This window comes from Lepisma saccharinum, chromosome 15 (assembly GCF_977018435.1).
Source record: "Lepisma saccharinum chromosome 15, izLepSacc3.1, whole genome shotgun sequence".
Lineage (NCBI taxonomy): Eukaryota > Metazoa > Arthropoda > Insecta > Zygentoma > Lepismatidae > Lepisma > Lepisma saccharinum.
Genome location: NC_139243.1, coordinates 77,212,436 through 77,356,614, shown reverse-complemented (window position 1 = coordinate 77,356,614; position 144,179 = coordinate 77,212,436). Strand labels below are relative to the sequence as shown.

The 144,179-nt window shown below is 38.8% G+C and overlaps 2 long non-coding RNA genes across 3 annotated transcripts; both read left to right on the top strand.

The window, feature by feature from the left end:
- The first annotated feature begins 32,941 nt into the window (after window positions 1–32,941).
- On the top strand, window positions 32,942–128,055 carry LOC145999514 (uncharacterized). 2 transcript variants are annotated; one of them, XR_014443410.1, is made up of 3 exons: window positions 32,942–33,014; window positions 122,092–122,215; window positions 127,951–128,055. It is a non-coding gene; the product is annotated as an uncharacterized LOC145999514 (long non-coding RNA). The 2 variants fall into 2 exon arrangements; XR_014443409.1 differs by lacking the exon at window positions 32,942–33,014 and adding an exon at window positions 119,699–119,837.
- Window positions 54,685–58,815, top strand: LOC145999515 (uncharacterized). Its single transcript, XR_014443411.1, has 3 exons — window positions 54,685–54,824; window positions 56,174–56,245; window positions 58,705–58,815. It is a non-coding gene; the product is annotated as an uncharacterized LOC145999515 (long non-coding RNA).
- Window positions 128,056–144,179: the final 16,124 nt, after the last annotated feature.

Genomic DNA, 144,179 nt, shown 5'->3' with positions numbered 1-144,179 from the left:
AAGTGATGTATTTTGGAACTTTCTGTGACAACAGAATTTTATTAATCGGATCAGAATATGATACCTTAGTCAAGGATTCCTGGTTCGAAATTATGAGTAAGTCGTAAGGAAGAACTCTAGAATTCATGTCTCCAACCACACAATCAAACAGACGTGTGTAGTGTATATCATTATAGTAAGCTCTCGAGTCTGACCACAAAGCACCTTGGGTTTCGACAACCCATGGTTGCAATTCTTTGGCTTGTATACCATTCACGCTTATGCATCTCAGTAGAATGGGAAGTATTGCTAAAGGAAAATAAGATGTGAACATTGTCGTGTTGTCGACACGGATAACAATTGCTCCAAGGTATGTTTGTTTATTGAATGCTGCTTGAAAGTAAACGTGACAGGCTTGCTTTATACGTATTTTCACTCCGTGATATTAGTGGAAACTCCATATTTTTAAATTATATTCATATATTGAAGGAAAATTATAACTAGAACAACATACTGTGAATGTCGTGCATGTATGTTGTAAGTTAAATTTAAACTTCTAAATGTATGTCCCAAGAATATTAAATGGAAAGCAAAATATGTGAAATATGGAATTTTATTTTTCATATATTAATATATTAATATACAATGAAACAATTATAAGAGAAATGAAGATGCATTTTGTTCTTCAGTTGTTATTATGGAAGCAAACAAACAGAGCCGGCCAAATAGGCTTTATTATATATATATCTGTTGCATTTGCATATAATTGTATGTCGTTTTCCTTCCTCTCCAGCCTAATTGAAATGAAAAGAATGTTTTTACATGAAATTGAATCAGGGCCACTTAAAATAATCCACCGATTTTTCTGTGTAACTGCAACACTTTAGAAAGGCTTGCAACTTTTCACAATCTCCTTCTTGTTCCTTTCTTTGCAACGCCTGGGTCTAGAAAGAAGCTCTCATCAAATATCAGAAGACATTTTAAAGCTCTATAATACTTCATGAGAAAATGTCTGGAGTTATTTAAATGCCATTAATAGAATGTGATGTAATGAGTTGTTATGGCTCTGTAACAAACCTTTGGTATTTTAAACTGGAATTATGCAAGTATCGGTATCGGCTGGAATAGGTATGGGTATCGGTATGGGTATCGGCTCAGACCTAAACTTCATAACGTGGTATAAATGGAGTTGTGAGTTGTAGTGGATGGACGTGCTTGAATAGAGCTTCGCGCTTTCACCCCTCAGCTAGCCTGGCATTCTATTCTCCACCGCTGTACGTTGCCACATCTTCCGCCAGGTCAATAGCTTCACCGTGTGGATCTTCGGGGTTGTTATCATGTCCAAGCCTACACTATCAGTTGTTTCGACCAAAGTTGAAGAAATAGGCAAAACCATGGAAGCATTCCAGCAACGACTTGATGAGTTGCTAGACAACCATGGATCGGTGCAAGAAGATGCTGACCTCCGCAAGTCACTCCTGAACCTCAGAGAGGAGTTTGTGCAATTTAAGAGATCGACGAGCGACTCCATGACAGAGCTGCGGCGCGACCTAGAGAGCATGAACAAGCAGATACGCACGAACACCATTGAAATAGATGACCTAGCGCAGTACTCTAGGAGGAACTGCATTTTGCTGCATGGGGTCCCCGAAACCACCAACGAAGACGTGGACAGCATCGTGCTCCAGACTTTACAAAATAAGCTTCAGTTGCAGCACATCAAGCTCGAGCACGTTGACCGGTGCCACAGGCTTGGCCCTCCGAAAAGATCGTCTGCGGAAGTTTTGAGATCGGGAAAACGCCCCATCATAGTGAAATTTGTAAGCTACCGCTCCAGGAACGAGGTGTGGAAATCAAAGAAGATGCTAAAGAACTCGTCCCTATTAATTACAGAGTCGCTAACTCCCTACAGACAGAGGGTTTTGCGAGTGGCAAAGGATCGCGTAGGGACACGCAATGCCTGGAGCCAAGACGGGCGCATTTTCGTATTTCACGGAGGTCGTCGCTACCTTATATCTTCCCCCGAGGATCTTGACGTTCTCCCTTGAGATGGGGTGCAACGCGAACTGAGTACGAAGTGTAATGAAGAGCATATGTGACTTTTGTCGTTATGATACGCTGTGTATGAATAATTGTGTGTGTGATGTGTTCAAATCATGTGTGTTTAGTGTGAGTTTTTTGTCCGGGTTCTTGTTTATGTTATCGTTTTTTAATGTGAGTGTGTGTGTGTCATTCCCTGATGCTTTCCTCCATGCTATTCTGCTTGACAGGGTAAGTAATAATTCTAAATTTAATTTTGGTATGCTAATGTTTCTTCTCCCATCTTGTTTCTGTTCGTTAAACCTCAATTCTAAAAATGGCTAATCTGGCAACAACGCATCTCGGTGACAGTGGACGAAATTCTGAAGAGGGTCGTCGCTCTGCTAATTGCCCTGGCACTCCGCCCCCCGCGGTCAGCACAGCCGAAATTCTCGGAAATGAGCTGAAGACTTGTCCGAACTCACTGTTGGTGTCACACGTGAATGCACAGAGCATCGAAGCGCACCTCGATAGCTTCAAAGCTATTTTCACCCCCCTGAATCTCCACTGCATTCTTGTATCGGAGACATGGCTTAATCCCCTCACACCCTCCAGCATGGTCTCCTTCCGAGGCTACAACGTCTTCCGAAACGACAGGTTGGGGAAACGAGGTGGCGGGGTGATGGCACTGATAAGGGAAGATATTACCGCGGTGGTTGTGGCTAAATCTGACGGTAACTACGCACGAATGACAGAATATCTTTTCCTGGAACTTACCATCAACAAACAGAAGCTACTTCTAGCTGTTGCGTACCGTCCACCTGGAACGTGCTTTGTAAATTGTGAGGAGGAACTGGCTAAACTCATTCCCATGTACTCGCATGTATTATTACTTGGGGATCTGAACTTTCATTTAGAAACTGACAAACCCGAAGTAAATAAATTCCGCGCTGCTATCTCTTCTTACAATCTAAATATTTTGAAGCTCGATCCTACCTTCCACACGGCTACGTCGCATTCTTGGCTAGATGTCATCTTAACAGGAGACTGCTCTCGAATCACCAAACATGGACAAACGAGCGCCTGCGGTCTCTCGTTCCACGATCTTATTTACGTTGCTTACTCGCTCAATGTTCCGAAATCCAAGCCAAACATAATTGAATACCGCGATTTAAAGAAAATTAACCCCGCTTCACTAAACGAAGATGCTACAAGAACCCCATGGAATTCAATAAACAGCTTCACTGATATTAACGATAAGCTTAATGAATTAAATAGTCTAATCTTACACCTTTTCGACAAACATGCTCCACTCAAGAAAAAACGCGTCACGCGGCCTGCTTCCCCCTGGATGACCGACAGCATTCTCGCACTTATGGCGGAGCGTGATTCGGCTCACCGCAGGTTTAAATCTGACAAGCGCCTCAAATCTCCAAATACTTTAAACAGTTTTAATAACTACCGCGTGTTGAGAAATCGATGTAATCAGGCCGTGCGCAACGCAAAGAGAAGGCTCTCTTACGAATTATTAAATATGCAAGGCAACCCCCGAATGTTGTGGAATAACTTAAGAAATCTAGGGCTAGGAGAGAAACGTAACGTAGATCCTACTCGTGTTTCGTCCCTTGATGAATTAAATACACATTTCTCTCTCTCTAATTCAATGAATAACGATGCTAAAAATGTTACTATTAGAGCTATAGCAAACCACAAAACAGAAATGATAGAGTTCAATTTTAACCCAGTCTATGAGTTCCAAGTTGCAACTGCAATCGGTCGGATCAAATCTGGTTCTGAAGGAGCCGACAACCTCCCATTGCGACTAATAAAGCTGATTTTACCTCATGTATTGCCATACATCACTGACATTTTTAATCTTTCTCTGCGCTCTGGTATTTTTCCAGATAAGTGGAAAGTAGCACACGTTCTTCCTCTCGCCAAGACTGACCCCGCCACTTCCATTGACAATTTCCGACCTATCAGTATTCTTCCCGCGCTATCGAAAGCATTAGAATACATTGCTCACGACCAAATCAGCCGACATACAAATGAAGTTCTGGCTCCGTTTCAGTCGGGATTTAGACCTAATCACAGCACTAGCACCGCCATGACTCACATAACCGACGACGTCAGACAAGCTATGGACTGCAGACAGGCGACAGTTTTAGTTTTATTGGACTACACGAAAGCTTTCCAGTCACTCGACCATGATATTCTCATTTCCAAGCTAAAATCATTTTTTAATTTCACCAACTCTGCAACCGACTGGGTCAAATCCTACTTAACTGGACGTAAACAAAGGGTGGTTTATGATGGCAAGTGCTCGGCGCTATCTGAGATTACTTGTGGCGTTCCGCAAGGAAGTGTACTCGGCCCTTTATTATTTTCTTTATACATTAATGACCTACCAAATATCTTGAAACACTGCCGTTATCACCTGTATGCCGATGACCTCCAGTTGTACTATTCTGCACCCCCAGTAATGTTAAACGATGGTATTTCCAAGGTTAATGAAGATATAGAGAGGATTGTTAACTGGTCGCTAGACAATGGCATGTATATTAACCCTAATAAAACACAAGCAATTTTGATTGCTTCCGATAAACTGAAACGTTACGTAGATCTTAACATTCTGCCTTCCATTCTTGTAGATTCGACTCACATTCCATTTAACCAAACTGTTAAAGATCTGGGAATTGTATTAGACGGAAATTTATCATGGTCACATCACACAAGTTCGGCGTGTAGAAAAGCTTTCGCATCTCTGTATTCTATAAGACGCATGGGCAAGTTCCTCCCCACCTCTATCAAGGCCAAACTATGTCAGTCCCTAGTTTTATGCCATTTAGATTATTGTGACGTAGCGTATTCCGGCTTAACAGGTGAGTCAGCTAGACGTCTGCAGAGTGTTCAAAATGCCTGCGTACGATACATTTTTAATTTAAAATATTGGGACCACCTATCACCTTATTTTATCAAATTGGGGTGGCTACGTATGCAAGAAAGACGAACGCTGCACACTCTGATTTTACTTTACAAAGTTCTCAACCTCAAGTCACCTTCCTATCTCCTCTCTCGCTTCCAATTTCTTCACGAATTTCACGATCGCGACACCAGATCACGCAGCTCCTCAGTTCTCTCTATCCCTGTCCACAGATCAAACTTCTTCTCCAACTCTTTCTCCGTATCGGCTGTAAGACTATGGAATCAGCTGCCAGAAAGCACTAGAGCAGTAAGCTCCGTCGGTTCCTTTAGCAGACGTGTTCGCCACTCTCTTCAGAGTAGTCGTTAGATCTTCCCCTGTCAAGCAGACTAAAAAGCATGTGCAAGTGAACGAATTCTTAAAATACCTTGCAGTTACTTAAATACAATTTTAAATTTTGCATTCTTTCATTCCATATTTAGTTTTTTGTGTATTATATATTTTGTATTTTGTGTGTTATATTCAGGGCTTTAAGACTTGTGTGTATGAGTATAATGTGTGTGTGTGGACCTATGTGAAATGACTTAATGTACTTTGTGTATAATATAATAATGTATAATTTTAAATGTATGGTTGAGTGGAAGAAAAGGCATTGTACGGCCTTAACTCCGCCATTTAAAACAAGGCATTAATAAATAAATAAATAAATAATGGTTCAATACATGTTTTAAGGCAAGATAAGGCACACAGAAGGAACTCCGTTCTTAGTAAAACGATATCCAACACGACTTTTCATAACTGTCAAAAGTATGTGAGGTGAGTGGAATGGAAATATTTTGGATTGAAAAAGTTTACACCTTTTCAAAACTTTTGTAGGCTATTTCACACTTGAGAATAGAAGTAGCATTTGTTGCCTCAAAGTTTGTATTTAGTAGAAATAAGTATTCTCAGAAACCCAAGGTGTTCATGTGATACAAATAATAATATTTTTCAGAGAAAGACCGTGTTTTGTTGTAGCTATGTATTTTGCACATGTTAGCAAAAGTAAAAATTGTGTAGTTTTTATTTATATTCCATGCAAGGCTAAGAAATGAAATTGCAATTTTTTAAAAATATCTAAACACATATGAATGTAATGATTACTGAACGTTTACTATGCACACACATATTTGTCTATTTTTGTATTGTAGTTATGTGAGAAAATGCCTGTGTGTAATGTTTTTATATCATGTCATAAAGGTAAATTATTTGTAAATAAAACGATTTTGTAATAATTCATTGTTTGTATCATAATTCTGCATTACATCCTCTTATGCTTTGATACTGAATATACGCACATTTAAAATTTGGTAAAATTATTTTGAAAATTGGAGTGCAGGTTATTTCTTGTCTTCAGAAACATATTTTTCATCCAAACATATCTCCCGATTGGAAAGGTATGAAAAATCAACTGTGAGCTTCCTGTTGTTTCTAAAGACCTTCCATGCACACAGGAGAATTTAGTAATATTTGATTGTCATACATCAAATTCTACATTTCTGAGGCCAGGTATTTTATTATGAGTTGCACAGTGTCATGCAATAGTTTATCAACATTTCGTTTCTTTGAGACGACATCTCGTATTTCATACTTCATAGATTCAAGTGATATTTTTATATGTTTAGCAGCAAGGGAGGTTAATCCGTATTAATAGGTGGCAGATCAGTTCGGACTATTTAGAAAACTCTTACCAATCTTTATTACGTTTTTCAACCTGGCAAAAATGACTCTTATGTGCTTTGTCAATGTATTACGTGAATACTTTGACTAGTACTTGGTTTCAAAGCCCTTAGCATCTATCACAGCCTATCACCTGCGTGGCATGTAGTCGAAATATATGTGTATGACTGTCTGAGGGATGTTGGCCCATTCTTCCTTCAGCAGGAAGAACGTCTCGATACTATTCTTCGCTCTCTTTTGCTGGAGTCGTCGTTATACATGTCTTCGATGAGATTGACGTCCAGTTGCTGGCTTGGCTACTTCATGCGAGTCGTGTGATGGTGGTTGATCTGCTTCTGGACTTCCACCGATCGGTGCTTCTGGTCGTTGTCCTTTTGCAGGAAGAAGCCGCGTCCAATGTGCTGACGAGCGAACGGGTACATGACATTCGCGAGACTGTCTCTGTACGTGTACCGTTCTACGTTGTCCTCGGTACGGTGTAGAGGTCACACCCACCGCCATACTTGACGGTAGGTAGTTTGAGTCGAGGGTTTACCTTTGCGGTATCGTACTCACTCCTCACAATTCGTTTCAAAGAGTTGCTCTCATAGGTCACAGCCCCTTGTTCCACTGGCTCCATGTTCAAGTCAGGACCTCCTTCGGCCATTGTTCCTGTACTTTAGGGAGATCAATTATTTTTTCACAGGCCGACATCCAAACTGTCCCCCCGTTCCGAGCCGCCTCTTTCACTTCACTATCCACCGACGGTGTCTTTGCTCACCGCCCTGTTATTTCCCAAGAAATGTCCCTGGACGGCAGACGGGATTGGCTCGGGTAGTATTTATTTATTTATTTATTTATTAACGCCTTGTTTGAAATGGAGGAGTTAAGGCCGTATAAAGCATTTTCTTCCACTCAACCATACACATAAAATTGTACATCATTATATTAAACACAAAATACATAAAGTCATTTCTCATATGTCCACACACACTATACTCATACACACAAGTCTTAAGGCCCTGAATATATTACACAAAATACAAAATATATAATACACAAGAATGCAAAATTTAATATTGTATTTAAGTAACTTCAAGGTATTTTAAGAATTTATACACTTACATATGCCCTTTAGTCTGCTTGACAGGGGAAGATCTAAGAAGTACTTTGAAGAGAGTGGCGAACACGTCTGCTAAAGGAAGCGACGGAGCTGCGATTGTCACACGCAGGCGCCTGGGCTTGGTCATCTCGACATAGACTCCCCGTACAGTCAACGGCAAAGATAATGGTAGGCAAATTGTCCACCGCTATTTTCACTACTTTTTCTTCTACATCCTGTGTTGTTTTGAAGAATCCTATGTTGGTTCGAAGCAGGCATTGTTCTCTGCTTTTTGGCGTCTTTATTTCAATTCATTGTCATCACATCGTGTAATCCAGACCGAATGAAAATGTTGGTGGACAATTCGCCTGCTGTTTCTTTCTGTTACGTTGGTCCACCGTAGAACTCTGCAGATGGCCGATTTTTTGATACGAAACAGCTTCTCGCGCTGAAGGAAGAATGTCTCAGGATCCCTCAGTCGGCGACCATCTCCTTGCCACGAAGGTGCCAAGATCGGATCTATGCTAAGAGCTTTGATACCAAGCGCTAGAGCGGGTTCATACCCATGAATAGTTTGGTGACTGTTGCTCAAAGCATTCATGTATTACGATAATAAGAATAAAAGTGTAATTTATTAGACAGTTGAGAAATTGAATAAAGATTGTTAACAATTATTTTGCAAATACTCCGAACTGATTTACCACCAGTTGATGAGGATGAATCTTTCTTGCTGCCGAACACAAAAATTCCACTTCAATCTACGAAGTTTGAAAAAAGTATGGCAAAATAACTCGATGTTGATAAACTTTCACAGCAAAAGTTTATATAACAGCTCTGTTACCACAACGAATAAAAGAATAATGTGTCGATTGTTTAACTTTCATTTTGTAGGTGGCGGACCTATTAACTAATGGCGCTGGTGTCGCAATCGGCTCCAGGCAAGCTCCTTTCTGCCAACGTTCACAACAAAACAACACAACAGTCAAATAGGCATCACATAAAACGTATTAGTATCAGTGGCGGCACTTGGGTTCCAAATCTGATGGGGAAGGTGTCAAAATTAGGAGGGGGATGATTAGTTTATTTTCGCTTGGTACTTAAGGTTTAGCGTAGTGCTGGGGTAAATGTGGTATCGCTGCTACTGATTAGTATTTTAATTATCAGAGTCATTGATTTTCTGAAAAATATAAGAAATAAATTATAGAATCTGTCGGTGTTGTAATTAGTGCCTCTGAAGAACATCCCAGTTAAATACTCGTAGAATGAGATATTTAGGTATACATATTACATATATATGAAGATAAAAAAAGACAGAATTAAAATATCGTACGTAGTTTTTAAGAAAGTGCATTCTATTTGCTGCTCTTCGCGCTGCTGGTCAAATAATCGACAATCAGGCTGTTAAAGATGGGGACAAGAGCCTTGTCGGAAAAAGAAAAAACTCTTTCCATCTCACTGTTTTATTATATTGATGGGCACTAAACAGGCGCGTTAAATAAAATTCCAGCTTCAGTGGCACAAAAGTTCTCTGTTCAGTTCCCTCTTTATTTTCCTTCTCTGCGGTTCAGACTAATTTACATATAAACATGATTTCCTAGAGCAGATTAAAAATACTATACAGAATTTACTCATTTCCAATGTGTGAACAACTTATTCTGCGACCACATAGGTTTACCACAACTAGGCTAACGAATAAAATGCTTTTGTCTTAATAACATGTAATTTGCTGGAGAACCATGTAAGATATAATAGTCCATTTGCATAGGAAATAAATCCGCTGTAGTTGCTTAGAACTTTCGTCGGCTTAGTATTGTTAAATAAGATAACAAGATTTCTGTACACCAAATTTCCAAGAGACAAATGCCACCCTATGATCCGGGCGCACGCCTATGCTTTAACTATAACTCAGTTACTTTTCTAACCAAGTAACTGGATGCCTCTACTCAAACGACAGACAACTGGAATAATTTCGTTCAATATCTTTCCTTTATATCGGGAGATCCTGAAGTCGGGTTTGTGGGAAGAGAATCATTCGAACTTTCCGGAAAATTCTATAAGGAAGAATGGAAGTCTTTGAGTTACGGTATTGAATGGGACAATGGTATTGTTAAAGGGAGAGAGATGATAATTCACCCTTGTTGCCACTTGCCAGCTAATAGTGGAAAGTCCCGTTATTTGCCCCTTGAAAGGCGGCGTACTTTGAAATATTATGTTAGGGCTTTTAAAAATCTAGTCATTATACTCGCATGTGTAGCTATTCTATCCTAGCTCCTATCTCTGGGGCAAGGCAGCGCATAGCGACAGAGAAGGGGGGAAATCGACTGGGCAAATCGAAGCTGTGCGCGCTGCTGGAAAGGCTGGTAACTTCAGTCGCTTTCCCCCTTCCACGCAATCTCGTTTCCCTCGTGTGTTCATTGGTGGAACCGTCGCCTCACTACTTGAGCAGAGATAGTTAGGACAGTGTGTAGGTCACTTTGTTGTGAAGAGTATTGTTCTGTTAATTTATTGTTATTTTTTGCTTCCGAAAAATATTGACCGGATGTTTTCACATGTATTTCCTCTTGTGTCGCAACTAAGTAGTGGTTTGCGTCTGCATTGATGGAAGAGGGGCAGGGGGGGGGGGGCATGCACCAAATGGGTGACGTTGCTTTGCGAATTCCACTGCGACAATTTCTCTTGGAACAGACGTGTCAATATCACCTCATGAGTTCTGAAGGCTGTTGGGGAACATTAAGAAATCAGCCAGGTAAGTCATGATAATTGCTTAAAGGTGAGAGGAATAGATTGAAAAGTTTCTTCCGCTATTTAGACTTGCAACGAATGAGTGAAATAAGTATTTTATTGCAACGTTACCCACTTGTCCACTATCCGCACCATAATTCCATAGCATTTACAGTAGTATTTTATTTTAAATAACGCCTGCGAAAACATTAAAAATCTACGAACACCGTCCGATTGTTTAATAATGTGATCATTATCGCATGGAAAAAAAGACGGGTCAAAAAACCAGACATTTGTGTTGTAGAAGTTTTTCATTATTTGTGTATTAGAATAATTAAAGTGGAACAAATGTGTATATGAACTGCAATGTTCGGAAGAGTCTTTAAAAAGTTACATAATGAAAATTCCTTTCAATTCGATTTAGTAGGCAATCATTCAATGATGAATTCTCATTTGAACCTGTGAAATTCAACATTGTAGAAAATATGAATATTTTTTTCTTTCGCAATCTCATGAATATACGTAGATATATGTACAGGAGGGACAACCATTCTGGTATCCAGAACTGTTTTAAGCTTGAGGGGAGAGTATGATGGGGTGAGAGTTTAGATTGGGGTGAATGATTGCTTGGATTAGTCTGCACGGACGCAAGTTCCCTGTCTGGTTTCCAGATCAGGCTTTATTGTAGTGTGCGGGGAGAATTTGCTATTTGGAAGTTAAATGCACTGAAATACTGGGCTAGTTCATTAATTTAGTGGATGTCGATTCCTAATATACACTTACTGTAAGAGGTTTTGTAGTTCCTTATTTATCTAGCCGTTGTTTCATTTATGTGTTGAGGACACACGCCCGATAAGATACCGGCGTCAGCACTCCGTGTCAACTTGGTAATGCGACATGAAGCTGACTCTGCATTCCACGGGAGCGACAGTGGCCGTGCGAGGTTCAATGTCCGTGCAGACTGGGGCTGCTATGAGATCTCAGAATGAAATCACAGCCGCACAATTTAACGTGAATTAACGGGTACTAAGTTTTGATAGAATGTTATTTATGGGGAAACTGTAATTGCTAGATATGTAATAGATAAATAAATATGACATAAAAAACGCAAATAATTATATGTAGACTTGATAATAATAATAATAATAAATTTAAAAAGGAAAAAGATAAACAAACTTTTATATTAGATTATATTAATTAATAATAAGTATATAAATATATGTTCATGGTTTTTACTACACTTACATTGTTAAAAATTTAATTTAAATTTAATTTGTTTGTTCGAAATTTCCTTTTATATTAAGTCTCTTTGGTGCCTACTGGATTCCAGCAGATTCCAAGTCTAGCAATTTTCAAGTTAAATTTTTAAGAGTTTATGGCCCCTCATCTTGGATGTATTATTAAAGAAACTTTAGTCACGATTTAATGTGGGGTTCTGATATTACTTTTAAAGTTGTTGTTTTTGTTGGGTTTTTTTCGTTATTATGCTATTGTATTATTTTATCCCTAGAGATGGTTTTTAGGTCCTTTTCATCTTCGACGACTTCTCTCCGGGCAACCTTCATGGCTCTCTCCAGGCTGATTGGACGGGGTAACCCTCTCCTGGCGGCGGCTCCTCGTCTCCCAGTGGACACTCTGAAGTTTCTCCTTCGGGTTGAATCTTCCGGTGCTGACTCCTCTTCTTCCTGTGGTATCTGCTCCCGACGCGATTGTGACGGTCTCCGGGGAGGGGGTGTGGGGACTTGGTTTCGTATCCTGCTGCTTCTGCGGGGCTCCTGTTGAGGAGGGGTGGCTGGTGGGCGCCGGGTTTCCGGTTCCGTCAGGTACCTCCGCAACTCGATATTGGACACTAAATCTGCGAGGTCGCATAACTTATTTAAATGTTCGCTCCTTATCAGTTCGAAGATGTTGTTATTCGGCAGGTCTCTTCTGGCCAATATTATCTGTTCATCAGAGGCGGGGCAGGAAAAAACTCTATGTTCTGGCGTGTCTCTTTCCATCCGGCAGTCTCGGCATACGTCGGTTTCCCTTTTACCTATTTTTGTGAGGTAACTCCCGTATGGTCCGTGCCCTGTTAGAAGATGTATCAGCCCTCTGGATGGCGTGACGTCCCTGTTAAAAACGTTCTCCTGCGTGCAGGGGAGGAAGTTATACAGTCTTCTACCCTTCTCGCACTCGTCCCATTCTCGCTGCCAGTCTCGATGAATCTTCGCCTTGATCTCCTGGACGGTGGGGAGGAATTCTCCCATTTGTTCGGTTATCTCCCTCTCGTTCCCACGTTTGAAGTGATAAGTCATTGCCCTCAGCTTAATTTGATAATCAATTGGCAAAGTTCCCATCATGACAAACAGCGCTTCCGACGAAGTAGTTTTAAAAGCCCCGGTAACTCTGAGAATTACTTTCCTGTAAGAAGATCTTAGCTTACGAACGTACGTTATTTTATGCAATGACGATGAGGCCCACGCCGATGCCCCGTAAGTGATGATTGAAAAGTAGATGGACACTAGATAAGTTTTAATAACTGACGGAGGAAGTCTGTAGCTGTTGGATGCAATGGTAGCTATTTTGTTCATGAGAGCTTCCCCTTTGGAGGTTATGTTCTCAATGTGGCTTTTGAAAAGCAAGCCCTCTTCCAGCGTCACTCCCAAGTATTTAATCTCAGTTACCCTTTTTATTGATTTGCCTTTCATTCTTATTAATGGATTCCGATGTTGGCTAAATTTTCCTTTCAAAACTATGTATTTGGTCTTTGTATCCGATAATTTTAATTTAGCTTTATCACACCATTGTGTCAATTTTTGTAACGCGGTGGTAGTATTTTTCTCGATTTCTGCTCTTGAGTTTCCTGTGGTGATAATTATCAGATCATCGGCGTAGGCTATGCACTTAACTACTTCCAGTGTTTCTTGCAAGTTCTTGATGCAAGGTTCGAAGTTCACGTTCCATAGATGGGGTCCCAAAACGGAACCCTGTGGGCAACCCTTTGTCATTGTTTTAGCGATATCTTGGTCCGGAATATGTAGGGTGACTTTTCTATCCCTGAAATAGTCCTCCAGAATTCTATACAGGGTGCCCGGGCATTTCATTTCTCTGAGAGTACAGAGTAAGTGAGGCCACCACAGATTATCAAACGCCCCAGTTATATCCGCCAGTGTTGCCACCACGTATTTGTTTTCGTTCGAAGCGACTGTGTTTAATAAAGTATTTACTGCATCCTCCGTGCATCTCCCTTTTGTGAAGCCGTATTGGAGTCCTGTATTTGGTTTCAAAGCAAGGAATTCTAATAATCTTTTTGTTATCATTTTTTCAAAGACCTTTCCCAGAATATTTATGAGACAGATTGGGCGGTACGATCTCGACTGCGTTTCGTCACGATCAGCATCCTTTTGTATTATAATAACGTTAGCCTCCTTCCAGGGCGTGGGAAATTTTTGAACTTCCAAGCATCTATTAAAAAAGGACGTTAGGTTTGGAATGAGCTTCTGCGCCGCCATCTGGATTATTTCTGCTGGAATGTTATCCGGACCCGGCGATTTTTTTCTTTTCAACGTCATTATCTGGAGAGCTACTTCTTCCTCCGCGAAAGGCAGAATTGGATCGTTGTTGTAAGTCTCCTGGAGTTTCAATCTTGTATTTGTGTGGTAGTCGTCCTCATTCTCCATCGCATCGTCCGGCAGGAGTCCATGCAGTAATTGTTCTGCCGTCTCTCGCAAATCTATTGTGTGTGTTCCATCTTCCTTCTCTAGTGTTGAGAGAGCTTTTCCTAATTTAATTTTCCCAGACGCGATTTTATACGGCAGTCCCCATTTATCAATTGTTAATTTGTTTGTAACGAAATTTTTCCAGTGTTTACATTTGTAGGATCTTAGTTCATTTTCATATCTTTTTTTGGACGCCCTGTATAATTCCAAGTTTTTAATTCTCATTTCATTAATATTTGTTTTTTGATAAATTTTCCGTGTTTTTCTCATGAATGCTCTGAGCTTAGTTAGCTTCTTGTTCCACGGCTTGTTGTTATGTTTAATCTGTTTTTTAGGCGTTGCAATTTCTATTGCGTTTTGTATCGTTTCTGTCACCGCTCTTGCCCATTCGTTTATCGTTTTCGTGGAGTCCGCCTGTTGGGGGAGGTGTATTGATTCAATTAAAAGTTGTTGATTTGTTCTTCCCCAGTCATATCTTATTTTTGGTGATCTTTCTTCTTCAGTTGAATTTTTGGATATTTTAAAAGTAATCACATTGTGATCGCTAGTAGTTTTCATGTCATTCACTTTCCATTCTTTTACTTTTTCCAGTAATCTATTGTTGGACAAAGTTACGTCGATGTTACTGGATGCCCCCGCCCTGCCTCTATAAGTTGGAGGGTTGTCTGGTAGATTCTCCACAAACAGATTATTTCCTGCCACGAATTCCTCCACGAGCTCTCCGTTGGGATTCGTCTCACGCCCGTGCCACCACGGGGAGGAGGAATTCGCATCCATTGTTATTAGGAGACCTTTGTTGCTATAGACGTTGCACGCGTCGCCCATTTTTTCCAGAAACTGTTCGATATTATGGCTATATTGGCAATAGCAGTTTATAATTATGAATGATAAATTTTCCAAGGATAATTCTACACAGTTAATGTGACTGGTAGAAAATTGAGCGATTTTAATTGGTACAATCTCTCTGTTTAGAATAACTATTGCAGATTTGGCATTTTGATGATGCATTATAATTCTCGCCCCTATCGGTGCAGATGGAATTTTGTTTTTAAAAATATATGGTTCCTGCAAGGCCAGAATATCCAGTTTTTTGTTTTTAGAAAAGTCAAAAATTTCCGCGGTTGACAGTTTTGCCCCCATTAGGTTTGCCTGTGCAACGCTTACGTACCTTTCCATTAAGGGTGTCTCGATATCTGAAAGCACTGCGGCCATTCTGTTCTTGGGATAAACACCACCCTCCCGTGAGCCCTCGCGAAGTCTGAGTAAATTTCGTATATATCCAGGGAGACGCCTCGGCGAGCAAAAACTTTTTCCAGCAATGATGATAATTCCTCCGTTTCAGTAGGAATATTGTTAGACTTTAGAGTTATCATGTCGACCGCCTCCGGGTACGGGAAGGTGATAGATTTTCCCTTTTCGTGCTTATTTCTAATCAAAATCCTCAAAGCCGTGACCAAATTTTCTTTTTCCTCGAGCCTGCTTAGTCTCAGCGCTTCTTCAAAGTTGTTGTAGATTTTTGCTGGATTTATTTTACATTTCTCTTCCACGACCAGACCCGAAGGCGGTTCAGCACTCGCCGGAGAGAATGGTGGATGAAGAGTCTGCGGTTTACTGAAATTACTATACTTGATCTCCGGATGAAAGGTACGGGCGTTCGGATTTAATTTCGCAGCGGTGGAGGAGAGAAGAACGCGAGTGGTGGAGCACAGCAGTGCATGCCTCTGCCAACGGATGGTAGCAGCAGTAGCTTTCCCCATCCACGCAATCTCGTTCCCTCTCGCGCGTTCATTGGTCCAGTCCTCTCGAGTCACTACTTGCGCCGAGGACTTGCTTCGTTCGTTTGCTCCAGAGAATCCCTGGACAGAGTTCAGAGGCCGGTGATTTTGAATGCATTTCATTTTCGTTCCCCTTTTCTCCTGAACACACAAATACATCATTGTGTTCCTGTTTCGGTGTCCCTTTACAATAGGCAAGAGCAACAATGCACAGTCTCAATTGTGTGAGACAGCTCTTCTATGCTCGCGTGCATGGCAGAGGAGGAAGCAGCATTTCCTATATATTACCAAAACAAAAAAGAATTAAATAAACGGAAGCTCCTGTGAAGTTAGATACACACTTTTACACAACGTCAAGTAGAAAAAGCGCGAATATTTCACACACTGAACGCCACTAAGGTTAGCAGATAGATGTCAAGGAGGAACATAATTTTTTAGAAGAAATGAAAGGGATTTTACATTAATAGAAAGAAGGCAATTTAATTAATTCAAATTGCAAGATAATGCTTGCCTTATTTTGGGGGCTGAGTCTTACAATGGAGGGGGTAAAGCAGTGGCGCTAATTCTCAGGAATTCAAAATTGACCTGGGTTTGGAATATTTATATTCTGCGGCTCTCAGTCAGAATGGTTATCGCGATGCACTCGAAATAAGAGGGTGCTATAAAGATAAGACGCCAGCGTTCTTTGCGCCAAGCCCTGAAGGCGTACAGTGGGTGTGGGGCTACGGGCCTACACTTTCTTGATCACGACCGAAGCTGAGGGTGATGTGATCAGCACCACGCCAATGGCCGCCTTTACCCCCACAGTATCCTCCAGGTACTCACTTGACCCACCGAAGCCGTTTGAGCAGTTTGAAAATATCCCAGTTCTCCCCAGCCGGGGATCGAACCGGGGTCTCTCGTATGGCAGATTCCCCAACGTCTGAGCTAACGTCGTTCATTCTTCGATAAGACCTGGAATGTTATATTTTTGTATTTCTTATTTCGTAAGATTAAGCGTAATCGATTATAATAATTAATGGCCAGTTGATGAAGCTAATGGACACCAATTCAAAGGCCAGGACTCAAACCTTTAACTTTCCGTGGCAAGGGCCGCTTAATGTTCTTAGCAACAGAGGCAGCTTCGTGAGTGTGTCAGTGCCTACATGCTCCATCATTTACTTCAATAATCATCGTGTTGCAAATTGCACAAGCGGGAAATAGGAATAGAAATAACTAATGTCGAACTTACCTGGTGTAATGGATCATGCAGACTAATTTCCTTGTAAGATAAATGACTGTTTTGAAATGCTTTCTGCTAAAATACATACCGTGAAATTGTATGGAGTTTACCTCTGGAAGTTGTACAAAATTGGTTGTGTGTATCTCACGCCGTTTCTCATCTCTATCCTCTTGAAGTTGTCGGTCAACATCTGGTCATTTGCACGCACTCAAGCTATAATTTGGAAGTGACAGAAAGAGATAGATGGCCTGCAGTTAAATGTTATGTGACAAAAACGACTTCTCGTCTATTAGCTCTGCCTCTAAATGAGATAAAGAGCTCTGAAATTCTCTGGTCTTAAGGCGGGCGCTCTACATGCTGGCAAGTGTAAATGTAGAGCGGGGAAGCGACCAATCCAGCGCGATAAGAAACGCAACAGCCTCTAGAACGAGGTGTGCGTAGTACTTCTTTCCGCCACGCCGTAACTCTCGGCGCCACCGCTGTTGTCTGGTTGGTGTGCGACGTATTCCTCGCTCCCCACTTCCCTTGCTAGCATGTGTGAAGGCGGCCCCCATTTCCCTGGTTTCCTTGGATTGCTTTCCTGCTTTAATCCTTTCAAATATCTCCTTCCACACCTCACCCTCGGTGTCTCGCGAGCAGATTATATTAACGCCGGAATTACGAAAGGGGGGTTTCACGTAACATTTATATTTTTAGTCCCTAGGTTCTTTAAAAAATACAGGAAGTGAATAAACACTGGTAAAAAGCAGTAATATTTATTGCTCAGGGAATTTAATTTAGCAAATCATGACATTATCTTGGAGGATCTATTATATGGATTTTTTATACGTTGTTGTATATACGTATTTACATACCGCTTCGATGTGTGCATTGACCAAATCAACAAAACTCTAAGTCAACAAAATTGCGCACCTATGGCTTACACCATTGGCACTTCCTTTACCGCAAAGTTAGCATAACTCTCTCTGCGGTCCTACCCTCGACTTAACAATATTCCGTTCCTTTCTTTGCGTTTCCTTACGCCTTTACTATTTTCTTTTGGGCATTAATTCTCTATACGGAAATATCTACATAATCAAAGCTTTTCTAAAGTGGACTTTGGTACAGCAACAGGGGTTGGCTTACACCAAATGCTACATTCTTATAAACAGTCTAGCCACCATAAGTGGACTAAACTAGAGTAAAGGTTACTCGTCGTCGTGAAAGTGGAAAAAAAACTGTATTTTTTGTTAAACCCAATTGGGTTTTTTTATAGTCGGGGTGGACGTCCGTAGACGTTTACCCAGTAGCACTGGAATTTTCCACAGCAACGGTCTTTTGAAAGACAGCTCCCCCAACCGGGAAGCTACAAAACAGGGGAATCTAATATCCTGTAAAAGCCCAAAAACATATTCTTACAGCAATAACATATAAAAGTACACACATCGAAACATTATTTAACCCTACACCTTGTAGCTGGCCAGCAATTAATTAATACAATATACCAAAACCATTGATGGTCAATCCGGCCTTCGCCGTAAAACCAGACAACAGCTTTAGCTCACAAAAACGCGGGTGTTATTTTTGGTTCCAAAATTGAAAATATTGAATAATTTTCCCAAAATACCCCTTCCCCCACCACCACCGCCGCCATCATTTTTTTGTATATTTTTGAATATTAGGGAACTAGATACCACATTAATGTATTCGCACAGTTTACCGAAAGGAATTGTCATTCAAATTAAATTATAGAGTTAGTGGCACAGTAGTTGTCTGATTCACCTGTACTCTATTCCGGGAATATGTGGAGCAACGCCGTGCATTACGATAGAGAAGGGGAGAAAGCGAGCGTGTGGAGCAAAGCAGTGCGTGCTGCTGTAAATGTCCCTGGTAGTTGCAAATGGCTCCCAGCTGCAGCCACGTTATCCCTTCCAAAAACTCACTTCCCCCTCACGCGTTTATTGGTCAAGCCCTCTCATGTCACTACTTGCGCAGAACACATTTTTCGTTCGCTTGCTGCACAGATTCCTGGGACAGAGTATAGGTGAGCTGAAGGAGTAATGTATTGCAGAGATATCCAACCTACGATCCTGCATTAGAGGACGATCTGCTAGCCATTTACACTCTGTCCCAGATATCTCTGGAGGAAGCGAACGAAAACAAATCTCTGCGCAAGTAGTGACGCGAGACGGCTCCAATAATGAACACGTGCGAGGGAACGGCATTTCGTTGATTGGGGGGAAGCGATTGCAGTTACCAGAATTCCTAGCAGCGTGTACTGCTTCGCTCTGCCCATTCGATTACCCTCCGTCGCCTGGCTCCAGAGATAAATGAGACAGAGTATAGCCTATCTAGAAATCTATTAATATTTAACTGTAATCTCGAGTTATAAGTAATGAAAGTAATTGAAAATAATCCGTGTAAGCCAGATTCCCAAATATGAGTTTTAAATATGAACTAGGCCTATATACTGCGGAAGTTGTAAGAAAGTACCCCTCTTCGATAGCGGTGATCATTAAACTTCACTTTGCAGGAATATTTACCTAGAAGATTCAGGGCCTGTCGTAGGTGGCTGAGGGTCTGGAGCAAATAATGTCCGAGTTGTCGATTACAAATATGTTCGCATGCATTTACAAGGCTTTAGTTTCACAGCCTTATAGAACAGTTGTAACCAAGGTGTAGGCTTTCAGGCTTACAGAGGGACCGCGAAATGTTACAATATTTTCACTGAAAGGACACTTGCTTCCGAATACAGATTGTGCTTATTTAGTCCTTTTTGCACATGAAATGTTTCTGAATTTGAAATATGTGTTCATTTTTTAACTTAAAGCAAGCATCCTAACTATACTAACTGAGCGTTGCAAGTATTATGTAGGCCTACATTCTGACTTGGGCCCAGCGGAAAAATCTTGAAGCATTAACGGCGCCGCGAAACGAAAAGGAATTTGTGTACCAATTCGGAATCTATGTGGGTCTACATCGGTATGTCGGAGCTGATTTGAAAAATTGTCGTTTCTTCTTCCTCCGAAGCATCCGAAATTTTATTAAAGAAAAAACTTTTCATTATTGTTTTCCTTCAGAGAATGAATTCCTATTCATCATTTGAAAATGTCAATCTCATGGTTAACATTTACTATTATTATTATTCTCAGGATGATGATGATTGTTGTTGTTATTATAATTATTATTATTCATCGTAATTTGTGTAGCATATACGGTACAAAGGTCTCCACTATGCGTAACAATTATTTTTCAAACTGAGGTCCACTATTGCTTTATAATTTCTGGATATAGATCTGAATTTCCAAACTAGATTTGATATAATTTCTTGGAGAACAAATATTGCTTTCAGATAATCCTCAGAAATTTGAAGCTTGTATCTTTTTGATCCGGCAGATCTACAAAGTTTTGTAGCATCCACTTGCATAAATGTTAGGAAGTGTCAAATTAAAAGCCATTTTATCCCAATCTAATTCTTGCCTAGAACAACGGAGCCTCCTTAAATATGCCCTTGCTTAGTATGCTAACCACTCGGGTATATGCATTATCCTGAGAATCTCTGCACCAAGGCCACACACAATGGTGGAGAAGGAGAGAACGCGGGGTGGGCGGAGCGTATCAATGTGTTTTCGCTTCAGTCGATGTTCTCCCTCACGCAATCCTATTCCCTGGACAGAATTTGGACGTCGGTGATTTTGAATACATTGCCTATTCGCAATTCTCCTAAACACACAAAGATATGATTGTGTTCCTCTTTTGGATCAATTTACAATAGTAAATATGTAAAGATAAAGAAAGACAGAACTGAAATATCGTGTGAAGATTTTAAGAAAATGCACGGTAATTGCTGCTTCGCGCTGCTGGTCAAATAATCAACAATCCGGCTGTTAAAGATGGGGCCAAGAGCCTTGTCGGAGAAAGAAAAAAACTCTTTCCATCTCACTGTTTTATTATATTGATGGGCACTAAACAGGCGCGTTAAATAAAATTCCAGCTTCCGTGGCACAAAAGTTCTCTGTTCACTTCCCTCTTTACTTTCCTTCTCTGCGGTTCAGACTAATTTACATATAAACATGATTTCCTAGAGCAGATTAAAAATACTACACATGATTTATTCATTTCCAATGTGTGATCAACTTATTCTGTGACCACATAGGTTTACCACAACTAGGCTAACGAATAAAATGCTTTTGTCTTAATAACAAGTAATTTGCTGGAGAACCATGTAAGATATAATAGTCCATTTGCATAGGAAATGAATCCGCTGTAGTTGCTTAGAACTTTCGTCGGCTTAGTATTGTTTAATAAGGTAATAAGATTTCTGTACACCAAATTTCCAAGGGCACGTATTAGGAGGGGCAAATGCCCCCCTATGCCCCCGCCTCCGGGGGCGCACGCCTATGCTTAAACTATAACTCCGTTACTTTTCTAACCAAATAACTTGTTGCCTCTACTCAAACGACAGACAACTGGAATAATTTCATTCAATATCTTTCCTTTATATCGGGAGATCCTGAAGTCGGGTTTGTGGGAAGAGAATCACTCGGACTTTCTGGAAACTTATACAAGAAAGAATGAAAGTCTTTGAGTTACGGTATTGAATGGGACAATGGTATTGTTAAATGGGAGAGAGATGAAAATTCACCTTTGTTTCCACTCGAAGTGTAATAGGGGAAAGTCCCGTTATTTGTACCCTGAAAGGCGGCGTACATTGAAATCTTATGTTAGCTTTTAAAAATCTAGTTATTATACTCGCACTTGTAGATATTCTATTTTCGACGACTATACTCTGTCCCAAATATCTCTGGAGCAAGGCCGCGCATAGCGACAGAGAAGGGGGGAAATCGACTGGGTAGAGCGAAGCAGTGCGCGCTGCTGGAAAGGCTGGTAACTTCAGTCGCTTTCCCCCTTCCACGCAATTTCGTTTCCCTCGTGTGTTCATTGGTGGAACCATCGCATCACTACTTGAGCAGAGATAGTTGGGACAGTGTGTGTTGGTCACTTTGTTGTGAAGAGTATAGTTCTGTTAATTTATTGTTATTTTTTGCTTCCGAAAAATATTGAAAGGATGTTTTCACATGTATTTCCTCTTGTGTCGCAACTAAGTAGTGGTTTGCGTGTGCATTGATGGTAGAGGGGCCGGGGGGGGGGGGGCATGCACAAAATGGGTGACGTTGCTTTGCGAATTCCACTGCGACAATTTCTCTTGGAACAGACATGTCAATATCACCTCATGAGTTCTGAAGGCTGTTGGGGAACATTAAGAAATCAGCCAGGTAAGTTATGATAATTGCTTAAAGGTGAGAGGAATAGATTGAAAAGTTTCTTCCGCTATTTAGACTTGCAACGAATGAGTGAAATAAGTATTTTATTGCAACGTTACCCACTTGTCTACTATCCGCGCCATAAATCCATAGCATTTACAGTAGTATTTTATTTTAAATAACGCTTGCGAAAACATTAAAAATCTACGTACATCGTCCGATTGTTTAATAATGTGATCATTATCGCATGGAAATAAAGACGGGTCAAAAAACCAGACATTTGTGTTGTAGAAGTTTTTCATTATTTGTGTATTAGAATAATTAAAGTGGAACAAATGTGTATATGAACTGCAATGTTCGGAAGAGTCTTTAAAAAGTTACATAATGAAAATTCCTTTCAATTCGATTTAGTAGGCAATCATTCAATGATGAATTCTCATTTGAACCTGTGAAATTCAACATTGTAGAAAATATGAATATTTTTTTCTTTCGCAATCTCATGAATATACGTAGATATAGGTAATTCTATTGATTAACAAACAAACTTGAAACTCGAACGGGTAAATATTAAATAAAAGAACATAGTTTTTGGCAATGAAATTAGCTCTATTTATATCGATCCAATATTCACATCCAAACCACGCTCTGTCCCTGGTATCTCTGGAGGAAGCGAACGAAAACCAGTCTCTGCGCAAGTAGTGACGCAGACGGCTCCAACGAAAAGCATGTCACAGGAACGGGATTGCGTGAAAGGAAGGAATGGGGAAAGTGACTGTAATTACCAGTATTTCCAGCAGGGTGTACTGCTTCGCTCTGCCCACTCGATTTACTCCGCTTCTCTGCCACTATGCGCGTCCTTGTTCCAGAGATAATTGGATCAGAGTATATTTAGATATCTATTAATATGTAACTGTAATTTTGAGTTATAAGTAATGATAACAATTGAAAATAAGCCATGTAAAATAGCTCCCCAAGTACGTGTAGTACAAGATTCTGTATGTTATATTATTATTATTATTATTATTATTATTATTTAGAAGTAGGGATATTAAATATGCAGTTCATTTGTTATCTATTGCTGTCTAAACGCTAGTGCTTCATAGGAATAAAAAAAACACTTTATTCATAAAATTTAGATAGCAATCGAAGAAAGAGGTAAAGTTCCCAGTGCACTGTGTACTATGCAATGTGAAGGTTGAGCCCAACACATTCTTCAAATTTGCTTCCCAGAACCGCTTTACGTGGGAAAATTTCTACCTTAAATCACCCAATCCCGGGTACCGAACCCGGGTCTCCCGCAGTCAGACGCTCTACGGACTAGACGCCTCGTACAGTGTCTACTAACTGTTCAAAACATGCTGTTCTTGGTAGAAAACACCTGATTCTTCCTTGTACTGTGTTACCCGGTTCGGGTCTTAGTCGAGCCTCTATTTAATGCTGAACTTTCTCTATACACACTACATATCATGCCAGAGACTAATATAATATTCTGTACGTCGTATTAATAGACCACAACACGAATTCATGTATGAATAGGATAGGCCCCAGTGGTGTTCAGTCTTCAATTACAAGCGTACACTCACGAACACTTCTGGGTTGCCACCAGCCCATTAAGAGTCAATGTTACAAATTGAGTGTAGTGCAATTCCAATGAGTGTACACGAACCACGGAATAAACATTTTAATGAGAGTACTTCTGTGGCTGCAGGCTGTAGGGCCTTTAACCACTAAATTGGTCGCAAGAAGTCAGGAGATTTCAGTTTTTCAACATGTAATTACATAAGATTTCATTACATAGAATCTGTTACTGGCCTCCATAAATCTCCCTGTTTTGGAACTATGTGTAAAGTTAGGAGATGTTTCTAGATAGAAAATTCCCCATTTCTACTTTCTCCAGCTGTAAAGATTGCCTTTTTACAAAGAAACAGGACACGGAACACTATAGGTCTTCTCTACTCTTGCGGCGGGCGACCTACATGCTGGCAAGGGAAGTGGAGAGCGGAGAATACGCCGCAGCAGGGGTTCCCATCCCCTGGCCAATGGCGCATCCCCCCAAAATCATGTCATGCATCCCCCCCAAATCATATCATTAACGCCCTTAAACCACATCGTAATGCCCACAAAATATTTAATTACGACAGCGTGTCCACCGAAAGTAACTTTTTCCTTAGCTTTACATTTACTGAACATAATACCTGATATGCCCCTCCTCCCTAAACAGGGGTGCCATCACTCGAGACCACCCCTAAAATCGTCCATCATAATCGAGAATATCACGTGGATCGCACTTTAAACTGTAGGTTCAATCCCGATTAGCCTTAGAGTGCATAAAGTGAACTTAAAACACCAAATCAACCAATCGATAATTTCGCTTGTCTTGTAATGCAGCTGTAGTATAAAAACTTCATATTCATCTCATTAAAGCGCCAAATACACATCGTAGCAACAAATTATTTTTACATCCATTTCTTTGCAGCCTTTGAAGAATATTAATTTAATGGGGTGTCAATACTTTCTTAAGATCCCGAGATATTTAGTCCTTTCCTTTTCCAGCTTTTCCTTTGGCACATTCGGGGTTGAAAACGTATGGATGCCTTATCGCTAAATACAGTCTCCGAAATGTAATATTCGATCTCTCTCTCCACTACAGAAATCCCTTGAAAATCTAAGATTTAACACTTTATCAAGAGAAATCTCCCCCTTCAAATTTCATACTCAATCCTATACCACCAAAATTCTCATGCTAATTTTAGACGTAGTAATGTTGATATTGAAGAGTGGAGATTGCCTCCTTCAAAAAATTAATTCTCAGTCTCCATACCAGAATTTCCGCAACAGTCTAAGACAATAGTAATACACAAGAATTGCATACCCCGTCAATTTAATGCTCAATCCCCCTCTAACTAAAGTACTCGCCATAATCTAAGACCTAGAGTGGGATACTGTCCGCCCTAAAGTTTAATTCAGAATCCCCCTCAGGACACACGTGTCAATGAAGGCCTAATATGTACTAGTTCGATATCTCCCTCCCCCCTTCGATAAAGCCCTAAACACTTCCATTTCTTCAACTAATGGATTAAATATGGTGCATTTAAGGTGTAAAATTTTTACATATATTTTGGAAAAGATATAAATGTTGAATTTTATATTATTTAAAGGAAAAAAAATCCCCCCAAAATCTCGATGGCGCAACCTGCGCCATAAAACCCCCCTGTCGACACCTCTGCGCCGCAGACCTAGCGGACAACAGCGGTGGCGCCGAAAGTTACGAAGTGTCGGGAGGAAGTACTATACACGCATCTCGTTCTACCGGCTGCTGCGTTTCTTCTCGCGCTGTATTGGTCGCTTTCCCATTCCCCACTTCCCTTGCCAGCATGTATACCGCCCGCCGTAAGAGTAGACAAGAGATATAGTGAGTGAATTTTTTTGGTGTCTCTGAATAGCATGTGCATCAACATTGCATGGCATATCGGAGCTTATGAGAAAACTGAAAAGTTGGTTGTTTTTCCTTCCTTTGAATCATCCAAAATTTAAACTTTTTTTTTACAAGAAAAACCTTTTCAGAATTGCTTCCCTTCATATAGTATAATTTGTTTAGTATGATCGCTACATAGCTCTCCATTATGCGTAACAAATTTTAATTTTCTTCTGACATTCACTATTGCTTTATAGTTTCAAGATATAGATCCATACCAGATCCACTTTCAGTTACTTGAGAACCAATATTGCTTCCAGATAATCCTCAGGAATTTGAAGGGAAAATAATCGTTGATACTATAAGCTTTTTGATCCAACACAACTACAAGTCTTGTAGCATCCACATGCATAAATCTTCTTAGGTAGTGTCGAATGAAAAGCCGTATTAACACCATCTAATCCTTGCCTGCGAGTAAGCTTGGTGAATGCATTAACAACCATCGATCATAGAACAACGAAGCTTCTCTAAATATGTCCTTCCTTGGCACGCTAACCACTCGGCCATATACTCTCACTCGGGAATCTCTGGAGCAAGGCCGCACGCAGCGGTGGAGGAGAGAAGAACGCGAGTGGTGGAGCACAGCAGTGCATGCCTCTGCCAACGGATGGTAGCAGCAGTAGCTTTCCCCATCCACGCAATCTCGTTCCCTCTCGCGCGTTCATTGGTCCAGTCCTCTCGAGTCACTACTTGCGCCGAGGACTTGCTTCGTTCGTTTGCTCCAGAGAATCCCTGGACAGAGTTCAGAGGCCGGTGATTTTGAATGCATTTCATTTTCGTTCCCCTTTTCTCCTGAACACACAAATACACCATTGTGTTCCTGTTTCGGTGCCCCTTTACAATAGGCAAGAGCAACAATGCACAGTCTCAATTGTGTGAGACAGCTCTTCTATGCTCGCGTGCATGGCAGAGGAGGAAGCAGCATTTCCTATATATTACCAAAACAAAAAAGAATTAAATAAACGGAAGCTCCTGTGAAGTTAGATACGCGCTTTTACACAACGTCAAGTAGAAAAAGCACGAATATTTCACACATTGAACGCCACTAAGGTTAGCAGATAGATGTCAAGGAGGAACATAATTTTTTAGAAGAAATGAAAGGGATTTTACATTAATAGAAAGAAGGCAATTTAATTAATTCAAATTGCAAGATAATGCTTGCCTTATTTTGGGGGCGGAGTCTTACAATGGAGGGGGTAAAGCAGTGGCGCTAATTCTCAGAAATTCAAAATTGACCTGGGTTTGGAACATTTATATTCTGCGGCTCTCAGTCAGAATGGTTATCGCGATGCACTCGAAATAAGAGGGTGCTATAAAGATAAGACGCCAGCGTTCTTTGCGCCAAGCCCTGAAGGCGTACAGTGGGTGTGGGGCTACGGGCCTACACTTTCTTGATCACGACCGAAGCTGAGGGTGATGTGATCAGCACCACGCCAATGGCCGCCTTTACCCCCACAGTATCCTCCAGGTACTCACTTGACCCACCGAAGCCGTTTGAGCAGTTTGAAAATATCCCAGTTCTCCCCAGCCGGGGATCGAACCGGGGTCTCTCGTATGGCAGATTCCCCAACGTCTGAGCTAACGTCGTTCATTCTTCGATAAGACCTGGAATGTTATATTTTTGTATTTCTTATTTCGTAAGATTAAGCGTAATCGATTATAATAATTAATGGCCAGTTGATGAAGCTAAAGGACACCAATTCAAAGGCCAGGACTCAAACCTTTAACTTTCCGTGGCAAGGGCCGCTTAATGTTCTTAGCAACAGAGGCAGCTTCGTGAGTGTGTCAGTGCCTACATGCTCCATCATTTACTTCAATAATCATCGTGTTGCAAATTGCACAAGCGGGAAATAGGAATAGAAATAACTAATGTCGAACTTACCTGGTGTAATGGATCATGCAGACTAATTTCCTTGTAAGATAAATGACTGTTTTGAAATGCTTTCTGCTAAAATACATACCGTGAAATTGTATGGAGTTTACCTCTGGAAGTTGTACAAAATTGGTTGTGTGTATCTCACGCCGTTTCTCATCTCTATCCTCTTGAAGTTGTCGGTCAACATCTGGTCATTTGCACGCACTCAAGCTATAATTTGGAAGTGACAGAAAGAGATAGATGGCCTGCAGTTAAATGTTATGTGACAAAAACGACTTCTCGTCTATTAGCTCTGCCTCTAAATGAGATAAAGAGCTCTGAAATTCTCTGGTCTTAAGGCGGGCGCTCTACATGCTGGCAAGGATAAATGTGGAGCGGGGAAGCGACCAATCCAGCGCGATAAGAAACGCAACAGCCTCTAGAACGAGGTGTGCGTAGTACTTCTTTCCGCCACGCCGTAACTCTCGGCGCCACCGCTGTTGTCTGGTTGGTGTGCGACGTATTCCTCGCTCCCCACTTCCCTTGCTAGCATGTGTGAAGGCGGCCCCCATTTCCCTGGTTTCCTTGGATTGCTTTCCTGCTTTAATCCTTTCAAATATCTCCTTCCACACCTCACCCTCGGTGTCTCGCGAGCAGATTATATTGACGCCGGAATTACGAAAGGGGGGTTTCACGTAACATTTATATTTTTAGTCCCTAGGTTCTTTAAAAAATACAGGAAGTGAATAAACACTGTTAAAAAGCAGTAATATTTATTGCTCAGGGAATTTAATTTAGCAAATCATGACATTATTTTGGAGGATCTATTATATGGATTTATTATACGTTGTTGTATATACGTATTTACATACCGCTTCGATGTGTGCATTGACCAAATCAACAAAACTCTAAGTCAACAAAATTGCGCACCTATGGCTTACACCATTGGCACTTCCTTTACCGCAAAGTTAGCATAACTCTCTCTGCGGTCCTACCCTCGACTTAACAATATTCCGTTCATTTCTTTGCGTTTCCTTACGCCTTTACTATTTTCTTTTGGGCATTAATTCTCTATACGGAAATATCTACATAATCAAAGCTTTTCTAAAGTGGACTTTGGTACAGCAACAGGGGTTGGCTTACACCAAATGCTACATTCTTATAAACAGTCTAGCCACCATAAGTGGACTAAACTAGAGTAAAGGTTACTCGTCGTCGTGAAAGTGGAAAAAAAACTGTATTTTTTGTTAAACCCAATTGGGTTTTTTTATAGTCGGGGTGGACGTCCGTAGACGTTTACCCAGTAGCACTGGAATTTTCCACAGCAACGGTCTTTTGAAAGACAGCTCCCCCAACCGGGAAGCTACAAAACAGGGGAATCTAATATCCTGTAAAAGCCCAAAAACATATTCTTACAGCAATAACATATAAAAGTACACACATCGAAACATTATTTAACCCTACACCTTGTAGCTGGCCAGCAATTAATTAATACAATATACCAAAACCATTGATGGTCAATCCGGCCTTCGCCGTAAAACCAGACAACAGCTTTAGCTCACAAAAACGCGGGTGTTATTTTTGGTTCCAAAATTGAAAATATTGAATAATTTTCCCAAAATACCCCTTCCCCCACCACCACCGCCGCCATCATTTTTTTGTATATTTTTGAATATTAGGGAACTAGATACCACATTAATGTATTCGCACAGTTTACCGAAAGGAATTGTCATTCAAATTAAATTATAGAGTTAGTGGCACAGTAGTTGTCTGATTCACCTGTACTCTATTCCGGGAATATGTGGAGCAACGCCGTGCATTACGATAGAGAAGGGGAGAAAGCGAGCGTGTGGAGCAAAGCAGTGCGTGCTGCTGTAAATGTCCCTGGTAGTTGCAAATGGCTCCCAGCTGCAGCCACGTTATCCCTTCCAAAAACTCACTTCCCCCTCACGCGTTTATTGGTCAAGCCCTCTCATGTCACTACTTGCGCAGAACACATTTTTCGTTCGCTTGCTGCACAGATTCCTGGGACAGAGTATAGGTGAGCTGAAGGAGTAATGTATTGCAGAGATATCCAACCTACGATCCTGCATTAGAGGACGATCTGCTAGCCATTTACACTCTGTCCCAGATATCTCTGGAGGAAGCGAACGAAAACAAATCTCTGCGCAAGTAGTGACGCGAGACGGCTCCAATAATGAACACGTGCGAGGGAACGGCATTTCGTTGATTGGGGGGAAGCGATTGCAGTTACCAGAATTCCTAGCAGCGTGTACTGCTTCGCTCTGCCCATTCGATTACCCTCCGTCGCCTGGCTCCAGAGATAAATGAGACAGAGTATAGCCTATCTAGAAATCTATTAATATTTAACTGTAATCTCGAGTTATAAGTAATGAAAGTAATTGAAAATAATCCGTGTAAGCCAGATTCCCAAATATGAGTTTTAAATATGAACTAGGCCTATATACTGCGGAAGTTGTAAGAAAGTACCCCTCTTCGATAGCGGTGATCATTAAACTTCACTTTGCAGGAATATTTACCTAGAAGATTCAGGGCCTGTCGTAGGTGGCTGAGGGTCTGGAGCAAATAATGTCCGAGTTGTCGATTACAAATATGTTCGCATGCATTTACAAGGCTTTAGTTTCACAGCCTTATAGAACAGTTGTAACCAAGGTGTAGGCTTTCAGGCTTACAGAGGGACCGCGAAATGTTACAATATTTTCACTGAAAGGACACTTGCTTCCGAATACAGATTGTGCTTATTTAGTCCTTTTTGCACATGAAATGTTTCTGAATTTGAAATATGTGTTCATTTTTTAACTTAAAGCAAGCATCCTAACTATACTAACTGAGCGTTGCAAGTATTATGTAGGCCTACATTCTGACTTGGGCCCAGCGGAAAAATCTTGAAGCATTAACGGCGCCGCGAAACGAAAAGGAATTTGTGTACCAATTCGGAATCTATGTGGGTCTACATCGGTATGTCGGAGCTGATTTGAAAAATTGTCGTTTCTTCTTCCTCCGAAGCATCCGAAATTTTATTAAAGAAAAAACTTTTCATTATTGTTTTCCTTCAGAGAATGAATTCCTATTCATCATTTGAAAATGTCAATCTCATGGTTAACATTTACTATTATTATTATTCTCAGGATGATGATGATTGTTGTTGTTATTATAATTATTATTATTCATCGTAATTTGTGTAGCATATACGGTACAAAGGTCTCCACTATGCGTAACAATTATTTTTCAAACTGAGGTACACTATTGCTTTATAATTTCTGGATATAGATCTGAATTTCCAAACTAGATTTGATATAATTTCTTGGAGAACAAATATTGCTTTCAGATAATCCTCAGAAATTTGAAGTGCAATTCATCTTTGATCCTACAAGCTTGTATCTTTTTGATCCGGCAGATCTACAAAGTTTTGTAGCATCCACTTGCATAAATGTTAGGAAGTGTCAAATTAAAAGCCATTTTATCCCAATCTAATTCTTGCCTAGAACAACGGAGCCTCCTTAAATATGCCCTTGCTTAGTATGCTAACCACTCGGGTATATGCATTATCCTGAGAATCTCTGCACCAAGGCCACACACAATGGTGGAGAAGGAGAGAACGCGGGGTGGGCGGAGCGTATCAATGTGTTTTCGCTTCAGTCGATGTTCTCCCTCACGCAATCCTATTCCCTGGACAGAATTTGGAGGTCGGTGATTTTGAATACATTGCATATTCGCAATTCTCTTAAACACACAAAGATATGATTGTGTTCCTCTTTTGGATCAATTTACAATAGTAAATATGTAAAGATAAAGAAAGACAGAACTGAAATATCTTTTGAAGATTTTAAGAAAATGCACGGTAATTGCTGCTTCGCGCTGCTGGTCAAATAATCAACAATCCGGCTGTTAAAGATGGGGACAAGAGCCTTGTCGGAGAAAGAAAAAAACTCTTTCCATCTCACTGTTTTATTATATTGATGGGCACTAAACAGGCGCGTTAAATAAAATTCCAGCTTCCGTGGCACAAAAGTTCTCTGTTCACTTCCCTCTTTACTTTCCTTCTCTGCGGTTCAGACTAATTTACATATAAACATGATTTCCTAGAGCAGATTAAAAATACTACACATGATTTATTCATTTCCAATGTGTGATCAACTTATTCTGTGACCACATAGGTTTACCACAACTAGGCTAACGAATAAAATGCTTTTGTCTTAATAACAAGTAATTTGCTGGAGAACCATGTAAGATATAATAGTCCATTTGCATAGGAAATGAATCCGCTGTAGTTGCTTAGAACTTTCGTTGGCTTAGTATTGTTTAATAAGGTAATAAGATTTCTGTACACCAAATTTCCAAGGGCACGTATTAGGAGGGGCAAATGCCCCCCTATGCCCCCGCCTCCGGGGGCGCACGCCTATGCTTTAACTATAACTCCGTTACTTTTCTAACCAAATAACTTGTTGCCTCTACTCAAACGACAGACAACTGGAATAATTTCATTCAATATCTTTCCTTTATATCGGGAGATCCTGAAGTCGGGTTTGTGGGAAGAGAATCACTCGGACTTTCTGGAAACTTATACAAGAAAGAATGAAAGTCTATCAGTTACGGTATTGAATGGGACAATGGTATTGTTAAATGGGAGAGAGAAGAAAATTCACCTTTGTTTCCACTCGAAGTGTAATAGGGGAAAGTCCCGTTATTTGTACCCTGAAAGGCGGCGTACATTGAAATCTTATGTTAGCTTTTAAAAATCTAGTTATTATACTCGCACTTGTAGATATTCTATTTTCGACGACTATACTCTGTCCCAAATATCTCTGGAGCAAGGCCGCGCAAAGCGACAGAGAAGGGGGGAAATCGACTGGGTAGAGCGAAGCTGTGCGCGCTGCTGGAAAGGCTGGTAACTTCAGTCGCTTTCCCCCTTCCACGCAATTTCGTTTCCTTCGTGTGTTCATTGGTGGAACCATCGCGTCACTACTTGAACAGAGATAGTTGGGATAGTGTGTGTTGGTCACTTTGTTGTGAAGAGTATAGTTCTGTTAATTTATTGTTATTTTTTGCTTCCGAAAAATATTGACCGGATGTTTTCACATGTATTTCCTCTTGTGTCGCAACTAAGTAGTGGATTGCGTGTGCATTGATGGTAGAGGGGCCGGGGGGGGGGGGGGGGCATGCACAAAATGGGTGACGTTGCTTTGCGAATTCCACTGCGACAATTTCTCTTGGAACAGACATGTCAATATCACCTCATGAGTTCTGAAGGCTGTTGGGGAACATTAAGAAATCAGCCAGGTAAGTTATGATAATTGCTTAAAGGTGAGAGGAATAGATTGAAAAGTTTCTTCCGCTATTTAGACTTGCAACGAATGAGTGAAATAAGTATTTTATTGCAACGTTACCCACTTGTCTACTATCCGCGCCATAAATCCATAGCATTTACAGTAGTATTTTATTTTAAATAACGCTTGCGAAAACATTAAAAATCTACGTACATCGTCCGATTGTTTAATAATGTGATCATTATCGCATGGAAATAAAGACGGGTCAAAAAACCAGACATTTGTGTTGTAGAAGTTTTTCATTATTTGTGTATTAGAATAATTAAAGTGGAACAAATGTGTATATGAACTGCAATGTTCGGAAGAGTCTTTAAAAAGTTACATAATGAAAATTCCTTTCAATTCGATTTAGTAGGCAATCATTCAATGATGAATTCTCATTTGAACCTGTGAAATTCAACATTGTAGAAAATATGAATATTTTTTTCTTTCGCAATCTCATGAATATACGTAGATATAGGTAATTCTATTGATTAACAAACAAACTTGAAACTCGAACGGGTAAATATTAAATAAAAGAACATAGTTTTTGGCAATGAAATTAGCTCTATTTATATCGATCCAATATTCACATCCAAACCACGCTCTGTCCCTGGTATCTCTGGAGGAAGCGAACGAAAACCAGTCTCTGCGCAAGTAGTGACGCAGACGGCTCCAACGAAAAGCATGTCACAGGAACGGGATTGCGTGAAAGGAAGGAATGGGGAAAGTGACCTACATGCTGGCAAAGGAAGTGGAGAGCGGAGAATACGCCGCAGCAGGGGTTCCCATCCCCTGGCCAATGGCGCATCCCCCCAAAATCATGTCATGCATCCCCCCCAAATCATATCATTCGCGCCCTTAAACCACATCGTAATGCCCACAAAATATTTAATTACGACAGCGTGTCCACCGAAAGTAACTTTTTCCTTAGCTTTACATTTACTGAACATTTATTTATTTATTTATTTATTTATTAACCAGTCGCCTATAACAGAGCGAATGCTCCAATTACAATAGGCATTACAATTTGCAATATACAATATAATTTACATAAATATATAATACATGATATAAACACATCGTAATTATTACCAAAACCTTGGATAAATACGAATACAAAAAGTTATACAAATACAAAAGTTACACAAATACAAAAAATTACATACATATACATATTACAAATTTTGAACAGATGAGAAAACTAAAGGACAGAAGAAACAAAACATAAACAAGTAACAAACTATCAAAGCTTGAGAATAATAAAGAAATTATACGAATACCACTATTTAAATAAGAAACAGGAAAAATCAATACAAAGCAAAAGTTCAAATTTGAATTCGTTTATATGTATACAAATTTAAAAAGCTATAAATTGTATTTGAGACTATAAATATATATATATATATATATATAAGAATTGGATAAGTTTTATTTGTATATTATATCTAATATGTTGTTTAAACTATATAGATAGTTTTTAATATTAAAAGCAAAGTCCAAATCAATTCCATTCGGGGCAATATTATTATGTTTACTTAATAATCGAATGATTGGAGAATTTTGATGGAATTTTGTGTTTGATTTATTGCAGTAAAATGGTTGTCTTACTCTTAATACCTTATAATTGACGTTAAAGTTTATCAACTGTAAAAGATTTTCACACTCAAGTATACCATTGATAAGTTTGTATAGGAATATATGGTCAGCAGTTTCGCGTCTTCGTTGAAGTGTATCACATGAGAATTCATTTAGTAATTTAACATAGGAGATGCGATCTGCATATGAAGATTTCTTGTATTTTTTGTAGTAAATATGTCGTAAAAATTTATTCTGAATTTTTTCAATTTTATTGATATGGCATGAGATGTATGGGTTCCATACCGTACTCCCGTATTCTAATTTTGCTCGTACAAGATTATTAAATAAATGTACTAAAGAGTTGATATTAAATAAATCTCTGGAGTTTCTTAAAACAAAGCCAAGCATTTTATAAGAGTCGTTAACTACTTTTTCAATATGAGTATCAAAGGTGAGTTTGTTGTTTAACCATATTCCTAAATCCTTGGTAATGCTTTTTCTACTTAAAGAATTACTGTTAATTATATATTTGTGAGTGTATCTCATATGTCGTCGAGCAAAAGAAAGTACGAAGCATTTATTGACATTAAAAGAAAGCTTATTTGTTTGTGACCAAACGTAACAATTATTTAAATCGGATTGGAGAGCTAGACAGTCAGTCTCATGATTTACTCTCTTGTATATTTTTACATCATCGGCAAACAATAAGCACTTGGAGTGTTTAATTGTTCGTGGTAAGTCATTAATATATAATAGAAAAAATAAAGGGCCCAAATTTGAACCCTGTGGTACGCCAGAGTGCACAATAAACGGAAAAGAGGTTACCTGATTATATGTTACAAATTGGGTTCGATTACTTAAATAGGAAGCAACTAGTTTTAATAAACTTATGGAAAAGCCAAAGTTTGATAATTTCTGAAGCAAAATTGAGTGGTCTAATTTGTCAAAAGCTTTGGCAAAATCAATATATATTACATCTACTGGGGATCCCTCATTAAATGAGTCAAAAACAAATTGGGTTAATGTGATCAAGTTAGTTGTAGTACTTCTGTTCGGGTAAAACCCATGTTGCTCTGTAGTTATAAATGGTTTGACATGGTTAAATAATTTTTTATAAATAATTTGTTCAAATATCTTAGACGGAGCGGAAATGAGAGATATAGGTCGATAGTTTTTTACATCAGAAGCATTACCAGATTTAAAAATGGGGACTACTTTGCTAATTTTCCAAATATCGGGAAATATTTGGGTTTTTAATATCTGATTAAATATATGACAAAGTGGTATGCGTAATACGTCAGCGCAAGCTTTAAATATATAAGTAGGAATTTGATCCGCACCACTAGATTTACTCGATTTTAATTTTTTTACAGATTCGTTATAATCATCATTAGTTACTGAGTGAATGTTAAGACAATGAGTTACCTCAGTATAGGAAGGTTCAGGAATTGAATATGATGAGGGAGAAGAGGAATACACACTGTTAAAATACTTAGCATAGGAATCGGCAATTTCCTTGCTGGACTCAAGATTTTGGGCTTCATAAGTCATTTGTTTCTGTTTACTTAAATTTCTCTTTTTGTTTTTAATGAAATTCCAGAACATCTTTGAGTTATCAGTGATATTTTCTTCAACATTTCTCAAATAAGACTTGTATGCTTTACTTATCATACTCTTTAAATTCCTACGTGTCTCTATAAACATAATGTTGTTATAATAGGATAAGTTCTTCCTTTTCCTATAATATTCTTTGTTCTTTAAAGTTCTTATTATTTCAGATGTGAACCAGCTTGGATATGATCTCTTATATCTTTTCCTTTTAGGGACATACCCACTTAAAACTGCGTCTAGTAATGAGTAGAATTGTGATAATGCAATATTTGGATTTTGATGTTTAATTATTTGATCCCAATTTACTTTCTCCAGGTCCTTATATAGGCCAAGAAAATTCGCTTTTGAATAATTATAAGTGGGTACGCCACTGATCTTTTCTCTGAATTTTATAGAAGAATTTACAATTTCGACAATCAATGCAGGGTGATGGTAATCTTCAGGTACAAACGTATCAGTAGATCTAATGACATTAATATTAGTTAAATTAGTTAATACTAAATCTAAGGTTCTTCCATTGCCATTCCTAATACTATTGAAAGAATGGAGATTAAACATAGAAAGAAAATTTGCTAATGCTAAACAAATACGATCACCTTCCAATAGATCATAATCTGGACCAGTTACAAGAGGTAGATTAAAATCACCAATAAGTATAATATTATAAGGGTTGAAATTAATGACATCTTCAAATTTTACAAAAAAATCATGATATGTTTCAATTTTTGAATTTGGTGGAAAATATACTGACACAATAATGTAAACGTTTCCGTCTATTACAACCTTAATACAAACCACTTGTAAGTTGTCAATGTTAAATTCAATTTGTTGAGCACGGAAGCAATTTAAGATAGCTATTAATGAACCACCCCCATTTCTATAATTTCTGTCTTGACGAAAGACAAGGTATCATCTATAAATTCGCTGTCAAAAATACTATTATTTAACCAAGTTTCAGTTAACAATATAAAGTCATAATTGGCGGCCAATATACTCCTGTATACTTGATCTAATTTAGTTCTAATTCCTCTTACATTTTGATAATATATTGAAAAATAGTTGTCGGTTTCGGTCATACCTTTACTTCAAGTTAAGAACATCATTTATTGAGTTTAATATATGAACCACCGAATCATTTGTTTTCTTTCTTAACTTAACATTACCAGACCAATCAATCCACAGATATTCATAACCTTTTTCCCTTTTAACTTTCCGTGCTTCACTGAAGGCGATTTTCCTTTGCATTGTGAGACTTTGATTTACATAAATAGGCCCCCCTATGGTGAGACCAATGTCTTTACAGTTTAGATTACGTTTAACCTTTCTCCTTTGAACAAATTTATCTTTATCAGTTCTCCTTACAAATTTAACAATAATATTGGACGCACTTTGACCTGGATGTTTTTTGAGCCTGTGACACGCATCGATCATACCGTCATTAATTTCGATGTCGAGAGCACGACCTACATTTTTAACTGTTGCAAAAACATTTTCATTTGGAACCTCTGGTACACCACAAACTTCAAGCGTATTCCTCCTGCTGTATTGATCAAGTTCATCAACCTGAGTATGAAGTTTGTCAATTTGCTTTTGTAATCTCGCGTTATCACTTTTGAGGTTCTCAATTGTGGTCATACAAGTTTTTATCAATTCACTTTGATTTTTCAGGAGGTTAGAATTTTCGTCCAATTTCTCGTGAGATAGATTTATTGATTTGCCTAGCTCATCCTCGGTTTGTTTATTAGACTTCTTCAAGTTATACAAATCATCTTTAACACTTAACAACAACTGATAAACTTCGAGTAGTGTAGGACATTGAGTTTGAACTTCCACAGGTGTATCGCTGGTTATACTACGGCGACGCTCTTGGTTACAGTCGTTGCAACGCCATAACTGTTCATTAGAGCGAAGAAATTTGATATCTTCTTCTGCTAGATTTACACATGCACTGTGAAATAAATTTTTACAATCTCTACATTGAATTTTTAAGTTAGTGTCTTGCCGGGTAACGGGTTTTGAACATTTGCTGCATAATCCCATGATTTGTGTGGATTTTGGGATACCTCGCACAATATCTAGATTATTCGGTGAATAATAATGAGTATGCTCACGTTTCTTATTTTCAGTGACGGGAGTAAGAGAAGAATGGCATTACTAAACGTAGAAATAGATAGAATATACTTTGTATATCAGAAAGTAGCCATTTTGAGATCGATGCGTCATTGTTTGTAACTTGCCAACACTGAGTAAGATGGTGATAATTCCTTATAGTATATTGGCAACACTGCTATCCACTTTGTTTACATTTGCATCGGACTAACACCAACTGTTTTTTGTATTTAATTACATTTCAAAGCTTAAATAAGTATATAAAGTCGATTCTTCATGATCAGTAGTACTTACTGTTAGTCGTGCACCTCAATTTCATCACTAATAAACTATTGTTCCCATTGTATTTTCACTTAAATACGGAGCACAACTCACCATCGCACTGCTACATAACCAGGGTTGCCATAATACCATATATTCCTTTCCTCCCTAAACAGGGGTGCCATCACTCGAGACCACCCCTAAAATCGTCCATCATAATCGAGAATATCACGTGGATCGCACTTTAAACTGTAGGTTCAATCCCGATTAGCCTTAGAGTGCATAAAGTGAACTTAAAACACCAAATCAACCAATCGATAATTTCGCTTGTCTTGTAATGCAGCTGTAGTATAAAAACTTCATATTCATCTCATTAAAGCGCCAAATACACATCGTAGCAACAAATTATTTTTACATCCATTTCTTTGCAGCCTTTGAAGAATATTAATTTAATGGGGTGTCAATACTTTCTTAAGATCCCGAGATATTTAGTCCTTTCCTTTTCCAGCTTTTCCTTTGGCACATTCGGGGTTGAAAACGTATGGATGCCTTATCGCTAAATACAGTCTCCGAAATGTAATGTTCGATCTCTCTCTCCACTACAGAAATCCCTTGAAAATCTAAGATTTAACACTTTATCAAGAGAAATCTCCCCCTTCAAATTTCATACTCAATCCTATACCACCAAAATTCTCATGCTAATTTTAGACGTAGTAATGTTGATATTGAAGAGTGGAGATTGCCTCCTTCAAAAAATTAATTCTCAGTCTCCATACCAGAATTTCCGCAACAGTCTAAGACAATAGTAATACACAAGAATTGCATACCCCGTCAATTTAATGCTCAATCCCCCTCTAACTAAAGTACTCGCCATAATCTAAGACCTAGAGTTGGATACTGTCCGCCCTAAAGTTTAATTCAGAATCCCCCTCAGGACACACGTGTCAATGAAGGCCTAATATGTACTAGTTCGATATCTCCCTCCCCCTTCGATAAAGCCCTAAACACTTCCATTTCTTCAACTAATGGATTAAATATGGTGCATTTAAGGTGTAAAATTTTTACATATATTTTGGAAAAGATATAAATGTTGAATTTTATATTATTTAAAGGAAAAAAAATCCCCCCCAAAATCTCGATAGCGCAACCTGCGCCATAAAACCCCCCTGTCGACACCTCTGCGCCGCAGACCTAGCGGACAACAGCGGTGGCGCCGAAAGTTACGAAGTGTCGGGAGGAAGTACTATACACGCATCTCGTTCTACCGGCTGCTGCGTTTCTTCTCGCGCTGTATTGGTCGCTTTCCCATTCCTCACTTCCCTTGCCAGCATGTAGACCGCCCGCCGTAAGAGTAGACAAGAGATATAGTGAGTGAATTTTTTTGGTGTCTCTGAATAGCATGTGCATCAACATTGCATGGCATATGATCATGGATGTGATCAGCACCAACGCCATGGCCGCCTTTACCCCCAGAGTATCCTCCAGGTACCCACTTGACCCACCGAAGCCGTTTCAGCATGTTGAAAATATCCCAGTTCTCCCCAGCCGGGGATCGAACCGGGGTCTCTCGTATGGCAGATTCCCCAACGACTGAGCAACCGCGGTTCATTCTTCGATAAGACCTGGAATGTTATATTTTTATATTTCTTATTTCATATCACATTTAGTGCACATTTAATTTTCTTTTCTCTTGTTCGTTTCATTCACTAAAATTGTGATAGTCATCAACTCTTGAGCTTCATGGGAATAAATAAAACAAAACATTTAATACATAAAATTTAAAAGAAAAACTTATGAATTGAAATTAAAAGCACACGCCACAAGTATGAAATTTACCGTCCATTGAATTCGAAAATGTTTCGGACAGTTGGAAGGAAGTAGGCAATTTAAAATAGAGAGATGAAGTTCCCCGTTCACTTTGCACTATGCCAAGTGGGGGTAGGGCCCCCCCACTTATTCTTCCATCTGCCGTTTTGGATGTTATGTGATCAACACCACGTTCCAGCCGCCTTTGCTCCCAACGTTGCCCAAGGTGCCAATATATTTGAGGTTCGGTAAGGCCCAGAGCCGCTTTATGTGTGAATAAAGCCGGAAAAATTCCATCTTAAAACACCCATTCCGGGGAATCGAATCCGGGTCTCCAGCATTCAGACGCCGTATGGACTAAACCATCAGAATGCCTGGTACAGTGAGTACTAACTGTACAAATCACCTGATTCTTCGTTGTCCCGGTTTCGAGTATTAGTCGAGCCTCCATTTAATGCTGGTGTTTCTCTCTACATCTCATGCCAAGAACTATTTCGACCCGTCCGTCTCATTAATAGGCAAACAGGCACACATGAGTTCATGTATGAAAAGAATATGTCCCTGCGGTGTTCAGTTTTCAATTAGAAGCGTACACCCTCGAACACTACTGGGTTCCAACGAGCTCTTTAACAATCAATGGGGTCGTTACAATCCAGTAATGCCCATGAGTGTACAAGAACCACGAAATAAACATTTTAACGAGAGTAGACTGTAGGATCAAGAAGCCAGTCAACATGTAATTACATAAGATTTCAATTCATAGTATATGTTAATGGCCTCTATAGACGTCCTTGTTTTGGAACTGTGTGTTAAATTTAAGATAGCCTATGTTTCTAAATGGATAATCCATTACTTCTGCCATTTGTCGTTTTTCAGCCTCTAGAAGATTGCCTTTTGACAAAGAAAAGAATGTGGAACACTAGTAAGTGGAATTTGTGTACCAATTCGGAATCTATGTGGGTCTACATCGGTATGTCGGAGCTGATTTGAAAAATTGTCGTTTCTTCTTCCTCCGAAGCATCCGAAATTTTATTAAAGAAAATAAACTTTTCATTATTGTTTTCCTTCAGAGAATGAATTCCTATTCATCATTTGAAAATGTCAATCTCATGGTTAACATTTACTATTATTATTATTCTCAGGATGATGATGATTGTTGTTGTTATTATAATTATTATTATTCATCGTAATTTGTGTAGCATATACGGTACAAAGGTCTCCACTATGCGTAACAATTATTTTTCACTCTGAGGTACACTATTGCTTTATAATTTCTGGATATAGATCTGAATTTCCAAACTAGATTTGATATAATTTCTTGGAGAACAAATATTGCTTTCAGATAATCCTCAGACATTTGAAGTGCAATTAATCTTTGATCCTAAAAGCTTGTATCTTTTTGATCCGGCAGATCTACAAAGTTTTGTAGCATCCACTTGCATAAATGTTAGGAAGTGTCAAATTAAAAGCCATTTTATCCCAATCTAATTCTTGCCTAGAACAACGGAGCCTCCTTAAATATGCCCTTGCTTAGTATGCTAACCACTCGGGTATATGCATTATCCTGAGAATCTCTGCACCAAGGCCACACACAATGGTGGAGAAGGAGAGAACGCGGGGTGGGCGGAGCGTATCAATGTGTTTTCGCTTCAGTCGATGTTCTCCCTCACGCAATCCTGTTCCCTGGACAGAATTTGGAGGTCGGTGATTTTGAATACATTGCATATTCGCAATTCTCCTAAACACACAAAGATATGATTGTGTTCCTCTTTTGAGTCAATTTACAATAGTCAAGGGCAACTGGACTCAATTGTGAGAGAACGCTCTTCTATGGTCGCGTACATAGGAGAAGAGGAAGCAGTGTTGCCATAACATTACAAAAATGAGCACGAACGTTGCTGTGAAGTTACGCATACATTTTCACACAACGTCAAGTAGAAAAAGCGTCAATATTCTTCACGTTCAACGGCGCTGTGGTTAGCAGATGGCTGTCGACGCGGGACATAATTTTTAGATGAAATGAAAGGAATTTTACATTTTTAAAGAAGAGATAGAAAGCATTTAAATAATTCAAATTTGCAAAATAATGTTTTGGGGGAGGAGTCTTAGAGTGGAGGGGGTAAAGGGGTGGCGTTAAATCTCAGCAGTTCAAAATTGACCTGGGTTTTGTAAATGTATATTCTGCGTATCTCTGCCGGAATGATTAGCTCGATGGACTAGAATTAAAATTGTCATATCAAAGATAAGACCCCCAGTGCGCTTTGCATCATGACATAAAGGCGTATATTGGGTGTGGGGCTACGGCCCTACACTTTCTTGATCACGGCCGAATGTTGGGGTCATGTGATCAGCACCAGACCCCTGGCCACCTTTAACCCCTCCCCGCAGTGTATCTTCCAGCTACTCACTTGACCAACCACAGCAGTTTGGAAGGTGAAAAATATCCCGGGATGAAACCGTGGTCTCTCGCATGGTAGTGAGACTCCCCAACGACTCAGCTACCGCGGTTCATTCTTCGATAAGACCTGCAATGTCATATTTGTATATTCTTTATTTCATGTCACATTTGGCTAATCGATTATAATAATTAGTGGCCAGTCGATGAAGCTAATGGACACTTCTGCCAAGGCCAGGACTCAAACCTGGTATTTTCCGTGGCAAGGACCGCTTAATGTCCTTGGCAACGGAGGCAGCTTCTTGAGTGTAACATAGTCTACATGCTCCATCATTTACTTCACCAATCATTGTGTTGCAAATTCTTCAAGCGGGAAATAGGAATAGGAATAACTATAGTCGAACTTATCTGCTCTAATGGATCATGTAGGCTCATTTTCTTGTAAGATAAATGGCTGCTCTTGAAATGCTTTGTGCTAAAATACCATGAGGTATTATGAAGTTTACCTCTGGAAGTTGTACAAAATTGGATGTGTGTATCTCACACCGTTTTTCACCTCTGTCCTCTTGAAGTTGTCCGTAAACATCAGTTCATTTGCACGCTCTGAAGCTATAATTTACAAGTGACAGCGTTGGTTTTCTCAGCTCCCTATTGCCTGCAGTTAAATGTTATGTGACAAAAACGACTTCTCGTCGATTAGGTCTGCCTCTAAATGGGATATAGAGCTCTGAAATTCTCTGGTCTTAAGGCGGGCGCTCTACATGCGGGGAAGCGACCAATCCAGTCGAGGTGTGCGTAGTACTTCCTCCTGCCACGCCGTAACTCTCGGTGCCACCGCTGTTGACTAATGGGTGTGCGGGGTATTCCCCGCTCCCCACTTCCCTTGCTAACATGTTGGCCTCCAGCCATAAAACCAGACAGCAGTTTTAGCTCACAAAAACACGGGTGTTACTTTAGGTTCCAAAAATTGAAAAATCTGAATAATTTTCCAGAAATCACCCACCACCGCCACCAATTTTTTTGTATATTTTTAAATATTAGGGAACTAGACTCCACATTAATGTATGTATTCGCAGAGTTTTCCGAAAGGAATTGTCATTCAAATTAAATTATAGAATTAACCGTCACAGTAGTTATGGGTGTTCATTTACAACGTCATGATTTACCTATACTCTGTTCCGGGAATCTGTGGAGAAACGCCGTGCATTACGGTAGAGAAGGAGAGAAAGCGAGTTGTGGAGCAAAGCAGTGCACGCTGCTGCAAATGTCCCTCGTAGTTTCAAATGGCTCCCAGCTGCAGCCACGTTATCTCCTCCAGGCACTCACTTCCCCCTCACGCGTTCATTGATGAAGCCCTCTCATGTCACTACTTGCGCAGAACACATTTTTCGTTTGATTGCTGCAGAAATTCCTGGGACAGAGTATAGGTGAGTTGAATGAGTAGTGAAGGGTCAAACGCAATGTATTGCACAGATATCCAACCTACGATCCTACATTAGTGGACGATCTGCTGGCCATTTATATACTCTGTCCCAGATATCTCTGGAGGAAGCCAACGAAAACAAGTCTCTGCGCAAGTAGTGACGCGAGACGGCTCCACCAATGAACACGTGAGAGGGAACGGGATTTCGTTGAGTGGGGGGAAGCGATTGCAGTTACCAGCCTTAGTGCAGCTTTTACTGCTTCCCTCCGGCTGCTAAATTCCCCCCGCTTCTCGGACGCTATGCGCGGCCTTGCACCAGAGATAGTTGGGACAGGCTATAGTAAATGAAGGTGGCCGTACGGTTTTGGGTAAGCCCGTAAGGTTTAAAATATGCAGTGAAACCAAAACTTGAACCTCCGAACCCCACAAAGAGTGCCTCAATATCGCAAATACACGTAGTAACATTTACAACCGCTGAATCAAATCCAGTTATTGACTGCACGGATGTTGGTGTAGTATATCAAAGAGTGGTAGAAATCAATTGCCTTTCATGACTGCGGTTATGCGATACATGTAATCGATGGTTATTAGGATAAACAGAGTATTTTGTTTGGCTTAGAGCTGCCATCAATTACGCAATGAGCCTTTTGTGTGTTTTGCTTTGTATTATAGGATTGTTCATAATTAAGTCAGTTCAGGTAATACACTAAACTGAGAATCTGTGGGGCAAGGCCTCCGCATGACAGTGAGTGGGCGCTGTTGCAAAGACTGATTAGAGCAGTCACTTTTCCTCTTCCACTCAATCCTGTTCCCTCTCACGAGTTCATAGTTCAAGGCTTCTCGAGTCGCTACTTCCGCAAAGACTTTGCTTTCGTTCGCTTGCTCCAGAGATTCCCGCGACAGAGTATACCTGCAGATATTCACACTTTCAATATGGCTAGTATTATTGCTACCACATTATCCATAATGGGCAAATTTATCATATTTAGGAAAAAATTTCAGTCATTTTTTACGATTGAACTTAAACAAAAATGACATAGTTAAATAACTGAATAACTGAAATACTTTAAATATTTAATTTCCAGAAGTTTCGGAGCTAATAAAAAGCGTCGACTTTAGGGGGAACATATACCCATTTTACAATTACATTTTAGATATTTACAAAAAAATAATATTGTTGTTGTCAATGTTGTTCCCAATATTTACAGGAAGTTTGCGCGTCTGAGCCTAAGGATTCAGCGTTTGAGTTCCCATGTAGCGGAATGGTGAGGACTCTTACCTTTGGTGCGACCGGTCCCTGGTTCGATTACCGGTGGGTGATACAGACTTTCTCTGTTGGGGAGTCCTTGGAAAATAAGAGAAATGGATTCTGGTCTGGAGTTCTAAGTCCACTTTATGCACAGACAGGCTAATCGGCACTGGAAACGTAGTTTAAAATGAGATCCGAAATATTGCATGTCTCCACCAGGTGTGACCCTTGATTATAAAACGACGACAATTCCGATTTCGATGTCCAGACAAAAGCGGCAACTTTCGTGACTTTCCCAGCTGGAAAATAGAAAGCAACCTTCCTCTGGCTGATCGCAACGGTTAGGATGAATGACGATTGAATGAATTGTTGAAGGAAAACTAGGAAAGGGTCAGCCATGCCCAGTCCAGGACTCTCGTTGTAAATATCACATTGTCACTCGTTAACTTATTATATTTTATTTAGTTACTTATTTATTTACTACTTCGCGGTGTCTGATAACAAATGAAAAAAAAGGTCTTGAGTATGATGGCATAGCCTGAATGAATGACAAGCATTAACAAAAATGTGTTACGTATGATTCTTTAAAACTGTAGAAAAGTTTGACTTCGGTTTCTGTGAAGCATAGAGGCTGCAGGTGCCAATGATTTTTTGTTGGAGATACATGAACATTATGTGCGTTCACAAATGTTTAAACTTTAATGAAATTAGAAACAATACTAATTTTCAGATTAATTCATTTATCTATTTACATGGAGTAGGACCACTTTTCAAGAAATCCCGCTAGTATGACTGTTGTTATTATTTTGGCGTAGTGGATCAATTTCTGGAGAGAGTTTCGAAGCCTGCATCTATTCAAATCTCCAAAATTTCTTCGTAATTTGAAAGCGGCGAGCAAGGAAATTGTCCTGCAATTTCAAGCAACAGTTTCCTGAAAATAACCCTATTATATGGTTCTTGCTTCCTTTGTGTGCGACTTATTGTGTAATTTGCTTTATTATAGCACCCTGCTCTGCTCCTTTTGGCTATTCGCGAAGATGAGGATGAGAAATGAGAGGATGAAATCATGAAAGGTCATTCACAATCAACGCCCATGCCTAAACAGGAACTCGAAACCGGCTGCGCTAACCACTCCTCCACGGATGTCGCCGAGATAACATGAATACGTATTTCGAACAAAACTTTCCAAATAACCCTTGATCATATTTTACAAACGTATAACATATGGTATTGCGAATTGCTTCATAAACTTTTGAAGGAAATCCTGCACGAATCTCAAAGCACCTTGGTACAATTTGCATTCTCAGATGTTTATGAATGGCAATGAAATCCAAAGTGAAATTCAACTTTTCTATATACAATGCTTTTCACGGTTGAGTCGTCCGTAGAGCTGCGGCTAACACGCCAGGCAATGAGAGCACGTCTGCCGGCATTTAGATCCACAGGTGTACGCTGATTTGCCACTGAACGCGTCAATGTTCAGATAGATGGTGTCCAGTTTGTGGTGTGTTGAGGTATTAACGAGTGTTTTAGATTGTCTTGTTTTAGTTTACGTGTGACTTGTGCTTTTCTGAAGTCTAATAATACCACGCAATCCGTAGATTTTAAATCAAGGAATTTAAGCAAAATTTTCGACAAAATGGGAATATCCGTTTACCCGAATCCCATTTCGCCGAATATTCTGAGACGAGGGAAGTTTCCCTCTGCCGGGAAATTTCAGGAACTGCAGGGGAAGGAAGCAAAGTTCAAAGCTTATTATATATTATAACACCATTAAGCCTTGTTTCCATTATATGAAAAACTCAATATGCTGACCAAGGCAGTAATTTATTTTATTATAAAACATAAACTAAACGTAAAGTTTCAACCTTCTAGCAAGGTTGAAACGTTACATTTAGTTTATGTTTTATAATAAAATAAATTACTGCCTTGGTCAGCATATTGAGTTTTTCTTATTGTATATATTTATTTACGATGAAAGTGAATGTAGCTATACTAAGTTTAGATAATCGGATATCAGAAACTCGTTGTGAATGCAATGAATGCTGATTTTATTGTTTTCAAAGGGAGCAGTGCTAGATATATTGTGGTGAATTAAATCATAAACATAACATTTTTTCTTTCCAACTCTCTTTTCTGAGAAGAATGTCAGCAAGGAATCTGATACTTTAATACTCTGATACTTGAATCCCTTAACAAAAACATAGTGTTTGAAAAACGACCAAATATTTGGGGGCGAACTTCATATCTTCACATTAACGGTTGTTATTAACTACCTGGATTTTTTTTAAAAAAATGTTATTTTTCGTAAGTTCTCATGTCCATTGGCAATATGTACAAATACAGGAAAATAATTTATCTTATGGAAATGGCAATTTCAACAGTCACTCACCCAGGCTCGAACCTGGACCCCAAGTGGCGAGAGCGTTTCACCACAGCTCTGCACCCTGTCCATGGGGGTCCCCTTATTGAGAAGAACTTTTTTTATTTTTTATTGCTTCCAAATCCCGCAGGAAGAGTACATTTTCTTTGGTAACGACCACTATATAAGTTATATTTTCTGGAGTTCTTTGTTCCAATCAGTATATTAGGACACTACAGTAAATGCAAAGACAATATTTTCAACAATAAGACATTAAATACTCATTTATTATTATACAAATTTTCATTACAGATTATTGTAACAAACTGATAATAACCAGCATTACACAATAAACTCAGTTTGAACCTTTCTTTATATAAAAGCGACAAAAATAACATTCTCATGTTCACATTAGTTTTTTAGGTGGTAAAAATCTAGATTTTTGGTCAACTAATCATGTGTATTCGAAAGTATCAATGTCAACTATTAACTAATAAGTTCTGGGGAAGTTTGAAGTTGAATCAACTATCCTTATCCTCCCCCCTCCTTCTATAGGGCTGTTTCTGGATGAGAATTACAATATTATATTCTACTTTAATATTATTATTAAGTACTTAACCTTATGAAGGAAAGCCAATTTCCATGGCGGTGTGGGTAGCGCAGCGAATCCAGGCCTGGGGATGTGTTTTCTTTGTGAGGGTCCCTTCATGAATTTAATCATATCATCAATTGATCCTCATTTTCGCGATTAGCCAAAAGTGACACAAAAGCGAAATAAAATAAACCAGCTCAATCAATTTGTGGAGGAAAGAAATTCTGTCCTTTATTTTCTTAGGACTTAGGTATCCACAGAGCGTTTAATTGTCACAAACCAGTGGCGGATCCAGAAGTTACAGTTGGGAGGGGCGAATTTAATTCGAATGCCTCACGTCACCGAACCTCAATTCTAACACACACTTGCACTGCTATATATAAACGACATATTATACTGTAAACAGGAACGAAGCTGTTTTTTGTGTTCTAGAAGATAGAGAATTCCTTTGCAAGAATAGAGGTCGAGGAGTGGAATAGGTGGTTATTATTGTATCATAATTCCTCTTGACCTCCTATTGCCACAATGTAAACTGAATGAGGACATATGAGAAATATAGTGAATACGCAGAGAACACAAAAGTCTATTCCCTCAAGGGGTCTCAGTTCGATTTCATTTTGAAGCATATTGCACAGGGATTCAATACAAATTTAAACTGTAGTGTCTTTTCCGATTAGCTTATCTTGATCATAAAGTTGACTTATTTTATAAATATTCTTTAGTCCTTTAAATTTGGGGATAAAAGGCGGAACATCTGAGTCTCAAGCCCGACCCTGTGACCGAGTGGTTAGCACCTCGCGCTGCGACGCCAAGGGTCCCAGGTTCGAATCCCGGTCGGGCTTGGTTGTTTGTGAATGTCCATTCATCAATTTCATCATTTCATCACTCATCCCCATCTTCGCAAATTAGCCAAGAGGCACAAAACGCGAAGTAAAATAAACTAAATCAAATAAAAAAAAATCAAAATCTGAGTCTCAAAAATATCAGGTATAATATCATATCCAAGAACTGGCAGTTGGGAAAGGAGATCGCTCCCATGGCCATCCCGGTGGATGCGCCTCCCACAAACAACAGAGTGTAAAATTTATCTAAACCACCCCCACCCCCAAAGATCGTTGCTTTGTTTGAAGGACATTCACTTTCAGTGTCTTTTGTTACGAGTCACGCGTCGTATACCCCGCGCTTTTCGTTAGGACCAATCGAAGGACGTCTGGGACCAGCAGGAAGTCATCCCAGAATAGGCTTGCCTTTGCCATTGTGTGAGGTCGTCTGTGCGGTGGCCACTGGCCAGAATAGTTTGTCTGCTGAGTGGGTATTTGAAAGTGGAGATAAGAAAGCAACATTCAAAGGTAAGTAAGTTCAATAACGTTTTCAATATTTTTACACTGTAAGTTTTCTTTATACATATATGCTCAGATTGTCGTATCCGCAATGATTAGACCAAAATTTGTTTCACATTTCGAAATAATGACAGTACACGGTGAGAGGACATTGTTTAGCATGCAGTGTGAGCCCCTTCAATATTCCTCGTCCGAGGATTGACATTCGTCATGGTTTGATTTGATTTGATTGATTTGTTTGATTTTACTTCGCGGTTTGTGCCTCTTGGCTAATTTTGAGAAGATGGGGATGAGTGATGAAATGATGAAATTGATGAATGGACATTTACAAACAACCATGCCCAAGCGGGATTCGAACCCGGGACCCCTGGCGTTGCAGCTCGACGTGCTAAGATTCGTCATGGTGTCCCTATCTTTGAGCCCCGTAACCTGGAGCCTACTTTGAGGGGGAAGAATGAAACCTGAGGCTTAAATTTGGGAGATTAGGGGAAGAGTCACGAAAAATTTTCCAGCTCATAAAAATAGCGTCCAGGGATTATTTCCTAAAAAATAGCGAAATCACAAATATTACTCTTTATTACTTTGCTCCTCAGGTCGCCTAACTTGAAGATTTTAACAAATGTGAAAATTTTGGGGGTCCTTGTTCCCGCCAATTTACGCTTATGGTTACGGAGACTGAGAAATCATGGTTTAAGTTCGTTTCCGTTGTTCCCACTCCCATTTTTGGAGAGAAATAACTGGAAAACTATAAGGATAAAAAATAAAATTTCAAGTGCACAAACGAAATTCTATCCAAGAAGTTGCTTGATTTTTTCTTCCTCCATGATGGGGAGCTTTTAGTTGTTTAGTTTAGTTATTTCAATGGTAGAAACGTAATGATTTCGTCCTTCATTTTAAAGTTGGGGGCGAGGGAACTTCAAATTTTGATTTAATTTACTCTCAAACCGTTACGTTACAATCGACAAAATGCGCTGGGATAAAAATGTACGGGCTTCCCGAAGGTCCCCCCGCCCACCCCAAGTTCAATTTGTGAATACTCGAACGCTGTAATGTTGCAAACGAAAGTAAATGCGATATAATCCGGTACAAACAAAGGATAATCTTATGACATACTTTAAACAGAATATGCAGTGACGTGCGCTGAGGGGTAGCTAGTCTAGCAGAGATAGATCAATCAATCTCACGTGTCTAAATATTTTCAAATCACAATCCTCAGTTCATATGCAACATTTCTTTCTACGCGCTTCTCGCCCCTCGATGTGATCAGCTGGCAAGACTGAATACCCTAGCTGGCTCTTCTTCTGCCTTATCAGATCTAGGTATAGACAACCGAAGCGAAAGGGAAGATTTCTGCCTGAACCTCCCTTGCCCCCTCGCCCCCCGCTCCCAACGTTGAAAGCCCGTGGTGTCAGGTCCTCCAGTCTATCTCCTATAGGACAGATAGGGGATAGGTTTCCCTTAGTTTCCTTTGTAAATCCTCTAAAATTTTCTGCAGTACTTATGTTCTCTGTATTTACACAACCTTTTAAACGTTGTACAATATGTATGTATGATATGGGATGTAGTTTTATTTGTATATAAATGGGAACGTACTTGTATTATGTGCAGAAAAAAATGTTATGGTTTCTTTTCTCTTTTTTTCAAATCGAATATATAATGATTAAATAACAAATATTTGCTCACGCTCTCTCTCTCGCTCTCGTTTTAGTAGTGTTTTATTTAAATATACTAATAATTTGGCCTCCAATAAAAAAAATGGGTAAGCGAAACAGTCATGAATACGGATGTATTAATTTGGGCAAGAAAACGCGCGTTCTAATTGTTGTTTCTGCCACATATGGTTATCGCGAAAATGAGGATGAGTGATGATATAATGAAATTGATGAAGGGACCTCACAAAGAACAATTCAGGTCGGGATTCGAACCCGGGACGAGCGTGCATTCTTGTTCTTATGTGTTGTACTCTGCAGTGAATCATGAAATAATTTGGAATGTAAAATGTATCCCAGAACAAAAAAAGCCAAATGAATATTGTTGAAGAAACTACAAAAAAGTGTGTTTTGTTACCTGTTCATCCCCTCTAATATATTAATGTTTGCCACCTTCCAGCGATAAGTATCTAATTAGCTTATGGAAGTCACGAGGGACAATCATAAACAGAGAACTCAGGACTCTTGATTTCATAGTGCCCTGCAGATGCACTGGGAGGAAATTATTTGTATTTTCTTTTTCCTTTCTTTAGCGTTGCTTTTCCATCACTTTACGTAACTTCTGCCATGACGATGAACGTTGATTAAATTAAACGGATGAAAAGTTGTTACAAAGGAACACTCATGCACAGGCCAGGGCTCGAGCCCGGATCCTTCAGTAACGAGATCGTGAGAAATTAGGGAAATCAAGCAATGCAAATTTTTTTGGAAAAACGTTAATCATATGCAAATACGGTGTTTCAAAAATCCAATTGAAATTTACGTGCCACTGAGTAAATACGCAGTTTGCTTTACCGATACCCAAGTATCCGAATAGTTAGAGCTTTCCACTCATCTTTGTTGTCGGCCGACCTCCGTGGAGGAGTGCAAATGGCCCCGGATCGGTACCAGGTGGAAGCACATAGTGGTTTGGATCCAACTTTAAAGTGTGGGTCCATTCCCGATTAGCTTTTATGTACATAAAGTAGACTTAAACACCAAATCAACCAACCGCGGGGTAGTGGTTATCACTGCACGCTATGACACCAGGAGTTCCGGGTTCGAACCCCGACCTCGGCATTGGTGTTTTTTGTATTTATCTCTTCATTAATTTTATTGTACCATCTTCGCGATTAACCAAATATGACAGCCACGCTAAGTAACAAAAATCAAATCATTGATTGATTGTTTCATTTGGTTTGTTTTACTTCGCTTTTCCTACACTTTTGGCTAATCGTGAAGATGATACGATAAAATTGATGAAGGGACAAACACAAATAACACCCATGCCCAGGTCAGGGTTCGAACCCGCGATCTCTGGCTTAATAGTCAAATCAACATGTTTTGGATTTTCGAAAGTGGGTGGGCTTAGCGTGTGCTTGTTTTTAGTAATAATTTCTCATTTTGCAATCCTTTCCTTTCTTTGACGTTCTATTTTTAGGAATACTTGGCCCTAAAGGGGGGAGGGGGATTATGACCTACACCAACCTCCCTTGGGCACGCCACTGATTGCTACCCCAAGTGTCGACATCACCGCACGTCGCTGAGAATATGTGTATGTTTGGGGGGACAACGTCACAAAGGTTGACCGTACTACAATTATCACTGCTACTAGGATTCTCTATCATATTTATTTCTTTCTCCGTTTTTCATATGTTTCAATTTTTTTTGCTCTCTTGGTTCCTCTGTTTCCATTTCCGTTATTCTTCTTCACCTTTTCCCTTTATCTTTCTACGCTTCCTTCTCTCTTTCCCATTTCCTTCTTCTATTTCTGTTCTCTGTCATTCGCTGTCAAAGTATCTTTCGGTCTCTTTCACCCTCTCTCTTTGTGTTCTTCTGACCTTGTGTGATTCTCGCTATGCTGTAAGCAATCCTAATTTTTAACTGTTGGCTATTTGTGTTAGGAGGAGATGGGCCAAAAATATTTCGTTTTGGGCTAGAGCCCCCTTTGGTGTCGACTATTCTGACTGCGACTGACACCTTCGTTTGGTGTGTGATGTTCCTAAAGTTGTAAAGTAACTTTTTGCACATAATTCATAATCTTTCGTTATTGGCTGTCGGAACGTACCCCAGAGGGATTTGTAATTGATTTTTAAGTAGAGGCCAAAATAATGCAATGGGATACTGTGGGACGTAAAGTTAATTTCCACAACTAACTAACTAACTCTCTAGCCTTCTTAAACCCGAAGGTTCATGGCTGCAGCAACACAGGCCTTCCATCTGTCCCCATCTTGAGCAAGATCTATATACTCTTTTCCATCCCTACCGATTTCCCTTAGGTCCATCTCGACGTTGTCCCTCCATCTTCGTCTTGGCCTTCCTACAGGTCTGTTACCATCAGGTTTCCCAACAAGAATCCTGTAAACTCCTCTTTCCTCTCCCATTCGTGCCACATGGCCTGCCCACCTAAGTCTTCTTGATTTAATTATTCTAATAATATCTGGACATGAATACAAATTATGTAGTTCTAAATTATGTAACCTTCTCCACTCACCTGTCTCCTCATCCCTTTTAGGTCCAAAGATTTTCCTAAGGATCCTATTTTCAAATACTCTCAATTTATGTTCCTCTTTCAATGTAAGGGACCAAGTTTCACACCCATATAATACTACAGGCAAAATTACTGTTTTGTATATTTTAACTTTTAGTTTCTTAGATATTAAACGAGAAGACAAAAGTTTATGAAGAGAGAAGTAACATGCATTTCCTGAATTAAGCCTACTTTTTATTTCCTCTTTTATATAATTTTCATTTGTTAATATTACTCCTAAGTAATATTAAAGTTAATTTCCATGGAAAATATTATTTACAAAACAGGCTTCTGTAAGAGTTTATAAGATTTGTAATGTGCTGCTTAAACTCACTTCATTCATTCGTTGTAGTCGATTGCGCTAATATCACGATTTTTTAAAGGAAAAAAAGACACATTGTAAGCAAGGGCGTGAAAGTTAAATATACAGTGACATTAATTTTTGGGAGCAATGATCGTCTTCCCACACTCAGACGTTGATATTCGTGGTTTTCTGTAGTGTGCGTCCATAGTATCTTCAAATTTTCGGTCCTTGGGGGATTCTAAACATTAAGAATTTAAGTTAAGGAAACTTACAATTTCAAGCAGCAGCTAGAATTTCTTTTAGAGTGTTGTCTTAGATTTCTTTTACACATAAATATGGTTTTGTAACATAAAATTTTAAGCATTATTTTAATTTTCAACTCCTTTTCAGGAATGTGCCATGCGTAGAGCAGTGGATACGGATAATGCCCACAAACACACTTGCCTTAGTTCCAACCTACACTGAACATTACTCTTTGCTGAGAGCAGTTTTTCAAGGATCCTGCATGGGTTGGGTTTACACAGATATGCACTGTAAGTAGAGCAGTTCAAATCTAATTTTGTTCTTTTGTGAAGGGAATTTATTATTCATTATTTTCATAAGTTTTAAGCTGTACGAACTTGAAATGACAGAGGTCTCTTGGGAAGTAAGCTTATATGCTGAGATGGGAGGACCAGTGGCGACCACTATATGTACCCAGGTGTAGCACACGCTAGAGGTGGTCAGCTAGTATTGAACATTTAGCCAACATAGTGAGTGTGAAAAGAAAATTAAAGTGTCAAAAGTACATGCATACTTAAATACATGTATCAAGGAGTCCGAGGTTCGATACTCGGTAGTGGTTCATAATGGTTCAGATCTCACTTTGAACTTTAGGTCCAGTCCCGATTAGTCTGTGATTAAATTGGTCTTAAAAACAAATTCAAACAACAAATCTGGAAATAGGAAAGGGTGGGTGGGTGTCTCATAGCTTCGGTTACTTCTGTTTCAAAGGGAGTGTTCGCCACTGGGAAGGACAGTACTAATAGTTATACACAGTGTAGGCTGGAGTGTAAAACTTTGTTGTGGCTGTCTTAAGAAGTATTTTAAAATTGATATGGCATACTAATTACACAATGTGTACAGCGAGATGTTAAAATATTACCAGGCAAGTTGTTCATAATTTTCAATATTTTTTGACGTCCCATGTGTATTTAAGGAATTGAACTGCATTGAACTTTTCCTGGAAATATTTATGCATCTCACTCTTTACATACCTTTCCTAATATCTTTGTTACACAATTAATTTCATGGAGGATTAGCGAAAAAAAATATGGTTGAGTAGACCACACAGCAAATATACTTCTGTGTCAGCATCTTTGAGTTCTGAGAATCGATTGCTGCTTGTGTACAATTTAGTGTTCTTGTGGATGTGGGATGAAGTAAGTGATTCATACATTTTATTTGTTTTCTCTTTTCAACTTGCAAAGTGAGGGTCTGTGATGCTACATTTATTGGCTATCAGTTACCCTGTAAAAGCCTACATACAAATTTTGTCTTTGGAAATTAAATTCATTTTGAGAAGTTATGTAGAAGAAAACACACAGATAAAGAAATTAATTCTCATTTGAAAAGTATCTAAACTTTCATCATTCTGGGTTTCTTTCATTCAATCTTCCACTGTATATATAGACATTCCTTAGGAGAATTTAAATTGCTGGGGGGATCCAAATGATACTAACTTTGCATGATAATTAACTTTTATATGTTAAATCCACTGGAACGCTTCAAATAGTCTTCCATCTATTAACAAATATAGTTGTACAATAAACTGTTGTATTGAAGAAGTTAAATTTTTGCTACTTTCAAGATTAATCTAATTTAAATTTATTCCTTGTTTCAGACATTGAATGCTGTTTAACTAAAATAACCACCTCTGATGTTTGAAGATGATCCTGATTTTGTAAATGGAAATGTAAGTAAATAAATCAATTAACCTGTATGTAATCTGAAAATGTCAGAATCACATAAATAGAACTAGGAACGTACAATATAATGCTGCGTGTGCGAACCATACATACACACCTTTCATTTTGTAATTAATAATCTTTGCATATGCATTTCCAAAATGCACCTTAGCATAAATATACAAATTATAATCTTTATGTATTTCTTTCGTAGCCTACTAAACTTTCAATAGAACTTTATTTCTGCTACTTGAAAACAGAATCATATCCATGCTTTTATTTTTGGAGAGTTGAACTTTCATATAGCTATGTCTTGTTTCTATAGAAAATATTTAAAATTGTCAAGGGTATGTGTCTCTTGTCTGCTGGGTGAAGGGATGGAATGAGGCATTCACTCACTTCTCCTTCTGGCACTGTGCCTGTTACATGCTAGTATAATGTACAGAATAAATAAAATATTTTTGCCTTTTCGCTACATGATGTTTACACATACACTTTGACAGGACAGAACTACAAGGTGCGAATTCATTGAAAACTGGTGGGGGAAGAAAGTTCTTAATCTACATTCCTCCCTCCGCCACATATGTGTATTATTAAAAGTAAATTAATTTGCTACATTTATACATATCAGATATTGTAAAGCAGCCAAATAATTCCTTTAGTAACTTGGTTAAAGATGTTATAAATTATGAAATAGTTGAAGTGCTTTTATTATGTGTAAGTTTTTGTTTTGTTTGTGCTTTATGTTAATATAAATCGATTAGATTTCATAGTTATAATTTTCTTGCATTCTTGTTTTACTTTGCTTATTGGTGTAGATTTGTTAATGATCTCTTGAGAGAGAAAGCATTCAATACTCACAACTACACTAATTTGTGTGTGTTTTCGATATTATTCTTAGTACAGTATATTTGAAATTAAAAAAGTAATTGCTTATGTTTCGTTTGTTATAACAAAAAATCTTCCTCCCGGAAATTTTTGGTGGGGGGATTTTAGAGGCCAAGATTGTTGGTGGTGGGAAATCCCCCTGTCCCCCCCAGGATTTCGCACCCTGCAGAATTAACAGAAACACAAGAAAGCTAAAGCTAAACACTCAAAAATTAGTAAAAAATTATTTTTCACACCAACATTGAATGGTAGTGTTTGAGCTCTTAGGCGACACCAGAAAGGTGGTTGTGTGTGTATTGGGGGGCAACCCATTGACTTGACTTAATAGTAGAACAAATATTAACAATAAGAATCATGGTTATGATAATAATTTTACAGTAATAACTATTATAACAAAAAAATAAAATTATATTATTATTATCACTATTATTAAATCCTTTGGGAGGACTACTAGATGAATGAATATCAAGTACAACTTTTCCTTATTATTATATATATATATTTTTTTTACATTTTACACAGTTAGTGTATTGAAATGCATAGTTATTCTGTTTTATCTTTAAGTTTTAACTTTTCAATAAAAGCTTTCTAAACATTATTTATGTTATAACAACTGCTTTTTGTGACTTGAAATGGCCGATGGCAATTCCATTTCCCGACACCGATGTTTCAGCACAAAATATTATCCTAAAGTAATTTCTTACTTTTGAAGATACTGTGCCATTTCCAGTTATATGCTGTGACGTGCCCAGTAGTCAGCACTCATTTCGCTATTTTTTCCTGCCTGCTTATAGCCCCATCATCACCCTCCTTGTATAGGCCCTTGCTTATGAAATAAAAGCATGCATGTTTATATTACCTTTGCACAATAGGGTGACATAATCTTAGTCCCTCCACCTGTTCATTCAATCAGTGGCGTACGCAACGGGGTTAATGGGTTTAACCCCCCTCCTGAGCTTTAAATATTATGGGAAATGCTGTATAAAATAAATTGCCAATTTAGCGCTACTGCATTCAATGTAGAAACTGATGAGCTTGAGGGCCTCCCCGATGGTGCAGTGGTAGGTCGTTGCCTTGTAATCAAGGGGTTCCGGGTTCGATACCCTGTGGAGGCACATAGTGGTTCGGATCCCACTTTGAACCGCAGGTCCAGTCTCGGTTAGCCATACTGTGCATAAAGTGGACTTAAAACACCAACTTAATCTATCAATTGAGCAGCTTGACTGATTGATTTTGTTTATTTTTCTTCGCATTTCTGCCACTTTCGGGCTAATTGCGAAGATGAGGATGAGTGATGATATGATGGAATGGATGAATGGACACTCACAAAGAACACCTGTGCTCAGGCTGGGATTCGAACTCGACACCCCAGGCGTTTTAGCATGCTTTCGTAACCACTCATCCACGAAGGCTGGCTACTCAAGCTTGAATCACTTTGTATGCACACATCACTAGTATACTTTTCAGGGAAGTATTAAGACTCATAAATGTTATAAGTACATTCTAAATTATCAAATTCTGACCTAAATGCATTCTTGGTTATATTCTTATTTACTCTTACATTTTTTTCTCCTTTCAGATCATGGACGCCTTTCCATACAGACATTTTAAAGGAATACAGCATGCATATTTTTAGCAATGAAGTAAAATTGAACTGAAAAATCATTCCTCTTTTTTTGGATAAAATTGTGAGAACTATGTTGAATTATTGCAAGATGAAATGTACGAATATTAAATAAAGTTGAATTTTTTGCTAACTGGTAACTTTATTTCTTCAACCTAATCTTTGGGGCGAAAAAAATTAAGCTCTGTATTTGAAATAGATTGGTTAAAAATTATGTATATGAACATTTATAACTTCTACTAAATTTGCTCTGCCTTCTTAAGAATGTACATTTTCGTTTCTAATTAATTTATTAAAGTACTGTAATAGGTTCTAAAAGCACCAAAAATCACTCACATTGTAATGATTGTGGCATTGAACTGAGTGTGCAGAACCAACAGCAAAGGAAAGGTAAGGTTGAATTATTGCTTAATGTGTATGCATTTAGTGGCAAGGTAGTATTTTTCAGAGATTATTCCCTTACCATGTATGTATATACTTGCATCCAACGTATACATAAAATTTATCTACGGATATACAAGTATACAGTATTTTGTTGTGTTAAGTATGTCATTTATTTATCCTAGCAATGTATGTGAGCATGAGTGTTGCTTTCCAAACAGTACAGACAAAAGTTGTTATTTTTTAATTAACGGGTGTGACTTCTGAAGATCAATCCCTTTCATGTTATATTGTACACTCAAGGACACTTCTGGGTTGTAACAGCACCATTGACTTTCAATTTAATCATTACAATTCAGCAGTGTATGTGACTGTACATATATCCAGTCCCAATTGGCTTCTAAGCATCAAGTGGAAGTCTCAAAAAAGACTTATTGGAAACTATGAATGTACATTAAAAGTTGCGGCTTTTTTGTATGATTTAGAAATCGATACATAATATTCCTTGCAAGCTTCATGTCATTTATGGATGGCTTGTTCTTCTACATGAATACCTTGGTGAGCGTGCCGCATCTAGTTTCCTCTAAGATTTTTAAGCTTTGTCAAAATTTAATGCTGAATTGAATGGTATTCTTTTTATAAAGAGACAATTAATCACATTAAAATCTGAACGCATTAAATGAAGAAACACTGTTTTCCCTGTGATGTCGTATATTATACAATGCAAGAGTTAACATTGCATTTCTCTACTTTGATACATTTGCTATCTGAGAAGAAATTACAATGAAGTTATGATTGCTCTATCTTATTCTGAATTCATATTGGATAAGATAGAAAAGATCTGACTGATTCTTCAAGGTTAAAGGTAAGCATTATTATACTACACGAAGATCATTTACCTCAAACTCACCCTATGGGAGGAAAAACACACTCTATACTAGGGTGAGAAAAACTCACCGTATGGGAGGAAAAACACACTCTATACTAGGGTGAGAAAACTCACCCTATTGGAGGAAAAACACACTCTATACTAGGGTGAGAAAACTCACCCTTATGGGAGGAAAAACACACTCTATACTAGGGTGAGAAAACTCACCCTTATGGGAGGAAAAACACACTCTATACTAGGGTGAGAAAACTCACCCTTATGGGAGGAAAAACACACTCTATACTAGGGTGAGAAAACTCACCCTTATGGGAGGAAAAACACACTCTATACTAGGGTGAGAAAACTCACCCTTATGGGAGGAAAAACACACTCTATACTAGGGTGAGAAAACTCACCCTTATGGGAGGAAAAACACACTCTATACTAGGGTGAGAAAACTCACCCTTATGGGAGGAAAAACACACTCTATACTAGGGTGAGAAAACTCACCCTTATGGGAGGAAAAACACACTCTATACTAGGGTGAGAAAACTCACCCAATGGGAGGAAAAACACACTCTATACTAGGGTGAGAAAACTCACCCTATGGGAGGAAAAACACACTCTATACTAGGGTGAGAAAACTCACCCTATGGGAGGAAAAACACACTCTATACTAGGGTGAGAAAACTCACCCTTATGGGAGGAAAAACACACTCTATACTAGGGTGAGAAAAACTCACCCCAATATGGGGTGTGGAAACTCACCTTTTGGGGACGTCTATTTGTGACAAGCCAAACTCACCCCACAAGGTGAGTTTCCACACCTTTATTTTTTTCAGTGTAGGCCTCGTTCACATCTCGGGAGAGCCGTAAATCCGACATCATCACGGGTGTTCCTGCTGGTGTGTATTGACGTCATTATCGTGGTATTAACTTTATGGACCTGTAATCAAGATACCCCGGCGGAAATTGGAATTTCAAGTAGATATAGTACCTATTAGCCTCTTAATAGTAGACTTATTGTTTGCATTCTTATGAAGTCTGTTTAAGCATATTATTGAAGGATTCTTTTATACGATAAGATATATTTTTGCTTCTTTGAATGTTGGAATATATCCATATCATTAATTTTCGTTATGCTTAGTCGTGGCTTTCTGGAGAGGAGACATTTGCCCCAATGCCCCCCCACAAAATCAACCAATGAATGGGTGTGTATAACAGTCGTTTTGTTTCTCTCCACAGAATTCAACTCCCAGTTCGTCTTCTACCTGTAGTGTCAATTGATCTTCAGGAGACTGAGCCATAGCAGGGGCTCTCCCGTGTCTCCTTTCTTGCTGCGTTAAGAGGTGAGTGCAAATTACTTGCATGCCGACGTATCTACAATGTAAGATAGATTGTTGAATCCATGCAGGATCTGAAATGTTTAATTCAGATGGTTAAAAATAACGTTCAAGTAATGATTACTTGGAAATCAAAATCAAAGAAATTTTAACTAACTGCAAAAATGAAAGTATCAGAGATTTATATAAAGGTGTAAATGAATTCAGAAAAAGTTTCAACCTACAGTAATCTTAATAATAGATGAAAACGTTGATATTTTTTGGCTGATCCAAGCTATACGTGGTGTGATTGGAAAGTTTTAAGACTGGGCGTGTAATTTCAAAATGGTAGATCCTACAGGCTATTGTGACGGATCTCCTTCAAAGTAGTCCTTTTCTGACTGAACACACAGACTCCAACGGTGTTTCCACTTTTCGAAGCAGTCCTGGAAATTTTATATTTGGTAAGGGTGTTAAGAATCCTCTCCGTATTTTTCTGCATGTCTTGAATTGAGTCAAATCAGTTCCCTTTCAGCGAAAATTTCAAATTAGGAAACAGGTAGAAGTCGGCAGCGGATATATCAGGGGAATAGGGAGGTTGCAGAAGCACCGGAGTTTGGAATTTGACCAAAAATACTGTGATCGAGAACGCACGATGAACCGGTGTGTTGTCGTGGTGGAGGACCAAATTCTTGTCGTGCCAGATTGCAGGCCTTCTATCCCGCACATTTTTTTCTCAAACGCTCAAGAACACTTTTATAGTATTCCTGGTTGACTGTCTGCCCCCTAGGGGCAAATTCATGATGCACGATACCCGTAGAATAAAAAAATACACAAACATTGTCTTCACATCCGACCGACTTTGTCGAGCTTTTTTCGGTCGTGGCGAACTTGGACCCTTCCACTGCGATGATTGTGCCTTTGTTTCTGGATTATACCCATAAACCAATGATTTGTCGCCTGTAATTACACTATTTAACAAATCTGGGTCAGTTTCGGCCCGATTAATCAGTTCTTGCGACACTTTAAGTCGGGTGTTGTTTCTTTTGGTCTGACAAAAATTTCGGAATGAATTTCGCGGACACTCGACGCATGTTCAAATCTTCAGATAAAATTAACTTAACCGCGTAGAAACTTAAATTCAGTTGATCAGCCATCTCCCTAATTGTAAGTCTACGGTCAGAGCGCACTAAATCGCGAACTTTCACAAGGTTTTCGTTGGTTTTTGAAGTGGAAGGCTGACCGGACCGGGGGTCATCTTCGACTGATTCGCGGCCATCTTGGAATCTGTTGATCAAGATAAAAACATTTGACCGGCTCAGACATTTATTCCCAAAAGCTGTCTTTAACAGTTCATAGGTATTCGAAGCTGATTTCCCGGTTTTAAAACAAAATTTGACACAAACGCGTTCTTCCGTTTATTCATCCATTTTGGGACATCAATAATCCGCCGAGAACCGACAACACGTCTTCACTCAGCAGGATTCCACTCTCTACTGAACAAAGATATCGCGATGATCTTTTCAGGACGTTTCAAGGACAAAACAAGCTTCCCCGTCCAACCCCGCGGGGAAACCTAGCCCACCTTATAGAGCAGTGGCGCCACCTTCTTTAAAACTTTCCAATCACACCACGTATTTTAAACAGATGGAAGAACTACTTTGATGACCCTTTAAATGTTCACGTAGGAGATAAATCAGAAGTGAATGAAGTACACACATCAGAACTTCTAATTCCAGAACCTAACTTGACTGAAGTTAAACATGCTACTAAAAGGCTAAAGAATAGCAAAGCACCTGGCATTGATTTAATACCAGCTGAGTTAATTAAATATGGTGGGAATTTTGTTGTTAATTTATCAACTTCATAAATTAATTTGTTTAATATTGAATTAAGAGGAAATTCCTCAACAGTGGAAAGATTTTATCATTGTTGGGAGGACGTCGATCTACAATCCTTCCAAGCGCGCCAAATGTCTACGTCTAGCCACGAGGCAATACGGTAAAGGTTATTATTAAATGATTCTACTTTATATTTTCATGATTCTTAGTTATGGCATTTTAGAGAGGGGTCATTTGCCACGGTGTCCCCTGCTAAGTCAACCAATAAATGTCGTTTTTCTCTTCTGTACAGAATTCAACCCCCTGTTCATCTTCTTCTGCAATAAACCTGGCACAGAATCAGTGGAAGCAAGTGCTCTTCTGGAGACTGTGCAATAGACGAGATATTCATGGGTCTTCTTTCCTGCCGCGTTAAGAGGTGAGTGAAAAATACTTCAATACTGACGTATCTACAACGTTAGGTGGTAGAGCAGCCCAAGGCTGAATCTCGCTCTGTAGTAAATAAAAAGACTTTTCAATTCAATTCAATTCAATTCAACGTAGAAACAAAAGCTTGCTCAAAGGCATGTAGGATCTGAAATGTTAAAATCAGATGGTTAAAAATTGTTAAAGTAATCATATTCCTATTTTTTTCTATTTTAAATCCTTCATCCAACCTCACAATTTGTGGATAAGAGTTCTCGAATAACTCTATCATGCAGAGTTGGAAAAAATATTCTTGGATCATTGTTTGTTGTTTTGCATGACACCCATGAATATTGTACATTCATGAGTAAAAACGCGCTTGCGTAATTCAATAATTTTAATGAAGACTGCACTGCTATATATGTATGTTTTAACTGTCTTCTAACATTAATGAATTTCAATCAACCCAAAAACATAGGTATGTTTAGGTGTCATTTCCTACATTTTACAGGTAGATGCAACATGGCACAATTTCAGTATCTACATCCATGTTCGCATAATACGAGAATGAATGCAAGACATACTGAAGGAAAGTGATTTAAATATGAGCGGAAATACATATGAAAATGTAAAAAGTTCTCAAGGAATTTTAACAATGTTTATCCCCTCTGCCCCTAAAGCTTATACATAAACCATGGGTTGTAGTTTGTCATAAAAGAACCTCCTCTAATATTCCATAGCATAATGAACAGAAAAACGCTTATTACTGTACTCTATCGAAATTCCACAACAGGCTATAATATGAATGAATAGCTATTGATTATTTCGTAGTTATAGACGGTTTATGACTATATTGGAACAAATGTAAATAACATTTTATCAATTCAAAAAGATAAATAAATTTTATTAATTTCAGTAAAAAAAAATATTCTAATGAAGCCGAATTTCCTGCAATCCGCTCCAGAGTCATGTGTTCGAGATGGCCGCCACCCCTATTCCATTTCTACACAAAATATCGAATAAAGCAAAACTACACACGAAATATAAATAGAAAACCTTAATCATCGAGGTTTCTGGGTTTGAATCCTGGCCTCGGCATGAACATTTCATCAATTTCATCAAACAATCATCAGACCTTGTTGTGAGGAAAGATCCAAACACGCAGACCAATTACAGAAAACAAACACAATATGCTGATTTACGCAGTGTAATGATTATAAAAACTACAACTAACATTACACATAGACGCAGAAATGCGACGCATAATAAGAAAAATGCCACCAGAAAAACACGCCGATGCAATTTGTCCCGGTCTGGACACTGGTGTTCCTTATGAGTTTCCCTTCATCAATGTTATTATATCGTTACTCATTCTTATCTTCGCCAATAGCCAAAAGCGAATTAGGAATTAATATAAACCAAAACAAAATTTTCGGGTCAAAAATATTGAATTTTGTTTGAGTCTACTTTATGCACAGAAAGGCTATTCGGGACTCGGCCTACAGTTTAAACTGGGATCAGAACCACTATGTGCCTCCACGTGGTGTCGAACCCAGGACCCCTTGATTACAAGGCGACGACCCTACCAATGCACCATCGGGGAGGGTCCCTCCCAAAATAATATAAATGTATGGCCAATATTTATGCACATGTCGCTTGCGTCTGTTAAAAAAAAATGGTTAGCTAGTGTTGCCAGGTAAGGTGATATACCCCCCCTTTTTTTTAGCCACATAACCTCCAGTCTCAAACCAATCAAATGTTGCACATGATCCATATTGGACGCAAATGACGGATGAACAAGGCGTCAGTGATCAGACGTCTAATTATGACCTGTTGACGATTTTATATTAGTGTTCATGTTATATGTATTATTGTATATGACGTTTCATAGTTTAAAAAAAGGAAATGTAACTTTCATTAATTTCTAGATTTTGGATCCCATAACAATTGCAACACTGTGTAATATGGCTCTACACAAATTTTACGACCAAAACTCTGCAAAGCAAACTGCAGTTTAGTTTTAAACAGTTGGATGTTCACCTTCACATCACTACATCTTGTGATCAATGTTGGAATTACACAAGGTAAGGGCAGTTCTTTAATTCTCTTAGTTTCAAGTAGACTAGAGCAAAACCACAAGATTCCGCACTGGAATAAAAGATGCAACGTTTGAAGTTGAACACGGGATTTCAAAGAGCTGTTACAGTAGTCTCATTATTTTAAAATTCAGCGAAAGAAGAAAACTTTCTGACTCGACCATCAAATCTTGTTTATAAAACGATGTTGTTTTATTGTAATTGGGGCCATATTCATTTCTTTCCAAACTGCAAATCCCTTGTAGAGACAAAATAACCGAAAGGTTATTTGTAATAATACAATATTCTGATTCATTAAAATATATTTTCAAAATTAATCCTCAAACCTTTTGTATCTAACGACGTGATTAAACACCATTGGCTTTATCACCAATATAATAGTAACACAATTACAACATATATAATAGATTGTCAAAGATGTATTGCAAACGATAAGGATCGAAACAAATTCAGTGTATATAGTGGTACGTGTACAAAATTCTCCCCCGCTAAAAAGTAGAGTTTGACAATCAGATAGTAGCACAACAGAAATATATGTACTGTGAGTCACCTAACTTTTCCAACTGAAATATTTGTTGAACAACAATGAATATTGAAAACCTACTTTCATACAGACATAAAGTTATGAGGAAATATGATTTTGTAGAGAAAATTATTTTCACTTTGCAAATTTCTTGCTCGCCTCATTTGGTATATATTTTTTTTATAAGCCATACGTATTGCTTAAGAACAGATGTTGTTTGTTCAGTTTCTACGGTATGGTCGATGCGATGTGATACACAAGGAACCGAATGATGAAATGTAATAATATGTTTGATTGATTATTTTGTTTATTTTAATTCGCTTTTCTAACACTTTTACCTAATCGGGAAGATGAGATAAGTGATGATATGAGAAAATTGATTAGCCCAGTAAAGGATAATTGTCTGAACAAATTAGGGAAAAGATGAATTTCAGTGTATCGTTAGACCATCATAAGAGATTTCATCTACAAAAAGTCCCCACCCCTCCCCCTGAGCTTCCCCCCTAAACCTCCTCAACTTTCAATATGCAGTTTTTCAGGAATACACAAGGTAATACCAGTGGACATATTGGGACGTTATTTGTTCCACTTCCAGTGCCCATTACTCTGTAAATTTGGCCCTCTTCATGATCTTAATATTTCCAATGGTTTTTGAGCTCGTAGCTGCAGCCGTGTGTTCCTCTCATTAACTTACTTATCCTCTCTAACTCTCATTGGTCTAACCTTCTCGAGTCCTACTTGTGCGGAGGGCTTGTTTTCGATTATTTGCTCCAGATTTTCCCGCGACAGAGTGTGGTATACCTAGTCCTCTTTGAAAATATTCTTCATCTCATGTACACATACACACGCACGCTATTTAGAAGGGTCTATGATATTCTACAACTAATGTTCAAAATTTAGTTATTTTTCGTCAGTAGCCTGCCTTCGTGGCAAACTGGTTAGCACATCGCGCTACCACGCCAGAGGTTCAGGGTTCAAATCCCGGCCTGGGCATATCGTCCCTCATCCCCATCTTTGTGATATGCCATAAGTGGCAGAAAAGCAAAGTAAAATAAACCAAATCAATCAATCAATTTTTCGTTAGTAAACAACACTGGAGAATTCTGGCAGGAACGTCTATTGCAGTGCTCGTATACCGCAGTGCAGTTACATCCTTATCTGCGGCAACCACAAAAATCTCCACAAGCTGCCCTCAATGCAAGCACATGAAGTTGGAAGAAGAAAGTCGTTCTTAGCAACAGATTGTTGTCATTGGTTTCAAATCTTTGCCAACTATTTTCCAATCCAAGTCAGTATGTTTTTGTTTCCAAACCATGATTCGACTTGTAAGTGAACCCTGAAAATATGTTGATGAGCTGCTGCGATAACTTATCCAAGTCAGAATTAACTTTATAATATGATTTGCTTGTTTGAATTATGAAGCTGAAGTAACGAGTTTCATATAGATTTTTGTTTTTACTCAATCCAAACAAGAAAGGGATAAACTTGTTTCCATTTTAAATAAATTCATCTTGAGATCATCTTCATTGGCTGAAGATGGCTGCCTCGTCTTTTACATCAGATGATAACAGGTTCTGCCGCCTTTGCCTATCCCAACCCCTTCACCAAAAAAATTAGAATCCCTGTAATGGCACGTAGAAGTAGATATCTCCTATCATCACCGTAAAGTTGAATGAGTTTTGGGATATTTAAAGCGGACTTCGGGACCAGTACAGCTACCAGGACCAGCAAATCTACTTCTGATCCAACTGCAAGAACTACTCCTAAAACAGACTTCTGAGCAACATCATTACCTAGCCTTCATTTCTTGGATGCATTAGCCTGGTTGTTCTTTCAAGCCTCTTAGTCATAAAGAAAGTAGTGACGACACAATTGATGATGTTTCTGAAGGAGTCCTGAAGCAGTGATCGAATTGAGGACGAATGGGATGGGATGGCATCCCCCCAACTAGTAAGATTTTCGCTAAGCATCCCTCTAGCTAACTCCTCGCCATAACATCGCCCCAGATAACATTTTCCACTTCAAGCGCTGACCTGAAAATCTCTATGATCATTGATTGTTATAATCATAAGTCCTGTTTTTTTTTTGTTTATTTGCATATGACAACAAGTGGATCGTACTATCGTACACTGGAAATCTAAAGAAACGCCCTCCATTACGGGTATGCCACCCGGAATTTTATATCATCTTGTTTCGCCAGAAAGAGCAGCTCGCGAGAAGCGTAGTGTTTCCAACTCTTGAATCTTGCCACAGATTCACGCGACCGGGTGGAGATCTTGCTCTCTTCTTGATTTGATTTCAACGGACAACAAGTTTATTTTGAGAATGTCTCTGGTAATAATAACAAGTGTTATTAATATTTATGCTCGAGTTTTTTATTATTCTTTTACCACTTCCGAACGAATATTTGAAGAATGGAGGTATCACGGATTTCGTTATCGCTCGGATACTTGACACCTCCCATGAGAGAGTCCTGCAGACGAAAATATAGCATTATGACTAATTCTGTTATCTATTTCAGAAAAAAAGCCCTTTCTGATAGCCTAAAGTCGCCTTGTAATCAAGCAGTCCTAGATACAATTCCCACTGGTGGCCCACCACTCTAGATCATAAGTTCCGTTTCCATTAATGCATCTGTGCATAAATTGAAATCAAAAATTTTCTTAAAAATTTACGTGTGCTCGGAACAACCCTTGAAAGGCAAAAGTAAAATGACGTGGAAGTTGTGATTGGTTTTTACATCACTCGCGCTAATGCGGATCCCCGAACTCCATTTCTGCAGTTATTCTTATCGAGATATTTTCCTCGTTGTTCCTGCCACCATAGGTAAGTCCAAAGAGAGGATTCTGACCCCCATAACCACCCCCTCCCCGTTTAGTGTGTTTATGCCTGTCACGCTTGTCTTTTCCCACTGTATCCTATTTGCCCCATTACACATTTTTTTTTTCATTTTTCAATAACACTTTCGGCACTTTTTCTTCAGAGTTATTCTTTTTGTTTTTAAATTTTTGGCGACATCTGTTTTGGAGAAAGTTCCACGAAGTTTGTTTTAAGTGTAAATGCATTTGGATATACAAACAACAAATATGAGCTTCCGTCCGGAATCGAACCAGCGCTCCTTTAATTATGTTTATATTTCAATTCGTATTAGTTCTTTTCCCGCTTTTTTTCATTTGCATTGTTCGAGCTGTGATAACTTTCTCTCTTAATCTGGTTATTCGAATACTTTTATACTTTTTTTTCCTTTTCTCGATTTTCCCTTCGCACTCATTACAGATTTCGGTATCGCGCTTTTCCATATTTTATGTAATTTAATTCTCTTGTGTATAATTCCTTTGACTATTTTTAATTTGCCCTTATTCCGAATCAATAAAAGATGTTAGGAAATGTTTCCCGTGTAAATCTTATTGTATGGTGGTGTAAAATTGATGCCAGATTTTTCTTGCGATAAGGATTTTGAAAGTGCAAGGGTCTCATTTATTAACCATTGTGGGAAGGGGGGCGGAGGTGTGATAGAAACCTTCCAGACGGAATATGCTTGAAACGAAAAGTAGGTACAGCATTTGAGTGATTGACTCACAATTTCGCCATTGAAGGTTTGGGTTGTATTTGGGTTATACGTATTGTGTTTTGGTGCGCCAGGAAAAAGCAATCCCAAAGGTTCGCACTGAACAGAAAATTGTGTGCTTTCCCTCTCTCTCTCTTCCAACTCCGTCCCTATCTCTCACCCCACGTCCCCACTATTTAGGTAAACTGTTGTTAGAAACATATTTTCCGAAGAATATCCACATTGAAAATAATATTCCCCAATTGTTTTGATAGGGCATTTCTATTGCTCTGAACAAATTATCTCCGTAAGAGGACTAGGGCCTCCCCAATGGCGCAGTGGTAGAGTCGTCACCTTTTAATCAAGGGGTCCCGGGTTCGATACCAGGTGGAGGCACATAGTGGTTAGGAACCCACTGTAAACTGTAGGTCCAGTCCCAATTAGCCTTTCTGTGCACAAAGTGGACTTAAAAATCAACAATTCAATTCAATTCAATTGAATCATCTTATCAATATTTTTAAATCTGCATGCACCTGCTTAATTTAATAGATTATACATTTATATTCATTGCGGGCAGAAATGTGTGAGAAAACAATGCATTTTTTTAGGGAATGCATGAGTCGATAATAATGTATATTTTAAGGTGGGTATACTCTTTTATATTGCATTGATTCAATAGTATCCTTATTTCCTAAAGCAAGCGTGAGTTCCTTTGCACACACCACGCAGGCCCTGCTTGACGTAAATCTCAGATGCAGTAACTTCACGACTGCCTTTTGCCACCACGCTTTGGCTTTAATTCGAGCCCCGGTGGGTGCTTCGTTCGAGATCCTGCAGCAGTTTTACTCGTATCTATGCCTTGAGCATGTCACTTGCAACGGAACCAATAAAATGAAACTTTCTGCACCGGAATGGGCGTAAAACTCTACATGCACCAATGATAAGGTGTTTTCAAGAGGCATCTGCCACGTGCACCATGTCCCTTAGGTCCTAATGTTCCTTTACGATATCATTTCATCATGCCTTACACTTTGGAATTTACAAGAGAGAAGATAGTCCGCATGTTCTTGTGCGGCGGATCTGGTGCACTACAGATTGCTACGACCCTTGGTGTGGACGATTCATGCGTCAGACGTTGGATTCGGTGTTACGAGGAAGAAGGGGACCAAGGAATGAAGTCAAGACCCAACAAAGGCCGGCCGAGGAAGACAACCAGGGAAGAAGATGCAGGCATCATTGAGATGAGCGAGGGCAATCCCTTCATGTCTGCAACGAAGATTCGCCGAGAGTTGAAACTGGAGTGCCATGCTGCAACAGTTCGGCACCGTCGAACGGCAAAGAAAGAAGCAATGATGCATTTCCATCACGAAGCACGGATCAGTTTTGCTTTACAATATTTACCAGCTCCTCAAGAATTTTGCCAGAACGTAATTTTGAGCGACGAGAAAGTATTTTCTTCTGACGAAAATGGTCAGGTTTATGTTTGGAGGAGCAACAACACTCGCTACGGCCCCGAGAACATTTCTACCCATGCTTGGAGTGGCAGGATATCCGTGGCGATGGATCAGTTCGTCTGGAGTAGATGGATTGGTGGAAGTGTCCTCGAGAATGAATTCGCAGGAATACGTCGCACTGCTGGAAAACACATGCTTCCCAGGGTGCGAGAGAGACACCTTGAAAATGAGATTCCGCACGTGACTTTCGATCAAGACAACAGCAGCGTCCATACATCGAAAGCGACCACCACCTGGTTTAATCAGCACACAGGAATTTCGAGAGTAGATTGGCCAGCGAAGTCTCCCAATCGAAAACATTTGGGCGTTGATGGTGAGAGAGTGGAAACCTAGACAGCTGAGAACAATGGAAGCTCTACTGGCTCACGTGTTTGATGTTTGGGAGAGTTTAAGGAGAAGACCAAACATCTGCTCGTGGAATCCTTGCCTCGTCGACTAGATGCAGTGCTTGAATCCAACGGCGGGTGAACACGTATTGAAACCCCGCACGGTTTAACCGATGTCCTTTGCTACATCCCAGAACAAAACTAATTACACACATCTCCACATGCAACTTATGTTTCCAATTGTTTCTTATTGATACCTTGGTGCTCATGGTTACTTTATCACAAACCTGCACCATTTTATTATATTCTATAACATTAATATTCACATTATTGACAGATTTGATTCACATGAAATTCAAATGCGCAGCACACATGCACCCATTCCTAATATTTAACTATTAGTTACATTACACCTCTCACGTTGTCACAGTTCTAAATCACATGTAAGAGTTAGTCTACAGTACACCAGTGGATTCCCAAGAAGAGTTGAGAGAGAGAATTGAGATATAAGAGACAGATTGCCAACGCGAGTGACTGTGTCTGAAGTACGCAGCAGGCAGCGTGCTTGTATACGTAACCGGGGGAGGCAATTTTAACAGGATTTGTAGTTTTTGTAACAGTTAATTCTGAAAACCTGGAATCATGAGAATGGTAAATAACATTATTATTTCACTCATTTTCGTTCCTTTATTTCTCACAACCGACAACTTCTTTTCACTTTACAAAGAGGTCTACAACGCGCCTTCTCCGCTTTTTATTCAGACTTTTCCCCCAACCCGTGTGCCAGTTGACAACATTTCTATCTTTTTGGAGAGCTTATGAAACGAGGAAGTTTTTTTCCGTAATTTTTACGCTAAGTGTGTTACCACTTTTTTAAGTAATCCTCTTCGATTTAAACGATAATTTCCAAATTTCTTCATGACGTTTGCGCCAATGACTGTTTCTTTTTGTGGGTATGGGAATTATGGGCATAATTTTTTTCCCCAGTAGTCACTCATTTGTCAGCTGTTAGCAACATGTCGATTAAGTGCCCAGGGTGTAGTAGTTTTTTCACAATTATTATTTTTTTGGTCGCAAGTCGGAATATTTCACGAAAATCTACAAACTGCAATAACTCGATACCCATTGATTTCCGACCCCCAGTGCATAGGGTCAATTTTTTTGCAAATGTGCTCTAGTATTACCCCTTTCCAGGAATAGGTCGAATTACCAATCACCCTATATAATAATTGTCAGTCATTAAGTTCAACGTCCTATGCGCGTGTGTTGTGATGGGTTACCGTGTTCCAATTTTGTTTTAATTCCATTTCATGCTCAGAAAGGCTACCCGAAGTGGGCCTACAGTTGAAAGTGGGTTCCGAACCACTGGACAGTTGTGTCTCCACCAGGAATTGAACCTGGGACTCCGTGATTATAGGGGGTTAACACGTTCATGGCTTTACAGTTTCGTGAATTCAAGGAAGCCAAGGTGAGAAAAATGTGAAGAAATGTCTTCTACACGGAACTAACTATGTGTGTGTGTGCATGTAAAACTTTCTAGCACATCCATTTTCCTACCTTCATTTTATCATCATTACGTTGGATTTTGCACCAGTGATGTTTCACTACGTTCTAGGTCACGTCTCTTGAGTCGTAAAGTATTGTCTGTAATTCAGTTTTAGTATAGTTTGTAGCCTCTCGCTCAAGAATTTTTAAGGTGGGAGAAGGGAGGTGGGGCTCAACATCCGGAAAAGATAGTGCGAGTTCAATTGAGAATACGAAAATGGAGCGGAATGATTATATTGCTACAATATCTTCAGGAAAGTAAAGCGTAAAATTGAATTCTGCCCCTGAGTGAGTCCATGATATTTTTTATGTTTGAAGGTAATATATTAAACATGACTATCAGCATAACCGAACGCATATAATGAGATGATTTATTAGTGTTACCAGGCTAAAGGTGTGGAGTGCGGCCTGTTGCCTCTTTCATTACGGAATTCGACATGTAAAAATTGATCAGCTCTTATTGCGAGTAACCATTATAGACTTAGACCAAATTCTGGCGTTTATATTAAAATTCACTTCCTCAACAAATCCTTTCTCGATTGACTAGATTTTAAGCGGAGCGTCATTCAGTTGTCTGTGAGTGTTATTTTTGCAGAACCAACAGCAGCTCGCTCGCACCCAAAGTGCCCTGCCCACTCGACGAGACGCGTTGTCTGTGCAGTGCAGAACAGTGACAGTGTTGCCTCTCTATTCGATCTTTGAATTAATCATTTGCCTGCCACTACACACACATTTCAGACAATTCTTCCCATACAACAAATGGAAAAGCAATCAGGCAACTGTTAAATGGCTCTTTTCTAGATTTTGTATTAACACTTTACACCGTCAAGATATGTTAACTTGGTTCTGTTTCGTATTCCCACAATTTGGCTTTTGTGCAGTAGGGGTTTATATTGCAAGCTAAAACAGAAATGTAGGCAGGTATTTTAACATTTTAATTTTCATCCGTTTCATGATTGTATGAAAGAATAAGGTGGAAAAATTCACTACTTGAGACAATATCACTAATAATAACACTGTCCAACAAAATTGAAGTTTTTGTCTGTTAAAAGATAAGTTGTGGGTGATTCTAATTGAATTTAATGTGCTGATTTCAAATCTAATTACAGAATTTTTCCATCACCCATGAAATTTGAGTAACAGGGTACATGCAAAATATCAGGTACATACAAATCTTATATAGCTTTATAGTGACACGATGCAATATTATTTACAATGGCATATCAAGAATGACTTCTAACTTGATTTTCGGCTGTACTTTGCCTGAGGAACATCACTTTTAGTGTCCAGCAATAATCTGCCAACATATTTGGAGTCCATTTTCCCTGGTAGCGCCTTTCCATTTCACCAATTTCCTGGTGGAAACGTTCTCCATGTTCCTCGCTCATTGTCCCAAGGTTTTGCGGGAAGAAATCGAGGTGGGAGTCTAAAAAGTGTATCTTCAGAGACATATTACACTCCAGAGCATGATAGTTCTGAATCAAATTACTGACAAGTTCTCTGTAATTTTCTGACTTGTAGTTTCGGAGGAAATTTATGCTTACTTCCTTCAAAGATTGCCAAGCAGCCAATTCCAGCTCATTTAGGCTCTTTTCAAAACCATTATCTTTCATTAGTTTCCTGATTTGAGGGCCAACAAATATTCCCTCTTTTAGTTTCGCCTCAGTAATTCGCGGAAACTTCTCTTTGAGGAACATAAATCCACTACCCTCACGGTCCATTCCTTTTACAAAATTCTTCATCAGACCAACCTTTATGTGGAGAGGAGGCAGTAAGATTTTGTCTGGACTTACAAGTGGTGGATGAACAACATTCTCCTGTCCTGCGATGAGTGACTCTCTCTTCGGCCAGTTCTTTTTAACATAATGATTTTTTTCTATCTCTGCTGTCCTATTTACACAGGAAACAGCAAAATTTGGTGTAACGTAGTTGCAATCCTAAGAGTATAGCAATAACTTTTAAATCTCCACATATCTGCCAAGAGTATTTACAGTACTGGATATTTGATAACAGTTTCATGTTTTCATAACTTTCCTGCATGTCCCAGGAATATGCTACGAGAATGCTTGAATATTTATTTCCATTGTACAGTACAACTCCTTTCAAACTTGTTTTCCAAGAGTCTAAAAAACAAACTCCATTCTTCACTTTTATGGACAATATCTAGTCACTCTAATAGACCATCGATGTTACAACAGAAAACAAGGTCCTAATCTTCAGCATACATATCTACAAAGTATTTTTGGCGTTGCCTGAAAAAGTAACTCTAGTGTCACTCTCCAATAAATGCCATCCTTTTAATCGCGATGCAAGCAGTTCTGCTTTACACTTACTTAACTCTAGATCTCAAACTAAATCGTTAAGATCCTCTTCAGTTATTAAATGAGGTTCAGTTGAAACACTCCCCACAAAATCAGGATCATTATGCAATTCACTACATTCATGCAGAATATTGCCTACCAATCAGCTTATTATGGACTGCATGCTGCAATAATAATGCAGAATTATATTTTTATTGTTACAAAAAAATGGTGGGTGATTGACAATTTCTGACTTCATTTTCGGAATCAGCAGGTGGCAATACATAAAGAACCGTTGAAATTTTACTTTTAACAAAACCATTGTTGGACAGTGTAATTGGCCGCAGCTGTGCCCGAGCGTGGTAAGCCGTCGGCTTTTGATCTTGCTGCCGAAATTCGCGGGTTCGAGTTCCGGCCTGGTTATGATTGTTTATGAGTGTTCCTTCATGAATTTTATAATACACTAATCCTCATCGTTGCGATTAGCCAAAAGTAAAGTAAAAAATAGAAAGATAATAATAATAGTAATGATAATAATATGAATCTAGCCCCCCATTGTTCCTTTATGACTATCCATTTATCAATTTCATCGAGTCATCATTCATCCTTATTATTGTAATTAGCCTATAAATGGTAGACAAGCTGCGCAAAATAAGATTTAAAATAATAACAGAATTTTCGCCGCAGAAGGAAAAAAATGCTCCAGAAAACATGCAATACAGGAAAAGAGTGTCCTGTAATGTGATTCTGTAAACCAAATGTAACTCACGAATGAAGAACTTTACGTGAAGGTCTCGTCTTCTACGAAGCAATACAGGCTTGGATGGCGCACTGGTAGCGTCGTCGCCTTGTAATCAAAGGGTCACGGTGTAGGCACAAAGTGGTTCGGATCCCACTTTAAACTGTAGGTCCAGTCCCGATTAGTCATACTGTGCATTGTGGACTTAAAACACCAAATCAACAACCAACCAACCAATACAGGGTTGGAAACACTACGGTTATAGGTTTGGAAACACTACTCCTCTCGGAAACTACTCTACCAGGCGAAACTAGATGGTATAGAATTCCGGGTTGCATAACCGTAAGGGAGGGCGTTTCTTTCGATTTCCTGTGTACATGACATTCACGAGACTTTCTCTGTACATGTACCGTTCTACGTTGTCCTCGATACGGCGTAGGGGGCACATTCAAGTGGAACTCGGGGGTGTACCGTTTGCCTTTGCTGTATCGTACTCACTCCTCACAATTCGTTTCAAAGAGTTGCTCTCATAGGTCCACAGCCCGTTGTTCCACTGGCTCTATGTTCACGTCAGGTGCTTCTTCGCCCATTGCGGTCTGGCCTTCCTGTTCTTGAGGGAGAACAATTAATTTTTCACCGACATCCGAACTGTCTTCCCCTTTTCCAGCCGCCTATTCATTATCCACCGACGGTGGCTTTGCTCACCACCCTCCCGCGTAATGTCCCTGGATGACAGACGGGAATTGGCTGAGGTAGTATGCAGAATGCTCCGATTGCCATACGCAGGCGCCTGGGCTTGGTCATGTCTACAACGCCTCCCCGCACCTTGGACCACTGTAGAACTCTGCAGATGGCCGATTTTGAGATACCAATCAGCTTCGAAGAATGGCGCACGATCATTCAGTCGGTGATCATCTCCTTGCCACGCAGGGTACAAGTTCTGATCTATGCTAAGGGCTTTGATACCAAGTGCTAGATATCCATGAATAGTTTGGTGACTGTTACTCAAAGCATTCATGTATTACGATGATAAGAATAAAAGTGTAATGTATTAGACAAGTTGAAAAAATTGAATAAAAATATTTCATAATTATTTTGCAAATATAGTGAGTGGATTTTTGTTGTTTATCTGAACAGTATGTGCATCAACATTGCATGTCATGTCGGAGCTTATGTGAAAAGTTGGTTGTTTTGTCTTCCTCCGAAGCATCCCAAATTTCAATTTTTGTTAAAAAAAAGATAAAAATAACTTTTCAGAATTGCTTCTCTTGAGGGGATGTATTACTATTCATCATTTAAAAAAGTATAGTCAATTTCAAGGCTACCACATTTATTGTTATTATTACTCTCATGATAATTATTAGTATTATTAATTGCAATATATTTAGTGTGATCGCTACAAAGCTCTCCATTATGCATAACAAATTTTATTCTTCTTCTGAAATTCACTATTGCTTTATAGTTTCGGGATATAGATCGGAATTTCCAAATTAGATCTGATTTCAGTTACTTCAGAACCAAAATTGCTTCCTCAGAAATTTGAAGGGAAAATAATCTTAGATCCTATAAGCTCATATCATTTTGACCCAACGCAACTACAAAGTTTTGTAGCATCAACTTGCATAAATCTTCTTAGGAAGTGTCGACTAGATACCACAGTATTGTATTTACCATATTTTTTTGCATATTTTTAAATATTTGGGAACTAGACACCACATTAATGTATTCGCAGAATTTAGCGAATGGAATTGTCATTCAAATTAAATTATAGAAATAAGTGGCACACTAGTTGTCGGTGTGCATTTACAAAGTACTGATTCACCTATACTCTGTTCCGGGAATCTGTGGAGCAACGCCGTGCATTACGATAGCGTTCATTGGTGAAGCCCTCTCATGTTACTACTTGCGCAGAACACATATTCTTCGTTTGGTTGCTGGGACAGAGAATAGGTGAGCTGAATGAGTAATGAAGCGTGAAACGCAATGTATTGCAGAGATACACACAACCTACAATCCTGCATTAGCGGACGATCTGCTAGCCATTTATATACTCTGTCCGAGCTATCCCTGAGGAAAGCGAAGGAAAACAAGTCTTTGCGTAAGTAGTGACGCGAGACGGCTCCACCAATGAACACGTGAGATAAATCGAGACTGCATGGAGTTGGTGGAAGCGACTGCAGTTACCAGCCTTCGTGCAGCATGAACTGTTTTGTTCCGACCACTAGATTGCTCCGGCATGACGATGTGAGTGGCCTTGTTCCAGAGATACTTGGGACAAGGTATAGTAAATGAATCTGACCGTATGGCTTTTGGATGAGTCCGTAAGGTTTAAAATATGCAGTGATGCCAAAACTTCAACCTCCTCACCATACAAAGCGTGCCTCCATAACGGAAATAGTGACGTAGGTAACCGCAGAAGGAAATCCATTTATTGACTGCTTGCACGTTGGTGTCTCATATCAAGGAGCTGTTAAAATCAATGGACTTTCATCACTGTGGTTCCGCATTGTAATCGATGGTTGTTAGGGTAAACAGAGTCCTTTGTTTGGCTTAGAGCTGCGATCAATTACGCAGTGAACCTTTTGAATGTTTTGGTATCATTGCTCATAATTTGGTCAGTTCAGGTAATACGCCATCTCGGGAATATCCAGAGCAAAGCCTGCGCATAACGATGAAGAAGGGGAGGTAGCGAGTGGGCGTTGTTGCAAAGGCTGATTAGCGCAGTCACTTTTCCTCTTCCAGGCAATCCCGTTCCCTCTCACGAGTTCATTGCTCAAAGCTTCTCGAGTCACTACTTACGCAGAGACTTTGCTTTCTTTCCCTTGCTCCAGAGATTCCCGCGACGGAGTGTACCTGCAGATATCCACCCTTTCAGTATAGCTAGTGATAGTTCAAGTGTAATTAACTGACGAAAAATAATGCTCTTGTGATAAAGCAGAAGCAGTTTAAATTTCAGTTCAATCTATATTTAGGAAATAATTTCAGTCCTTTCTTGAGATTGAACTTAAACAAAAATGACATAGGTAAATTTGTATTAATTCATTAAAGATAACTGAATACTTTAAATATTTTATTTCCAGAAGTATAGGAGTTAATAATAAGCGTTGACTTTAAGGGGCGCAAGGCACCTTTGTGCCCCCCCAACATTTCTCAAGAAATATATCCATTTGCATAAGAATGAAATTATTGTTGCCCCCAATATTTACATGAAGTTTGCGCGTCTGAGCTTAAGGATTCAGCGTTTGAGTTCCCATGTAGCGGAATGGTGAGGACTCTTACATTTGGTGCGACTGGTTCCTGGTTCGATTACCGATGGGTGATACAGACTTTCTCTGTTGGGGAGCTCTTGGAAAACAAGAGAAATGGATTCTGCTCTCGAGTTTTAAGTCCACTTTATGCACAGACAGGCTAATCGGCACTGCAGCTATTTAAACTGAGGTCCGAAATACTGTGTGTCTCCACCGGGTGTCGTACGTACCTGCGACCCTTGATTACAAAACGACGAGAATTACGGTTTCGATGGCCAGACAAAAGCGGCAACTTTGGTGACTTTCATAGCTACAGAAAGAAGTAGTTTTCCACTGGCTAATCGCAACGGTTAGGGTGAATGACGATTAAAATAATTGCTGAAGGAAAACTGGCAAAGGAACAGCCATACCCAGTTCAGGACTCTCGTTGTAGATATCTCATTGTCACTGGTTTGCTTATCATATTTAATTCTGGCACTCCACTGAAACGTGTGTTACTTTCACACATAAAATTTAAGGTTGCGGACATGAGGTTTAAAATATTCATACAGCAATGATTTCATAGAAATACGAAGTGTTTCGCGGGGTCTGCTAACAAATGAAAAAAAAAAGGCTTGAGTATGATGATGGCATAGCCTGAATGCATAACAAGCACTAACAAAAATTTATTACTGCGTGATTGTTTTAAACTGTAGAAACTTTTCTTCATCGGTTTCTGTTAATCATATAGGCTACAGGTACTAATGATTTTGTCGGAGATTCATGAGAATTATGTGCGTTCACAAATGTTTAAGCTTTTATGCAAATAGAAACAATAATAATTTCCAGATTAGTTCATTTCGTTATTTACATGCAGTAGGACAACTTTTCCTTTTCGTGAAATCTCGCTAGTATGACTGTTGATATTATTTTCGCGTACTGAATCCAATTTTGGAGATAATTTCGCACCCTGCATCCATTCAAATGTCCAAATTCTTTCTATAATTTTTTCGTAGTTTTGAAAACGGACAATGTACACTTCTCCATATGTTACTTCACCGCCCTGAACGTTTTCTAAGTCGAGAAATCGTTAATTTGGCAACATAGCTCTTGAGAACGAGCAGAGAGTAGCCAACTTTACTGCATGTCCCTTTACTATGCGAGAAACCCTGTGGTGAAAGATTTACATTCTTTTTAATGATATGAAGTCAGAAAATATAATTACTCAACGTATTAATAGAGAACAATATGAAAAACTCAAGTATGAGGAATAAGTTACGAGAATACTTGCGATTCGGCATGTTAAAATAGGAATCAGAGAAACTGTTGTGAAGTTGGAAACACTGCACTCGCTCGTGATACACCTGGAGGAAATCGTTGTCACGTTTGAACACAAAAGGACATAATTACGAAGAGTTCATGCAAATAAAAATAACACCACCTTGCAAAGTACTGTGCAATGAGGGAAAATTAAAGAATCTCGCAATTTGCAGCGAAAATGTGTTCGTCGCATAGAAAAGTGGTAGCTTGAGCAATCATCATCACGTTTCAAAAGATTTGCTTCAAGCGATGTTGTAGAGTACTGATAAAGAACTGGTTTCACAAATATCTTTTTCCAAAGAATTAAGGGTGGCGGGTTCAAATCCAAAGCTCTCCAATTTTTTCGTTGGTCTTTTTTTTTTTTTGTAAGTATGGCATCAAGTACATTGAGCATAGAGTTTAGTAATTAATTTTAATAATTTTGTTTCACAATGTCCGTAAAAAATAATTGGATTTTGAAATCCACGAATGTTTTCAGCAGCTAAATGTATTTGTTTCTTCTTTCTGCCGCTAACTTTAATCAATTTGGACCGTGAAATGCCTTAATTGTTGTCGTATTCCAGCAGATAGTATTTGCTGAAACAAGTTATGTGCTGACTATGGTTCGTCATTTCTGAGCCTACAAAACAATGATAAACCGAATATCAGCTCGTTTACCTTCAGGTAGAACCAGTCGGCCTTATTTTGGCTTTTAAGTCATATTCAGTAGTTTTTGCATTTTATGGCTTATTTTTCTCCTTCCTAGTGGTTTCGTGAATTTTAAATGCATCTGTTTGCATAAGTTGTAGATTTAAATTTCCTGACATGGTCCTTTTAGCAAGTTCGTCATTAAACGATTGATTCATTGATTGATTTAGTTTATTTTACTTCGCGTTTTGTGCCTCTTGGCTAATTTGCGAAGATGAGGATGAGTGATGAAATTATGAAATTGATGAATGGACATTCACAAACAACCATACCCGACCGGGATTCGAACCCGGGACCCTTGGCGTCGCAGCGCGATGTGCTAACCACTTTTTTTTTATAAGTTTTATTTCACTATTCTGTTTACATCTATGGATTTTTTTTCCTACATGTATACATACAATTACATTACATCCAGATATTTACCAAAATATTGTGACAATCGGACATTTTGTTTATTTGATTGTTTCCATCTAGATCTTTTAAGATACATTGTATATAGGGTGATATTTGGTTCAAACTTTTTGCTATATATATAATATACTGTATGTGCTATTAGCCACACAATGGCATTTTGTTTCTTCACAGGGAAATATTTGAAGTCTGGTAATATACAAATTTTTGCTTGAAAGCATTGTGGCGATATACGACATATTTTGGCAAGGCACATAAGGAGAAAGGCCCAAATTTCTGAAATTCCTTTACATGTAGTGAGGCGATGTTCATTTGTATCCACCTCTCCGCATTGTCTACACTCATTTGTTGGTAGTCTTTTTATTTCATTTTGTCGAACATTTGTTGGAACTAGATCATGCACCAGGGTATACCACAAACTTCGTATGTCCGTGTCAAGGAAAGGCTTGTGGAGATTTTGCCATACATTTGACCAAATAACATTAGGAATTTTTTTCTCTATTCGACTCTGCTGCAAAATAAGTTGTCGTTGAAAATGTTCATACAAATATTTTGACAGAGTATTTTCCTTCAAGTCCATGGGAAACTCCACATAACTCCATTCTTGTACAAAATTTCGTACATACATAGGGCTCTTTGTTAGTCGAGACAAGTTGGGTGGATTTTGCGGTGGAAACGTATCGGTAAATATACGCAACCACATTGATGTAATCGACCGTTCAATTAAGTACAATTTATAATTTCTAGCTAAAAATAGGGACTTACATTTATTTTCAATATTCCATAATTCTAGACCACCTGTCATTTGTGTTTGGCACATGATCGGGAATGGTACCCGAAAAAAATGTCCGTACCACATGAACCATCCCACAGCAGACTTTATTTGTCGGAGATATTGCTGTGTGATTGGCAACACTTGAGCGACATAATTTAATTTACTAAAAATAAAAGTGTGTAGGAACCAAACACGCTGAATTAAATTGAGTTGTCTTCCTCTCATTTGATAACACTGTAACCTGATTTCGCTTACAATTTTCGTCCAGTTTAGATCCAGCATTCTGGATTCATTAGTATGAAAAGTAATGCCCAATATTTTGAGTTCGTTTACATATTTTATCCCTATGTCCAGATTGTCTTGCTTCCAGGTGCCAACAGGTAAAGCCTTTGATTTTGTCATGTTAACTTCCGCTCCACTGGCAGAACAATACAAACACATTGCATTCAGTAAATTTTGGAGCTGGGTCGTTGTTGTTACACAAGCTGATAAATCGTCTGCGAATGTAAACACTTGCGTTTCAAGGAAAGCACTCGCTGCGGGTGGGGCTCGGCACTGAATATATCGAAGTAGCGGGTCCAAGGTCAAAGCGAAGAGAAGCATACTCAAGGGGCACCCCTGGCGAATGGATCTCGTCACGTGTATTGCAGGAGTCTCGAATCCATTGATAAGAAGACGGGAGGTTGCCTTTCTATAGAAACTTTGCAAAACAGATATAAAGGCTTCACTGAAGTGATAGGCTCGAAGTACTTCAAACAAATATTGGTGAATTACAAGATCAAATGCTTTTGTGAAATCAAAGGATAGTATACAAGCTGCGGTTTGTTGCATTTCATAATAATACATTATATCACGTATACCCGCCACCGTAGAAAATATATTTTGAGTTTTACTGACACATGTTTGCCGTGAACTGAGTAAGGAAGATAATATAGGTTTCAGTCTATTAGCCAAAACTTTGGCCATAATCTTATAATCACAGTTTAACAAAGTAATGGGCCTAAAGTCAGTCACTGCACTCGGACGCGTTTTTTTGGCAATCAGTACAATTATACCTTCATTTTGAAGCACGCATTCGTTTCGAAATGCATCTTGTATTATCTTGACCAATTCATGTTTCATAACATCAAAAAAACGTATATAAAATTGGTAGCCTATGCCATCGTTGCCAGGAGTGCGCTTAACGTTACAAGTACGCAGTGCTTCATACATCTCATCGACAGTGACGTCACTGTCTAACAAAGTTCTGTCTTCGTCCGTCAAAAAATTATTTACCGATGTGAGCAATTGTTGTACAGCCAATTGATCTACTTCTTTACCAGTATACAAATTATTATAATACGTGTAAAACGCCTGTGATATACCTTGTTGAGTTCTATGTGTATCTCCGCCGGAATCGACAATATTGTTTATCAAAAGAGCTCGCTTTTGTTTTTGTGTGTGAACATAATGAAATAAAGAGGTTCGTTCATCTTGCAAGGATGACGCATGAGTAGTTCTTATCTTTATACCCTCCAAGTGATGCCGTTGCAACGTAAGGATTTGTGCTTTGTATTTTTGTATCTGTGGATAATGTTCGGTGACATCAGGTCGCATACATAACTCATGTAAACATTTGTAATAGAAGTTCAACATTAAGTTCCGGTCACGTGCACTCTCTTTCCCTAGCCATTGAAAATAGGATTTAATTCGAGGTTTTACGTATTTTACCCACCACGTATTGTAATCGGTATAGTGTTTTTGTTGCCGGCACCAATACTTCCATTTTCTTCAAACATATCATTAACATTAGGCTGTTGAAGTAGGGCAGAGTTCATTTTCATAGAACGGACCCCAAACTAATTTAGATTCTTGTAGATTAATACTCATTCTGATTGCTATATGATCTGAAAAAGGTACCGGCAAAGCATCTATTGTCGTCACATATTTTATAGTATGACCAAGTGTATAGAATCTGTCCAATCTAGAACCTGCTTTGTTATTGAAATAGGTAAACACTATGTCCTTTCGTTTTTCGGTCCAGATGTCCTTCAGCTGTAAATCGCTGATTAAGGTCGTTAATGCTAAACTATTTTGAAACTTTCCTATACAATCACATGATCGCAGCACTTGATTAAAATCACCACCTAGGATGATACACGAATCATTATTTGGAAGTAAGTATACGATCTCAGCCTGGTAAAATTGTTCTCTCTTCCATCTGTTTTGCTGTCCGGAGGGGTCGTAGATATTAACAAAAGTATAACGTTGACTTTGAAAACTAATTCCCCTCCCATCGACTAATTTCTTTACATTTTTTATTTCTATGCCACTTTTGATTATAATTGCCGTCCCTCTCCCCCTTGTCACCAAGTTTACAATAGCCTCGTACCCATACAGGAAGTTAAAATATACAATACAAACTTCCTGCAAGTATAAAATGTCAATCGAGTGGATTCGGACAAAGTCCGCAAGCAATTTGCATTTCACTGGCGTCAGGATCCCATTGATGTTAAGGGTACAAAGACGAGTGCTGTAATTCATGCACAATAAGATATTATAAAAAACTGTATATAAGAATACCACGTAAATGTGCATTTTTGGTGCTCAATTACACTAAAGTAAGTATTAGTCCGAAGTGTTTTCAGAATGATGATAATCGTTCATGTGCATGACACAATTTACACTATTTTTTCTACCTGTTATTATATCGATATTCATCTTGTAACTCTCTAACATGTAATATATAACATTACACTGTATACACTAGGAAAGTACACAAATTTATGTCGCGCACTACACTCGTAAATCACTCTCATCTCAAAACATAAACAAACATTTCTCCTTACACTAACTACCTAATGGAGGGGGGGGAGGCGATCTGAACCCACATTTACTAAACATTTCACTTTTGTTGGGTCTTCCTGCTGTGTGTGACGGACTGCTGGCTTAGAAACATCCTGGTACATTTCTTTTTCTTACCTTCTGTTACCGCTTTCAGTCGTGAACTTGTGCGTTTTTTTCTATTTCGTTGACCTTTGTCCATAACTTGCTTATCATCTGTGGATTCCTCTTCAGTTTTGGAGTCATCTCCTGATACCATTTCTTGCGATTGTGACGAGGGAAGGGGGGGAGCAATTTTAGGTTGGTCATGTTGTCCACTCACGTTTCCTTCTGCTAGTTTCAAGGTCGCGCCTGGCAGGGAAAGCTCATGACCTGCCTGGCTCATTTCACCTTCCGATACACAGCTGTTCGCGGGGAGGGGAGGGGCTATCTTATCACTAATCGAGGCTTCAAGCGAGACCTGGTAGTTACTCGAAAGTTCCTCGCGTTCAACTTCTGCTACCCATGTCGAATTTTGACTTTCTGTTGTTAACAAATGGGAAGTTTCCTTTGCTGCTCTCTCTGATGAAACCTTGTTCGTCGGAGGATCCAGTGGCGTCTGTGCGGCACCTTCGGGTTCTTTTACATCTGGGTTCTTTGGGGATTCTTTCATTTCTGTGTCCAGGGTTGTCTTGGGTACTTGAAAACTTGTAGGCTGGTATGGCAGTGGTTGTTCTGCTGCATCAATATTGATTGGTGATCGGTGGGTGGCTTCCGCATATGTGGAGGCTGTCCTTCTTCCTGGTTTTCTACGCTTATCGCAACAATTTGAGAGATGTTCTGTAGATTCACATATCCTGCACGTAATCTTTTGACCATAGTACGTTACCCAATATCGATCACCTTTGATAGTGATGTACGATGGAATTGGTTTTTTAAGCGTCATGCGAATTCGCTTTGTACCGGTACGCGTTGGGTATATATGTTCATCCGTGTACTTTTCATCATCAACATATTTCACATCACCATATGTTGTCAGTGTCTGTTGTAGAACGTCCATTGGAAGTTCCATAGGAACTACGTGTACATTCACAATTACACTATTTTGATCCGCCCATTCCAGTTTTACCTCATGCTCCCCATTGTCATCAGTGTAAACTGTCACGAACCCTGACTCGAACCATAGACTTCCAAGTCTACCACTAGGCTACCCTCAGAGTCCGTGGGACATATGTTTGCCGGGGCTCACCAGGGATCGCACAGCCACTGCGCTCACCGGTCACAGAACTAGGTTCTTGGGCTGTACACTCTTTTCTCATCTGTACTCCCGGCAGAAGAGCACAAGATACAAAGAGAAAAGGGCAATTATGGGGGTTCCACCACTTAACTTCTAGGAGTTAAGAATTTAAAGCAATTGGCATTCACCATTAGACACTATTTCTATAACTATGATAACTATGACGGTTGGAAAGGAACTTGTATGCATTACCTTCTGAAATCAAGATGAATAAAAGAGAAACACAAAGATAAACTTAATAAATGTATATTCTTTGGGTTAATATTAATTACAATATGATCGTATACATGCACGCTGAATATATCTTCAAGCGTGTTTCTGGGTAATGTCCTATAGACATTTCTAAGAGAATCTTCCTTCTCTTCCTTTGAAGGTTTGGTTACATGGGCTCTCTGGCCTACTGTTACATAAAAATATACAAAAACACATACATTACCTTTTCAGCTATGCTTCTAGTGAAGTTGGCTTCATAACTCAGGCTTGGAACCTGAGTTCGAACTAAAGACTCTGAATACAATCTTCTCTCTGACGCTGAACTGAGAACGGGACTTTAACTGTCTGACTAACTCTTAAGGCAAAGACGAACTCTCTCTCTGGCTCTGACTTCTGAAGGCAAAACCTAAGCTTTTATACAACTACAAAAAGGCTTGTCACTGGGTGGGGTCGTTTATTAACGCCATCTGACTGACGTATTATTCTTTGAACTCTGACGTATGGTAAATCCTAAGAAATAGCAATTTTCTAAAGAATGGGGAAAGTTCCTATTACCATATATGAAAGGTTAATACGTTTGGCCTTTTGGGTTTGGAAGGTGGATGAGGAAATTATGGAAATCAATCATTCTGTTTGGCACATGAATGGTGTAACCTTATCAACTCTGCAAACAAACAGGAAGCTCTTTCTTTCTATCTGCGGCTGAGCTGGGATAACCCTTGACAGCGTGTGTTTTCCCTCCGGAAGACAAACAATGCCAGTCACCAACCACAGCGGGCAGACCTCTGACATATGCGGTAAACTTGTATCCTGTTATGGCTTGGTGCCAAGTTGATAAGCAAGTGTTTTCCTTGTCGAAGCAACTCTTCTAAGCCGCTTAAAAACTTACCATTGCCGGCTGGGCAATGCAAAATATAAAGGAAAGATATGGTTAAAGGGATATGGTAGTCGGAATAAAGTATTGAGTTCGATTCTGGTGGGCGACTGAAATTCTGGGTGTGACAATACCCTCCACCTGAGATTGAAATATCTCCTGATGTTTCATTTTCTCGGGGTTTGCATATTAACGTTTGATGAAATAAATCTGTTTCGGTGACATTTACAAGGCTTTATGCTGCGATAGCTGCTATATTTGTTCCTGGGGTTTCTTTCAGACTTTCAAACAAATGGGTAATTTATATCATTACTTATGCAGATTGCATTGGATAATATTGGGTACCTTTGACAGACTTAAATCAACTAGTGGATTCATAAAGGCGAAACCAACTTCACTGCGAGCTTACAAATTAAGTGCTGCATAATTATAAGGATGAATAATGATGAATCAAACCTGAACAAAAAGTTTGATTAAAATTGTTAACATAATCAAACCAACTTATAGGTTGGCATAACATGATTATACATATACAAACATATTTTGTTTTGCCTTTAAAACCTTGAATTAGTATTATATATAACAAACGATACTAAAAAGTGATATTGAGAAAAACTAGACATTAAAAAGTAGTTATATTCAGGAATATAACCTGACCAAAAAGCTAAGTGATACTAATTCCATAGCATCATACATGTTTTTCCTTGAATGAAAAGGATCAAAAGGATCTAATGAGATCCTTACACTATTATCTGTAAGAAGAGCTCTAAGCAGACTGGGCTTAGGCTCGGTTTCTGATACATGAGAATAAGCTATCAATGTAGGGAAGGGTTTTTCTTCCGTACATAACAAGGTAAAAGTGTTAAACACACTAGATTCTTTTGTTACAAGAATTTCATGATACTCTTCTATTACTCTGAATATACATTTAAAAACATGTTGGTATAATAGAGTCTGTTCTCTTAACCTTTTACATTTACTTAAGGCGAAGCATACGAACTCTTTCAAATTTGTCGTACAAGGTTGACAAATTGGTTCGATTTCTCCGTATCGATAGAAAATGTTTGCTTTATCGTAGGCATATTTAATGAATTGGTCCAATATGAAAGTTGGATGTTGTATAGTGTATGCTGTGAACAATGTGTGTTCTCTACGATTTTTAGCGTTTCTTACTTGTTTATTTATATGCCACTTGACATATGGATCATTTTCAGCTAGCATGAGCTGTATGAGAGCTTGAGGGTCTATGCCGGAAATATTCATGATTTCGTTATTCAAAGAGAAATAACGATCATTACTCTACCTTACCAATTGCATAATTGCGAAAATCTAAACAAAAACATAAAGTCATTAAACTCTATCACTTAAAAGTATATGACAACATAACATATTTGTTATTAATAATAAAAATTAACATATATATGATATGACACAAATAATTGATTAGTATGTAGTTAAGTGTTTATACTGATTATATTGGATTACATGAATATGTAAGTATATATATATATATAGATATATCCTTTGATAATTTGCTTGATTATATTTTGTAGGATATTCGTAATATTATTTTCATATAAGTTTGTGTGTAAAAATAATGTTTACACTATTTTCTTTCTTCACAACACAGTTCAGGGTTCACTACATTTTCACTATAAGTTCGCTTATGTCTGTAGCTAACACCTTGAAAAATTGTTCGTGTTAGAACGACTAAATCGTAGCACTACACTGCGTAACATAAACTGTGCAGAGTCCTTGTGAAATTTCACGAGTTACTTAATAGAGTGACATGTTCCATTCCTCTATAAAGGAATATACATACAATATATTAGTTCTAAATATACTTTCTATTACCTTATAACATAGGCTTACGATATTACACTCTTGACAATATAGTGTCTTTAGGATTTACACGCGATGTAACCTATTTGCTTGTTCAACAGTGATATACTCAGGTTCGTTTGAATCTGCTAGATTTACTACTTGTATTGGTTCTTCATAATTTCTGTCGGATTCATAGTGAATGACAGGTGGGGAAGGTACTGGTCTTGAAATATTCATACTTCGTACTCTTATCCTTCCATTATAAGACCGTGGTCTTTTACACTCACATGTGTTTATATACACTTTCAATATTATATAAAATATGAGTAAATATGTCTGTATAGTTAATATTGTTAACCATAACATAATAGATATTTCATATTTTGTATGTTTTATGTTTATATGACATTCTTCTTTATGACATAAGTAAGGTATAGTTATGTTCTTGTTAGTCATGTCGATCCACGTTAGTGGGATTAAATGACTTATACTTGCAGTAGTATCTGTAGGTAATATACAAGGGAAAGTACTTCGTATATGAAGTCTTTCATCATACTTAATGTAACATGAACAACCTAAATGGATCAAAGTAACACCATATTGAAATTCTACTTGAAAATTAATTTCAATATCTTTACATACAATGCGTAAAGTACGATTATATTCTTTGTTTCCAACAAAGGCTTGTGTAGAAACGTTAAATTTATAGAACTCTAGATCATTGTTATTCGTAGTGCATGTCATATTACAATAATTGTACATCCCATGCACATTCTTTGTTATGGTAGCTATGATACATCTCTCAAATTTACTCAAAAATCCATGTTTCGGGTGAACGAAACATAAGGTATCTTTAACAAGATCACATTCAGTTGTTAATAAATTCTTAGAATTATCATCATATGCTATGTTCATATCTTCATTATACACACTACAAACTTCTGTTTGTTTTCTGAAGTATATTTGTTTTACTGAGAAACTACGTAAACGTCTTTGGTTTGAAATGATTGGAACTTTTATGGCAAACAACACTTTGCTTTTTGATATTACACATTCAGCTAAAGGTACATTATAGAATTGTCCTAAATTCCTAACATCTATACTTATAGAATGATTAGTTTTTACAAACTTTTGTTGTACATCTAATAAATCTTGCTGAAGTTTATCAAATGATATCAATTTTGGATTTATGACTTTTTGTTGACAAGAACTTATTAATAACATCAAATTTTCATTCGTACATACTGACAAGGTTTTTAAAATTTAACCATGATAAGGCTGGTGAATCATAAATTTTACTTCTTATAATGTCATAACCTTTTCTATCTACAAAAAGTGTTTTCACATGCACTTTTTCAATTCTAAAATACTGCCAACCATATGTAAGAGGATCAGCGTTAAAGGTATGATTACCAACGCGTGAAACTATATTCTCCCAATCAATTACATGTGGTTGTGGTATTGAAATGGTTATTTCATATATAATAGGCAAAGATGTTTCATAATATATAGGAGAGCTTAACTCTTCTATTTGCAATCCTGAACTTATATAAGTAGGTATTTGTAAAGCTGATAATAATGAAACATTTGTAAGAAGTACAAATATAGATAGTCAAGATGAAGATGTTCTATTTAATGTAGCATATTGTGGTTCCATTGTAGGATTAGCGCTAGTTTCAAATGATACACAACTAGGCCTTCCTTCAAAATTTGGACTATGAAATTTGATTCTTGTTTCATCAAGACTTGATCTTACATTTGCTCTTCGTAATGCACTATCTCTAAATTCTCGAATTTCTTTACAGGTTGTCATCCATATCAAATAAACTGTAACTATTATGACTAAAAATGCAATTACTACACATATGTAAACAGCAATTTCTTCGATAGTTGTTAATTCACAAGCATGAGCTTCTACTTGACTTAATGGTATAGCACTCATAGGTATAGCAACATTTTGTACTAATCGATTTGTGCGGTTTAATTTAAAAATACACCATAATAATAGAATGCTAATTATCCCATTCCAAAGATAAAATACTAAATTATCTGTGGTATCTGAAGGTATTAATTCACTTCCTATATCTGTAACCATATTTTCAACTTCATCTAACAATTCTTTTCTATCGGTAACTGATTGATTTTCAGTTGTGGGTTTAATATAGATATGAGGTAGTTTCTGTGTCCAATTATTATCTAAACAATCCTGAAATGATTTGAACTCTAACATTTCTTGTTTTGTCTTCATATCTGTGACTTTTAATGTAGGTATGTGAGACCAACTGGCAGGAATAACTCTAGATGTCTGAAAGTTCGTTTCAGCATTGTCTGAACATGGAAAAGTTTGAGGGATGAATACATCATCACTAATTTTAGCAGAACATGTGCAAGGTAAATCTAACTCACTGGCTCCTGGCTGATTACCATGAGTAGGAAATTTACGCTTGTTTCCATTACATTCTACTTCAATTTCATCTAAAGCGTTTGTGATTACATATTTGTCTGGCGATATTTCAGTAATAACTATAGGATTTCCCTGAGTACATTGAAATGTGCAAACTTTTGCTAACTCTTCTATACTCTTCTTCCTTCTCTTATCTTCTGTGGGCAACCGGTGCCTATTACAGCATCGTGTCCATAGCGTGGTAAGTAACATAATTTATCTGTGTGAGGATTACATGTTGAAAGGAAGGTTCCTGACAACATTCTGACACTCGTACTTGTAGTGGCTGCGTAGCTGGTGGAATGTAGTAATATACATGTCGAATTATGCCATCTAAATGGTACTGTCTGAAATCGTTCTAGTAATACTCTTTCTCCTATCCTGATTATAGGGATTTTAACATGAAAAACTACGTTTGTATCTGAGAAAATACACTGCGTTATGGGTAAGCTATAATATTGACTCAATTTATTAAGTGAAATGGCTAATGTAAAACCTTTCTTAGTAATTTTCTCGACTATGCTCAGTAAATCCTCTCTTAAAGTTGGTGGTCTAATAGAAGTCATGGGAAAAGTATTATGAAAACATGCATTCTGAATTTCTCTATATTCCTGTTCTATTACCTGATTTAACATTATCTTATGGAATAACATGTTTCGCATTTGTTCTAGCAATCCTTTATACTGTAAATTCTGGGATGCGTTCATTAATTCAGCAAAATGAAAATTCTCTAGCGATCTAATTTGTTCAAATTTTCCTTCTACTGCATCAAGTGATTTGTTTATCTGTTTAGCCATATCTTTTAATCCATATCTAATGGTGACTATATCTCTATCAAAATGTTTTAAACTTCTAGTGATCTTTAAAATTGCTTGTTTCAGTTTACGATTTTCTACTTTAGAACTTTGAACTTCTTTGTCTGTTGCTACTGAGCAACACCATCCAAGGAAGTCTCCTAAGAATGGCAGAAGTCCTCTTTTCTTTCTAGCTGGTTCATACTCAAAATATTCCTCTGTAGGAAATTCTAATGATGATTTATTCAAATGTGCAAGAAAAGCTTCTTGTAACTGTCCTATGGCTTCATCTATAAAACAAAATAATGAATCTGTTTCCTCATGTTCATTGCATAAATGACTTCTTTCTGAATTTGAAATTTTCCATAAACTGGGCTCTATCATTGGAGGTTTGACTAATACATTTTCATATACTAATGGAATCGTGGCTTCATACATGGTTAATCCACTAATGATATTCCAGTATCCTCCTGATACTAAACGTATTGGTGGTAATGGATTTCCATAAACCTGAAAAGAGATAGTTACCAGTATACCGAAGTAGATTTCCAAAAACAATTGGTGAGTCATCTTCTGGCTCGGTTTCCTCTGGATCTATCTGGTTGATTGGTATTTCCAAAAAGGTATTGAGATTTCTGAAACTGGTTAGAAAACTAAAAATACAATTTAGTGGTTATTACAAAGTTAGAAATTTTAGTACATCATGTATGAAATGTAGTTACTCATATTTCAAGCTTGAATAGGATGTGGTTCTATAGGTAGGCTAACAAGTCTTAGCTTAGCTATAGTCGGATCAAAGTGGCAACTAAATTTCCACTGATCACCATACATCCATATACTTCGTTGTATATAAGCGTCTAATTGATAGGCATTTTGCTTAAGCCATATCTCTCTATCTACTTTATTTGGTCTCAAACTTAAACCAAAACGAATATAATTCGTATAAGATCTTTCAATTGTAGATTTTCCTTGTATCGTAGTAGATGTTACTGAAGATAAAACATTTGTTCCATACGGAATGTGTTTATTTTCTCTTGCTACAAAACATTTCTTAAAAGAACCTTTCATAAACTTATGTGTAAGGCTAGCTATTTCTAACATATCCTTTATTTTTATGGTCTGAGCTGTAGATACCTTTTGGTTTTCTACTACCTTTGAAGTTACGTCATTTCCACTTGTATTTGCATCTTCATTTACCTTTTCAACATTCTCCTTACTTGCTTTATTTTCTAATTGGTTTTGTCTTAGTTCGATTGAACTATGGGCTCTTCCTAAGTCAAAATAATCAGAAAATTCAGAAGATAGTGTACTGATAGACATTGTCGAACATCTCGATGTGACTTCAACAATATCATTTTCTTCTTCAGAAGAAATTGTAATTGTCTCTTTGGAAGTGGAAGAAGGGTCATCACTGTTTATAGTGATAGTCCCTCTCCCTAATGACTTTTCAATGCAGGAAGCGTCCAAAATCTCTATAATAGTATCATGATCCGATATTGTTACTATTTCCTTACTCACAAGCGTCTTTGGGCTAGAAGCTGCTAATGGTAAATCTTTTTCAAACATACTATAAGTAACACTAGAGGGTAAAGTTTCATTAACTGTACTACTGGTGTTAGAAGATTCTAGTTCAGGTTCTAAGTGCTCTAATTCCTTTTGGGCGTACTGTTTCAATAATTGCTCAATGGAAGTATCCCTGATACTTTCAGCCATTTTTCCTCTATACTTATACCTATATTACCACTACTGTTTACTTTGAGGTTGGAATATTCTTCACTGGGTTGATATACGCGATCAATTTAATAGTATTTGTTTCTCTATCAAAGGCAGATGTGAATAACCATTTACTACCGTATTTCTGGAAATTTTCTAGTACAAACTTCTTTGTATCCCTTGCAACTTTTTGAAGAAAAACATTTATGTCCATATCATGTGTAAGGGCAAATTCTACGTTGGTATCTAAAAATTGTTTCCATTCAAACAATGTCCCTTCTTTAATCATATAATTTCCTCGAAATAGTAAATGTTGTACGTCAAACAGAGAGTATACATTCTTTAGAATCCAAGTCCATAAGTCGGGTCTGGTAAGATCCAAAGCCATCAAAATCTTGTGGGTTCCTTGGTTTGTGTCTGGGGAGGAAGAAAGTATAACATTACCTGGTATACTTAAGTTCTCCATTTACTTTACTAAAAGGAAAAAGTTTTACTTTTGGGATTCTATCATTATAGTCTCTTATAAACAAACAAATATCATCAACATGGTTTCCGGGTTGGTGCAATACTAAAGTAGGATGTTGTTCAAATAAAACATCGTTGACAAGGTCCTTAAAACACTGGACTACATGAATTTCGTCCTCATGTCGTAAGTTCCGTAATTCATAAACATACAATGATTTATGTGGGTTTTCTCCATATTCTTGTATGACATTTGTGGCTCTAATGAGAGGTTCATAAGGGAAGGTAAAATGTCGTATTGTCGTATAAATTATTGACTGATGGGTCGGTGGATAACAAAAATATGGTAGAGAAAATCTACCTACATGCGTTACTAACAGACTACACTTATTGTTCCAATATCCATCGGGTATTATGTTTCTCATAGCTTCAATCATATCACTGGGTACGGAATCCATCATTTTTCAAAAACACAAGGTCTTTCTTCATAAAACCTTAAGCAAGTTGTATGTTGCTGGACACTTTTATGACAAAATTCTTTACAATACCTGCAAAAATAGCTTCTAGGTAATCTTAAGAAGTATGGTGCTTTAAACAAATATTCCTTTTCTTGTCTTATAACATACTGTCGATAATATCGACAAAGCATGTTAATGCAATACAGTCGATTATATCCGAAATCATGGAATTCGGCTAATTCTTGTCTCTCACAATGAGGACAATGTATCTTACTTCTATCGGGTACAATGGCTAACAGTTGAAGATTCATTGATTTAACTTTCTCTTCTTAAATGGTTTCGACACAGTATCTAATTGGTTCGGCGCTGTTCCCTGTACTGTTTGTATAGTTACTAACGGCGGTGGACCGTATGGCGTACACAATTCAAACAATCTTCTTATTAGTACGTAATACACGTCGGCGAAGTTTACTGCGGTAACTTTGGCAAGTATATCATTTAACACATACTCAAATCTGGCTATGCTCTGGTTTGCTAAAACTTGATCTACTGTATACCGTTTCGTATCAAAGAAATAAAGCAAAAATTCTCTATACTTAACCTTTCTATCTTCTAATTCCAATGGAATATGAGGATATTTCTTTATATAATGTAATGACATTTACTCTCAATGACCTGATCTTTTCTTAGCAGGGTTTGGTATTCGTGAAATTTTTATATGTCCTGTTGAATCGGTGGTAACCTTTAATTTCCAATTCAATCCGTATTTCTTTCTCCACTCTGACAAAGCTGTAACTGTATTTCTCTTAATGTTAAACAATAATCTACTCCACTCTAAATATGGGATTTCTTGAACTCCTCCACTAATCTCGGGATTTATTTGATAGTTCGCAAATGGTACATAATATGAACAAAGGCTCTGTGCGAAAAAGACAAGAGCACTTGGTCCTATACTCTTCTTAACTTCAATTAAAGAATAACCAATAAACTTTTCGATTAGAATTTCGTCTATCGTCTCTTGTACTCGTCTTCGGACGGCATCTGGTATTAATAATACCTCAAAAATATCTAATTTGCTTAACTCTCTTTCGGCTGCAGAATCGGACATTTAATCACAAAACACTTATTTGGTGACACAACTCATAGGGTTTCTTAACTCACCTAACTTCTTATTGCTCTTCGTGAGAAGAAACAGGATGTAGGTCCTAAATTGTCTCAGATGAAATATCAGCTGGGTCAATCTTTAAGTAGAACCTGTTAAAGATAAATCCGGATATAGGCGAAGATATACGTATGATTTGCAATAAATAGCAAATATATATTTTCGTGGACTAATACATTTGAATAGAGATAATGAATATTCAGATGATGAATAAAATGATTGTCTTTTAAATGAATGGCCAGTTCATTCAATTGACGAAAGTGTGAGGATGAAAATGAGATATACCATGAAAGATGTACATACAATTCTTCCATTTATGTATCGTATCGTATTAGATCTTTTTCGGATTACCTTCTATTTCAACGCTAGTTTGCACTTTGTTTAAAGAAGGTGCAAATGTATGCGTGTTAAGGATGAGTTCCTTCCATTTTTGAGTCGTTGTGATTTTTGTCTTTACTGATTTACATTTCAAAAACAAATGTAATTACCATTGGTTCGGCAAATAATATCTTTTCAAACGTCTAACGTTGACGTTCATTTCCTTTTGGCCTACTAACTTTCTTACATGGAATACATTATTTCCCAAATATTTTATGATTTCCCATGGTCCATTCCATTTTCGTCTTAGCTTTTCTGTTAATCCAATTTTGTGCGCAGGTTGGTATACCAAAACCAAATCTCCTGCGACGAATTGTACGTCATTTACTTTTTCATCATGTCTCTTCTTATCATATACTTGTCTCTGTTCATGTCTTTTTCTTGCTATTTGGCGTATGTCTTCCAAATGTTGAGATAGGTGCGTCGTATGCGCGGTGGGATCTGGCGTCTTAAGTGACTCTATTCCCATTGTTTCTAAAGGGAATACTGGTTTTCTACCGTACACTAGTTCAAAAGGTGAGAAACCAATTTGATCTACCTTTGAACAGTTGTACGCAAAAACACACAATCTTAAATAATCACTCCAATCCTTTTGATGATGTTCTACGTATTTACTTAGCATTTGTGCTAACGTAGCATTGAATCTCTCTACCTTACCATTCGTCTGTGGATGGTAAGCTGTGGTACATACATGTTTCACTTTCATTAATTCCAGTAATTCTTCTGTTACCTTTGCCATATATACAGATCCTCTATCGGAGAGTATTTCTCGAGGACATCCATGTCTACATATTACATCTTCTAGAAGAAATTTGGCTACTGTTTTCGCTGTTGTTGTTCTCAGGCATCTTGCTTCTATCCAATTTGTAAGATAGCATGTTGCAGTAATAACATATTGAAATCCTTTAGAATTTGGCAACGGTCCTAATATATCCGTGGATACACGAGCGAATGGTTCTCCAATAGGTATAGGGTGTAACAAACCTTGAGGTTTACCAACATTACGGTTTCTTTGCTGGCAAGTCGGGCATCCTTGGACATATGAAATAATTTCCTTTTTCATATTAGGCCAATAATAACGTTCCGTGATTTTTCCACGAGTTTTACTTATTCCTAAATGTGCTCCGGTGAGAGGAGAGTCGTGAGCTTCTCTCAAAATTTCTCCTTTCAATTTTTCTGGTACTACTAACACGCATTGGTCTCCAAACTTTCGATACAATATGCCATCTTTAATCTCAAAATATCGTACATGTAGTTGATCTGGGTCGGTTTCTTTATCTGCTATTAATTGGGTTACCACTGGATCTTCTCTCTGCATTTGTCTGATATCTTTGATTTCTCTCTCCGTGTTATCTATCTCTTTATGAACCTGGGCAACGGCGACGATGGCTCCTTCTTCTATGACTTCCCTTTCTTTCGCGGATAATGAAGTAGATGGAATACGGCTAAGACAATCTGGTGCGCAATGCAATTTTCCTGATTTGTGGACAATGTCGTAGCTATATTCTTGCAATCTTATCGCCCATCGAGCTAATCTTCCTACAAGGTCTTTACATCTTTTTAACCAACATAGGGCATGACTGTCTGTTACTACTGTGAACTTTTGATCTATTAAGTACGTTCGGAAGTGTGTGATTCCAAACACTACAGCTAATGCTTCTTTTTCCGCAATAGAGTAATTTCGTTCTGGTCCATTCATGGTCCTACTAGCGTAAGCTATCGGGATTGATGTCTAACTCTTTTGCTAGGTCATGTTCATCTTCTTTCCCTGGAGTGGTCCCACTGTGTAAAACATCTAAATTCACTGCATAACAAGATTTCACTTGGGGTTGCATTAGCGGTGAAAGACATTCCAATTTTCCTATCACTGTTCCGGATGGGATATTAACACTGGTATAACCCATATTAATTATCGGCACAGCTTTTAGATCTGAAGGTTTCACTAACATTCGTGGCACTAAACATCTAAACTGATTGTATAGACCATCAGAAGGTTCCAATAAATATTCACTGTCACTTTCTTTTGAAGTGGTACATGGATAAGTTACGGCGATTTGCGTATGCTGACGAGATGGAAGAAACGTATTGACCATCACTTTAAACACTTTATTTTCCTTTCTCCTCTTTCTTTTCTCTTTTCTGGCTTCTAAACTAGTTTCAAAATTATCATCAAAACCTGAATGTTTCAAAGAAGTTATATTTACCTGATCGTCTGGTGAAGAAGTCGGATAATTCAAAATCTCTGTAGCTGGTGGCTTTCCAATAGGTGATCCATCACAACGTGAAGACTCACTAAGTTCAGACTCACTGTGGATTTGCTTTGAGTTACTCGAAACTTTAAGTTCAGTGCTATCTTGCGTTGCTGTTTGCGTACGCACTTGGGTGCGGTCGGCGTTCCTTGAGATAGCTTCTGATTGGTTGACTCGATCATGTGTTCTGTTGCCAAGAGGGAAACGTGAAGGCGTCATTTGCGCGCGCAACTGGGTGCGGTCGCAAGACTCGACGGTGTTTCCTGAGTGGCTAAGTCCTGATCGCTGATGTGGCGTCACTGCGTTGCTACCGGACGTTATCACGTGCTTGCTGCTTAGTGGCGTGATATTTTGGCGTCGTTTCGACATCACGTGGGCATCAAAAGTTGGCGTTAGGACGCTTTGGTTAATAGGAAAAGCGTTGGCTTGCTTCAACTTCTTGATAATATTAATGAGCTTAGTTAACATTATCTGACTGGGCGTTTCTTTATTTTGAAAGTCACTATCACTCCTCATTAGGGATCTGCACTCCTTATCTACACATGGTGACTCTTGATTAAAACTTATTTCTTGTCTGTCTTTTACTTGGGAATGAAAACTAACAACTTTTATAAGACCAGAGTATGAAGGAATATTGCCATTACTGTCCATTTTTACCAACGGAATTTTTCTTTCCATTTGCCGGAATTCACTGGGACGCTTTAAGCAGATTTCCTTTGGACTGATCCATTTCACATACTTATTAAAGAAATCACTACCAAGTAATACGGGGGAGAACTTTTCTCCTCTTTTTGGTTCCATCAGAACGAAGTTTATCCACATTTTTAAGCCGTTTGCTCTAAAATATACTCTATGGACTGGATATAAATCTGAATCTGTGTCAAGCAAGGTTCGAATACTCACTAAACCTATCCTTTTACTGTTGCTAACAAATTTCTCTGGCAATAATGCAGGATTAATGATACTAATTTCTGATCCTGTATCTAATAAAGCTAAATCCTTTTTTCCAAATACATGTACATATAGATGTGGTCTCGGATAACGGTGAGACTCATATATCACAGACTTTAACGGGTTCTCTAATGGTTTTTGGGGTTTTACATAGTTCGCCTGATTTACGAAGCGATCCCCATCTCGCTTCGTCCTTACTCGTTTGGGGTTCGAACGGTATGGGTAAGTGCGTCATTACCCTCCGTCAAACGCGTTTTTCCAAGTAATTCTGACACTAACATCTCGGCTAACATTTCGTTGACTTGATGTTCTACTGGTTTCTGTATTACCCCTTGTACACCTTTTTGATTTCTGAAGGGAGTTTGATTACCTGTGGGTGTTCGGTTATCGAAGTCGGACCTTCTTCTTTGTGGACATTCTCTTGCATAATGACCAAAATTTCGACAAGAGAAGCACTGAATGTTACTTTTATCGTTGTTTCTCGAATTCTGATTTGCATTTATACCTTTATCATTACGATTATATTGATTAAAAGTACCTCGGTAATTGTTACCTCTATAATTATTGCCTCTATACTCGTTTCTAGGTGGCATGGCTACTTCTGCAGTAAAAGTACGCTTGGGAAAATCATTTCTAGGTGGATTCCTAAATGTCCTACCTGTTCCTCGCTGATATTGATTTTCTTGTCTTTCTGGTTTAGGTCTCAGATTATACCTGGTTTGAAAGAATTTATTCTGTGATACCTGTTGGTTCTGGGGTCGATGCAATATTTGATATTGTGGTCGATTCTGTGCTTGATTAGACCCTTGATTTGCCTTAGTAAAAGATGTATTTTGTGCTTTATTTTCAAAAGATGAAAGAACATCTTTCTCTTTTTGTTCAGTTACCTTTTTCTTTGATAATGCACTATTCGTTAACGAAGCCTGCTTTTTAGCTCTTTCCATTAATCGAAGGTTGTTGAGCAAATCACTTAATGATTCCGGTCTCATGGGGACTAGTTTCTCAACTTGGTCCTCACTGAGTCCTCTATAAATGTAGTTCATTTTACTTTCAGTGTTCATATGTGGGTCAGCTCTCTGACACAATTTCAACATAGAGTAGTAATACTGCTCTATTGTTTCATCATCACCCTTCTTTCGTGCACTAAGTTCTATCAAAGCATCGCCTTCTGGATAGACAGGTGAAAAGGCTTCTTCTAATTTTGCTTTTAGTTCAGAAAACAAATTTAATGCCTCTAAGGTGCTCTTATGCAATTCCCAAAAATCAGATGCGCTATTCTTTAAATACGCGGGTAGGTACTTTATTTTATCCCTTTCGGACCATCCCAATATGGTTGCTACCCGTTCATAGGTCTGAATAAACTGTCTGATATTTTCACCCTTATTTCCTGAAAACGTGTCGGGTTGCACGGACGGTACTCGCCCGTGACATGGAACTGACGTTGTCGTTGTACTAGTGCTTTCTGAATCGGTCGGCATTGTGACTTTTCTTTCTGCTATAGGCTGATTACATTCACTAAGGATACACGGAATTTCTATTTGTCTACGCGATGCAATTCTTTCGCTACGTCGTGTCTCTTTTATTTCTTGATCAGACATCCAAGTATTTCCAAAGTCATAGTTTCAACAATTTCAATCATTGGTGAGATGCTCTCTCACTTTTACTACTACTTTTGGTGAGATGCCTTCTTACCTTTACTACTACTTTTGGTGAGATGCCCCGCACCTCCACCATTTAATATGTCACGAACCCTGACTCGAACCATAGACTTCCAAGTCTACCACTAGGCTACCCTCAGAGTCCGTGGGACATATGTTTGCCGGGGCTCACCAGGGATCGCACAGCCACTGCGCTCACCGGTCACAGAACTAGGTTCTTGGGCTGTACACTCTTTTCTCATCTGTACTCCCGGCAGAAGAGCACAAGATACAAAGAGAAAAGGGCAATTATGGGGGTTCCACCACTTAACTTCTAGGAGTTAAGAATTTAAAGCAATTGGCATTCACCATTAGACACTATTTCTATAACTATGATAACTATGACGGTTGGAAAGGAACTTGTATGCATTACCTTCTGAAATCAAGATGAATAAAAGAGAAACACAAAGATAAACTTAATAAATGTATATTCTTTGGGTTAATATTAATTACAATATGATCGTATACATGCACGCTGAATATATCTTCAAGCGTGTTTCTGGGTAATGTCCTATAGACATTTCTAAGAGAATCTTCCTTCTCTTCCTTTGAAGGTTTGGTTACATGGGCTCTCTGGCCTACTGTTACATAAAAATATACAAAAACACATACATTACCTTTTCAGCTATGCTTCTAGTGAAGTTGGCTTCATAACTCAGGCTTGGAACCTGAGTTCGAACTAAAGACTCTGAATACAATCTTCTCTCTGACGCTGAACTGAGAACGGGACTTTAACTGTCTGACTAACTCTTAAGGCAAAGACGAACTCTCTCTCTGGCTCTGACTTCTGAAGGCAAAACCTAAGCTTTTATACAACTACAAAAAGGCTTGTCACTGGGTGGGGTCGTTTATTAACGCCATCTGACTGACGTATTATTCTTTGAACTCTGACGTATGGTAAATCCTAAGAAATAGCAATTTTCTAAAGAATGGGGAAAGTTCCTATTACCATATATGAAAGGTTAATACGTTTGGCCTTTTGGGTTTGGAAGGTGGATGAGGAAATTATGGAAATCAATCATTCTGTTTGGCACATGAATGGTGTAACCTTATCAACTCTGCAAACAAACAGGAAGCTCTTTCTTTCTATCTGCGGCTGAGCTGGGATAACCCTTGACAGCGTGTGTTTTCCCTCCGGAAGACAAACAATGCCAGTCACCAACCACAGCGGGCAGACCTCTGACATATGCGGTAAACTTGTATCCTGTTATGGCTTGGTGCCAAGTTGATAAGCAAGTGTTTTCCTTGTCGAAGCAACTCTTCTAAGCCGCTTAAAAACTTACCATTGCCGGCTGGGCAATGCAAAATATAAAGGAAAGATATGGTTAAAGGGATATGGTAGTCGGAATAAAGTATTGAGTTCGATTCTGGTGGGCGACTGAAATTCTGGGTGTGACAATACTAATGTGCCTCCCGATCGTAATATTATCTGCTCTCCTAACACTCGCGATATTAACTTTATAAACACACACTTTCGATATTGATCGATCTCAATACTAAGCACTTGATCTTCTGTTAGTGACAAATTCTGCTGTATCCACCGATGCAGTTGTATCGATGTTGGTTTTTGTCGCACATTCGTGAAGACCAATTTCACAGTATTCACTCGCCGTACAGACATGGTTCAGAACACAGAAGGTAGACTTAACCGGAATTTCACTCGCTTGCACGTAAATGCTCGACACGGACCGCACGTAGAGACGATGCACCGCGTGCCAGTGCTGGCAGCGAACTGTACCACTCGGCCACAGGGTCGGGTGTCATTAAACGAATATATGGTCAATGGTAAAGCACAGCTATCATTTTCAGGTTTGGCAATGTATTAAATAATTAATTGTGATACATTTATTTTTCCTACAAGATACTTTGTGTGAACCCTACTTTGAGATTCCTCTCTAGGGTCTGTTATCGCTTTAATCTGTGCTTTTAAAATAAAATTTGTCACAATATTAAAGAAGATATAAGCTTATGAACGCCTAACACAAATGTATTTCAGTTGCTGGCTGTCTACTGTATAGTGGAAGATTTATTCTCAAAGGAGGTGAATGATTTATACATTTCGCCATCTGAAATAGTTTCTGTTGAGCTTAGGAATCGATCTTGCGACCCCTGTAAGTGTCACACACGATACCACTACACCACAGAAACCACTTGTACTCAACATGTAGTTTAAAAATATGAAAGTCAACTATTTAGATCTTTTTGTTTAACAAAATCTCGTATTCGTAATCACTATTAGTTATGTGAAGAGGCCGCGGTGGCTCAGTCGGTAACGCGTCTGACTACAATGCTCAAGGTTCCGGGTTCGATACCCGGGCGGTTCAAATCAGGGAACTTTTCTAACGTAACGTTGGAAGCGGTCCCGGCGCCCACCCAGCGTCGAATAACATGGGTACCTGGGGGAAACCCTAGGGGGTAAAGGCGGTCAGATGCGTGATGCTGATCACATCACCCCCACTCACGACCGGATCAAGAAAGTGTGGGGCGTTATCCCCACAACCCCCTATGCGCCTTCATGGCGTGGTGCTATGCACAGGGGAGCGCTTTACTTTACTTTTTTTTAATTATTAGTTATGTGAAACGTGCGGGGAATTACTGATGGTTGTGCAAGCAGTGCGTTCGTGTGTTCATTCGAAGTCCTGAGAAACGTTGGAGAATGAAGAGAGGCCAAGCACAAGGCTTTTCTATCTCACGAGTTGGAGAGAGAAGGACACCTCACAAATAAAGCTGGGTATTTACAATTTCATTTTGCGTGATTTGAGAAATAAGGATACGAGAATTTGTTAAATTAAAAGATTTATGCTGTGGGATTGTCATTGTTCGAACTTTACGTTCAGTAGGGGAGAGTCGTACAGTACCGGCCACCTTAAGCTTATTGATTATAACTGATAAAGGATTAGGAGATAGTCGGATTGAACATAGTAATATGATACCTCAATTTATACTTCAAGGAACACGGGTTTAATTTCTCTGAAATGTTTTCAGAACTACAAGATATATACAAAAAACGAAAAACTGAATTTTCAATGAGTGGAAAAATTGTCGTCCAGTATCGGCCAGTCAATATTTTAATTTTAGGTTGTGGTAACTGTTGATAAATGCTTCAGTTTTATGAAGAAACTGTGAACTATGTGCACAAAGGTATGGTAGTTAACAAATGTGGAAATAAAGTCTGTTAAAGCAGAGTTGAAATCGCATATTATCAATAGTCACAATATATATATATATATATATATATATATATATATATATATATATATATATATATATTCTTGGTCTACGCATTCAACATGTGCGAAACTCCACATTCGGTACAGTGAACCCAATCTTCCTCAAAGCACTCTAGACAAATTATGCATTGTTCAGTTCCTACAGTTGTCTTCTTTGTCTTCTAATTTACCGAGGGGCATCCATAAACGTATTGTCCAAGTCTTTCATATACGAAAGTAATTGTTTTTCCATTTCGTCATCAAACGTCTTCTTAAATCTGCCTATCTGAGGTGTCAGGTCCACAACCATACTACGTTGAATTGCTCCCAATCTATCTCCTATCGTGCTTCTTGGTAAACAATATACTACCTGCTTGTCTTGCTGTCATTTTGTTTGACATTACCCCATTTACTGCCACTTTCATGGCCTCTTCAGTCCATTTACCTCTTTAGTTGTCCTCCTCGTCTGCCATCTTACTCTGAAAACAAAAGCAAGCAGGACTGTAGTAGGTGCGTACGAATTATGTATGGCCGATACTGGACGACACTTCGCTGGCCGATACTGTACGATCATTAGGTGGTGACAAAAGATCCGATTACACGTTGTTTATAATCAATTTGCTAAACTATTTACAGGTTTTCGTATACTTATAGAATACCGATAAACTGAATCTGACAATAAAATCAAACACTTACCTCGAACATGAATACCAGGGCCCCAGAAATAACTTCTCTCACGCAGCCACTTGACTCTTCACAGAAACACAGGCACAGCTCTCACAATACTGCGTGAAAGCAGGTGATCCCGAACTATAGCGCACACAAATACATAACCTTCCCCCCTTCTCCTGTGAACTACTACTATGTAGCGTCAAATGTCCGAACTAGAAATTGACCGATACTGTAGGACGGTCGGTACTGTACGACTGTCCTCTACTACTGGCATCCGTGATGTTGTGGTAACCTGCTCGACTTCTATGACAGGGGTCGTAAGATCGATGCCCAACCCTGGCAGAATTTTTTTCAAGAGGTGAAAAGCGTTTCACGAAATATTTCTTCAGATTCATAGAAAAGACTTTCACTTCTTCCGAGACTTGGAAACCTTAAATTCGGACAGCTATCTAAATTGAAGCAGACAATCAGATACCACGTGACAGACGCAGAAATCAGATAGGAAGCATAGATTAGTCATCGCTAGGGCTGGGAAGTTGATGACTTGTAGAATAACCTAAAACTAATTTTTAAAAATTGTCTAAAATAATTTTCGCACTGAAAATGAAAGCTTGATTTTTAAATAAATTAAAAGAGAGTCGTTGAATAATTCGCTGTTTGGTGGTTTAAACTACTGAAGCAAATTGATTAAAGTAGTTAAGTGCTAATTTAGTTTTCTCTATTTTAACTTCAAGCATAACATGCACTGCAACTCTTTTTCTATAAATCATTCACCTCCTTTCAGAATGATACAATAGACGTCCAGCGACTGAAATATATTTGTGTTTCGCGTACATGATTATGTCTTCTTTAATTTTGTGACTAATTTTATTTTAAAGGCACAGATTAAAGCGATAACAGAGACTAGCAAGGGAATCTCAAAGTAGGGTTCACACAACGTATCTTAAGTTTGGAGTAGGAAAAATAAATGTATCACAATTAATTATTTAATACATTGCCAAACTTGAAAATGATAGTTGTGCTTTTCCATTGACCATATATTCGTTTAATGACGAACTTGCTTAAACGACCATGTCAGGAAATTTAAATCTACAAGTTATGCTAACAGATGCATTTAAAATTCACGAAACCACAAGGAAGGAGAAACATAAGCCATAAAAGGCAAAAACTACTGAAAATGACTTAAAAGCCAAAAGATGGCCGACTGATTCTAGCTGAAGGCAAACGGACTGATATTAGGTTTATCATTGTTTTGTAGACTCAGAAAAGACGAGCCATAGTCAGCACATTCCTTGTTTGACCAAATAGTATCTGTTAGAATACGACAACAATTTAGGTATTTTTCGATCCAAATTGATAAATGTTAGTGCCAGAATGAAGAAACAAATACATTGTGTTGCTGGAAACATTCGTCGATTTCAACACGGAATTATTTTTGGCGAACATTCTGGAACAAAATTATTCAACTCAGTGCCGTATCTAGGTTTGTGGAGGCCCCTGGACAAAATGTTTTGTGGGGCCCCCCCTTTTTTTTATTATTTTTTACTAGAATCTTTATTAACTCCATATGTTAACCAAAATTTTCAGCAGTTGAAATGCTAGACCTGCTTTTTGAATCAGTAGTCATTCACAATCGATGATATCGCAGATAGGTTTGCAGGGAGAATAGCGCAGGAAAATAAAGTTACAGGGCGAAATTTGTAGCGCTATAGCAGCAGTAAAATTCTGCGTCTAAATGTCTACAGTATATTATGAAGAGTGAACACCGTAACTACAATATATATAGTAAATACTAAATGGGTTCAGACGCAAACAGAGAACTGAGCAGTAGACTGTACTTACGTACATAATTTATTATAAATAATATTATTTGCAATTAAGAGTAAATATATCACTATATACGCACGGTCCATCTACTGGACAATTACCGACAGGTTCGTTGTGGAAATTGTAGTAAGTACACTTTCTGCAAGAAAATTCCCAAAGGCTTAACACTTATAGTACACACACTTTTCTTGACTTTTTCGCCGAAAATTCATCTACTATATCATCGAAGTCCAATTCACGAAGAAGTTCATGTTCAATGCTTAATAAACAAAGATTGGATAAGCGATCCTGTCCCATGGCAGTACGAAGCCTGTTTTTCACTAATTTAATTTTTGAGAAAGATCTTTCTCCGCTGCAGTTTGTTACCGTAAGAATTTCGACATTGGGAAATGTACTGTGGAACGAGTCCTTACATACAAAATTACGGTATACATAGACAGTTCCATTGGGATGTCTTCCTGATGTTTGACATTGCTACTGCTTACTAGGTATGCAAACTGTATCAGCTCATTCTCTAGCGAGGGTTCCAGATCATCCTCGTAGATGCTCGCGATCTGCAGATGTAATTTGTAATGGAGTTGCCAATTTTTTACCCTAGAAAACTCCACACTTCTTATACGATGTTATTAACGAAAGAAAGTTATGTACTTCGTAGGATTATTTATTATCTTAATCGTATCTGAGAATTGATTGTTTGAATAAGTGTGCCTTATTTCCACACCACAGCCAAATCAATCCATGGTATAAAGTATACTGAGCTTCAGATATCTACAAATAGATCGACTGAGAGCTGTGCTACAATTGGATCCAGAAGAGTGTAGACATACGACTATATTGAAGATCTTTTGATTTTTAAAATACAACTTCTTATGTAATTTTTCACAAGCATAGCCAGCTGGTTAAAATATTTATTTGGTGGAGGCCCTTCACAGCTTCCTTTTGGTGGGGGCCCCGGGGCAATTGCCCCAGTTAATTGCCCAGAGGTTAATCCGGCCGATTCAACTTAATTACTAAACTCCATGCTCAATGTATCTGATGCCATACTTAAAAAAAAAAAAAAAAAAAAAAAAACGAGAAAATTGGAGAGCTTTGGATTTGAACCCGTGACCCTTAATTATTTGAGAAAGATATTTGTGAAACCAGTACTTTACCAATACTCTACAACATCGCATGTAGCAAAACTTTTGAAACGTGTTGATGATTGTTCAAGCTACCACTTTTCAATGCGACGAACACATCTGCAAATTGCGAGATTCTTTAATTTTCCCTCATTGCACAGTACTTTGCAAGATATTGTTATTTTTATTTGCATAAACTATTCGTAATTATGTCCTTTTGTGTTCAAACGTGACAGCAATTTCCACCAGGTGTATCACGAGCGAGTGCAGTGTTTCCAACCTCACAACAGTTTCTCTGATTCCTATTTTAAAATGGCGAATCGCAAGTATTCTCGTAAGTTATTCCTCATACTTGAGTTTTTCATATTGTTCTCTATTAATATGTTGAGCAATTATAGTTTCTGACTTCATATTATGAAAAATAATGTAAATCTTTCACCACAGGGTTTCTCGCATAGTAGAGGGACATGCAGTAAAGTTGGCTACTGTCTGCTCGTTCTCAAGAGCTATGTTGCCAAATTAACGAATTCTGGACTTAGAAAACTCTCAGGGCGGTCACGTAACTCTTCCAGAAGTGTACATGAGGAGGGCATGGAAATTGCCTTGCAATTTTGAGCCACAGTTTTGAAGAAATATCCAGATTATATACTTCTTGCTTCTCTTGTGTTTGAATTATTGTTTAATTAGGTTTATTAATGGCTCACTACTCTGCTCCTTTTGGCTATTCACGAAGATAAGGATGAGAAATGATATGATGAAATATTGAAAGGACATTCACAAACAAAGTCCATGCCCATACAAGAATTCGAAACCGGCACATGGCGCCGTACCGCGCTGCGCTAACCACTCCGTCAAGGATGTCGCCGCGTTAACATGAATACGTCTTCAGAACAAAAGTTTCCAAATAACCCTTGATGCGAAGCATCATATTTTACAACATATAACTGTTAACATGTGGTATTGCGAATTGCTTCATAAAGTTTTGAAAGAAATCCTGCACGATTGTCAAAGCACCTTTGCACAATTTGCATTTTCAGATGTTTATGAATGGGAATGAAATCTACAGTGAAATTCGACTGTTCTATATACAGTGATTTTTACTGTCGAGTCATCCGTAAAGCTGTGTCTAAAACACCAGGCAGTGAGAGCGCGTCTGCCGGCATTTAGACCCACAGATGTACGCTGATTTGCCACTGGACGCATCAATGTTCAGATAGATGGTGTCCCGTTTGTGGCGTGTTAAAGTGTTAAAAACGTGTTTTTTAGATTGTTTTGTTTAGTTTACATGTTACTGGGGCTTTCTTGCAGTCTAATAATGCCACGCAATCCGTAGAATTTAAATCAAGGAATTTTTGCGTGCAACTTTTACGTCATTACGAATTCTTGTAGGGAAGTTAGAAGGCGTTTTGCAGCAGAATTCCCAGATGTTCCCGTTCCATACAGAGAAAATGCTCGAAAACTTGTGAATTTATGAAAACTGGGTCTGTTCTTCATAAGAAGCGAAGGGTGAAACGGTATGCACTTACTGAGGGGAAACTAGACGACGTTGGAGCCCAATTGAAACGTACAAGGTAAAGTTTCCCGTGCAAATAGCATTTTAGCATGAATGCACATTTAGGGAAAGTGGGGGTAGGGCCCCACACATTCCTAATCTCGCCCATTTTGTAGGTGATATGATCAGCACGATGCTCCAGCCGCCTTTAACCCCCCCCCCCGGTTAGTGTTGCCCCAGGTTATTTTATCAATATAAAGCTTGATTGATTGAATAAGTTTATTTTACATCGCGTTTTGTGCCTCTAGGCTAATTTGCGAAGATGGGGATGGGTGATGAAATGATGAAATTGATGAATGGACATTCACAAACAATCAAGCCCGAGCGGGAATCGAACCCGGGACCCTTGGCGTCGCAGCGCGATATGCTAACCACTCGGCTATAGGGTCCAGCTTATCAATATAAAGAAAACTCAAATCAACCAACCCTTATGAATTTATCATATCATCACTTATCTAGACGATTAACCGGGAAATGCCAGGAAAGCGAAATGAAATAAGGAAAATCAATCAATCCATTATTCAAACACTACGTTTCGAGTGAGAGCTTCTTCTCTCGTATTTAGGTGAAAATATTTATTTTTGACGGTGGTGGAATCGAACCTACCATTGACCTATTAAAACACTAGACAAAGAATAATATCAAAATAAAATTGCATGCTGATATGCAGGGTTATTCAAAAGTCGATTTAATACCCCTATAAAAACATTCTGGCATTGGTTTCTCACACCTGGAAAATGAGACAATGACAATCATGCAGTCATAACTTTTTCTGATTAATGATAGGTTTAAAAAACCTTCACCATTGCACTTCTCGTGAAATTCAAGCCTGATCTGATATGTCATATCGCCACCTTCCGATTTAAACAATTTTGAGCTGAATTCAATATGGCGGCTACCAATATGGCGAACGTCTTCTTGGAACGCACCAATATAGTTTCCGCTAGGCATAATCTGTTTGTACCCAGCCTAAGTCCTTTACATTTTATAGAGGAATGTTAATGGGACTTTTCTATCACCCTGTAAAACCATTTCGCTAATATACAGATATTTTACACTGTATTTTTATTTTCACGAACTGGCATCACATTTTGCAGCTCTTGTAATCATCTAATGTGAGAACGACGGACTGAGAAGAATCGCAATCGTGTAGATTTTCTCGTTCTGTCAACTTTTCTATTCATTTCTTTGCATAGGACTATCAATATTTAACAGTGAATGTTTCTTTACAATAACCTGTGAGAATCTGTCAGTTTCTCAGAAGTCCGACGAGTTGTCACAATTATTCGATTCCGTTTCTAAGCATGAGATGATGCCTGTATCATTAACAAGTTTACATTTCAGAATTTAATGCAAATCTTTGAGTTATAGTATTAAATGTGACAATGGTATTGTTAAGCGGGGGAGGGGTGACAATTCAGTTTTGTTGCAGAGGACACTTGGAGTCTAGTGGGGAAAGATACCGTTTGAAACCTGGAAAGCGACATACAGTATATTGTTAATCGATATTCCACGCCAAGTAAACTTATCGAACTATTATTACGTGTGTTATTACTACCTTCTGAAAATATTGACCGGCCACTTCCGCTGCTTATTTCTTCCAGTTGCGATACTAAGTGGTGATTTGCGTGTAGATTAACGTCGGAGGACATGCGCCAACTGGGTGACGTTGTTTCGAACATTCAATAGTCACTGTTTCTCTCTTGGAAGACTGGAAGAGATATGTCAATATCACCTCATAGTGCTGGTATCATCAATACCGAAATGTGTTGAACGAGCACTCAAAAATCACACAGGTAAGTTTGATGACAACTGGTTACAAGTGTTTGTGTGCGAGAGAGAGAGAGAGAGAGAGAGAGAGAGAGAGTAAATGATTACCTCCCGTTTCGCCGAATCTTCCAGAGACAAATATCTCAAACTAAGCCAAATTTTCTGCGAAATGGGAGTTCCCGTTTTGCCGAATCAAATTTCGCCAAATTTTCTGAATCGAGATAAATTTCCTTCTGCCGGGAAATTTCAGAAACTGAAGGGGCAAAATACGAGCGGCTGGAGACAGCATTAGCTCCTTGGAAAATACATGCTAACAGAACCAAACCTGACCTGCCTATCCTATCCACGTAGACATTAGCATGTAAACAGGTTGGGCAGGTTAACTTTGGTGTATGTAACCTATTATATGCATACGTGGATAGGTTAGGCGCTGTTAGCATGTATTTTCAAGTTGCTGCTAATGCTATCCCTAGCCGCTCGTGAAAAAATGTTCTACCAAGTTAAAAGCTTATTATACATTTTCATTGACGATGAAAGTGAATGTAGCTATACTAGATTTAGATAATCGGATATCAGAAACTCGTTGTAAATGCAATGCATGCTCATTTTATTGTTTTCAAAGGGAAGCAGTGCTACATTTCTTGTGGTGAATTAAATCATAAAAATAACATTTTTTCTTTCCAACTCTGTTTTCTGAGAAAAATGTCAGCAAGAAATTTAATACTTTAATACTCTGATACTTCAATCAATTAACAAAAACATAGTATTTGAAAAACGACCAAATATTTGGGGGCGAACTCGTTATTAACAACACAATGAAACACGGTGAGAAAAGGGGAAGACACGGAGTAAATAGTATTTCGGGGTAACGTACAGTAACGATAAGAACCTGTCAAGAACCTGTCCTTACCTTCCCCCTTTCCCTCCCGATGCAGCGGTTCCTGAGTTGGGAACATCCACTTCAAACATTCCATGTGAAAATATCGGTTCCTGAATTGGGATTTCCTTAGTTGGGCATCGATAGTCTGTTCCTCCACCATATAATCGAGTTTTTAGAATCTCAGCCGAATGAGTGAAAGTAGGAGTTTTCCTGCATGGCAGGGCAGGAAAATCAATAGCGATATGCAGTAACATTTTATTGAAACAAGTATTTGAAAAATTTTACCACTCCGATGGCGCAGTTGTAATCAAGGGGTCCCGGATTCGATACCTCCTGAAGGCACAAGTGGTTCGCATCCCACTTTAAACTGTAGGTCCAGCCCCGATTAGCCTTCCTATACATAAAACTTGACTGAAAACCAAAGCTCAAACTCATCATCCGATAATTTAATATTGTATTCATCAATCCTAATCCAATCTGTGACTGGCAAAATCAATATTGGTTAGGAAAGATGAAGTTATCTAGGCTTCTTGTTAGTGGTTGCCACAAGGGAAGAGGAAAATAGGTGCCTTAAGCTTTGATTCGTCATTTGCGAAACTTTGTTACATAATGTAAAGAGCATACAAAAAGGTTCCTGTACGAAATGGAATGTGGAAATTAATATTAAACTATCTGTAATCGATTCATACAATTTTTTGAGCAATGAAATAATTAATACAATTATAATAATGCCCACATGTGCAAAATGATCTACGTAACCAGTTCAATGTCTATATATTGTTCAAAAGTCTTCCTTTACAGCAAGTAGGATCCGAGAGAGACTCAGAGCTGGTTGGTGTGCGGCGTATTCCCCGATCAGCATTTCTTTGCTAGCATATAGTCTCTTCCCGCCGTAAAACCAGACAACAGCTTGATCTAAAAAATAACCGCGGGTGTTAATTTAGGTTCCAAAATTGAAAACTATTAATAATTTTCCAAAACTCCTCCACCACCACCACCGCCATCATTTGTTTTAATATTTTTAAATATTAGGGAACTAGACACCACATTAATGTATTCGCAGAGTTTGCAGAATGGAATTGTCATTCAAATTAAATTATAGAATTAACTGGCACAGTAGTTGTGGGTGTGCATTTACAACGTCATGATTGACCTATACTCTGTTCCGGGAATTTGTGGAGCAAGGCCGCGCATAAGGGTAGATAATGGGAGAAATCGAGTGGGTGAAGCAGAGCATTGCGTGCTGCTGGAATTGCCTCTAGTAGCTGCAAACAGCTCGCAGCTGCAACCACGTTATCCCCCTCCACGCACTCACTTTCCCCTCACGCGTTCATTGATGAAACCCTCTCATGTCACTACTTACGCAGAACACATTTTTCGTTCGCTTGCTGTAGAGATTCCTTGGGCAGAGTATAGGTGAGCTGAAGGAGTAGTGAAGAGTCAAACGCAAAGTAATGTACAGATATCCAACCTATGATCCTGCATTAGCGGCCGATCTGCTATCAATTTACACTCTGTCGCAGTTATCTCTGGAGCAAGCGAACGAAAAGTAGTCTCTGCGTAAGTAGTGGAGCGAGACGGCTCCATAACGCAAATAGTGACGTAGGCAACCGCTTAAGGAAATCCATTTATTGACTGCACGCATGTTGGTGTCTTATATCAAGGAGCGGTAAACATCAATCGACTTCATTAGCTGGGGTCCCGCATTGTAATCGATGGTTGTTAGGGTAAACAGAGTCGTTTGTTTGGCTGAGTAGCGATCCATTACGCAGTGAACCTTTTGAAGGTTTTGGTATGTTGTTCAGGTAATACTCCATGCCGGGAATCTGTGGGGCAAGGCCTGCACATAATGGTAGAGGAGGGGAGACAACGAGTGAAAGCTGTTGCAAAGGCTTATTAGTGCAGTCACTTTTCTTCTTCCACGCAATCCTGTTCCCTCTCACGAGTTCATTACTCAAGGCTTCTCAGTATGGCTAGTGTTAGTTCGGGCGTAATTAATTCACGAAAAGTAATGCTTTTGTGATAAAGCAGAGGCACTTTCAATTTCAGTTCACTCCATAATGTGGACAAATTTAACATATTTAGAAAATAATTTCAGTACCTTTTTTGCGATTGAACTTAAACAAAAATGACATAGTTAAATTTGCATTAATTCGTTAGAAATAACTGAATACTTTAAATGTTTCATTTCCAGAAGTATAGGAGATAGCAATAAGTGTCGACTTTAGGGGGCGCAAGCCACTTTTGTGCCCCCCACAATTTCTCAATCCATTTTACATAAAAATAATATTATTGTTGTCAATCTTGCCCTCAATATTTACGTGAGGTTTGCGCGTCTGAGTCTAACGTTAGAAGCTGGCAAAACTCTCGGTGGCGGTGTCCTCATCGCCATAAAGAAAAATGTAATCCTGTACTGGTCGATGCTCTTTTACACGAACAAAGGATTGGCAGTTTAATTACAATGTTTAAAACAGAATCTGGTAGCGAATGTTACATGTGTGTAGTTTATATTCAACCTGCATCTCCCGTGGCCCTATACGAAAACTTCTTTAGTCATATAACTGCACATTACCCTCTGGGTAGACCGTTGGTCATTGCCTGTGATTTCAACATCCCTGAAATTAAAAATTTCAACACGGAGTTGCTCACGTTAGGCGCACAATGTCGCGAAATGAAATATTTCCTCGATTTCAACGACCTGAAAAGCAAAAATTCCATCCAGAACGCCAATAGTAGAATATTGAAAATACTAAAATATTTCTCCAAGAGCCTCTGGTAAGCGAAGATAAACATTATCTGGCTCTAGGAATAACTTTAACACAAACCATGCCTAAGCAAAGAGCTTTAAATCCAAACATCCAACGATATAATTTCAAGAAAGCAGATTTCATTAATATGTATCGGAAACTCGAATTAGCTGACTGGGACCAACTAAAAGAATGCGAAGACGTAGATATTGCCGTTGTTAAATTTTATGAAATGATCGAAACCATTTTTAATGAATGTGTTCCATGCTCTCGCTCCTCTGTAATAAAAATCTTACCCATGTTGGTTCACGCGGGAAATTATTAAAAATCTGAAAGCAAAATCACGTGACCACAAAAAATGGAAACAAAGAATGGGAAATGTAACACATCACGAAATTAAGTATAAAATCTTAAGAACGAAATGAAAATGGGAGATCAGTAAAGCTTACCAAAGCTATATTGAAATTTCAGAAATTAATCTTGCTCACGACACTAACCAGTTTTGGTCCTTCATTAAAAATCAAAGAAAAAATCCACCCGTGCAGCCAACTAAGTATAATGATAAAACCATTGACGATAATGAAAGTATCCAAGATCTCTTTGCAAAGTATTTTGAATCCGTATATCCCAAAGAACCATTTTTCTACAAGGATCCGCATCCTAATGTAAACATGAACTCACTTCCTAGTATGTTAAATATCTCTGAAATATCACTAAATGAAATTGAGGAAGCCATTAAGAAACTCAAACCTAAAAAACCTGCCGGCCCTGATTCAATCCTCCCTTATGTAATTAAAGGATGTTCGGAAATTCTTAAGTACCCTCTTCACACCCTTTTCAACTTGGCTATCAGAACTTCGAGATTTCCAGCAATGTGGAAAACAACTGAAATCTGTCCGATTCCCAAAGTCGTTGGTAAGGCTGACATATGTAACTACAGGCCTATTGCAAAATTGTCAGTACCAGCAAAACTCTTCGAGCAGATAATATACAAACATATATATTTTCATATTAAACCCATTCTTTCCCCCCAAACAGCACGGATTTGTCCCAAAGCGCTCAACCGTAACTAATCTTGTCGAACTCACAAGTATAGCTAATAATGCACCCAGTATAGCTAATAAAGGGCAAGTTGACGTTTTATATACAGACTTTTCATAGGCATTCGACACGGTTCACCACCATATATTAATACAGAAATTAGCCAACAATAGCCTTTCTCCTCCACTTGTAACCCTTCTTTCTTCCTACCTGCAGAACCGCCGACAATATGTTGTGTATCAAGGCATCAGATCAACCGAATACGTGGCCAGTTCAGGAGTCGCACAGGGGTCGAACCTTGGTCCCTTGCTATATTTAATTTTTATAAACTATTTGCCAGAACTACTCACAAAACCTGAGACATTAATATTTACTGATGATGTTAAAATATATAAAAATATCGAAAACGCTGATGACTGTACAATATTACATGAAGAGCTGAATAACTTGCTTCAGTGGTGTGAAATTAATAAAGTCAGCCTAAACCTAAAGAAATGTAAACTTGTATCATTCACCCACAACAGACACCCTATTCATTGAATTTTGCTTTTCATTCAGCTTGTAAGGCTATATCCAACAGTTTAGCGTCATTTACTATTGTATTGTCTCTGTGTTCCCTTTGCTTCTATAATCTAATAATTAATTTCTTCTCACATTTGTTCTTAAATGCAAAATGTATATTGCGTCATTCATATTTATTGTTAATTTTCTTGTTTATGTAATGGTGTCATCCCATATTGAACACTGTAATTGGGTATGAGCCTGTTGTGTTTCAATTAAATAAATAAATAATGATTCAACGTTTGAGTTCACATGTAGAGGAATGTTGAGGACTATTACCTTTGGTGCGACCGGTCCCTGATTTGATTACCGATGGGGGATACAGACTTTCTCTATTTCCACTGTCTCCTGGAAATAACTCGGTTATATAGCGAGTAATGATATTTTGTGATCATGAAATGACACTCACAAGAAATACCCAAGCACAAGCCAGAATTCGAACCCGGGACCCCTGGCGTCGTACCGCACTGTGCTAACCATTCTGCCACTGAGGTCGATGCGATTACATAGGTACGTCTTCAGAGCAGAAGTTTCAGGATTTCCTTGATCACACTTTCCAACGTATAACATGAGGTAATGTGAATTGCTTCATAGACTTTTGAAGGAAATCCTGCACGATTCGCAAAGCACCTTTGTACACTTTGCATTCTCAGATGTTTATGAATGGCAATCCAATCCAAAGTGAAATTCAAACGTTCTATATACAGTGCCTTTCACGTAAGAGTCGTCCGTAGAGCTGCCGCTGGTGCGCCGGACAGTGACAGCGCGTCTACCGGCAATTAGACCCACAGCTGTACGCTGACTTTGGTACTGGACGCTTCGGTGCTTCAGTTTCTAGATAGCTAGTGTCCAGTTTGCACGAGTTTGTCGCGTGTTAATGAGTTAACAAGTGTTTTAGATTGTTTTGTTTTAGTTTCGTATTACTTGTCCTTTTCTGCTGTCTAATAATGTCACGCAATATGTACAATTTGAAACAACTCATTTTTATCTACGACATCATTACGAATTCTTGTAGGGAAGTTAGAACGCGGTTTGCATCAGAATTCCCAGATGTTCCTGTTCCACACAGAGAAAACTTGTGAGCAAATTTAGGGAAACAGGGTCTGTTTTTTATAAGAAGCCAAGGGTGAAACGGCGTGAGTTTACTGAGGAGAAACTAGACGACGTTGGAGCCCGATTGGAACGTAGAAGATAAAGTTATCCGTTCAAATAGCACCGTGCCATGAAGGCACATTTAGGGAAAGTGGGGGTAGGACCCACACATTCTTCATCTAGGCCATTTTGGAGGTGATGTGATCAGCACCACGCTCCGGCCGCCTTTGCCCCCACCCCTCGGCAGGGTTGCCCCCAAGTACTTTTATCAATTTAAATAAAAATCAAATCAACCAACCCTTACCAATTTAATCATATCATCACTCATCTTGATGATTAACCAGAATTGCCAGGAAAGCGAAATGAAAAAAACCAAATCAATCAATCGATTATTCTAGCTCTACGTGTCGAGAGAGCGCCTGTTCTCTCGTCTTCAGGTGAAAATATCTCTATTTGATTGTGGTGGGATCGAACCTGCGACAGACCTATCAAAAGCACTAGACAAACGATTCAAAGGTCCCTTTAAAGTCCCCTCTGGAACTGCATTCTCACATCTGGAAAATGAGACATTTCGTTACAATCATGCCGTCTATTTCTTGATTAAAGATAGATTTATAAATCTTTCACCATTGCATATCTCGTGTCATTCTAGCCTGAACTGATATATCACATAGCCCATTATCATTTAAAAATTTTGAGTTGAATTCAACATGGCGACCACCAATATGGCGGACATCTTTTTGAAACACACCAATATTATTTCCCGTAGTCTTACTGTTTCTTTCAAGATCAATTGTATCCATCCTAAGTCATTGACATTTTATAAAGCGATGTTAATGGGACTTTTGAATCACCCTGTAGCCATTTCGCTAATATTCACATATTTACTACTGCATTTTCATTCTCGCGAATTGGCATCTCATTTTGCAGCTATTCTTGTAAGCATCTAATGTGAGAACGACGAACTGAGAATGATTCCAATCCTCTTGATTATCTCGTCCTGTCATTATATGGAGTTTACATTTTAGAATGTAATGAAAATCTTTGAGTTCCAGTAATCAATGTGACAATGGTATTGTTAAGCGGGGGAGGGATGAGAATTGAGCTTTTTTGCAAAGGACACTTGGAGTCTAGTGAGGAAAAGTACCGTTAATTCGAAACCTGGGGAGCGACATACAGTATACTGCTAATCGATATTCCAGGCCAAGTAAACTTGTAGAACTATTATTACGCTTGTTATTAGTACGTGCTGAAAATATTGACCGGCCAGTTGGACTGCTTGTTTCATCCAGTTGCGATAGTAAGTGGTGATTTGCGTGTGCATTAAAGACGGGGGCATGCGCCAACTGGGTGACGTTGTATTGAACATTCCATAGTCACTATTTCTCTCTTGGTAGAAACATGTCAATATCGCCTCATGCTGCTGGTATCATCAATACTGAGGAATGTTCGACTAACACTCAAAATTCAGCCAGGTAACTTTGATGACAATTGCTTATAAGTGTGTGTGTGTGTGTGAGAGAGAGAGAGAGAGAGAGAGAGAGAGAGAGAGAGAGAGAGAGAGAGAGAGAGAGAGAGAATTGCCTCCAGTTTTATTTCCCATTCAAGATTTCCCAACTCAGGAACTCTGGAAATTCTAATGAGAACTGTACCATCTCAAAAACTGGTTTTCACCAGTTGGATATTTCAATGAAATGTCTTCCCAACTCAGAACGTCCTACTAATTGTCTCCGGGGATGATGAATTGACGTTTGGAACAGTTTTTATTAGGCACATCTAACCTATAACCTACGTGCTTGATTGATTGATTAATTTGCTTTATTTTACTTCGCTTTTTTGTCACAGTTGGCTAATTGCGAAGATGGGTATGAGAGATATGTATGAAATTGATAAATGGGCACTCACAATCATCCATGCGCAATCCAGGATTCGAACCCGAGACTCCTTGCGTCGTAGCGCAATGTGCTAGCCTCTCCGCCACGAGGGCCTAACCTACGTGCAAAATATCTGCGATATAGGTACTCATAAAATTCTGAGAGGAAAGTTGGATGTCCCGTAATGCACAATACTTTATTTCTGCAAATGGATATGTACAATATGTACTTATTAGTATTTCAGGATGACGTGCAGTAACGATGAGAACCTCTCAGTCCTTACCTCCCCCCCTTCCCTCCAGAGGGAGCGGTTCATGAGTTGGGAACATTTCACTTCTAACATTCCGCTTGAAAATATCACTTTCTCAGTTGGGAACTCTCGTCATAGTTCCTGAATTGGGACGTCCTGAGTTGGGACATCACCAGTCTTTTTCTCCGGGTGGTGATCCACTTTTAAAATCCCAACGAACGAGTGAAGGAAGAGTTTTTCTTGAAAGGATGCCCACTCACCTACTTGATAGGCACAGATAAGTCAATAGCTACATAAAGCAACATTTTCTTCAAATATTTTCTTTATATATTGTTGTAATCCCATCTTTACCAGGGATCTGAGGTCACAGGGATGCTTCAATAAAACATTTAGGTAGAGCTTAAATATACTTGTGAGTTGAACCTGCTCCGACTAAGAGGAAGGAGATATGGAAGATTGAATTTAAGGTTATTTACGCTTGCTCATACCTGGCAGGCGAATGATGTTCTTGTCCAGATGCTTCTTGCAGACCGAATTACAACAATATATAACAAACCTTATCATCCGAAAACGTAATAATGTCTTCATCAATCCTAATCTATTCTGTGACTAGCAAAATCAATATTGGTTAGGAAAGATGGAGTTTCTTAGGTTTCTTGTCAGTGGTCGCTATTATGGTCCCACAAGGGAAGAGGTAAATAGGTGCCTTAAGCTTAGTTTCGTCATTAACGAACTTTCTTCCATGATGCAAAAAGCACACAAAAATTTCCTTGTATGAAATTGAATGTGCAAATTAATATTAAACATTCTGTAATCGAATCAAACATTTTTTTACCAATATAACAATTAATATAAGTTTAACAATGCCCACGATAGGTTGCAAAATGATTAACGTAACAAATACAGTCACGGCCACTTCTCTGCTGTGTCAATCCCATTGAGAGTATATGGGGCTGCCACAACCCAGAAGTCTACGTGACTGTACAATGTCTTACCAGTGATGCAAGCGTTTTCGTTTTACCAAGTAGGCTTCAAAGCAGACTCTGAGATCGACGTTATAGTGAAATAGAAAAATTGATACCTTCTGATTTGTATAGTATTCCTCATAGTGCGATGTATGTAGCCACGTTATTATTAACCATTATTTCATTTATCGTATTTTCTTACTTACTGGTCCTGTCTGATTGTGTTCTCGTAACATTTATTTCTGTAGTGAGGGAGAATTTGTGAAACTTCTTACATTACGCCACGCTCTCATCTGGGGAGAGCCCTAAATCCCATATCATCGCCAGTGTTCCTGCTGGTGTGTATTGACGTCATTATATTGGCATTAACTTTATGGGCCTGTATCAAGATATCCGGGCAGAAAATAGAATTTCAAATAGATATAGTACCTATTTGCTTGTTAATAGTAGACTTTTGTTTGCATTCTTTTGAAGTCTGTGAAGGGTTATTATTGAACGATTCTATTCTACGATGAGAGGTATTTTTGCTTGTTTGAATGTTGGAATATATCCATACCATAAATTCTCGTAATACATAGTCACCCCACTAAATCAACCAATGAATGGGTGTGTGTAACAGTCGTTTTGTTTTTCTCTACAGAATTCAACTCCCAGTTCATCTTCTATAATAAACCTGTATGGTTTATCAGCGCAATCAATTGATCTTCTGGAGACTGAGCCATAGCAGGGGCACTCACGTGCCTCCTTTCTTTCTGCGTTAAGAGGTGAGTGCAAATGACTTGTATGCTGACGTATGTACAATATGAACAGAACAGATTGTTGAAGTCATGCAGGATCTGCAATGTTGAATTCAGATGCTTGAAAATGAGGTTAATGTAATGATTACTTGGAAAGCAAAATCAACGAAATGTTAACTAACAGGAAAAATAAAAGTATCAAAGATTTATATAAAGGTTTAAGTGGATTTAGGGAAAAGTTGCAACCTACAGTAATCTTAAAAAAAGATCAAAACGTTGAATTTTTGGATGACCCAAGCGATATTCATATGGATGGAAGAACTGCTTTAGGGACCCTTGAAATGTCATGTAGGAGAGTCCCGTTATTTTCACCCTGAAAGGTGGCATACTTTTGAAATAAATCTTATATTAGGGCTTTTAAAATCTAGTTATTATACTCGCATGTGTAGCTATTCGAAATTCGACGGCTAGGTCAATTTGTTGGGTAGGGTATCCTTGGTTTATCATAATTACTATTGCTTAATTCTGAAAATACTGACCGGACGTTTCCACCCCTCTCTTTCCTTCTGTGCGGCAACTAAATAGTAGCTTGCGAACAAGATATCCCGCCGGAAAATAGAATTTCAAATAGATATATATATATTTTTTATTGAACTCAACAGGTACTGTACACACCTAATTACAGAGCCCATATGAAGGGCCCATAGTGAATACAATTACATATATTTTTTTAATATATATATATATATGTATATATATTAACGCACACATACATATATATAGCTATATATATATATCCACATCTATGCACACTCACACGTACATAAAATATATTTAAAATTATTTTATATATATAGACACTTTATCACATAATTTCATTATTAAATTATGTGTTTAAGTTTAGGCCATTGTGTTAATAGTGACTTTACTGAGGACCCTTAGGTTCATAAAAATGATGTCAATGGTGTTATTCTTGATTAGTAGTTTATTGTAACTGGTGCACATTCTCCGCAATGGATTTCTTTTTAATTTCCGATCTAGCCTTCTTTATAAGAAAAACTACCTTCTTGAGTCTATTTTTCAACAACGGGATTCGAAAATTTATCTGGCAGAGTAGATGTTCAGCATCTATTTCGTGATTGGACAACTTCCACAAGAAAAACTATTTCCTGTAACGTTCTTCTATGACAGTTTTGTAAACCGACATTCATATATTATGTTGTAGTAGTTTTCTAATGAGGGGTAAACTTTCTGAAATTTGTTATTTTAAAAATCTAAGAAATCTCTATTGGACTCTATCAATTGCTGCACTGTAATCTGCTGTGTCTGTATTCCATGTAACTGATGTATATTCCAGTTTTGGTCTTACATATGAATAATACACAACTTTTAGTGTCTCTATACTCTTGAAATCCCTCTCCATTCTAAGAATAAACCCAAGGTTCTTGCACGCTTCACTAACTACTTTTTCTACGTGTTTATTAAAAGTAAGATTTGAATAAAAAATAACCCCTAAATCCTTGACTATAAAATGTCTTGCTAGAGTAATGTTGTATATTTGATACTAAAATTCAACTGGGATTTTCTTTCGAGTGTATGTTACAAAATGGCATTTATTGATATTTAGTGTTAAATCATTGTTTATTCTTCACGTTTCTAACTTTGTAATATCATTTTGAAGTTGAACACTGTCATCTTGTTTGCTTATTTTCCTGTAAAATTTCAGGTCATCTGCAAACAGAAATTTGTATGAATTTTCAAATGAATCAGGCACGTCGTCAATAAGTAATGTGAAAACAAGTGGCCCCACGTTAGACCCCTGAGGTACTCCTGAGGTGACCCTTATCTCTGAAGATGTGTGGCCTTTATACGTTACGTACTGCTTACGGTTCTGCAAATAGGAAGCGAAAAATTGGCGCAGCGGTTCAGAAATATTGAAGCATGCTAATTTACTTAACCCTCGGATGCATGTCACTTTTTTTTTACAACTTTACATATGTGGGGTCAATTTGACCCCAATGCAATTATGCATTTAAATCAGTACGACAGAGAAATAGTTCAGCTAATATGGTTTATTGATCAATAATTTCTCTGAATATAACATAGGAAACAATTACACTTTTATTATTATTATTTAACCCCCCCCCCAAAAAAATAACAATGTATTGACAATTCACTCTTCTACATATTAATGGTAGTTACACTTCGCTCGCAATTATCAGAACTTCAGTTGACCTGAGAAACAGTATTTTAGAGATAACACAATACAGCACTAAATATTCTTTTTTCTAGAAAAAATAAATTAAAAAAAATAGGAATAAAAAAATAATAATAAAAAAAATAAAAAGAAGAATGTGCCGGCCTCTCATGGCAATTAAATACATCTCACTCACATTCTGAGCACACCACACTCACACTGTTGTGGACCTTGCACAGAGGTTTCCCACATCTTCTGCAACGTTCCGTCGTCTTCCTGTCCTCTTGTCTTGTGCAGACCTGGCATCTTACTCTTTTCTTTGAAGATCTATCCTCCAGTCTCTGTGCCTGCCTTACTACGCCGCAAAGTTTCATTTCCTCGGTTACTAGTTTCTTCAGGTTCAAGCTTTGGCACCTCCCCCGCATGTGAGGAAGAATCAACTCATTCACCAACTCGATAAGGAACATACGGTGTCTGTGACTGACGCCTGAATTGTAATCAGAATGCTGTGACAAGTAGCATGTGTATTCATTGAGAATGCTTACATTGCTTACATTATAAAAGAAAGCCATTGGCCATCGACGTGTCTATCTTCTGCTGGTGTATGTTTGAACCAGTTTCTCCATGGCGTCCACTCCACTCTTTGTTTGGTTGTAAAACTGTATGATTTCTGGCTTCTTCTTAGAATCATCATCATCAATATGTATGTCATGATGCATGGTGCTGAGTAGAATGACATTTTTGTTTTTCTTCGGATCTCATTTTCATGAAAGGCCAATTGTGATGTGCAAGGCTGTCTTGTCTTGATATTGGTAAGTGCAGGTTTTCGTATGATGCTGTGTGCAGCAGTATGACGGCTTGCTTTCCACTGAATTCCGTTCTTTGAGATCATGCCGAAAGGTTCATGGTCAACTGTTGCATCATCCTCTTCACGGTCTTCACTGCTTATGTCTGTTTCAACATCACTGCTCTCTTTCGGAACCTCTTCCGCTTCTGTAACACCATCCTCTTGGTCAAAACTGTCCGTGTAACTGGCAACACCGTCATCGTCTTCTTCTAGCAGCTCGTGAATTTTATTCAGAGTTAATCCTCGTGTGGTCACTACTGCCAGTGTCACTTTCAATGTAATACACAGACTCTTTTAGAGTGGTACAAAACAGCACTAAGAAAGTACCTGGTCACAAACACAATGTGACGATCTACGCTGTCGGCAAACTCTTCGTATGCAACAATGAAATGTAAACGACGAACTGTAGAAATACCGACCGACTCACAAGCCGCCTCGTTACACAATAACTGATGGCTTGTTTCTCCTCGATCCGCCAAATACTTCTGCGCATGCGCACTTTGCAGTGAGTCATGGCAGGATGAGTGGTTGACCTTGAAATGATTGCGTTTAGTTTGGGCATAATTGAACATATATTTAGGATCAATTTCCCTTTATGAATGTTTTCCTGCTGTTTTCAGGCTGGGGTCAAAATGACCCCACACATGGAAAGGAGGGGTATTGTTAAAAAAAAGTTAAAAACATAATTAAAAATAAATTGTAAGAAATTTATTTATACATGTTCCTATAGCTGAAGTAGCATGGTAAGATGTCACAGAAAATCAGATTTTTTTATTTAGATTTTATTATAATACCAGGAAAAAAAAACAGATAGTGGGGTCAAAATGACCCCACACATGCATCCGAGGGTTAATAGGATATTGTGGTTAACAAAGTCGAACGCTTTGCGTCAACTTGACCTCCTTCGTCCAAGGTTGAAATTATAAAATTGGTAATATCGAAGAGATTAGTCAACACTGATCTATGTGATACAATGCCATGCTGAAACGATGATATTACAGGTTTCACGTGGGTAAATATGTAACTGTGCATGATTTTTTCGAATATTTTTGCTGGGGCTGATAGTATACTTATTGGTCGGTAGTTTTGTACGTCATTAGTCTTATTGGTTTTGGGAATTGGACAAATTGCCGTGGCTTTCCATTTTTCAGGAAACTTTTGCTTTGCAAGAATTAAATTGAAAATTAGATATAATGGGTATTTTAAGACATCACTGCCACCTTGAACTACATAGGGCGGTATCTTGTCCAGTCCGACTGATTTCTTAGGTTTTAAGTTTTTAATTGCCTTTTGTATGTCTTCAATTCCTATCTCTGTAATATTAAGTATATCCAAATTTTCATATTGTTTATGGTTAGGCAATACTTTCATGTCATATCTAGGGGGATCTTTTTTATACACCGACTGAAAATGCTGTGCAAAAGCTTCGACTACTGAACGTCGGTCTGACAAGACTTTATCTTTGAACTGTACAGGAACTTTGTTGTTTTTCTTACGTTTATTTGTAACAAACGACCAAAACTGGGTGTTATCTTTTGCAATATTTATTTCCGAATTGACAACATAACTGTTGTATGCATCAATAATTCCCTTACTAACTATTGTTCGAAATTCGCTAAATTTATTGTAGTGGTATCGAAAGTCTACCGCCTGTTTTCTCCACTTCTTGTGGTGGTAATGTAACCTACTTATATTTTTAATAATGCTGCTCGTAAACCAACACGAGTATTGTCTTTTGCGACTTTTCTTTAAGGGGACACATTCATCGAATATTTTATATATAATTTCATAAAACACGTCTGTAGCCGCATCAACGTCATTCTGCATTCAATATATCCCAATTCGTGTTAAGCAGCTTGTGATAGATTGATGGAAAGTCGGCCTTACTGAAGTTGTACTGTAGCTTACGACAAGTTTTATCGCGGGTTTCTTTCACATGATTAATATCTAGTAGCAGCGAGGGATGGTGTGTGTCTTCAGGAACTAGTGGCTGTGTGTTTCGTGTTACTGTTATTCCCTGCCCATTTGTCAAAATCAAGTTGAGTGTCTTTCCGTTATTATTCTTTACGTCATTTAAGCTTGTTAAGTCAGAGAAGTTTATGAAATTGTGCAATTCTAAATAAGGTCCAGTGGAAGTAGTTAAGTCATAATTGGAATCAGTTATGTCAGGGAGATTAAAGTCGCCGGCCAAGAGGAGTTTAACTTTATCAGGTTTACAGTGCATTTCTATGAAACTAAAGAATTCGCAGTAAGTATTACAGTTGCTACCGGGTGCTATGTACACTACACAAATATACAACATTTAGATGCCTTGAATTAACACCTTAACGAGGATGCAGTCTATGTTTGGATCTAAACGAGGAGAGTCGACTAACACACTCTTAAATTTGCATTTTATCGCTAAAGCTACTCCTTCCCCTTTTTCTTTTCCTGTTATCAGGAAATAGTACCTTTTATCAACTAATAGTACCCATTAGCCTGTTAATAGTAGACTTTTTGTTTGTATTATTTTGAAGTTTCTGAAGGAATATTATTGAAGGATTCTATTCTACGATGAGATATATTGTTGCCTGTTTGAATGGTGCAATATATCAATTTCATCAAATTTCATAATGAGTAGTCGTGGCTTTCTGGAGAGGAGACATTTGAACCAATGTTCCCCTAATAGATCAACCAATGAATGGGTGTGTATAACAGTCGTTTTGTTTCTCTCCACAGAATTCAAATCCCAGTTCATCTTCTATAATAAACCTGTATGGTCAATTGATCTTCTGGTGACTGAGCCATAGCAGGGGCACTCCCGTGCCTCCTTTCTTGCTGGGTTAAGAGGTGAGTGCAAATTACTTGTGTGCCGGCGTATCTACAATGTAAGATAGACAGATTGTTGAAGTCGTGCAGGATCAGAAATGATGAGTTCAGATGGTTAAAAATAACGTTCAAGTAATGATTACTTGGAAAGCAAAATCAACGAAAATTTTAACTAACAGCCAAACTGAAAGTATTAGAGATTTATATTAAGGTTCAAATTAATTTAGGAAAGAGTTGCAACCTACAGTAATCTTAATAAAACATCAAAACGTTGAGTTTTTGGGTGATCCAAGCAATATTTGAAATACATGGAGGAACTACTTTAGTGAACTTTAAGATAATCATAAAGAAGATAAATCAGAAGTAAATTAAGTACACACAGTAGAACCTTTTGTTCCAGCCCCTAACTTGACAGAAATTAAAAATGCTATTAAATATTAAGAGGCTGAAGAATAGCAAAGCATCTGGCATTGATTTAATACCAGCTGAGTTAATGAAATATGGTGGAAATTCGTTAATATGTCCAATTCAATGTCCTTGTTATTTTGTTTTAAAAAGGTGATAAAACGAAATGCAATAATAACCGTTTATTTTCTCTCCTCTCATCATCATATAAAACATCATCTACCATTCTTTTAAAAATACTAACCCCATATGCTAATGAAAATATGAGTGATTGTGGACTTAAAGGTAACAGATCAACTATAGATCATATTTTTCACATCGGACAGACACTTAAGAAAGGTGTAATTGGAAACCACTCTTAAAATATTTCCAGATTGCCATTTTTGTCCTCCGGTATGATTTTAATGGTTAAAAGGCCAAAATATGTGAAATATTTATTTTTATAACTCCTCCCCTTAGAATTAAGATATGTACTATTCTCCGTTAGATATAGCCCTTCACAAAAAAAAAAATCCTACGTACGCCAGTGCCTTTTACGATTCCAAGACGAATAACGCAGTAACTGAAGGACAACAGCTATCTGAAAGATTTTTTGTTTTGTTTTTGTTTCACACAGATTTTAATATCTAAGACTGTGTATCTTGACCACGATTCAGAAATAGCATAGACTGGAGGAGGGTCATTTTGTTATTTCTAAACATTGAAAAGAACCTGCATTTGCTTTGTTTTTTTATTCTGTAATTTCTCGTTAATATTTCAACAATATAACCATTGATAAAATTCTAACAATGCACACATAACTTGCAGAGTGGTTTAGGTAACATGTCTATAGTAAGTACTATGTCTATAAGTGATACAAGAGTTTCCTTTATAGCAAGTAAGTACTGAGGTAGACTCCGAGATCTATGTTTTGTGAAGTAGAAAAAATTTCTACTATGGATTAATATAGTGTTTTTCTCAGTCCAATAGATGTGGCCATCTTATTTTTAACTATTACTTCATGTATTCGGTTTCCCTTGCTTTCCAATCGTGCTGTTACATTTTCCTCTGATTTATTTGTGTAGAGATCTAGCGTTTCATAAACTACAGGGAGAAATTATGAAACTATCTACATAGGGTCTCATTCGCTTTTGGAGAGAGCCTTAAATCCGACATCAACGCTACTTTTCCCCTGGTGGGTATTGTCGTCATTATCGTGGTATTAGCTTTATCCAGCTGTAACTAAGATATCCCGGCGGAAAATTCCTATTCGCTTTTTAAAGGTAGACTTTTTTTTTTTGGTATTATTCAGATCCTTAGCGAGTGGTGGGCAAGGTGGGCTGAAGCTTAGAGGCGATGCACAAAGGGCGCCATCCTAAGCCTCCTTTATATTCCCAAGTAGTAGTACTAATACGTTGTTTAAGATGTTCTATATACATTAAGAATGTATCTGAAATATTCCTAAATGTGCTATTTTTTTCAAACAGATATAAAAAGGTATTTATCGTAAACATTTAACGAGTTTTACTTTGTTTCTTCATTTCTAAATTTATTGGATGTACATATCACAAACCATGGCACAAAAAGAAACTACAGAAGGACGCACACAAATTGTCGGTGCTTGGTAGTGCGGGGCGAAGGAGGCACTACAATCCTGCCAAGAGCGCCAAATATATATCTACGAGGCAATCCGGTAAAGGTTATTATTGCATTTTTTTACTTTATATTTAGCGATATTTTCGCTTGCTTGATTGTTGAGATATACCCATATCATCAACTTTCATAATACTTAGTCATGACTTTTTCCAGAGACGACACTTGCCCCAGTGTCCACTGCTAAGTCAGTAAATGAAAGTTGTCTTTCTTTTTTCTATATAATTCAACTCCCAGTTCATCTTCAGTTCTGCAAGTGCTCTTCTCGAGACTGTGCCATAGATTGGATGGGACATTCATGTGACTTCTCTCCTGATGCGTTAAGAGGTGAGTATAAAAGATTTCTATGCTGACGCATGTACAATATAGAAAGAGCAGCTTGCTGAAGGAATCCAGTTTCTGAAATGCTGAACTCATACTTAAGCAACATTTTTCTTAGTTTGTTTGCAATGAATTATGAAACTAAACACTCTTAGAATACTAGGCGCTCGGGAAGCGTCTAGAGGTTAAGTAAGGTGAGTGATCGACTTCCGTGTACAATCCCTTACCTTCCATTGATTGATTGATTTCGTGTTTTAAGTTTACTTTGTGCACGATAAGACTAATCGGGACTGGGTCTACAGTTTAAAGTGGAATCCTAGTCACTATGTGCCTCCACCGGTTATCGAACCCGGGACCCCCATTTCCTTCTATGTCCTGTTAATACATCACATGTGAATAGAGTATGAGTGGTTCTGCCTGGCTTATTGCGGTACGGTCTCTGCTCTCCCGGTGGATACGCGGTTAGTGGAACTACGGGATGCGACGAGCAGGCGTCGTCTTGTCCAATACCTGGCGCCGTTCCCTAGGGAAGAAGAGGGACTGAAATTCACACGAAGCGTTTCCCGGGATGTTGCTCACTGTGTACCAGTTTTCAGCGCTACATTTTTACCTGGTGGTGAAAATTTCATTTATCAAATAATTATTATTACTTTTCTTGGTCAGCTTTCACTGGCCTATGGTCTCCATCGCCTCTGTACCAGGTTTCACTGCAATCCGTTGCTTCGAACGGGCTCCAGAGGACTCTGAGTATGGCAACTGTAATTGTAGGCACCCGGTACATATAGAGCTGTATATGATTGATACAATATCGTACACTTCTCCAAATGTTACTTGACCACCCTGAAAGATTTCTAAGACCAGCAATCGTTAATTTGGCAACATAGCTCTGGAGAACCAGCACAGAGTAGCCAACTCTTTTGCAGGTTCTTCTACTAGGCAAGAAACCCTGTGTGAAAGAGTTAGTCTTGTTTATAACATTAAGTCAGAAACTATATTCGCCCAACATATGAATAGAGAACAAAACGAAAACTCAAGTATGAGAAATAATTTAAAAGAATACTTCCGATTCCGCAATCATAAATTTTGGATCAGAGAAACTGTTGTGAGGTTGGAAACACTGCATCGCTCGTGGTCCACCTGGAGTAAATCCCTGCCAAGTTTGAACACAAAAGAGCATAATTTATTTAAATTGTATAACAACACTTTTGCAAATATTGTGCAATGAGCGAAAAGTAACAATTCTCGCAATTTCGAGTGAAAATGTGTTCGTCGGATAGAAAAGTGGTAGTTTGCGCAGTCATCAACACGTTTCAAGGCATTTGCTACAAGCGAAGTTGTAGAGTATTGGTAATGCACTCCCGTCTCCGATATCTTTTTCCCTAGAAATTAAGGGTCACGGGTTCAAATCCTGTTGTATGTTGCCAAATTAACTATTTCTGGACTTAGAAATTTTTCAGGCCGGTCACGTAACATTTGGAGAAGTTTACATAATTCCTCTCGTTGACCTCTGCAACGACGAATGGATAGTTTGTTCACTTACAGTAAAACGTCAACCAACATCACGATTGCACAATTAATATGCATGTTACAAGAGCCTGATCCACTGACTGCCTCTTTACTGCAACGATGCAAAGTGCACAAGAATAAACCTTTTCCCTTTACTCCTAAAAATAGGCTGACTCCTTGTTGCGAGATATTGATAGTTGTAACAGAACAAATTTAAAGGGAAGAACATTTCGTTAAAGGTGATTTTTATGAACAGCAATATTTCGGTAAAATCTGGAAGAAAGGATTTAGCATTACTGAATTTAGCAAGTACTCCAATCTATATTACACTAGTACCGTAGTATATTCATACATATGCATACTCCAATCCAAGACCCCATCGAATCCATTTGCATTTAAATTTTCTCAACATCCAAAACCAAGTAAAAAGGTGCGCCTTGGATTCGAAGAAATACGGTAATGTAAATATGTATTTATGAAAACAGTAATTTCCTTTGATTGATTGATGTAGTTAGTTAGTGTTGTAAGTCCACTTGATGCACAGTAAGGCTAATCGGGTGCCGAACTAATGTATGCCTTCACCGGGTATCAAACCAGGTACCCATCCATTATAAGTCAACGATACCACTACGCAATCGGCTACTTTGAAATTTCCTTCGAACATCGCATCTTAACATTGTTTTCTACCCCTGGGCTGGCTCTCAGTAAGGAACGATAACAGTCGCTTCTCTGCCCTTTTGGCTAATCGCAACAGTTAATATAAATGAATATTAGGTGACGTGTTGGAGATACTCTCGCAAGAAATAACCCTGAACAGTTGAAGATTCGTTCTATGAAAATATACCAAAGTCACTGGTTAATATTTTATATTTATTATGACTTGTTAATCTGAATAAATTAATAATGAATCAGGCCTTGAAGCAAATCGATCTCTTGGGAGTCGACCACTCAACGTCCTTGCTACCCGTTCATAAATTAAACGATTGTGTATTGTTCTTTCTACTGTCCCTTCCATTCACAACATCCAGTTTCCATAAGAGCTGCTTTGTCTAGCGCACATTATACCCAGCGACTTCTTTCCACATATCCTATCATCGTGGCACTGAATACCGAATAGCAATATGTACTACGTAGAATTATAACTAGATTTAAAAGAAAAACCTAACACAATATTTCAAAAGCATGCCGCATTTCAGGGCTTAAACAACGAGACTTTCCCCTATTAGACAACAACTGGCAACGAATGTGAATTGTCATCCCATTTAATGAAATTAAGGTGACCGTACGGTTTCCGATAAAGCCGTAAGGATTAATACGTAAAGTGAAAATAAAAATTGAACATCCGAACCCCGCAAAGAGTGCCTCCATATCGAAAATACACGTAGTAACATTATCAACCGCTGAAGCAAATCCATTTATTGACTGCACGCATGTTGGTGTATTATATCAAAGACAGGTAAAAACCAGTCGACTTTCATGACTGCGGTTCTACGGTACTTGTAATCGATGGTTGTTATGGTAAACAGTAGTGCAAGTGCACGGGTTCTGCAACAGAAAGTGAGGCTCGGTGAGGCTCGCAGTGTTGGCAACTCATTATTCGAAAAAATCACCAAAGTTCTTGGTCTAACCTAACCTAAAAAGCAAGGAGTTGACAATTTTGCTTGAGAGTTCAGAAAACCGGAAGTGAGGCTCGGTGAGGCTCGCAGTGTTGCCAATTTTTTACTCGAAAAAATCACCAAGATTTTTGTCGGTCTAACCTAACCTAAAGCAAGGAGCTGGCAATCTTGCTTGAGAGTTCTGCAACCGGAAGTGGGACTCGCAGTGTTGCTAACATCTTACTCGAAAAAAATCACCAAGGTTTTTGTCTTGGTCTAACCTAAGCTAAAGCAAAGAGCTGGCATCTTTGCTTGAGGCTTGAGTTACAGTGCATAAAGCAAGATTGGCAACCTACTGGTACTTTTACCATGGTTTTTTACAAAAGAGAGAGAGGAGAGAGAGGGAAGAGTTAAACAGCCGACAGCCCACCTACAGCTTTTTTTTGGTCTAACCTAACCTAAAGCAACCTAACCTAACCTAACCTAGCCTAACCTAACCTAAAGCAACCTAACCTAACCTAACCTAACCTAACCTAAAGCAACCTAACCTAAAGCAACCTAACCTAACCTAACCTAACCTAAAGCAACCTAACCTAAAGCAACCTAACCTAGCCTAACCTAACCTAACCTAACCTAACCTAACCTAACCTAACCGACAGCCTACCTACAGCTTTTTTATCTTGGTCTAACCTAACCTAAAGCAAGGAGCTGGCAACTTTGCTTGAGGCTTGAGTTACAGTGCATAAAGCAAGGTTGGCAACCTACTGGTATTTTTACCATAGCCTTTTACAAAAGAGAGAGGAGAGAGAGAGGGAAGAGTTAAACAGCCGACAGCCCACCTACAGCCTTTTTTTTCTTGGTCTAACCTAAAGCAACCTAACCTAACCTAACCTAACCTAACCTAACCTAACCTAAAACAACCTAACCTAACCTAACCTAACCTACTCTAACCTAACCTAACCTAACCTAAAGCAACCTAACCTAAAACAACCTAACCTAACCTAACCTAACCTAAAGCAACCTAACCTAAAGCAACCTAACCTAACCTAACCTAACCTAACCTAACCTAACCGACAGCCTACCTACAGCTTTTTTCTTCTTGGTCTAACCTTGCCTAAAGCAAGGAGCTGGCAACTTTGCTTGAGGCTTGAGTTACAGTGCATAAAGCAATTTTTGGTAACCTACTGGTACTTTTGCCATGGCCTTTTACAAAAGAGAGAGGAGAGAGAGAGAGAGAGAGAATTAAACAACCGACAGCCTACCTACAGCTTTTTTTCTTTTTACTTAGCAAAAGCTACTATTTTTTTTGAGGCTTAGCCAATTTATATACTGGCGTAACATACACACACTAAACAAGGAGAGCCGGCAACAAATATATACTGCCGTAAAAGAGAGAGAGAGATTTATGGCTGGCAACAGTAACAAGCGAATGCGCCATATCGTAATTTTCCAACTCCGTATATCGCGACCTTTGTAAACCTTTTTCTCTCTCGGGGGAACGATGTGCCACACACACACACACACACACACACACACGCGCGCGCGCGCGCGCGCGCGGGCATATGTATTGTAACACAAACAAACAAACAAAATAATAATTGTTGTTTTTAGGATGCCTGGCCCCTATAACCTCGCCAGGGTGCGTGGTGCCCAACCAAAAATGTAAAAGTTTTCTAATGGCTGCGGTTATAGATTACCGCACCTCTGTAGAGTTTCACGTGTTTTCTTTTTTCCCCCAAACTTCCATGAAACCCTACAGAGGACCTCCGTAATGCATGCAACGTGTACTAACGACTCTAGTGTTATTTGATGTTGTGATATTTTTGGATATAGAGTTTTATTGTGTGATAGATAAAAATGATTATGTTTATTTTAATATTTTCTTGATGAAGATGGAGAATGTATGTGTGTGTTACAAATAAAGTTGCATGCTTTTTTTCTAGTGTGTGTGTATGTGTTTTTGATGTTTCGGCAGCATCTGAAACGATAAAAAAGAAATTTTATTGTTAATTTTCACGTGTAAAAAACAACAACAAATTTTTTTTGTGCAAATTTTCTGATTGTCTCGTGCTATAGTGCAAAAAAGATATTGTAACTGATAACTAATGAAATTGACATTTGTAACTGATCTGAACTAGTGAAATTCGTATTGTGCCATTGTAACTGATTGTGCTAGTGCAGAAAATTTCTTATTTTGCAAGAAAAGATGTTAAAAAAACTTGTTAAAACTGCTCTGTAACCCTCTCGTTCTTCACGTCGTAGGCGAAGGACTTCTCTGCAATCAGGATGACACTGCATAGGGTATCCTCGGGCAAGGCATCGTGGAACTCACAGACGACCTTGATGTTGGTTCGATCGTTGACCACAACCTTCTTTCTCTTAGATGTGTTGATGACGGTCATGGGTCTCCGTGCTTTGAACTCGCTGGGCGTGTAGTACATGTCCACGCTTCCCTCGGTCACGCGTTTGTAAGCTGTGTAAGCTTCGTAAAGTTTGAGGTAATCGTTTTTGGTCACGTCGAGGTTGTATTTCTCGCGCGGGAACACTTCGTTGCGTCCATTCTTCAGATAAACGTTCTTGATCTTGCAGTCGTCGAACTTGCTGGAATCTTTTTCCTGATTCTTGTCCCTCCCGGTCTGAAAGAGCACTACGACAAAATCTGGCATGTCGAACTGTATGTTGTTGAACTGCGTCGTCACGTCGAATTCCATGTGACTTCCCGACGCCATCTTCTGCACGCACTGGTAACCGTGAAAGTGAATCGGCACCTGCGGACTTTTCAAGATCTCCGCTTTGTACTTGAGGGCATAGTTTGTTTCGTATTCCACCACCGGCATTCTCAATTCCATGCTTTGGATGACGCACTTGGCTGCTTCGGGTAGAGTGTTGGCTATCGGCGTGGTGCCGTCCGGACCCAAAGTAGCGTATCGCATTAGTGCGTCGTTGTCGTTGGCCGCTCTTCGAAATGTGACGCGCAGTCCTCCCTTCCACATGATCTCCTTGTAGTCCGAGAAGAAACCCGGCAGCAGACGCATGGGAAAGAGCACCGTGTGACTTCTCGTCGATATTTTGGTCCCGGCTTCGAATCCCCCGGCCTGGTAGTATGCTGCGTCCGTTTTGGATAATTTCAACGTTCCCACTGCCGTCGACGTGATGCCTGGATAATCTATTCTGTCGATGACGGTACCGTGTTTCCTCACCTCCACCTGCGAGAACAGGTGAGGCACGAAGTTGTCCACGAGTATCAAGTTTGCTGTTGCGGGAAACGCGTCTCCGCTTTCCTTCTTCACCACGTCGAATTGAAGGTAGAGGTCCGCTCTGTGAGGATGAACGAACCCATCCCCTACGTCCACGTCGTATTCGATCTCCCTGTTCGCTTCGTTCAGATTGGCGAACGTGCGACGGTTGGGAGGGAAAGATTGCAATTCGTAACTTTCGATTTGCTCCATTTTCACTATGTGTGGTTATTTATTATACGTTGATCTCCACGATGGCCGTCGTAGTGGCACCTGCGAAATCCACCACCTCTCCTTTCTCGTTCGTCACCACCAACTCTATGTCGTCTATGCGGTTGCGACATACTGGAAAATAGATCGGCGAAGAGGGCGTGTAGATGATCGGTTCCATGAACTCGGAACTTGGTTTGAAAGTGGCTATGATTCCCGTCTGCTTGTGACTTCCTAACAATCCGTCCGAAGATTTCGTGATCATGCCTTCCGCCACGTTACAGTGTACGTTCAGAGTCTCTATGGCCAAGAATTTAGGAATGTTGGTTGCTACGTGCTTGATGCCAGCTTCGAGTTTGGTGTCGTTCTCGAAACCTAAAAGTTCTCCCATGGTGCCCAGGTCCACGGTCTCCGTCGCGGATAGGATTTCCACTCTGTGCGTGACCGAATTTTGAGAAAGGTATGTGCCTTTGGGTAACTGAGCTTGCAAAGTGGAAATATTGTATTGACCTGGCGTGACGACGATGTGTTCGCTTCCGACGCTAATTTTGTTGTTGTGATGCGTAACATTGGGTATGAGGTACATGCTGTAGAATGCACGCAGAGCCACGGATTTAGGATAGACGATGTCGTCGTGCAGCGTGAGTTTCAAGATTGAAGGTTCGCTCGTGAGATGGAACACGCCCATCCTAGTGATGCTGTTTGAGGTTCCACAATGCTTTCTGGAAATCTTCGATCGTAGGGTTATTTATTTTAGAGAGAAACGCGAGCACGGAGAGGCAGAGATGACCGCAGTTCACGTCTCCGAAATTTTGAATGCGTTCGTCGTTGTAGTATATGGAGGTTTTGTTCGTTTTCAGATAATAGACTAAATTTGTAGGTGGAACGCCTCCGAAAGAATCGAAAACGAATGCTTTATCATCATTTTTGTGGTAACATATCCAATGCGTGCCTGGATTTTCTTGACCGTCCAAGTTTACTACGCCGCATTCTCTTCTTTTGACGGTTGAAGGTAACGAGTCGGACATGAAAACTCCTCTGAAGTGTTTGATTTGTAACGGTTCGATCAGAGATTCAATGTCTCGGTTGGTGAGTGCTTCTGTTTCTTTTTTTTAAACTTTTTCATCACGCCCTTCCCCTTTTTCTTCTCCATGGCCAGGTTGTGACGTTTCTGTTCTTCCAACTCGGCCTTGTTCTTCTTTGAGTCGATGACGGTTTTCGCGATGGCGGCACTTCCGCCGGCCAAACTTCCAACGGCCCCCAATGCCGCCAGGATGGCCGGGATGCTGAATATGAAACCTCCGATCTTTTGCTGTTTTCGCGAACGCTGCAATCTTTTCAATTGAGGTGTGCTGAGCAGTAATTTCATTCCGTGTCCTTTCGACAAGCAAGAACGTTTCTTCTCGCGTTGTTTCTTGGTGAGTAACCCATCGAGAGCACCTAGATTTTTTAGATTCGAATATGGTATCTGGTACACGACACCCTTGGGCTTCATGTTGATGCTCTATGTGTTATTTTCACGATATGTTATTTATATATATATATTCTGAGATTTTTTCTTGTGTAGTTTTTTTACGGTATGTTATTTATATACCCCACCCCAATTTTTGTTTTGTGTTCATGGCGATGGTGGTACCCAGTGCGGCGACCCGTTCACCCAGCGATGCGTCTCTGCTCACGAACCTTTCGAAAGCTACATGTTCCAATTTTTTGTCTGCTTTGTGACGTGCGTCCAGATCCGTCTGCGTGGTGTTGTAAGCGATGTCGTGATCTTTGCATGCCGCGTCCAACGGATTCACACCCTTGTCTCCTCTCTCCAATCTTTTCTCGAGTTTGGTACCCGGTCCGCAGTACTGGTAGCCAGGTAAATGCATCTCGAAAGGTAACTTGTTGATGATGTCGTTCACGAGTCCCTTTCCTTCGGCCACGTTCCAAAATTTCGGAGGCAGCGTGTTGATGATTTTGATCAGGTAACCTATGCCCTTGTCGTCGTTCACGATGAAGTTGGAAAGTTTCGTGCTGATCATGTCCACGATGCCAACCTTCTCGTTGTAGAAATTACGGTTGCCTGCATTCTCTTCGCCGGCTATCACCAACAATCGGTCCACGAGCTTCCTCACGTCGTCCACCCAAACGAATTCTTTGGGTAACGTGTTGTAGCGTTTGACGCCGCTGCCTGTTTTGACCTGGTTCCAAATCGGTTTGATGAGATTCCTGTACTTCTCGCCGCTGCTCGATTTCACCCTATTCTGCGAGGCGTCGTTGTTCTGGTACAAGGCATCCGTCATAATCAGAATTTCCTTGTAACTTTGGTAATCTTCGTCGGTGTAATCTTTCGGCTGCTTTTTGGCGACGAGTTCCCACAGTCTCACCGTACCCGGATACCTGTTCCAACTATCCTTGTCGCCTAAATTGACTTTAATGTCGTTGCCTTCGAAGGTCACCTTCGATTTCCCAATCTTCCACACCACACCGCCGCCTTCGCTGGTTTCCATGCTGGGATACAATCCGAACACTTCATCCTTGTCGAATTTCCCCGTGCTCAGGTAGTCTCGTGCCAAAGGTCCCAACTCGATTTTATCCGAAGACGTGCTGCCTATGGCTCGACGTCGTGCCGGTGCATCCTTCAGTTCGAACGGCGTCGAAGGAATGCTCGAAATGGGCGTGGGTACGGCGTAACTTTTAGCTGCGAGCGGTACGAGTTCATTAATCAAATTTTTATTTTGTTCCGTGACACTTTTAATTTCTTTACCTAGACCGCTGATGGCATCGATCACAGGTTGATCCTGACGTTTCTTCTCTTCGTAGAATCCGCGATTCTCGGATTTCCAACCTTTGAAGCGTTTCGCGAGGTAATCGCGAAGCTTGAGATTTTCGTCTTCGATTTTTCGTTTCGTCATGACGTTATTTATACACGTCGTTTCTCACAACGTTGCAACGTTTAGAAAGTCGTTGATTTTGTTTCTGTATTTTCCATCGTTGGGTTTTCTCGTCATGTCGATCGTCACGAATCCGAAATCGTCACTGTTCCAGCAAGTAGAGCAGCCTTCCGAAAATTGATTGTAGTTCATGTCTCCGCCTACGTAGTCATCGTACGCATGCTTGAGGTTGGTGTGATCTTGACGAAACAAACATATGAAATTAGCGTTGTCGCGCACTAACTGTTTTGGAATTTTGGAAAACGTTTGAGCTAGGTAAAAACAATCCATTCCTTTGTGACGACCTTGCGTGAAAAAGTTGCGAATTTCATTTTGATTTTCCAGGATGGCGTCGTCGAACACAACGACTGAATTTTCACGACAATCGTCGAGTGGTTTTATTTCCGAGGCGAACGTTGCAATGTCCAGACCATCGTACAGTTTCATCAGTTGCTGGTATTTGGATTGCTCCAAACTTTTCGAGAACACGTACAGGTGCCTGTTCTTCCAATTTAACCAATTCGGTGCGAGGAGAAAATTGTCCACGAGCAGTGTCGTTTTCCCACACCCCGAAGGACCTACGATCAGACAGCGGATGCTGTCGGGAAGCAACTCGCCGTTCTTTTTTTTTCTTGTTTGACTTTCCGGATCCGGTAGACGCTTCACCACGTTCCACGTACTTACAAGATCACTTCGTTCGCGTCGATCCAACTCTTTTCCGGAAGTCCCAGCCATTTGACAAACAGTTTGTCACCTTTCCTACGCAATACTTTCTCGATGAGGTACGTGTCGGGGTGTTTCGTTTTAGAGAGTTCCTCTTCGTAAAATCTTCCTTTCAAAATCTCGCCGCTACTATCTTTTATTATATACGTGTGTCGGTTTCCAGGTAGAACTCGAACCACCGTAAAGAGTTCCTTGCTCCAATTTTTTGTGAACCCCTTCTCGAAGGTGCGTTTGAATTTGCTGATCCTCACCTGGTCTCCAATTTTGTATTTAGCTTTCTTTGTCGTGGGTGTGTACTTTGGACAGTAAACTGTAGAAATTAAACGCTGCTCGTCGGACTTGGTAACGTCAGCTGGCTTCATGCCTATCGTTCTGTGTACCGTATCATTATAGGTGTCGACGAGTTCCGGCAGGATGTCGACCCATTTGTAATTTCCCCGAAGCGTGAATCGTTTCCACATGTGTGTTTTCAAGGTTCGATTGAATCTTTCCACGATGCTGGCTTTGATGTGACTGAAGGTCGAATAATGTCGAATCTTGTGTTTTTGAATAAACTTTTGGAATACAGCGTTGTAAAATTCTTTACCGTTGTCCGTTTGCAGAAACCGTGGTCGTCTGCCGCCGCTTTCGCGAAAAATTAATTTGAATGCTTCCGTGACGCACGTTCCCGTTTTCGCCTTCAAAGGTAGAGCCCATGCGAATTTTGAAAACGTGTCTATGACGGTGAGAAGGTACTTGTTGCCCTTGTTCAATTTATGCACGTTTTTCAAATTGCCGCTACTCATCTCCACGAGGTCACTTTGCCAGAGGTCGTCGATTCCCTTGGTTACCACAGCCAAACGTTCGTAGTTGCGGCGTGCAGGTTTATGCAATTCTTCGACGATGGCTTGCCTAGACTTTTTTTTTTAGAGATTACGTTTCAAGAGAAGCACAAGCGTGATGGGATTCAAAGAGGGTGGCACTTCGCTCGTGTTTTGAATGATCAGCTTATCGCCGGCACTCACGTCGAAAACGGTAAGATCTTCGTCTTCGTGTATTTCATATATGTTGCGCGTTTCGTTCCAACGTGCCAGAGGAATGTTTCCTGCTTTCTGGACACCACGATTCGATATCAAAGTCATGGTGGGAACGCTAGCTTTTCTACCGTGAGACCAGTACGAAAATTCGTTTATCTGAATTGTGCCATCGAGGAGAAACTTGTAGTACGGATGATAAGGATGTAACATGTAGAGTTTGTTACCTTCGACGAACGTGGAGATTCTCTGTTGATTGGGCACGCTGTTGATTTCGATGGCTTGCAGAGAATGCAGTTTAGCGAATTTAGTGTCGACGCCGAGCAGATTACTGTGAACTTGTCCGAGTTTATTTTCGATGGGGAGCAAATGCTCGACTATGGTATCCGTTACGGTAGAAAACGACGGTTTGATTTTCACTTCCACGTTCAACTGCTTGTAGTTTTCGTTGAGTTCTTGCAACTTGGCACCGAAAGAAGCCAGCGTCGATTCCTGCGTGGATTCCAGCACTCCGACTTGATCTCTGATGTTGACGACGATGTTCTGAAGGTTCTCGACTTGATTCAATTTCGAGCTCTTCTCGGTAAGATCGTTCACGATGCTTCGCATCTCTGTAAACTGCGTGTGAAGGTCGGCGACGCTCTGGGAAGTGGGCAGCGTCGACACCAGCGAACTGATTTCGTCTCGAATCTCTTCCACGTTCGCCGTTTCCGTTTCCAGTCGTTTCAGCATTCGAGATATGTTTCTTTTCAATGCGTGCAATTCTTTGGAGGTGGGGAGATTGGCCACTTTACTCTCGAGATCGCTCAATGAACTTTTGATGTCTCTCGATTCGGATAGTGCCGTCACCGCCGTTTTCAATTTTTCCAAATCTTCGCTCGAAGGCACGCTAGTCCGTAACGATTCCAAGTCACCCTGTATGTTGTCGAGTACGTGATGAAAATGAGCGAGATTCGTTTCGACGTTTAAATTTTCTAAATATTCGATCTTCTGCTGAACCGTGCTCAACGTGTCTTGAATGCTCGTCAACGCTCTCGCTTCAGCGTGAATATTTTTAATTTCTTCGTTGATCAATTCCAAGGACGCCTGAAGCGTAGCGATGGTGGTTTGAATGTGTTCGAAATCTTGATAGGCCTCCAATTGAATTTTTATTTTCGCGACGCTTTTACCGATGACCTGCAGTTCGTCCGACGATGGTAGGTTCGTCATTGTATCTTCCAAAGTCTGCAACTTGGATTTAATTTCTTCCAACGTGCCGGTGAATTCTTCTTGTAATTTGGAAACGACGACATGTAAGCGTTCTACATCAATATCGTTCACCACGGTTTGAAGTTCGGAGAAATTCTTTTCGATTGCGGAAGTTCGCTCTTCGATTTCGAGTTTCAATTTTTCCAAATCTTCATTTTTCGATTGAAATTGCTGTAATTTGGCCAAATCATTTTGAAGCGAATCCACGCTCAACTGTATATTTTGAACGTTGTCGTAAGAAGGTACGTCGACATAATTTTTTATCAGCGTTTTCAGTTCGGAATCGATTTTCAGAATGGGGTCGAGACATTGCGTTTGGAGCGTAGCGATTTCCGACTCTAAACTTTTGTTTAACGTTTCCTGCAAAGCGATCAAATCGGTCCTCAACTTCTTAACTCGAATGTCCAACATGAGAATCTCTTCTGCGTGGTCTACACGCTTGGTGTTGCCGAAAATGTCGTTAGGCATTTTTGGTTAACGGTTATTTATAATAGGATAGACGATTCGTAATTCTACGAAGAGAGGAATAAGTTTGTCGTAATCTCCGAGGAGTTCCATGTAAAGATAATCTCCAGCGGAAACATCGTACGTAATGTTAGAAAGCATCTTGTCGTGCTTGATTCGAAAAATGTTCTTACCGGTAGAAATTTTGATTTCGCCTGCGTTTTCCGGATTCACGGTGATTTGAAGTTTCCCGTCGATCGGAATTTCGTAGAAATGTAAATTGTTATTAAAAACATAAAACATCTTGCCCACATCGTCATTCAGTTTCGTCCAAATGCTGTTGAGGTGAATGATCAACAGACCGTTGAGTTTAGGTAACACGGAAGGTAATACTTCATGATCTGGTATGGTTTCCATAATGATCTGTTTTTTGAAACCGAACAAATTCATAGGCATGCTGGTTATTTAAGAATACAGTCAAAGTTTTTTGTAATGACAGTCAAAGTGTTTTTTTTTTGTTTTTTTTTTGTTTTGTTTTGTTTTTATGAATCTTCTGTTGAAGATGGGCATATGTTGCAGGTTTTGCCTTCTGCTAAGCGATAGTGCCCCCACGGCAATGTGTGAATACCACACTCGAGGACGCACCTCTTGTCGTCGTTGGGATCCAGCGCAATTTTTCTAACTTTGTTTGTGGTCAACACATGTTCGACGCTCTGGATGCGCTGTTCTACTCTTAGAACCGACGACCTGGTCTTGAGGCAATCGACAAAGTCCTCGAATGCGAGATGCTCCCGAACCACCTGTCTGCCGACACCCTTGGCCTTCTTGGTAACGCTGCCCTCGGCTTTGATGGCATAGGCCTTGGCGCGAAGACCTGCAAACTCGAGA